This window comes from Chenopodium album, chromosome 8 (genome assembly GCF_948465745.1).
Source record: "Chenopodium album chromosome 8, dcCheAlbu1.1, whole genome shotgun sequence".
Taxonomy (NCBI): Eukaryota; Viridiplantae; Streptophyta; class Magnoliopsida; order Caryophyllales; family Amaranthaceae; genus Chenopodium; species Chenopodium album.
This window is the reverse complement of record NC_137841.1, coordinates 71,972,715-72,074,110: the sequence shown is the minus strand read 5'-3', so window position 1 is coordinate 72,074,110 and position 101,396 is coordinate 71,972,715. Positions and strand designations below refer to the sequence as shown.

At 34.3% G+C, this 101,396-nt stretch overlaps 12 protein-coding genes, 1 non-coding gene and 1 pseudogene across 18 annotated transcripts; 4 read left to right on the top strand and 10 right to left on the bottom strand.

The window, feature by feature from the left end:
* Nucleotides 1-12,473: 12,473 nt before the first annotated feature.
* Nucleotides 12,474-12,546, bottom strand: TRNAE-CUC (transfer RNA glutamic acid (anticodon CUC)). Its single transcript has one exon. It is a non-coding gene; the product is annotated as a tRNA-Glu (tRNA).
* Nucleotides 12,547-12,762: 216 nt separating this feature from the next.
* LOC145642256 (2-hydroxyacyl-CoA lyase-like) lies at nucleotides 12,763-17,037 on the bottom strand. The gene is made up of 2 exons (XM_081693374.1): nucleotides 15,489-17,037; nucleotides 12,763-13,362 (listed from the first exon to the last, which is right to left on the bottom strand). Exons 1-2 carry the CDS (start codon nucleotides 16,881-16,883, stop codon nucleotides 13,048-13,050), a joined length of 1,710 nt encoding a protein of 569 aa, XP_081549500.1. The 5' UTR covers nucleotides 16,884-17,037; the 3' UTR covers nucleotides 12,763-13,047.
* Nucleotides 17,038-19,352: 2,315 nt separating this feature from the next.
* LOC145556550 (uncharacterized) lies at nucleotides 19,353-22,211 on the top strand. The gene is made up of 6 exons (XM_081618208.1): nucleotides 19,353-19,701; nucleotides 19,813-19,863; nucleotides 21,039-21,274; nucleotides 21,358-21,498; nucleotides 21,797-21,856; nucleotides 21,942-22,211. Exons 1-6 carry the CDS (start codon nucleotides 19,464-19,466, stop codon nucleotides 22,017-22,019), a joined length of 804 nt encoding a protein of 267 aa, XP_081474334.1. The 5' UTR covers nucleotides 19,353-19,463; the 3' UTR covers nucleotides 22,020-22,211.
* A 209-nt stretch (nucleotides 22,212-22,420) lies between these two features.
* LOC145642254 (DNA ligase 6-like) lies at nucleotides 22,421-33,405 on the bottom strand. Of its 3 annotated transcripts, XM_081693371.1 has the most exons (19): nucleotides 31,042-33,405; nucleotides 30,820-30,937; nucleotides 30,630-30,711; nucleotides 29,002-29,104; nucleotides 28,816-28,912; nucleotides 28,639-28,741; nucleotides 27,953-28,066; nucleotides 27,701-27,748; nucleotides 27,316-27,413; nucleotides 27,159-27,224; nucleotides 26,585-26,744; nucleotides 26,401-26,508; nucleotides 25,700-25,749; nucleotides 25,359-25,393; nucleotides 25,181-25,242; nucleotides 24,935-25,096; nucleotides 24,718-24,806; nucleotides 24,427-24,526; nucleotides 22,421-22,953 (listed from the first exon to the last, which is right to left on the bottom strand). In XM_081693371.1, exons 1-19 carry the CDS (start codon nucleotides 33,281-33,283, stop codon nucleotides 22,645-22,647), a joined length of 4,146 nt encoding a protein of 1,381 aa, XP_081549497.1. In that variant the 5' UTR covers nucleotides 33,284-33,405; the 3' UTR covers nucleotides 22,421-22,644. The 3 variants fall into 3 exon arrangements, with proteins under 3 accessions (XP_081549497.1, XP_081549498.1, XP_081549499.1); XM_081693372.1 differs by lacking the exons at nucleotides 22,421-22,953; nucleotides 24,427-24,526; nucleotides 24,718-24,806; nucleotides 25,359-25,393 and having other exon boundaries at nucleotides 24,958-25,096; XM_081693373.1 differs by lacking the exons at nucleotides 22,421-22,953; nucleotides 24,427-24,526; nucleotides 24,718-24,806; nucleotides 25,700-25,749 and having other exon boundaries at nucleotides 24,958-25,096.
* Nucleotides 33,406-37,899: 4,494 nt separating this feature from the next.
* Nucleotides 37,900-39,037, top strand: LOC145642253 (uncharacterized). Its single transcript, XM_081693370.1, has one exon. It carries the CDS (start codon nucleotides 38,062-38,064, stop codon nucleotides 38,575-38,577), a length of 516 nt encoding a protein of 171 aa, XP_081549496.1. The 5' UTR covers nucleotides 37,900-38,061; the 3' UTR covers nucleotides 38,578-39,037.
* A 5,400-nt stretch (nucleotides 39,038-44,437) lies between these two features.
* LOC145556549 (uncharacterized) lies at nucleotides 44,438-50,080 on the top strand. Its single transcript, XM_081618207.1, has 7 exons — nucleotides 44,438-44,789; nucleotides 45,789-45,926; nucleotides 46,631-46,831; nucleotides 47,718-47,814; nucleotides 48,866-48,969; nucleotides 49,308-49,359; nucleotides 49,546-50,080. Exons 1-7 carry the CDS (start codon nucleotides 44,566-44,568, stop codon nucleotides 49,759-49,761), a joined length of 1,032 nt encoding a protein of 343 aa, XP_081474333.1. The 5' UTR covers nucleotides 44,438-44,565; the 3' UTR covers nucleotides 49,762-50,080.
* Nucleotides 50,081-50,689: 609 nt separating this feature from the next.
* Nucleotides 50,690-52,935, bottom strand: LOC145556548 (uncharacterized). The gene is made up of 7 exons (XM_081618206.1): nucleotides 52,778-52,935; nucleotides 52,396-52,469; nucleotides 52,189-52,251; nucleotides 52,054-52,101; nucleotides 51,888-51,941; nucleotides 51,016-51,073; nucleotides 50,690-50,910 (listed from the first exon to the last, which is right to left on the bottom strand). The coding sequence occupies exons 2-7, from the start codon at nucleotides 52,438-52,440 to the stop codon at nucleotides 50,870-50,872; spliced, it is 309 nt and encodes a 102-aa protein (XP_081474332.1). The 5' UTR covers nucleotides 52,441-52,469; nucleotides 52,778-52,935; the 3' UTR covers nucleotides 50,690-50,869.
* Nucleotides 52,936-53,667: 732 nt separating this feature from the next.
* Nucleotides 53,668-56,619, bottom strand: LOC145556547 (pentatricopeptide repeat-containing protein At4g02820, mitochondrial-like). The gene is made up of 2 exons (XM_081618205.1): nucleotides 56,218-56,619; nucleotides 53,668-55,344 (listed from the first exon to the last, which is right to left on the bottom strand). Exons 1-2 carry the CDS (start codon nucleotides 56,572-56,574, stop codon nucleotides 54,088-54,090), a joined length of 1,614 nt encoding a protein of 537 aa, XP_081474331.1. The 5' UTR covers nucleotides 56,575-56,619; the 3' UTR covers nucleotides 53,668-54,087.
* A 3,353-nt stretch (nucleotides 56,620-59,972) lies between these two features.
* Nucleotides 59,973-63,468, bottom strand: LOC145556546 (uncharacterized). Of its 2 annotated transcripts, XM_081618203.1 has the most exons (8): nucleotides 63,085-63,468; nucleotides 62,251-62,684; nucleotides 61,944-62,015; nucleotides 61,776-61,843; nucleotides 61,461-61,599; nucleotides 60,930-61,010; nucleotides 60,750-60,842; nucleotides 59,973-60,413 (listed from the first exon to the last, which is right to left on the bottom strand). In XM_081618203.1, exons 2-8 carry the CDS (start codon nucleotides 62,389-62,391, stop codon nucleotides 60,324-60,326), a joined length of 684 nt encoding a protein of 227 aa, XP_081474329.1. In that variant the 5' UTR covers nucleotides 62,392-62,684; nucleotides 63,085-63,468; the 3' UTR covers nucleotides 59,973-60,323. The 2 variants fall into 2 exon arrangements, with proteins under 2 accessions (XP_081474329.1, XP_081474330.1); XM_081618204.1 differs by lacking the exon at nucleotides 63,085-63,468 and having other exon boundaries at nucleotides 61,944-62,001; nucleotides 62,251-62,384.
* A 1,252-nt stretch (nucleotides 63,469-64,720) lies between these two features.
* Nucleotides 64,721-66,091, bottom strand: LOC145555473 (protein PIN-LIKES 2 pseudogene; annotated as a pseudogene).
* Nucleotides 66,092-76,989: 10,898 nt separating this feature from the next.
* Nucleotides 76,990-79,409, bottom strand: LOC145642252 (uncharacterized). The gene is made up of 2 exons (XM_081693369.1): nucleotides 78,968-79,409; nucleotides 76,990-77,370 (listed from the first exon to the last, which is right to left on the bottom strand). The coding sequence occupies exons 1-2, from the start codon at nucleotides 79,254-79,256 to the stop codon at nucleotides 77,216-77,218; spliced, it is 444 nt and encodes a 147-aa protein (XP_081549495.1). The 5' UTR covers nucleotides 79,257-79,409; the 3' UTR covers nucleotides 76,990-77,215.
* A 363-nt stretch (nucleotides 79,410-79,772) lies between these two features.
* On the bottom strand, nucleotides 79,773-83,900 carry LOC145642251 (ATP-dependent Clp protease proteolytic subunit 3, chloroplastic-like). Its single transcript, XM_081693368.1, has 5 exons — nucleotides 83,521-83,900; nucleotides 82,341-82,455; nucleotides 81,463-81,638; nucleotides 80,415-80,510; nucleotides 79,773-80,320 (listed from the first exon to the last, which is right to left on the bottom strand). Exons 1-5 carry the CDS (start codon nucleotides 83,812-83,814, stop codon nucleotides 80,030-80,032), a joined length of 972 nt encoding a protein of 323 aa, XP_081549494.1. The 5' UTR covers nucleotides 83,815-83,900; the 3' UTR covers nucleotides 79,773-80,029.
* A 3,909-nt stretch (nucleotides 83,901-87,809) lies between these two features.
* LOC145556545 (E3 ubiquitin-protein ligase SINA-like 10) lies at nucleotides 87,810-92,266 on the top strand. 3 transcript variants are annotated; one of them, XR_014091894.1, is made up of 3 exons: nucleotides 87,810-88,314; nucleotides 90,220-90,974; nucleotides 91,787-92,266. XR_014091894.1 is itself a non-coding variant. In XM_081618202.1 (2 exons), exons 1-2 carry the CDS (start codon nucleotides 87,913-87,915, stop codon nucleotides 90,907-90,909), a joined length of 1,092 nt encoding a protein of 363 aa, XP_081474328.1. In that variant the 5' UTR covers nucleotides 87,810-87,912; the 3' UTR covers nucleotides 90,910-91,218. The 3 variants fall into 3 exon arrangements, 1 of the variants encoding a protein (XP_081474328.1); XR_014091895.1 differs by lacking the exon at nucleotides 91,787-92,266 and adding an exon at nucleotides 91,571-91,772; XM_081618202.1 differs by lacking the exon at nucleotides 91,787-92,266 and having other exon boundaries at nucleotides 90,220-91,218.
* Nucleotides 92,267-93,738: 1,472 nt separating this feature from the next.
* LOC145556544 (dol-P-Man:Man(5)GlcNAc(2)-PP-Dol alpha-1,3-mannosyltransferase-like) lies at nucleotides 93,739-100,410 on the bottom strand. The gene is made up of 14 exons (XM_081618200.1): nucleotides 100,292-100,410; nucleotides 99,658-99,881; nucleotides 99,541-99,575; nucleotides 99,302-99,439; nucleotides 98,771-98,839; nucleotides 97,609-97,766; nucleotides 97,451-97,517; nucleotides 97,324-97,377; nucleotides 96,622-96,710; nucleotides 95,029-95,145; nucleotides 94,538-94,653; nucleotides 94,359-94,437; nucleotides 94,215-94,271; nucleotides 93,739-94,132 (listed from the first exon to the last, which is right to left on the bottom strand). The coding sequence occupies exons 2-14, from the start codon at nucleotides 99,842-99,844 to the stop codon at nucleotides 93,961-93,963; spliced, it is 1,338 nt and encodes a 445-aa protein (XP_081474326.1). The 5' UTR covers nucleotides 99,845-99,881; nucleotides 100,292-100,410; the 3' UTR covers nucleotides 93,739-93,960.
* Between the last annotated feature and the right edge of the window lie 986 nt (nucleotides 100,411-101,396).

Below are 101,396 nucleotides of genomic sequence, written 5' to 3'. Positions count from 1 at the left end.
TAATGTTTTCACTTAGTATAAATTATGGAGTAGCATTTTTGTAACCTTTTGTAATAACCCATGTACATTTAACATTTTGCAACATTCATTTTGTGTCACACCTGTTACAACAAAGTTTTTCAGTCATATTTGACAAAATGGTAATCACATTATCTAATTATATACTTTAATGCTTGGCTGATTAACCTATTATAAACAAAATGGAAAACCCTAATGCTCGGCTGATTAACCTAGTATAAACAAATAGCATGCCATATTAAAGGGTTTTTTATTTTTATTTTTATTTTTATTTTTATGTTTATGTTTATGTTTAGAAAGAATAAAGAGTAGGTATTAGGGGTACTACCGTACTAGCTTACTAACCATGAAAAACCGAGTCGGAGCCGCCCGCTGTCCAGAAACCCTTACAAAATGGGCCCAAATTTAAAGTTGAGGAAAATTAAGTTTAATTTATGATTTATAAATGCCTTATTTTAATTCCTGGCCCACAATTGCAAAGCCCACTTTCTTTCTTGGGCCCAACCACTTCTGTTGGATAGGCCGACAACCGTCCATGTTCAGAACTACATAAATGTACCTTTTTTGTAATTAAAAAAAAAAAAAAAACATTCATAAATGTCTTTTAGAAGGAAAAAAAAAAGGGGTCCGAATCCTCTATCCCACTCATATGTCCCATTCCATGTTCCATTCATTTTGATTGGTCCACGTCACTTTAAATATCAATATTAATATTAAAAAATTTAATAGCAAATTAAATTAAATAAATTTTACATAATTTATATTTTAGTCCTTATCTTTTTTTTGTTTCTCCTTTACACAATTATGTTTAATTCAATCACATCATTTTTTTTCCTGTATACTACCTCTATAACTCTAGAAGAATCGTACACATTTCTTGTTGGCAATGTACAAGTCCAACCCCCACAATTATTAAAAATAAATATTACTCGTATAATATTCTTCAGTGCAACAATTCAAACAAGATACAGAGTACTATATACTTTGACACTTCGTATATAAAATGGTTTATCAACAAAATGAAAATTTTAAGTATCAAGCAGATAATTAATATATGAAAAAAAAAAAAATCTTTTATCATAGGGTAGATTGATTACTGCAAATAAGTTGAATAGTGCATAAATAATAGAATAAGAGCATGTTCTCATTGATTGAACTCAGCTGAAGTGAACTGAACCTGAACTGAACTGAAATGAATATTTTATAAGAGAAGGAAATTAGGAACTGAACTGAACTTCAACGTAAGAGAACATGCCCTAAGTCTTGTATACATCGATGTACATTAATTTTATTGTAAAACGGTCGATTTGAGCGTAACTTTAATTATTTTTATAGTAACTTTTATTTCTTAAAGGATAACTTTTAATTTGCCGTTGGTTTGAATTTTATTTTAATGTGTAATTTCTTATGGATATGTGATTACATACTGTGAAGACTAATATCAGATGTCTAATCTAATACGTTATAAGATTTTTATTAAATAAAATCTATTAATAGAAAAATAATAACTTTTGCAATATAAAGAGTACCTTTAAATACGTTTAACATAATAAAAACCCGTTCTACAATAAATAAACGTACACCTGTCAATTTTTTTGAGAATTTGTGTAAATAATATACTCAACCCAGCTACCCCAAACAGAAAAGGTTGCTCGTTTTCGAACAATAATTGTTAAAGAAAAGGTTACAATTTTAGGTTTTGGTTCAGTATTGCGGTATCCATGACTAATTGGAGCTTATTGTACTCTCAAGATGTGTCAAAAAATTTGAAGATGTTAGAATGTGAGGTATCACACGATGAGACACGGGAAACACTGAAATTAATTATTTATTACTCTAAACTTAGGGTTTATATAAAAGGAAAAAAAAATACCCTTAGAGCTTAGAACTTATGTTGATCCATCCAACCCATAAAGAAGTTTCATGAATTGGAATCACTCACAGCCGACTTCTTCCTTCACTTTCTTGGTTTGGACCAACAAAGATCATATAAAGCATGCAATAATAATAAAGGAATAATGGAAAATTCAAGATGATGGTATTTCATTTTCATGTATGGATAGGAAGTAATAGAATCATATCTTGAATAATTACACCACAATCCTAGTTGGGAATAATTGTTGAAGATATATGGGGTTATGACAGGTGGAAATTTAATTACTTTCATTTCTTCTTCTTCAATATTTTTTTTTTTTTTGAAAGGTGTTCTTCAATCATAACCAACTAGCTATATGTTAGAGTACTTTGGTATATTTTTGTAAGGATGCCCACTCAGGCGATTCACCTGTCTACATTCCGATTCGACTTAATTATGTCGCACACCTATGTCTTATGGTTGTCTCTCAATAAAAGTTTCTACATACTGTGAGGCTTGAACCCGATACCTTTCTTAAACGACATCAAATTGCTTGCCTCTTGAACCAACTCTGGTTACTTAGAGTGTAATGGTATAAAATATATACCATTATAAATTACTAACTACATAAGTAATCCAAGTACCTAGTATAAATTATAACTACTTGAGCTATCCCTCACTCTCTAATTGCTGATTAATATTATCTTAATTAGCTATCCTAGGATTCTACTAATATATTTTCCACCACTATTATCTTAATTATCCCCACTAATATATACTTCTTTAGTCTATTTTGCTGATTCATATTATTGCCGAAGTCTACGAATTTAAGATTGTTAACGACGTAGTATACATGTGTATGTGAGTCATTCTATATTGAAAAATGAGAGTAAATGACCACGGTATAAAATTGGGGATATATTCCTCCGATTCCATACTTTGCCTATTACGAGTAATTTTGAGATGATAAGACTCATTTGGGCTCTTAGCTCTCTTATGCGATCATAATATTCTTTAATTTATTCAATTTAGAATTTAGCACATCAAATTTCATGTTAAATTGACTTCTAAACAAACGGTTGAAAAAAAGAGAGGCTAAATAATAACATAGTCTTTTAATAGAAGATAAACTGATAAAGAATATCTTTTTCCATATCTTCTAATTCACCAACAAATTTAAAAGTATCACTAGATGGGCAAGTGATAGAATAGAAAAAGGAAGATAGGGTTTCTTCACCTTTCTCTGATTTTTTCTACGCTTTATAACTCAACAAATTTGTGACGTCTTGGACTCTTGGACACTATATTTATCTAAAGCGTTCAATTGAGCACATATTAAGTTACAAATTAAAACTCTAGCTCTAAATAAACAGAAGTTACAAATTAAAACTCTAGCTCTAAACAAAAGTTACAAATTAAAAAGGAAAAAAAGTTCACCCCAAAATCTTGACAATTGAAGAAAAGGGTTAACATAAGAATGGGGCGGGTGAACTTTTAAGGAAAACTTATAAACAACCATCGATCATTCTACATACGATTAATTAAATACTGAAAGATTGTTTCATGCAGTTATATATTCAATTTTATACTCGTATTAATTACAAGCATGCCACCTCGATGAAATGATTTTTCCCTTCAAATTGATTGATAATTATAAATTGCATGAAGTATGGTCGAATAATTTTACCTATTATTTTCCTACGTGTAACTTCAATTATATATAAATTCCGTTTAAATTAATACGTACATGTTTATATGTTACTACACTAAACACGGGACATAATAACAATACTTAATTCGGTCACAAATCTGCAATACTTGAGTTTACAAGCCATCAAATTTCGATCTTTACTGTAAAACAGTAAAATATTCTAATTGTGAGTAAAATTATATTGTTGGCTTATTACTTGAAAATTTGCAATAATATATACTCCGTAAACACCAACTTCTATCATTTAGTTTCTGCAAGTGCACGGTTGATGGGGACAAGGTTTCGCAGCAAATTGACCAACCAGTTACCATCAAAGATAGAGACATATGTGCATGCTTTTACCTAATTTAACCAATTGATTTAGCCTTTTATGAAACACCAATTTATTTTCCAATTGCAATTGTAGAAATTTGATATAGACGACCTTAGATTGATGTTAGTTGATTTTATTTCATTCTTTTTTTTTTTTTTTTTTTTGACAAGGATTTTATTTCATTCTTATTGAAATTACACAAAGAGTGATAATTCATAAGCGCTAAACAAAAAGGTCATTGTATATGAAATTTAATATGTATTTGGTAAAAGTATTGTATCCATCGTCGTATATATATCTTAATTAATACTCACTATTATATGTACTAAGAATTTGGGAGGCTGAGAGGCATTGAATTTTCCAAAGCTATAACATTGTAATAGTTAACGTTGTCCTTAAGATCAATATTCAATTTTAATTGGCTGAAAGCTAGCTTTTATAGTTTTATTTACATGCACAACAGCAAACATGACGTGAACATATATACTACCTCCGTTACATATTAGTTGCAACTTTGGGCAATATTTGTGAGAGATAAAATATTCCAAAGTTGCAACTAATATGTAACGGAGGTAGTACAAGCATAAGCATAGGATTGAAATTCAAACGAAAACAATTTTATTTGTAAGCCAACACGTGTTCGATGATCGTCAAGTATCAAAATAAATTTACAAAGACGATTGTATCCCGTCACCAAATAAACATGTTATTACGTAGTAGTTAATTTGTTTCGTCATTTCCTAATGTAATTAAAAACCTATTTGCTATTCATAATTTCATATATAGAAAGAGAAGCTAAACCGTATAGTTAAGCCATCTATGAAGCTATCTGATTATCTAGAATTAAACTTTGTAGTAATAGGTCGGTCTATCAATCAAACCATATAATTAATGGATAATGAACGGACTAAAACAAGACTTAGATCCATATATGATGTATGAATCAGATATAATTAATTGAAATTATGTACTTGTTTTACATTTGATAATTTTTTAATAAAAATAATAATAATTTAAAAAAAAAAAAAAAAAACAGATTAATGTCCAAAGATCAAAATATACAAGTGAACTGACTATATATACAGGCCATAATAATAACGTACATAACATATACCAGAAGTAGAATTTTCTGACAAAAACTTGCATTTTGGGACATTTATATTTCATAAAATCATGTGCATTATTCTCTAAAATAAGTACTGTTACAGAACATTTTCATGCATATATAATTTGGCTTCAAAAGGGAATATTATAAAGATAATATATCACCGCCTTATTTTTGTCTATTTATTATATTAATAACACCAAAAATAATTTTACGTATACACAAATATTTCTCATTTTCTCCCCTATAAATAGGTTTGTGTAGTTGTGTATTGCTATGCATGCTAGTATGCTACTATATTTCCAAATATATCAGAAATCCCTCCCTACATATATATCCGGCCTTAAGCCATCAATTCTCAAAATCTATTGATCACCCTCTCTAGCTCTAGAATTTTGAATTTTGATAGATACTATGTTAATCGGAACATAATTCAAATCCGGTAGGTAGGTTAATCAAAGTCGTACGAGTTTCTTCTAGTGTTCGTAGTATCTGTTTTGTGTAGAAGGTGAGCGAGGAGGCGGCAGTGGTGAATGGAAGCTGACAGAAGATAGAGAGCACTAAGGATGATATACAGATTACATATGCTGCATCTCAACTCCTTTGTGCTCTCTATCTTCTGTCATCACCTTCAGCCCCTCTCTCTTTTTCTATTTCTTTTGTATATTTTTACTTGTTTTTTATTATAGATTTTAAATTTTTTGATATTTTCTTATTTTAATGATGCGAAGTTAGTTGTTGACAGAAGATAGGGAGCACAGATGGGTGAAATGCCCATGAAGTTGCACCTCACTCCATTTGTGCTCCCCATCTTCTGTCATCACCGTACCTTTCCTCAAACTTGGGCTACTTGTCGTTGTCGGATATCTTAAAATAGTATTAATTTTAATGATTTAGGTGTATATACTTTGAATAAGCTAACACGGAGAATTTTAAGTTGAGGTAGCTAGCATGCATGGACATACATAGATAATTATAAACGACATAAGATTTAATTTGATTGGCAACATATTATTAATATTAGCTCTATAAATATTCCTATTATTGCATGCATATCTCTATATACTGATTTTTGTGGCTGAAATATATACTATAGGTAGCATAAAATTGTACATTGATATGGTATTGGTCATAGCTAGATAGGGATCAGGGTTTTTTTTTTTTTTTTTTTTTTTCCTCTAGATGTATCTAAAAACAAAATTTACATCAAAATTCAATATAACGGAGTGCTTCTTTTTAATTAGCTTAGTAAGTTGATAATATTAGCACAATCAAATCATTAGCAATGAAATGATGATAGATGATAGCGCGACTAAACCTATATGTATTACATATGAGCTAGGACTGGACGAGAAATCTCAACTTCTAATACATATACACAATGAGTCTTTAACGATTCTAGTAAAAATTTGTAGATACTTTGTGGTTAGTTGACAACCATTTAATACCAAAATACTTTTTTGGGTACAAGAATTAAGACCAAGTCTTATTAATCATTAATGACTCGCAAAACTAGAAACAACCAAGTTCTTACACACCTATATACTCCGTATAAGAGTCCAGTTTGCTATATATGCTCTTCTCACGTGGAGTTATATCAATATTAACCGAGGATGTATCAAAATTAATTTTGACAATTTTGGACCGAACTACCCTATCTCATCCCCATCCAAATTAAAAATAGTATAGTCCCTTGGCGAGAGCCGAGAGCAGGGCAAGAGAGGTCATTCTATTGTCTAAAATGAGCCGCTGCGTTACTATTCTTTTTTTTTTTATATCCTTTAATTTATTCCTATTTGTGAAATGCATTGTACTCTCATAGTCCATAAGAAAGGCTTACTATTGGCCGGTGATTGTCTGCACTTATAGATCAGTAAGACTTCAGTCAGTCGAAGTTTCATGGTATAATATAAATACTCGTATCGATCATAAAAGAGTACGACTTGTTTTCAGTCATTTCACATGCAATTTGGCAGAAATTGAAGTTGATATAATTTGTCCTCTGATCATGTGAAGAGTACTGATCTGAAGATGAGAGCTTTCCTTATTAGTCAACCTACCCACTTTCCATATGTAGCAAATATTATGTTGTACACACTTTCCATATATGGACAATTCTTTTAGTGATAAAATAAAGTTTGCAGTACATATTGTAACATATAAGTACATACGTGTATTGGTGTATATGTCTAAAATACGGAGTAGTTTTCTAATATAAAATTCTACTCCGTAGTAATCACACATCAAACGATTAGTCATTAACTCATTATTTATTAATATTCGTGAAACTTCTTCCATGGCTCCATAACTATTAGTCTCTAAATTAATTAACACTGAGTTTTTCTTATAAAATAGGTCAAGGACTTGTGATAACTAAAAGAAAAGATACATGCAATATTGTCGAAAAATGACAATAGCCATGTAATTTTTGGTGTAAAGAGTCACAAAAGGCATTAGAGTAATTTAAAAACATATCATTCAAATTTTCGTGATACTTTTTTAGTAATTTTTCTTTATGCATGTACGAGTATTTATTTTTATTTGTAGTAGTGAATCTAATACATGTCAATAATTATACTTCGTATATAATTAATTGGATGAAAACATAAATCTCAATAATTCGATCATCACTCTCTATATATAGCTAATATTAGCTATAGGTAACATGTCATGTCATGTGATTTCAACTAACACAAAAAAGATAGACCAACATGACTTAAAAACAACGGAAATTAGCTTATAATTAGCACTGTATGTCATCTACTAGTCTTTGTATCTGTTAGTCCACAATTACAAGTTTCTACCCCTCCTTTTGTATTTCCTCTTTAGAGAAAAATGAGACCACAATATTCGTTTTTTAATTGTTTCTATAAATGTACTTGTTACCAAAAAATAAAGGTTTTTGGTTTATTACAAGCTAGAAATATACAAAGTGCAACATCTCCACCAACATCAGATAATGATCCAACACCACCACCTGAGCCTCCTCACTTGCCAGGTCCAATTCACCGTCCACCAATACCGGACAACTCACCGCCACCAGGCCAAATTCACACTTCACCAACAACTACTGATGATGAGCCGCCTACTCGTGTGGACTCACTTGTCGTTCTTCCTCGTTGAGCATCGTGCAGGCCGGTAACGTTGTCATTACATATTGAGGATGGTTTCGTACCACCATCACATATATTTTGTACCAAATTATGTAGTGGTAGTAGACTAGCTAGTAGTAGTAATTAATAGCAACTTGTAAGTTGCAACTAATTAATTCATTGAAACAATAATGTATGATACTTAATATACTCGTCTATAACGTTTTTGATTATTAACCTTTTAAATTCTCTCCTTATGTGAACAACACACTAACAAACAAACGTTATTAACAATTTCTTATCATTTACCTTAATTATTATTAGTAAAATATATACTTGAATTCGTTTGTTATTACTTTATTAAAATTAAAAGGATACGTGAATAATTATAAGTTGCTTGGTGTATAATTGAAGAGAGCTCCAACGACCCAACGTCTAACAATTACAGTACTAAACTTGCTTGTACGTGTTTACTTTATTTCTCAACAAACTTGAATTGTTGATGAGGTAATCTCAACTTTTTCATGTCCTCATACCTTTTGCCCATTGTCTTGTGTCCAAAGAAAATAAAAGACTAAGGTTAGGAAATATATAGGCAAGGGTACGTATTTGACACTTGGGGAGCTCCCAGGGGTCTAGGACTCTAGGGGGCTCGTTATTCGGAGTTTGGGCGGGGAGGGACCTGGCCTCCCAACGTTCTAGAGCCTTGGTGGCTGGAATCATCTCATTCATGTCTTGATCCATCCCTCACTATCACAACTTAGTTGCCTTAGCTTGGCATTGTTGCCCTAGGGTTATTGGCTTCACCTCGGTGCCTATAACAAGCCAAGACGTTACATACCCTAATCTAGATTATCATGTAATATAAGTCATTCACTCATTTGAAAGCCACTAACTTTGTTAACGGTGACTTTAAGTTAACTACATGATTTAACATGTTGTATTCGATATTTTTGGTAACCCTCTCAAAATGTCGAACTAAGATTGTGAGAAAATAAAGTCATGTCTCACAAGAGTAATGCAGGCATTTTAGGCGTCATTTTAAAAATGTCTTATTAAGTTGTTAAATAATACCACTAGAGTTTTAGTGCTACAAAATACACTTTCATTTGTACAAAACATAGTTTCAGTGGTACAAAAGTTCCACTGGAGTTTCAGTGGAACAAAATATAGAATCAATGGTAGTGGTTCCTATAAACTTTGTCCATTTTACACCCGAATATATGTTTGAAAAGTTTTAGTGAGGCTCACATCATCTTTTTCACTCTTCCTATCTCTCCTCTTTTCTCTCTCTTCCTTATACTTTTATGTTTTTTTAATAGCCGTGAGACATTCTTTTCTCTCTCTCCTCACATCATCTTTTTCACTCTTCCTATCTATCCTCTTTTCTCTCTCTTCCTTATACTTTTATGTTTTTTTAATAGCCGTGAGACATTCTTTTCTCTCTCTCCTCACATCATCTTTTTCACTCTTCCTATCTCTCCTTTTTTCTCTCTCTTCCTTATACTTTTATGTTTTTTTAATAGCCGTGAGACATTCTTTTCTCTCTCTCCTCACATCATCTTTTTCACTCTTCCTATCTCTCCTCTTTTCTCTCTCTTCCTTATACCATGTCTCACGACACTCCATTTATACTTCGTCCAAAATATTTATATTTTCCACAAGTCCTCGTCACATGCCAAAAAAAAAAAAAAAAAAAAAAAATCCAACTAGAGCTGTCAACAAGCCGAAAACTACACTAAATGGACGGTCAAAGAGCAAACACCAAAGGATCAGAGTTAAGCATGAGTTCCCTAAACCGACAAGTAAAATTGACATTCTACCTAGTAATCAAGAAAAAAATTATTCAAAGATGTTATTCACACTTTGCCATTATACATATCTACCAGTCTAACTGTAAACAATGTGACTACTTAGTAGTCCACATTTTTCCTACCTAAAAGTCAACAAAATATTATCGTCTTTATAAATGAGGCCTCCATATTGAGTTATTTCTTAGCTAAGGCCCAATACATAACCTCTAAATAAAATCTCAAACTTTGGTCTACAAGAAAACAATCAATATGCCACATCCTGGGCAAGGCCACAGCCATGATCCACCAATGCCGCCACCGCGACAACCACCACCACCTGGACCTTCTGGCCCACCACCACCCATGCCGTTCTTTACAACACCACCACCCCCAGGCCCTGTCCATCCTCCTTCACCTCGAGGCTCATTTTATCGTCCACCTCCACCAGGCCCACCAGGTCCTCCTCCTGGGCCACAACCACCTTTCGGCCCACCTCCTCCTCCATAAGTTTATGATAGTAGAAAATCGCGTTGTAATGGATAGTAATGTTTGTACTTAGCTTATGTTAGAGTGTTAAATGAAAGCATAAATAAATCTCGAACTAGAATCACCATGTTCTAGTGGCAGAAGGTAGTAGAAGCAGTACCTCTAGTATGTTACAATAGTTTTTATGGCCTTATTGTACGTATAAATATGGCTGATGTTCAGTGATATAATGATATGTTACAAATTTAAAGTCATGGATTAATGTTAGATAGTATGTTTAATATTTTGTGAATTCAATCCCTTTGCAAATTTATCCTAGCTTGGTGAAATTTGAAATCTATTCAAACTACTCTATTCATTTCTAATTAATTCAGGTTACAAGACTTACAAGTTACAACAATTGACTAAATCAAAATACTTGTCAAATTGCAACTTTTGCAAGCACCTTCTCTTTTTTAATGTATCAAATTACAAGTCAACTATGTTACATTTTTTTAAATAAATAAAAAAAAAAGGATCAAATTAATGAGGCAAATATATTAGTGGATTGTATAATTATAAATAAACTATATATAACAATTATGGAGCATAAAGAAACTTGTTTATTGAACTTATTCTAAGCAAAATCACTTTAGATCAAACCAAATAAACGTAACACATAAAACTTAATAACTATAATTAGTGCCTACTTTTTACTAAACAACTTTAATTGCTTTTTAATTAAAATAATTACAAAAGTTACATGTTTGAAATATATATACACTTTAAAACAAATCTAACATATTTGTACTATATAATTTTTTTTAAACACTAAAATAAAAGGACAACAAGCCTTAGTCAATTACACCATATTTAAGTATTTAACCACATTACATACAAAATAAATAAATTCAAATCAAATTACAGAGCACTTTATTTCATGTGAAGCATAAAAATTAAAAAGTGCTATTCACAAAGTTAAAAGTAATTTTTGGTGGGGTAAAAGAAAAATGGAAGACATGTTACTAATGTTAGATATCACAATAAATAAAAAGGGTACTAGTGATTCATGTGATAGCTTGCATAGAAAATGTGTGAACCACATGGATATTTGCCAAGAAAAATTGGACACGACCTCAACCACTTCTAGCCCCCACTATTATTCAATTTGTAATCCAAAAATATAAACATTGAAAGCTACTTCACCGACCTTATTAACATCAATCTATTAGTTTCTTAACCTCATAAACAACCTCCCTTTTTTTTCTAAATAAACCAATTTCTTCATATCATCCTTTTTTCCACAATACACTCTACCAAGACCATTATGGCCTATAGAGGTCCTTATCCCTCAGGACCATCACCACCTGATCCTTACGGCCCGCCACCGCCACAACCACCAATATACGGTCAGCCACGGCCCGAATATGGGCCTGGCCCACCACCGCCACCTCGGCCTAATTACTATGCTCCCCAACCTCATCATGGGCCACCAGGCCCACCTTCACCTCCTTATTACTCACATCATCATCAACAACCCCATCACCGTCCTGGCCCTGGCCCAGGCCCGACTCCACCACCCTACATGGACCGTGATCCTTACGGCCCATCACCGCCGTATATGGACCGTGATCCTTATGGTCCTCCTCCACCTCCATACATGGACCGTGATCCTTATAGTCCTCCACCACCGTACATGGACCGTGATCCTTACGGTCCACCTACTCCTTGGCCTCGCCAGGGTGCACCGCCACCGCCTCCACCTCGGCCTTATTAAGCCAGCTGAAGATGATCATGATCCTACTTCAGAGTGAAATGAATTATGGATTGATATCTCTTTGATCCTCCTTTCATATTCTATAAATAAAATTTTGTGTATCCTAGAGACCTAGAGTGTTATTGGTATTAGTATATCTTATTGTATCTGTATGCTCTTCTAGGAAGATCTATGAAAATCAAGCTGATTTTGAGCTATGTTCAATGTTTGTTCAGATTTTTTTTTATACAAAATAAATCTATGTATTAAGCTTATCTTTAATTTGGAATGCAAAGATTTGGATAATCGTGATATTCGGTATGGCCCAAAAAAAAAAAAAAAAAAAAAAGAAGAAGAAAAAGTAGTTCCGTTGCCGGGACTTGAACCCGGGTCTCTCGGGTGAGAGCCGAGTATCCTGACCAACTAGACTACAACGGATCTTGTTATTATTAAAGAAAGAATTAATTAACTTAAAGTAATACAGAGTACTTCGTAATTTCGTATCTGAAATTTAATTAACTTTTAACCAATCTAAAGTCTTTTGGCGCAGTACTAATTCCAGAATTTATATGATATTAATATATTAAGGGAAAAAAAAAATACGAAATATATACTTGTACATGCCTACTCGGTTAAACCTTAGAAAGTAGAGTATAAGGTAAATAAGCCTAATAGGATAAATACAAGTATCTGATTTACACATCCTACATTAATCAGCAAGCACTCAGCTTAAATGATACATCCCAACTTCAATTCATAGGAAAATAACAGATTTATACTACTTAATACAACTTATTTCAACAAATATAAACTTAGTGATGTGAATCATTTTGGAAAAATCGAAAGGGCAGTGGATGCTCAAGGCACACTCCACACTGTACTCGCATACTTACACTCAAGAAGAGGTTGTGGATTTCCGTTATATGATATGTTTGTACCTCAGTTCTTGTGTTGCATCCGTCCACTTTCTGAGCCAGCATAAGGATCGATTATGACATTTATCACAGCAGGTTTTTTCGCTGTGAAAGACTCGTCCAAGGCTGACTTCAGTTCAGCAGGATTCTTGACAAGATAGCCTTTTCCACCAAAAGCTTCAATTAAAACATGGTATTTTGCTTCTGGAACAAAAGAAGTTGGGGCAGGGTCTTCTTTATGAGGGCCTGTGAGCTCTTCAGGACTTCTTCGGTCACCACCATAAACACCATTGTTGTTGAAGACTATAACTATAACAGGCAACTGATATCGAACTACAGTCTGTAGAGAGGTTAAGATGAGATATAAGTTGACAGTGAAAGTTACACAATTATATTCATAGGAATCACTTGGCCAAAACAATTCACAGATTATGTTGAAGCACAACTTGTATTAACAATTCACATATTTCTAGGAAATGAATGGGTATATAACCGTATAACTCATCAGATGATGAGAATGCAGGCAGGCATTTTAGAGAATAATATGTTGATTTTGTAATAACACTACAGTACACGACTTGTTTTGTTCTATTTTTATCATAAAATTACATGATAATATTCAGTATGTGGTTGATGCATAATGTATTAATATGACAATGTTTACCAACACTGTCAAGTTATACTTCACACAATAATACCTAATGGCTTATGCTTTTCATTATGCACATAGCCTCAACAGAGTCAACAGTGGTGATCACCAAAAAAATTTTAAAAAAATGTATTTAACTAGTACAAGATTCAAGATTTAAGCTACTTTCACAGCATATTAAACTAATGAACCATTTTAGGAAAAAAAAAAAAAAGGGCCTTAATCTATTAGCATTATGCTTGCATAGTTTTTGATAATTTAAGATGTATGTAATTAGTTTAAAGAAGGCTACCCACAAATTTTTACATATTCACATACATAAGATGAATTATTTAGGCAAAGTTAAAAAAAAAAAAATAGAAAAAAAAACTTAGTTTAATGGAGCATAATCCTAAAAGACAATAAATAGTGATTTTATTTGCTCTATTAATAATAAAGAGAGAAACAGCATATTAGAAAAGCAGATGCCAAATTGAGGGTATAGTAAAGCAGCTACAGCATTTGTTGTAAAGTACTAGGCCAATCAATGCCTAATTCCAAATCAAGGGTATGGCTTACAAACTTATAAGGCCAGGAGCTTTTCATCCTTCACAAAACCCACCACAGGTGACAACCTCATGAAAACTATTAGCATTTGGGGTATGTATGGTAGACTGTCACAAATCCAACTTATCATATTTCATTAGCAAAAACAACTGATGGTGTATAAAGAGCTAAACCAATTCTAAATAAAACATTAGATACAAACATGTCAGAGCACACAACAATCGTCTACAGCACATTATAATTGTAACCCACACGCAGGCTCTTTGATCTGTACACAATATTAGAGGTAAAATTGCATCTGCCCTCATGTTAGTTCTCTGAATGAACACAGGGATCAGCTGAATCCAACTTGCACATAAACAAGACAGTAGAGCAAAGATACAAGGACAGAATTTTAACTTACACTTATTAGTAAACAATGCAACCAACAAAGCAAACCTATGTGAACATATGAAAATAATCCTAATCCCATTAAGATTTTAATTTATACTGGTGCTCTCAGAGAATTTTTGCTGATTTACAGACTTAAAAATTGCATGCTCATATCACCAAATGTTTGATCCAGCGTAAATAAGAAAGTAACACATCTCTGCAATCTACTCTGGACCACTAACACTAATGAAAACAATTAGAAGAATCATCTACCAGATGTTCAGATGACGATGACCCCAAGGGAAGAAAACAAAACCCCCAATACTATACAATAGCTTTGGTGATCATAATGTGAAGAGGCTTGAGGATTTGAGATTTGTTGAGCACCAAGCTATGGAAAGGGTACCCAAATAAATAATAGAAAGAAAAGTCATTGTAAATCTCTCCATTGCCACATTTGATTAGGAAGAATTCAGTTGGAGACAAGAAGCAGGACAAAATTGGAAACACAAGAAGTGTATACTATGGATGTAAAAGATCAATGTCGAGCCTATCATTCAGAAACATAATTTACTTCAAAGTTCAATACTCCCAGCTTCTTAGAAAGTTTAACTTCAATCTTTCCAGTCAGTGTAATTGATTTCTGATTCACTATAGTGAACCAAAACCCACAAAAGATGCTAATGTCTCTCTGTCACCAATGGCAATCCAATCCTATTACTATGAAAAAATGGAAATTCATAGCATGATCTCAAGTAACAAAGCTACATTAGTATCATTCAACAGAAAACCATATTCCACTACAAGAAAGTCACATAATAAATTGCGTTGCATCGAAAGATAAACAAATACCACATGATTTTAATATGTCATACAATATAAAAGGCAGATGGGCATACCTCTACTTCCATAGCACTAAACCCGAAACCAGAATCACCTTCAACAGCAACAACCAAGCGATCAGGGCAAGCCACAGCGGCCGCAATACAGTAACCTAAACCAACTCCCATAGTTCCCCAAGTACCGGCATCCAACCTCGTCCTAGGCTCCGTCTGAAGCAACACAGCTCGCCCAACATCCATAGTATTAGCCCCTTCAGACACCAAAACAGGTGCAGGACTCCCAACTCCAATAATAGCATCCCTAATAATCCTCAAAGGAGTGAAAAAATTAAAGGGCACAACATCCTTAGCCAACTGACCCTCCATCCTAGACACATTATCCTTAGCCTTCTTCGAAATCGCCTCGACCCAAGGATGATTCCTCCCTAAACAAAAGGGATCATCCTTGATCACCTTATTAATCAAACCAACCACCTTCTTAGCATCCCCAATTAGCCCTACATAAGGCTTCCTAAGCTCAATTTCCTCCTCACAAACATCAACCAATATAAACTTGACATCCTTAGACCATTTTGGGGGCTCCCCAAAATGAAGCAACCAATTTAGCCTTGCCCCAACAACAAGAGCAACATCACATTGCCCAATTGCAAGCGACCTCGCCGCGGTTGCGGCCAATTCATGATTGTCTGAGATCAAACCCTTCCCCATTGGAGTGGGCAAGAAGGGCATCCCAGTACTATCAACCAACTTCCTTAATTCATCCTCGGCCCTCGAATACGCAGCCCCTTTTCCGAACACAATCAGCGGCCTTTGCGCGCTCCTCAGCGCAGCCACCGCCTTCTCAACATCGGAAATTGGCGTCGAATTCGACGAATCCGGTGATTCTTGTTCCTTTCTCACTTGTTCTTCCGCCTTTGAAATGAGATCCTCTGCCTCAGCCTCCGACACAGTCTGGTGGAGAACATCCGTGGGAAGGTCCAGGTAACACCCACCGGGCCGACCCGATACAGCCCGGTTCAGAACCCGGAGAACTGCGCCCGGAACTTCGGAAATGGAGGTGGGTTTTACGGATAATTTCGAAAAGGGTTGAACGGCTGAGATTTGATCAAGCTCTTGGAAATCTCCTTTACCAGAATCACGCTGATCGGATGAGCCCGAGATGAGGACCATGGGCCAGGTGTTAATGGCGGCGTTGGAGAGCCCGGCAAGCCCATGGACGCAACCCGGCCCGGAAACAGTGAGGAGAATTCCGGGTTTTCCGGTGAGGTAGCCGTAGGAGGAAGCGGCGTAACCGGCGGATTGTTCGTTGTGGAAGGCGATGAAGCGGATACCTTGGGAAACTGCGCGGGTTGCGACGGAGGTGACGGGAATTCCGACGACGCCAAACATGTGGGTGACGCCGGAATGAGCGAGGGTTTTGGCGACGAGAGTGTTGCCGTCGATTTCCGCCATTGAAGGAGGTAAGTGAGGTCGGAGTTTGTGGTTGTGAGTAAGGTAGTGGATAGGGACGTGGAGTGTGGATGAATGGAAGGAGAAATAAGGGGGAAATCAGAAATTTTGGGGTTTATATATGAGTTTGTTTTTGTAGTACGCGGTTTATGAGGTTATTGTAGATTTGTAGAGTGAAGTGAATATTTTCTTATGTTCATACAATAATACATGATTACATGAGCAATTGGACATGTAGTAATCTACAAGTAATTGCAATTGAGTGTGACCCAACATTCCGACAAGGCAACAATTGATTATACTGGGCGTTGAGTACAAAGGATAGGGAATTAGTGAGTGGGATAAGGATAAATAATTGTAATATCATGTTACGTATGACTTTATTTAATAAATTTGGGGTAAGGAATTAGTGACCCAACATTCCTTGTATTCTTACAATTTCAATTTCATTAAGGTTGAGTTGGTCTTATTAAATTTATGTCACATTCATGTTCATTATACGGAGTAACACCCCTTAGGTATAGAAATGGAGGGATAAGGATTGTTTTTATCCCTATGGACTCAATCATCACCCCCCAAACTAAACACTACATTCCTTCTAACTCTAACATATTATCCATATCCCTTCCCTTTTCTCTCCCTACATAAACACCTCATTTGTGGACATTTACGATGCATATGTGATCGAATGATCAAATATATTCGCTCTTTATTATAGTATATATCCCAACCGTTAATATTCACTATATTTATTAATTCATTATAATCAAATCAAATAATAAATTCAATAACAAGTTAGGACATTCTACTAATATTCCTTTGTTAAAAAAAAAAGTTTGTATATTAAGCATCTCCAACATTGTTTCGCTCTAAATCTATATATTTGACTATAAGGGTCTGTTCCCTTCATATTATTTTCAGTTCAGCTCCAATAAGTTTATTTCAATTCTTGATTTCCTTTTCTCATAAAATATTCAGTTCAGTTCATTCAGCTCCAATAAGTTCAATTCAGCTCAGTCAATTCAGCTCAGTTCAGTCAATCAGAACAGGCCCCAAGATTATAAATCTACATATTTGACTATAAGATTCCCCTCTTGCACAGTTTATACACATTTTTTATTTATCTATCTTTTTGTAATTCATACATGAAAAAACACACACATTGTAAACGTATAACTCGTTATTGTTTTTTCTACTTCCACCTAACAAAAGATTTACTATGAAGTATATGGTCAATAAAGAGTGCTTTTCAAATGACAAACTTTGTCATTGACATTTATTACTCGTCTAGTCGTCTTAAATATTTAGGGGCATTAGTGGTTCCTCTTTTTGGGTGAGGACTGAGGAGTGGAAAATATGAAGGCAAAGTTGGCCTAAAAAAGTTGAGATTAGGTGAACGGCACGCCAAGGAATTGAATGGGAGAAAGCGAAGTTAAAGTTGATAACATCATCCTCAAATCTTGGTAGTTTGGTGATGATTTGATTACTATTTTGTTGATATTTGTAATGGTTTAATGTTGTAATAATAATTGATTGGGTGGAGTAATTCTTTTTCATTCAAAACGGAATTTATGGAAACATAATTAACTGAACTTTTTCTATTGGAGATTTGCATGCAACATTACTTACTTCTTGAAGCAACAACTAATTTGGACAATATAAAGAATTGATGTACGAAATTAAGGTTGTTTGTATGTTCGACAACTTGTACACAATAATTGCAAGATTGGTAATATTGATTAAATCTAATCAATGTTAATTACAATAATATGTATTTGAAGCAGATTGAATGGTAATCGATCAATTATAATTTATAAGTAAAGTAAATAAGTAATATAATGATCAAAACAAGTCATTTGTTTTTACTTTTTAGTGATACAAATATTGAAATATACATGTGTGTGGTACTTGGTGGTCGCATAAGTCTACGTGACTACGTATGCATTATAAGTTTCTGTTTGATATTTTGGACAAATATTAGTTTGAAACTGTGTTAATTAAGAGAAATCTTCTTAATTAAAAATAATACTCCATATCATTTGACTATTTATGAAGGTTAGTACTTAGTAAGGAACAATAATATTTGGCGGTCCTTACTTCATAAATACCAAACTCCGTAGTCTAACAACTAAAGTTAGTAATTAGTATAATTATGTCACTCGAATCATCTTTGGATCTTGTCATAACAGGTCAGATCATGCGCAAAATTGTTCAAATTGATTCCGAGTTCACCACCAACAATAATTATACTTCCTAAAACAAATCAATTAATCAATTATCAAATCAAATCAAATCAGGCTAAATGATTTGGCGTTAGTCTTACCAAGTTAAAACAACCCAAGTTTTCTTCACCAATTTAGAATTAGAGATTCGGAAAAGAGTTTACCCAATTACCCGTCAATTCATCATACGAGTGACCCGAATTAATCCAACCCGACCCGAATTTCCTGAATAGTTAACTGTCTTCTCTTCCCCAAAATCTCACATAAACCCTACACTTTCTTCTTCATCTTTCTCTCTTTCTTCGCACTTTAATTGCAGAACAAAATTTAAAATTATAAAAATAAATAAAAATCTAAAAAAATGATAAAGAGAAGATTCTACAGAGCAGACCGCGGCGACAACGACAAAGACGACGCATCATCGGATTCTTCATCGGATTCCGAGGTTGAAGTTCGGAGCTCCGATGAATCGGAAGAAGATGAACCAACACATAATCAACACGAACCCGATTCCGACGTTGATGCTGATGATGACGACGACAATGAAGATGATGTTCCAGCTCCTTCGAAACTCCAACACCCTTCTTCCTCTTCTTCTGGTTCTCTCTCTTTTTTTTTCTGGGTTTCTTTGAATTTTAAATTTGTAATTGGGTTTTGTTTATTGGTTTTGATTTGTAATGGGTTTTTGTTTATTGGTTTTAATTTTGTAGGGTATGAGAGTGAAGATAGTTCTGCTAATGAAATTGATGCTGAATCAGGAGGTAATTTACATTGTTCTTCTTTTTGTAATTTTCATTAAATAGGATTGATAGATAATGTGATTGATGTTATTTGAAGCTGGAAAGTTTGGATTTTGAATTGGTTCTTATATCCTTGATTGTTGTTAGTTAAGTTGATTATTGATTAGTGAGGCAAATGGTATTCCTGTTCCTGTTAATTTTCATTTTTACATGGGTACTGCCAAATTCATTAGCTAAGTTTCAAGTTATAATTTAGATGATTAGGCATTGTTTTTGGCTTAATCGGAAAAATTGAAAACAAAGGAAAAGAGAAAGAGAAAGAAGGCTGTTTGTATTATGTTGGATTGCTGTTGTGTGGTTTAATGCTACTGAGGTAAGAATAAGGTATAGAAGGAGTATTAGAGGCTGATTTTCATTGGTCAGAGTTGATAGTGGATGTTTATGATGATCTTGAGCTTTTGCTTTGCACTGAAGTGCTTAATTTCTGCGCGGCTGCCTTGAGAAGGTGGCATTTTGCTCATGAGTACGGAGTGGCTCTATTAGATTCCTTAGTTACGTGTTATTGCTAGGTTAGAAATATAGATGATCGCAATGAGTAGAGGTATAGTATGCCCTTCATCGCGAGTAACATTGATGATTGCAACTTTCACGGCCAGTTTAGAAATTTTGTGGACATAGGTCAAGCATTTGTGAAATGACTGGGAGGATTCACTATGGATGAAAAAGGTTGACTACTAACTAAATGGCTTCTTGGCAATTAGATAAGTCCATGAGTATTCATTTTGGGAAAATATGGGAAAGATTGCTAGGTTTATTCATCTATCAATTGCATGATATATGCGAGGAAACATGACTGACAGACACTCTTTGATTTGAGCGAATTTCTTATAAATTTCTGTTTTTCCCCTGTATGTCTAGTGGATATTGATCTTACAAATTTACACACCGTCTTGCTCAAATTAAAAAAGGTAGGGATACACAACCAAACATAAAAAACAAACAAATGGTTTGAGTCCATACTTTGAAGAAAAAAAAATTACGATAAAAGGGGTGAAAAAAAAGAAGAGAATAAATAAAACTCTACGAATGGCTGTTCTATATCCATCATCTGGTGTATTTTTGTATGAACATTAATCAGTAGTTCAGTAATATTAAAGCAACTATTCAAATTTTTAAGGAATTCTGTATATTGGCAGGTTTGCTCGAAAATGATGATGACAGTGGATCTGAGAAAGATGGTGATCAACTAAAGGAGAGCCTCTTATCCAGCAAAGAGAGTGGTGAAACAATTGAGACACAGACTGAAGATCAATCAGCTGTGGATGATCTTCCAAGATGCGTTTTGAAAAGCAAATCAGTATTCAAGTGCAGGCTTTGTCCGAAAATTGTCTGTCTGAACGAGGAGAGTTTGAAAACCCACCTCAAATCCAAGGTTTGACATTTGACCTGAAAGATTCAACATGCTTTTTATCTTGAAATGTTTCTCTATTACACTCACTCTTTTTTCCCATTCAGAGACATTCAAGATCACAGAAATTACTGAATGAAGGAAGATTGAGGCGTTATCTCAATAGCGATGGGGAAGAAGAAGTAGTATCTGACGATGATTGTGAGACTCATGCCGAAAGACATGCAAGGATTATTGCCCTGGCACAGGTTTGTCAATTCTCTGCTGGCAGAATTGTGATATCTCCCCCCCCCCCCCCCCCCCTCCCCTGCCCGGAAAAAAGCAAGAACAGGACCTTGTGCACTATCATATCCCGGAAAAAACCCAATACCTCTATTCTTGTTATAGTGACTTGACTATCAGCCATTAGACTTTTGGAAGGAAGGGAAGAACAGTACATTCCTGTTCAAATTTAGCTGAGTTTGGTTCAGTATTCAACAGTCTTTCCCTTTGGGCTTTGAGACATGGCAACAGTATCCTCATGAATTTCTTCACTTGTCATTTTAGGACACATCAGTGAAGAAAAGCAAAGGGCGGCAACGGCAAAGGCAACGATTAAAAAGAAAGGTGAATTAGTCTCATGTTTTACAATGAGCTTTATATATATATGTGCACTATCAGATTTTAAAGCGTTGCTTTGTTTAAATTGCAGAAGAATCCTTCGACCGAGCCAGGCTCCGGACAACAGAAGGAGAACCGTGCTAAGAGGAGAAGAAAAAATGCGGATTGATCAGAGTATGTTTCATACTTGGGGAAGACAGTGCGGATTGATCAGAGTATGTTTCATACTTGGGGAAGACAGTGCTGTTACATATACACCGTAGCAATTTGTTATAGCCTGTAAACTGTTGTGATACCGGATACTGTTTTGTCATCCAAATTTTACATTCCAAACACCTATAATCTTTTATTCATATCTTGATTCTTGATGTTATTGTGTACATTTGCGGGTGGTTTGCATAGTTTGTTGCAGTGGCCAGTGGTAGCCTTTCGTTGAAAATTTGTTAGCAAAAATTAATTCATACCGTAACAAGGTTTATAACCTACTTCAGCTATGGTTTGCAATATGATTATTTTTGCAAACGGCCAAGAATGCTTGGTAAAATTCAATCAAAAAAGAGAGATATTGGAATGATAAACAACTGATCAAATAGTAATACGAAGTTACGAACTGCTATTCTGCGGATGAATAAAAGATCATATTCTATACCTAGACTAAAAATTTACATCTACGAGTATACAGGCACGAGGCTATAAAATTTATGCGTAGGTTTAATGGGGAATTACATTGAACAAACTGACAAAGGAAAATATCTAATACATACTACATTTATGTACATATATAAAGACCAAGTCTAATGAACACCGCTTACATCCATTTTCCGAGTCTGAGAATGAAACATTTCGGCAGTATCTGTAGAGGTACTACAATCTTCTGGTCGTCTGTCTGGGCGGGTACGGATGAATCTTGGAAACCTCATAGAAATACCTTTTGAAGGATGAACGATTCCTACTGCAGCCTTGTGGACAGGGGATACAGTGAGGTCTGCACCTCTTATCTCCCACACCATTTCAGCTGAAAACCACATATCGGGAACTTCATCTGTTCGGTAATACAAGGGCTTCTTGATCAAGATCTTATCTCCAGAGAGAAACTCTTTCATCTGTAGTTCATTAATGGTAAAAAATAAATATTTATCCTTCAATATTATGGATTTATATACTGAAGATTATAAAGCTACTTATGCCAAGGATCAGAAAGACAACACCATTCATATCATCCCAGCTCCCAAAAGAAACAATATAGAAAGTTGATACACACAGTATCAGTTATAATTGAAAGAAAATAACTATAAATGAGGTCAGGCCCATAGAACAAAAAAGGGATCCAACCAGCCGGCCAGCTAGTAATCACCAAGAGCATTCCACATGCAGCAAATGATGACCTTAACATAAAAATATTACGCATCCAATACCAAACTAACAGGGATGGGGATTAATGTTAATCAAGTAGGAAGTGGTTCAATCCTCTTAATTTGATTTCTCAAACCGAGAGATGCATGAATTAGGAGCTGATTTCTGAGTTGACCAATGATAGATAGGTAGGTAGGAATGGCCAAACCTAAACGAGAAATTCTAAAATAGCCATTAGCTAATCGAACTTTAGTGCAAAGTTCTCCCTTTAGGACCAATGTCGATCCTAGAGACGCTCTTATATAATCAGTTTTGCTGATACATAGTCATGTATCTAAACCAAAACGACTTAGAATTATGGATCCTGTCTCCTACATTTATCAAAAGAAAAGGTCACAATTTCATTTCTGCCCAACTCAACTTAAAATTTCAAACTTGAAAAACACAAGTAATGAGAGGTGTTTAGGAGGCAAGTTGATTATACAATAAAATAAGGTAGTTTTTTTTTTTTTTTTTTTTTTTTTTTTTTTTTTTTTTTTTTTTTGACAAGCAATAAAATAAGGTAGTTGGCCATGAAGAAAAGAGAGGGATATAGGAATTTGAGGGTAATAGTTACCCAACCTCCCTAGTGCAACTTATATCACCTTTTTTTTGAGGGAATTCTCCTTCTTCACCTCATATCACACCATCGCTACATAATTTTCCTTACAATCACACCATTACCATCTCCTCCTTCCCTATGTTCACTTTCATTTTGCTTAATTTGACTTCTAATTCCCTAATAATACATTTCCCTCAATCCAAGCATGCCCTTAGTGGTACTAGTTACTGCTCTATCACTCACCTAACACCTTGAGTACAGGACCCTTCCCCCCCCCCCAAAAAAAAAAAAAAAAACAATGATATGTGAAAGGGTGGGGGAAACAAAAGGTCTATTCTCTCATAGTTTCATGATCTTTGACATCATGTGAATCAGTCATTAACTACTTGCCAATCTAAAAGGGGACATTCTGAGTGAAAACTCCTAATTAAAGTATTGTGCACCTTTCAATTTATAGTCTGTAAGTCTGGAACAATCCATCTTCAATTACTCCATACATTTTCACAATTTCCCCTCAACCCACTCTTTCCCCAAAGGCTAAAACAGAAGGGGAAAATTTTAAAAATTTTACTAGTAAAACCGTCTTGACAAGATTTCAGCAGAACAAGCCAGAATATATTACCTCTTTGTAAAAAGCATCAGTAAATCCTGTCATAACACGGCACAAACTTTCAAATTCCTCTGTATCAGGATTGTAACAAGCCATAAGAAATGGACTATACCTGCAAAGATGATTCAAATAATGATAAAAAAAGTTATAAAAAAAAAAAAAAAGATATAGAAATCAAATAGTCAATTCATATTGATATTGTGATATATGCCGCACTTGGAAATGTATCACACTGCTATCATGAACTTAAATTCCAAGACAAGAAAGGGGCATCATGAGAATTTCGATGCACAGTAGAATTACCATCCTGCCTTTCTCCCATTGCCATGCCAAGCACCAATGGGAACTAAATCAAGGGAGTCCCCCATACCGTCCATATAATCTCGCTTTACCTGAGGAAAATAGTTACTGTTAAAGCTTACAGGCCCCATAACGATTTTTTTTTTTTTTTTTTTTTGACAGTAACGATTTTTTTATCAACATTCAACAGAAATGAACAGTGAAATAACCCAGACAGCACCTTCAACCATGTATCAGCACGCTTTGAAGCAAAGTAGCCAGCATCAGCATCTAGTGATTTAACGATAATTCCTTCACAAGAAGACTGGAATGCATCTTCAAGAAAAGCATTAATCTTTATCACTGTGGCTTCACAGTCTGGACGAGCTTCATCTGCTTCCACCTGGGGACCAAGGGGCTATTTTCAAGAACGGCCATTAAAAAGATCAAACTCCATCAATATTCAATCAGCAAATAAAGCACTTACAGTTAATTCCTTTGCGTATTCCAAATAACCAGGCTTTTCCCCTCTAAAAAGATCGTTCATGCCTATGCATATTTCAAATTTCAGAACAATATTAGATCAGACACTACTGCCCTCCGCATAATATTTATTTTCTCATTGGCAAAGAAAAATGAATAATCAAAGGATAAAAAATGCATACACTGCCGTCTTTGCCTGAGTGGGCAAGGCAACAGCCTGGATCACATAATTTATTTTAAGTCAGCACAAAATTGCATAAATCTAATACAAAAATAATTTGGAGCCAAAATGAAATGTATTCAAGATTATCTATAAAACAGACACAATTAATCATCAATTATGAAAGGAAAAAAAAAACCTTTTCAACTTAACATAGAGATCAATAACTCCCACAATACAGAAAGAGTATTTGGAAAAGAAGGAATGAAACTGGAAAAGACCACACAATGAACAGAAAACATAGAAAAGAAAGGCATAAAATGAAAATACATAAAATCTAGGCAGAAAAGTCCAGATGATTACTTCTGTCCATTGACGAACATGACATCGAACACATAGACACAGATGTCAACCTGCAATTCCGCAATTTTGGGTGAATGAAAATCATAAAACGAGCAAAAGGGGGAGGGATTTGGAGTATCTTTAAAATGATTTTTGAGGCCTTGGACATGATGATCAAAATATCCATCAATATGAATGTCTCTAACCTAATGCGAAGTATATTAGTATGAAAACTCCCTAATAATAAAAACCTTTATAAAAGAATAACAATTAAAATTCAACCAAAAAATGTCATCAATAAACATTTTTGAGTAAGGGTGACACTGAGCACCTGACAAACTTTTAGGTTTTCATAAGCCAGTAGAGAAGTGGACAAAAAAAAAAAAAAAAAAAAAAAAAAAAAAAAAAAAAAACAGACATGATCATATATTCACATCATTGGAGTATCCAAGGAACATATATATAAAAAAAATCACTTGCATCACGATGGAAGGATCTAGCAGGTCCATATAAAATAGGACAAAGTGAAGGATGAATGGCACGATATCACTTGCACTAAGTGAAGGATGAATGTGCCACAAACTAAGTTACTAGTTAAAAAAAGATCCTTAAAAAATGCATGTCAAGAACCAACCAACCTCCAAATACAATAGCTTTCAAGAAATATATGGAAAAAAACATTATGAAGCTTATAAAAATAAATTAATAAATAATTGATGAACCTTTATTCTATCCAATGAAACCGAGGAAGCTTTACTCCCTCTCTTTCTGGAAGATAGTTCTTGAAAGGATATAAACTTGTTTTCATTCGTGCGATCAATTCCAACAGCCTGGGAAAAAAAAAATCTTTACTCAAACAGAAGACAAAAGAGATGTTGACCACACAAGCAAGGGGACATGGAATACCTCCGCATCTATAATAAAAGACTTTGCAGAAGGTTTACATAAATCCTGAATAATGTGCACCAAATCTGGGAATTTTGAGGTCGTCTCATCCCCCTTTCTTGAAAAGATGTGCACAGAACCATTATCAAGTTTGTGTATTTGGGCACGTTGACCATCATACCTATACAAATGCAGAAACATTCAGAAAGCATTCAAAATAACCTCTAGGAATTCTATTTACTTCTTATTCTATACTCTAATGACACATCACAGGTCATTAATCAAGTTCTAGAACAACTTTCACAACAGAAGGTTTCAATGTATTAATTGTATCTTTTATTAAGTTTTTCTTCAGCCACAAAAACTCTCAGATTAAGACAAGTCAAAGAAAAAATCATGGCACACAAAGAGCCTAAAGACAGTATTTCACACTTCCACCTGGTGCATTTAATGAGTATCAAATTTGTCACAAAAACCAAATAAGTATAATATCATAGAACATACAGGAGAGCATCATCAGAATAATCTATGAACTCAGATGTGGCATGGGAGACACAAAGCAATGACTAATGAACAAACCGAATAATGAACTTACTTGTACTCACACGTGAAAGCTTTATTCTGGAAAAGCTTCAGTGCTTGCGGAACCCCATTAGTTATTCTGTTAAGAGTGAAAGCAAAAAGGCAATAAAATACAATAGAGCACGGAAAAGCATATCATTAAAAAGAAAGTATCAAAGAAAGGAACTTACTTAGCAAGCATGGGCCTGATAGGAATGCCTGGTACCATAGCCAGTGCAGTGGTCGAAAACTTTAGGCCTTTGCTCATAAGAGAAGGCACCAATATATTCTTCATAACAAAGACGCAAGTTGTATCAGAAAGTATATAACAGACAACGAAATGTATTAAACTATGACAAAAGTCAAGTAAGAAATTGGACATCCCTAAGTATAGCTGAACTAAAAAATAACCATATCCATATTTTTTTAATGTAGCAACACAAACTTATTATTAAATTATTAAACATTTACCATACATGTTCACAGATTAAGCAAATTGTACATTAGAGAAAATGAAAAAAAAAAAAAAAAAAAAAAAAAAGAGAAGACGGAGAAAGAGCACACTGCACAACTTACCAAGTCTGGAAGAATATTATAAGCTTCAACAACAGCAGCAGAAAGGCCCTACAAGCAATAACAAATCTCCAAAATAAGAATGTAAACATGTGACCTGAATTGACAATTTCACATCTAATATAAAGTAACAATGAGAAAGAAAAGGATTAGATCATTCCCATTGTTGACTACTGACATTTATTGTGCCGTGTGCCAATAACTCAAACAAATAACTTCTAAAATCAACAGTCAATACTGAGATAGGTGTCTGACCTGAAGCAATTCTTTTTGATTTTTTCCTGCCCCATCATAAAAGTTCAAAGTAACTGCTTGAGCCAATGCAGGAAGAACTGTTCTCATCATGGCTCCAATTCTAAGGTTCTTAACCTGAAAGCAGAATATTTTCAATATATTTAACAAGACTATTTCATGTGCTGCTTAATAAATATATTGACCTAGGAGCCTATGCTGACTTAATTGATGTTTAAACAATAAGCTATATTATCAAGATCATACACTACTATTCTATTTTGTTGTAGATATAGCATAACTATGTAAGAATCACCATCTTCAAAGTACTCACTGATTATATAATCATAAGAATCTTCTCAACCAATACTGAGCATATGAACCAATGAAAACATGTTTAGTTTATCTTTAAGATGATTTGAATTTGTTTATGAAGTATAACAGCATTTGACTTGACCCAGTTCCATCCTCTTATCCTACCCTTTTAGATTATCGAAAAAGCAAGCAATCTAATGTTGCATTGGAAACAAGTGCGATTGTGCAAGTAAGATGACCAGAAGGGAAGCTGGCAAGAGAAGAAAAGGCCCAAGACAAGTAAAAAATTATCAGGTGGTCAAGCCTGCTGTCAAATCTCAAAAAAGAATACAGAAAGACTCGAAGCAGTCAGCTTCTCCATATAGGTGTATGTAAAGAGGATTTCTTACACTCACCAAGGTTCTGACAAGAAACTTCATTTCCTTCTCTCTGCAAGATCGCATCATACTTACAATTAGGCCTTTTCTCCTACCCATGCTTCCACTGCCTGTCTGTACGCTAACCATAGATAGGCACATAGCAAACATCATACCTTGAGCTAAAGATGTAAATAAACCAGATATGAATCTTACCTAATTTTCCGTAGTATGGAATATACTTCACGTATCAAAAGGGGTGAAGGAGGAAGAAGTAGTGACTGTGATTGCCGACACTCTTGTGCAACATCACCTATTAATATATAATATCAATATACCATGCACATAATTAATATGCACAAAGATTAATCATAATGAGACATATTATTGAGTAGCACATACCAAGATCACCAAGACTGTTGTACCTTTCTCTAATCTTAGCTCTATTGGTTCCACATGCCTCTTCAAGAGCAGATGCGACCAAACTCCCACCGATGTTTAATTCCTACATTTAGATTAAAGAAACAAAATTCGAGGCATTTAAATCATAAATTCATAACAGCTTGTTTCCTATTGCCCAAATCCAAAAGACCAACACCACCCAAATCACATAGCAGTTGTATAGGAATTAACGACAACAAAGATAAATCAGACATGAAATTAGAGAATTTCAATCAGCAAATTACATAGCTATCACAAACATAATTTCCAAGTAAAGCCAATAGATGCCAGGTTTTATAAGATTGGAAAGTCTTCCCATCTCAAGCATAATATATTAGTATCATTATATATTTTGCAGAAATCTTCAAATACTCAGAACTACTCATCAAACAATTGTCGAAAAATGTCCAGAGAAGTCTATTTTAATTTAATACCTTCTCCTACTATCCTTTTAAATCACTTAGGTTCCGTTTTTGCTCTCACTTTAGTCATTCCCAAATTCCTCCTTTTATAAGTTCAAGACCTTATTCTGTTTCAGGTGAATTATTTCATTAATATTCACCCTTTATTATTTAAATTAAAGGAACTCTTGCAAACAAACATAATTAATTTACTTCGTTTAATTTAAGCCCACTCCAAAAAGGGTATTTGTTTAAGGGTAAGAAATTATAAACAGATCATATCCTGAAAACAACACTTGGCATTCCAAGTTTTCGCCAAATGTTGCGACACATAGGCAACAACTATACATAAACATGCCATGTTAGACGTTAGGTAAGTGATATCGGATAAATTTTTCAAAATACTTTATTTTTAAATTAACATACATGGAAAAAAAATAGTGAAAATTTTATTTTTCTAGATTTCCAAGAATATAAAGTATTTTTTAACTGTGTACATACTAAATTTGTAATTATTTCAAAATTAACATAATAAAATACTACTGTAATACATGTAAATTTAACATTCTAATCATAATGTAATAAATACATAACCAGTTTTCAACCTTATATGTAATGTCTACAAAATACTAAGAGTATTACTGGCTTAACACCACAAATAATTAAAAATTAACACAATAATAAATAATTACATGTATTATATTCTATTTGATTTAAATATATATTTGTCTAATAAAGATCTATATGATAGTACTTCTCTATTTACTAATAAAACTACAAAAAATACAATATTGTATAAATCAATGACATTGTATGTCTAAATTCTCCAAAGGGATTATATGTCCTTTGTAGAGTACTCCCGTGTGATAAAATTTAGCATTCAAGCAAAAAAAAAAAAAAAAAAAAATTATCCTAAAATTTTATCAACACCCCTGGAACAAAACTAGTATTAAATAAACCTAGACCACTCCGATCCTACTTCAAGGATCCAAATTCCAAACCGATTGGTGGTGGTTGTTTCATTCACTGGAATACCTTTTCTAATTATAGTAGGTCATACTAATTAATGCTAAGCAAATTGTTACTAGAAAGAAATGAGAATACCACCCTATATGTAGTATTATTACAAAGAAAAGAAAATCTTCTGCAAATAAAGAGCAATTTATGTAAAGCAAGTTGTTCACCAACCATATTCTCATGTTCAGCCGCAATCTTATCAGTGCAGAGATAAATAGCAGGTAGGACATCCTCTGGAGACAAAGCCAGCAAACTGCATGCAAATAAATGGTTATATAACTGTTTCAAAAGAAAGGATACCGAATGGAACAAAAAGAACTAAATGTAAGTTATATAACTGATACACAACATAGCACAAAACCTTCTAAACATATTGGAAAGCATTGAGGTAGCTTTAATTTTTCCCTTTTCACCTTCAACAATATCAAAAGTCCGTGCCAAATGTAAATATGGAGCAGGCTGACCTTGCTTCCAGCAAGCTACATGAAGTGCACATGAAATTAGCTCACACTGCCCAGGAAAAGAAACAGAAGCAAACCCAAGACTGCAAGAATTTAAATATAAGTGAAATTTTAAGGCCAACCATGTTCTATTGGAGAATACTTCTCTGGTGGCAGTGATACATAGTTAACAGCAATACTGTCAACCAATAAATCTTGTGCCGGTTGAAAAATTTTGTTGCCAGTTTCGGACCTTTCTTTCCCTTGGCAAGAGAGGCTCTCATCCGGAACTTCACAGGGTAGCAATTTGCTATTAACATCTATACTTTTCTGATTACCACCAACGTGAGCTTCAGAATTATTGTAATACATGTCTAGTGCCAAGCCAACATTTCCTTCAGCCTTTTGTAACAGCTCAGCAGCATAGTTTTTCATTGATTCACTACCATCAATGATCTGAATAAATTGTGCCAGCTCTTCCTTATAACATACAGCTGAATGTACAGAAGATAAATTCATGTCTTCAGTACTTGTCCCAGACAGGGGACCAGCAATGCTTCCCGGACAAACACTGCTATTTTTACTAAAAAACTTGGTTATTGTAGATTGTTTTATGCCACCAGAATCAAGATTTGAGTTAATTTTCCCTTTCTTACTCTTCTTATTTTCAGAATTTTTCTTTCTTTTTCCAGGAGAAACACTGCTTGCAACTGACTGCTTCAATGGAAGAAACTTGGCCTTTTGATTAGGTGACTTCACTAGTGTCTGCAAACTGTTATCAACAGAACAAGGATTAAGAAATGTTGTGGACTGACTTTCTAAGTTTGACAATGATGAAGGGAAAGGTTTTCCGATCTGCTCATGAAAATCTGTTTCATGTTCATAAAAATGAGAAACTGCATCAACGATATTTCTTCCATATGTTTTGACAAGTTCTAGCATCTGATCTACAGAAACCCAAGTAGGCAAACAATCCCTAAGCTCTTGCATGATCTCCTCCTTTTCCTTATCACTCAATGAGGCTAAAATATGTGAACCAGAATCGTCCATAGGAACTACGGAACACGTGGAACCAGAGTCAGTTTTATGTTCGTTATTCATTGTGGACACATCAAACTCCTCTTTGAAATGTTCTACACCTTTGTCCAACTCGATCAATGGATCATCTACCTTGACCTTTGCTTTTCCCTGATAAAAACCCATCAAAAACTCTTGTTTATTAGCCATCTCATCCACCAATCCTGCAAAATGCTTTTGCATTTTAATAGCATGTTTACTGTCCACATTCTCAACATCAGAACCAACGGTAGGAAGTACACGCTTTGGCTTCAAAAACCTCACATATTCTCTAAGCTCATTGTAGTTCGAATGCTCACTGTAAGGAACCAGATGAATCTCAAACAAATCTTTCGTCCTAACTGCAAACTTATTTCTCTTCACTTCATAAGTCCACCCAGTAGGAACAAATCCCACAACCTTCTTATACTCCTTCTCAACCATAATTTCATTCATCTTCACAAAATTAGGCCGAAAATACGGCCAAGTCTCACCCAACACATTCCACCCAACAACATGAACATCACTAGCTAACTCATCTTCCGTAAACACCCCATCATCCTCATAACCTAAAGCGCGCAAAATCCCCATTTTCCTACTATCTACATGTATCTTACAACCACACCTACGCGAAATTTCCAACAAAATCTTCTCCTTTCCAATAACATAAGTCGCAACAAGAAACAATACATTCTTCCCATCATCCCTATTCTCACTCCTAATCCTATCAATCACACTAACTACATAATCAATCGATTCCTCTTGCAAAGGAAACACAAATTTCGGGTCACAATACGTTGTATCAAGAAAAACAGCATCACAACCAACAAATTCAGTCAATTTAGGCATCAATTTCATATCATCACAAAACCTAAAATCACCAGTATGAACATAACGCTCAAATTTGCCACCATTAACAGGAACCTTAAACAAAAATTGAACAGCACCAGGACAATGATTAGCATCAATTAGGGTTACCTCACAATCATCGATAACCACAGTATCGTCAATTGGTAAACCAACAACAAGCGACGCCGAAACACCAAGAACTTTAACGACGAGACGAGCGGTGGTTTCCGAGCAAAAGACGATGCCGCGAGACCAAGTTGAAGTGAGTCCGGTGTAGTGATCGGAGTGGAAGTGTGAGAGGAAGTAGGAGAGAGAAAACTCGCCGGAGTTTCGGAAGTCATCGACGATAAAGCGGGTTTTGGGAATGAGTTTTGAGGGTGGGAAATTGGCGGGAAATTGAGGAAGAGATGATGGAAGAGGGTTTTCCGATTGAAGGAAGAGTTCCGAGGAATTTAGGGTTAGGGTTTTGGAGGTTGACATGGTGGTTTTAATGGCGGTTTTAATGGTGGTTTGATCGGAGCATTTTTTGGAAGGGGAGGTGTTAGTTGAAATGGTGGTGGAAAATGGAAAATTATGGATTTGTGCGCCAAAAGAAGTTACTGTATGTTTTTTTTGGGGAACTAGTAGTCCAGAAAACGGTTACGATGAAGATATAAATTGCCCATATTTTCTGGCCCAAATAGCCCATTGGGCCAGATTATTTGCAGCATTATAAGTAGTAATGTAGTATCATTAATCCTAACGCTACTTAAAACTTCTAAAATTCAAGACATTTTGGTCACAATTCACAAGACTAAACTCACAAGTTCACAAGAACAACAATTCATCACAAATTCACAATTCATAAGGGTTGATATTGAGTTATAGTTAAGTATAGTTGATATCTCCGTCCCCTTAGTTTTGTCCCATAGATGAGAAAAAATAATGAGTCCAAAATATTGGTTGTGAGCGATAAATAGTGGTCTCTATAGGCATATATAGAAAGGAGCGTAAATAAAGAGGCACCTCAAAAAGAAAAGTGGAGCCAAAATTAAGAGACGAAGGGAGTAATACTTACGTACTGGATACTATGGAAGTACGGAGTAATAATACTTAAGTACTGGATACTATGGAAGTAAGGAGGTGGATTAATTTTAAAAAATCACATCAAAACTAAAAGTGAGTAAAAAAACATGAGAAAAACAATATAATTGAATATAGGAAGATAATGAAGTGTTGATTTCATGTCCCCTCAATTCTTATGATGATGGGTCGTTAAACACAATATTAGAGTTATTTGAGTCTAACATGGAAATTTTGAGGTTTATTCTCCTATTTGATTAAATAACAGTTGTTAATAAAATCAATTTACCACCTAGCCTTAAACTATGTGTTGTGTTAAGTGTCGAGATAATTAATAAAATGGAGGCAATATCTCATATAAGTATGGTTTGACTTTAGGTATAAGTCATGAGTAATAATACAGTTCAAACCAAAAAAAAAAAAAACATACTTCGAACTATAAGTACCTACATATTACAAATAAGGGCCGCCTATGAACAATGTTTTATTAATGTTTGAACATACTTGTTTTTTTTTTTTTTTTAACGGTTGAACATACTTGTTCAAACATGGTATGAACTACAATATGATTTTCCTACCTTATCTTTATTGACGAGGTGATTAATATTATGATGTTGATGAGCACCTAAATTCCAATCATATAAAAAACACTACGCATGATGAGGGCAGATCACTAGCATTTTCTTGCATACAAAATAAAAGTAGTTACATTTTTATTACGTTGATAGTTGATATGGAGTAATGTATACATTAAATATAGATTAAACGAGTAGCTAGTACGAAAAATATTAAATTATGATATCAATAATTCATGAAACTTGTGATTACTAATACATTACTTGTACTTGAACTGTGGAATGATACTATCTTGTGACGCGACAACCGGAAACATATCTATATTATCAAGAAAAATATAATATATTGTTTTTATGAAAATTGATCTTATATGAATATATAAGGCCATATTAGTAGAGTGAATAATTCCAAAGAAGCTCAACCGAAGCTGCGATATCGACCTCTCACCGGCTTAATCTATCGATCATGTGCTGTGTGACATCCTACCTCCTTTCCGAATGTACGAATAATTCTCTCTTCTCATCATACATTCTCTATTTTACATACTGACATAAATATATAATTGTTTTTAATAATGTTAGTACAATCATGTTTGGTGATCAATATTCTTCATTTTATAAGATTTTTGAGATTTATTTATTTAATGACTACACATTATGACTACGTAATCTTTGGTACATTATTATCATCACTAATAAATATCCAAGAAGCAGGGATCATGTAATAATTCACTACTTGGTTTTTTTTAATAAAAAATAAATTAAATATTATTCAACTTTATTATTGTCTTTTACAAGTAGAGTTATTTCGACAGTTTTTCCTAGGATGAGGGATTGTAAAAAAAATCGAAAGATGACTACAAGCGGAGTTATCTTCGATTATGTTCCCTAGAATGCGTGGAAACCTTGCTAGTTTAAGTGAGATGGTGAAGACTCTCGTTCTTCAAGTTAACGATCCTAGCAAGCAAGTGCATGGAAGAAAGCCTTAAGCAAGATGATTATTCAAGTTTATCAATATATCCTTAAGTACATAATTTGTTCACTTTTTGAAATTGTTGCTACTTAATTACTCTGCATTAAGATCATTAATAAGTTATATTTGTCTACAAATTATTATAATTAAGAATAATCAACTCTATATAAATTTTGATCAGAAGTTTAGAACATGTATTCTCTTAAGTGTTTGTATAGTTATCTAGTTATCTTAGAGTGAGCTATACCCATACAACAAGTGTGATGTGTGAAGAGACTATTTGATCGATCCATGTTCGTTGAAGTAAAAGAAGAGGAATGATGAATTGATGACTAATAACTTATAAGCTTGGTATGTAGGGTTCTTTACAAATCAAATTTACAATAAAATTTTGTAACCCTTATATGTAGCCAGATTTTTCATTTGTGCTTGATATAATTTAGCTAGCAAATTAATAAAGCTACGGAGTAAGATTTATTAGGCAGCTAAATGTTTGTTACCTCGTAGTGTGCTCATTCTGATTAAATTGATTGTTGTATCGTTAAGGCTCATATTCAAGTTTCAAGTTTAAAATCAATATTAATTTTTTTTTATGGGATATTAATGTTAATTATTTTTTCTTAAAACCATTATTAATTTTCTGACCAAAAAAATAAATAAATTACTCGTATTAATTATTATTATTATTATTATTATTATTATTATTATTATCAACGACTTGTCCAAATGTTTGTTTTCTCCATACTACATAATCTCGTATTCTTGTTAGTTTCCTATCTTGCAAGTTGCTTCATTCCATCGTTACAATAACATGAAACCTTTGGAGACAGGAAACATCATCGATCAATATATCCTTTGATGGAAGTATGGAACATTAGTACGTTTACCTTAAACAAACATACATATAGTACTTGTATAAACGAAAGAATGACTAATATTAACGAATAGTGATTTGGAAAGTGGAATAATTTGGTAAGAATCCAATATCCAAGCCATGTGAGTTAGACTGAGATGTAATAACCGTGTTAAATCTTTACGCATATTTTGTCTAACTTTGACAGCCATCTTTATATTTTAATCTAACAAGCAAAGATACGGAGTAAATAAAATAAAAATAAAAAAGTCATAATCATAAAACAAGGAATCAAATCAGAAAGATACATTGTATTTAATTTAACAGTTGATGTTTGAAAATGACAAAAATCATTGTTTTAAGTGGACAACACAACATAACACATCTTACTTTGCCAGCTTAAAGGAAAGTTAGCCCACTATACCCAATCAAGAAGCTAACTAACTAAGCTTTACTTGCCTCCCCAAAAATTAAAATAAAAAGTCTTACTTTTATACGTGTGGTACTACTCTCTTTAAATTGAAAAAGTTACTACATACTTGTATATTGTAATGCTTGCTTAGGTATTAATTAAACTATATTTACAACGAGCACCAAGAAATAAGTGTAAGTAGTCAATATGATCATGTCATCTAACTAATTATTTTGGTAATTGAGTTTATGCCGTTATGAGTAGTATTCAAGTTTTAGAGATTGAATTTCGTCATCCAAATACATATTTTAATTTACTCCTTAGCTAGAAACGCTTTACCTCGTTAACACTTAGTATATACCTTAGCAAAAGATGAGAATAGAGAGTCCATTTATATTGGTTGAACAATCCAAAGGCCGGTGTTGTAAATGTTGGACAATTAGTTAGTGATGATAGATTTCGTTTGTCTTAGTTTTACACGCCATTATAGTTAGATGTCAATTTTAAAAAATTCTCATAATCAATAAATTATACAAGTACGTAATTTATTTATTAAAAACTACCAAATATGATGCCACTAATCAAATTTGTTTATAATTAATTGTAATATGAGATTTATTTAAAACATTTCAATTAAAAATGTGGCATATTATATATAGTAGTGTTTTGACCGAATCAAAACCCTAACCGCAACCTCTAATGCCACCACCTAACAAGCTAAGGTCATAAAAGGTGTAATATTATGGAATAGTATGTGAAATTAACAGTTTATACTATGCTCATCTTCATTTAGTTTTATCAACAAGAGAGAGAAATAATTATACATAGATAATGATACAATTAGTCCTTAAGCTCATGCATTGTATCATGGCTAATGGTGGGACCTTTACTCACAAAATGGACCCCATGCGAGCTCAACCCCATCGCATTATAACCATAACAATAATTATGATCAATAATTTGATTAACTCAAAAACAATGTACAAAAATACAAATATTGACGGATCACAACTATATAACGCGGCAATACCTTTTAAAATACCAAAAACAAACAAAACCTTAAATTTTATTTTCCCTTTTTAAAATGGAAAATAAGATAGAATTTCCACTTGTCAAACTTTCATTACTTGAACAACTGGCAAATGAATCTTCCACTTACCTCTTTTTTAACCGTAGTTGACTTCCACCAACCTTCCCTATATATAACAAACCCTATCTTCCCTCTCCCTTCAAATTCATATCCACCAAAACCCATTTTTTTTCTCAAAAACTTATTTGAGTTATCAGCTTATTATTTTCATTTTCGTCTCGAGTTAAGAGGTTGAGGGTTCGATTCTTATCTAAGTTTAAACATTCCGACCACACAAAAGTTTAAAAAAAAATATGGGCAACTACGCATCTTGTGCGCTATCATCAATGGGCAAACATAAATCAGCTAAAGTGGTGTTTCCAACCGGAGAAATCAAGCAATTTCAACAACCTACGAAAGCGGCCGAACTTATGCTTGAAATGCCCGGATTTTTCCTTGTAAATTCAAAGGCTTTACAAATTGGAAAGAGATTTTCAGCTCTTAATGCAGATGAAGATCTTGAGATCGGCCAAGTTTACATCATGTTTGGCATGAAAAGGGTGAATTCCTTTATTACTGCTGCCGATATGGGAGCTGTTTTCCTTGCTGCCAAACGCGGCTCTAACGGAAAGGTGAGGGTTGTTCCTTCATACTCTGTTGAGAGTGAGTCAGAATCACCACTGGCGCATGAGGAGGACGCGCTTGAGATGAAGGTTGTAGTTGAGGAGTTGTTGTCGGAGTTTAAGCATAGGAGGTCTGTTTCCCGGTCTAAAAAGCCGGTGTTGGAAACTATTGTGGAAGAACCTGTTAGCATTTTTTCAAGAAGGTGAACAACCAATCAAGTTTTTATCCTTATGTTATTAAGGTAGGAAAAAAGAAAAAAGAAAAAAAAAATGAAAAAAATGGGCTTTTTGGATTGGATTTGGAGGCTCTCTTGCTAGTTTTAGATGGAGGGAGAGAGACTGAATTCATATCTGCTGGGAGTAAACAAAAAAAAAAAAAAAATGAATCTCGTGGTTTATTACTCGTTCTATTCGGAATTTAAGATAATTATTAATTTCGGGTGAAGGGGTAGATTTTTAAGGGTGAGAAAAGATGTGCGTATTGAAAATATGTATTCTTTTGATTTGAATTGTATTAAACGGTTTTAGGGGTTTTTTTTGTGACTTGAGAGGTGATTAATCACCTAATCAAGTTATTGTTGTAACCCTTAATTCTCATGGAAATATATATTCTTATGTAAATTGTCAAGAAAAAAAAAATTACTATTATGTAAATTGGTTGTATAAACCTTTGTCTTATTTTAACCCCCTCCCTCAATTATCTATCGTTCTTTACAACTAATAATGGATTTTGTTAGTATTTGATTGTGCCAACGCAATTAAGCAACATAACAGATGGGACATATTTTTGGATGGCATATGGACATGTTTGATAATAGGAAGCTACATCCAAAATAATTATTCTATGAAAAATAATTTAATTGATAATATGATCAACTTGATTAATTAAAACACCCTTTAAAATATTAAAAAAAAATATTATAATAATATATACTAATCAATCAATCAATCAAAGCCTTAATCCCAAAAGTGGGGTCGGCTAACATGAACCAAATTTGATTATTCCGTGTAGTCATCAACATAAATCTTTCTCCTCCATCCCTTACGATCCAAAACTTCATCCTCACGTAAATCCATGCACTTCATATCCTTCCTCACTCCTTCCAACCAAGTCATCTTTGGTCTCCCTCTTCCTCGTTTAATCCCTCCATGGTCCCACTCTTCCACTCTTCGCACCGGTGCACCCTCGGGTCTCCGTCTTACATGTCCAAACCAACGCAGACGATTTTCCCTTAATTTATCTACAATGCCCGCCACACCTACTTTCTTGCGAATAACCTCATTTCTGATTCTATCTCTTAAAGTGTTTCCACACATCCACCTTAACATGCGCATTTCCGTAACCTCCATCTTTTTAATATGCTCTTTCTTAGAAGCCCAACATTCTGTACCATAGAGCAACACTGGTCTTATGGCAGTCCTGTAGAATTTTCCCTTCAACTTTAAGGGAATGCTGCGGTCGCATAACACTCCCGTGGCCGCTCTCCATTTAAGCCACCCTGACTTAATCCTGTGGGTCACGTCTTGATCAATGTCACCATTCTTCTGGATGATCGACCCTAGGTACTTAAAACATTCACTCATGGTCAAATCCTTTCCATCCAAACTCACCACTTCATTGCTTGTCCCCCTCTGAGTGCCAAAACGACATACCAAATATTCAGTCTTACTCCGACTTAGCTTAAACCCTCTAGATTCCAACCTTTGCCTCCATTGCTCCAACTTGACATTAACCCCATCCTTAGTCTCATCCACCAAAACGATATCATCTGCGAACAGCATACACCATGGAACCTCATCTTGAATTGGTCTAGTTAATTCATCTAGAACCGTTGCAAAAAGAAAAGGGCTTAATGCAGACCCTTGATGCAATCCGATTGTAATAGGGAAATCTTTTGTCAACCCTCCGCATGTCCTCACATTTGTTGACACATCCCGATACATATCCTTAACTAGGTCTACATACCTTCGTGGGATACCTTTCTTCAACATTGCCCACCAAAGTATCTCTCTTGGCACCTTGTCATATGCCTTCTCTAAATCAATAAAGACCATATGAAGATCTTTCTTCTTTACCCTATAAAACTCCATCATTTGTCTTATCAAATGGATTGCCTCCATAGTAGATCTCCCAGGCATAAAACCAAATTGGTTATCTGAAATGCTTGTGCATGCCCTCAACCTTTGTTCAATCACCCTTTCCCACAACTTCATAGTATGGCTCATAAGCTTAATTCCTCGATAGTTAGAACAATCTTGAGCGTCTCCTTTGTTTTTATAAACCGGGACCAAGGTGCTCTTCCTCCAATCTTGTGGGATCCTTGTAGCCGTCCATATCTTGTTGAAAAGGTTTGTTAACCAATCAATACCAATCTTACCCAAACACCTCCACACCTCTATCGGTACCCCATCAGGGCCAACCGCCTTCTTAGGTTTCATCTTCCTCAGTGCAATCTCCACCTCTACTCTCCTAATCCTTCGCACATACTCCATGTTGATTTCTTCATCACTCATAGAGGTATCTCCTATCACAACTCCATTACTTCCATTAAATAATTCATCGAAGTACCCCTTCCACCTGTCCTTGATGCCCTCCTCTTGCACTAGGACCATTTGGTTCTTATCTTTGACACACTTCACCATGCCAATATCCTTCCTTGCCTCTTGTCTTCTCTTTGCCATCTTATAAATGATCCTTTCTCCCTCCTTGGAATCAAGCTTTTCATAAACCTAAAAAAAAAATATATTATAATAATATATACTAGTTCTGTCGTTTCTTAAAGTTCTTCCAACTTAAAATCATCGAGTTCAAATGGAAACACCTTAGAGTAGTACACTTCGTAATTTATCAAGTTAAATTACTCAAACAACGCGCGGTATAACTACAATAAGTTATGGCCTTTCTAATGATAATAATGTTATTAGTCTTTTTTAATTTCCTAATGATGAAACCTCCACTCACTATTATCAGCCTACCATACGTTGCTTGTATGTGTATCCCAGTTCGAGGCAATGTGTGGCGATAGACGTATCTACTTATCTACACTGTTGCAAAGTTATAGACCATAAGTTCGAAATCATAATATTAATAGCGACTCCCTTCATAATCTTCATGTTAATGATAGGCTTAATACTTGATAGCTATGTTTTTTGAGAGTAATAACATGTGTATGAAAGAGCGTGATAGAATATACTCAACATAGTTAGTATTCCGTAATAAATTTTAAATTGTTGATATTTTTACACTTTTATTTATTTATATGACAAAAGCTAATGAGCGCCCCGAGAAGTTAGATAAGAGAATTAAAAGTGGAAACATCAGAATAAAATTAATATTAATTACACCGAACTACGAATGATTTTGTCATGCGTTGTTAACTTAATACTATTCCAACCAATACAATTATTCCTTATCTAACGCTTTGGGCGCTCGTGAGCAAGATCATATGTACTACGTATATATATAGAAAACTGATACAGTAATATATTATCATCATCTCATAAATGATCAAATAGTCCATCATAAAATCCTTTCAATCAATATATGAAATGATATTGTATATATAAAATCCTTTCAATCCTATCCATTAAATAAACAGAAAAAGTCCACACGCAAAATAATGCTAGGGTCACAAGGCTCACAACTCACAAAACAGAGGAATGAAGGATGAAAAACATGGCATTGCCACTTAACAGGCAGTCATATGGGGTTTGTACTTTGAGTTTTGTCGACGTAAATTATGACCAATTTAACAAACAATAATTAATGCCCATTTTCTACGCATAATAATAATTCATTAATTATTATTCAAATGTTATTATATTAATTAGTAGAATGGTATATGTATGGTAGCTTTAATATGGTAGGAGGTTTGTTGGTGATGTGAATTCGGTTGAATTTAGTTATAAAAGTAGTCCAAAGTGGAATTTACCCTTTCTTTATGCATGTATTGTTTGACAATTTTAACACGTAATACCGTCTATAACGCATTAAGTAGCCTCAAAGCATTGTATGGCTGCTCCAATTCAGATCTTCTTATCAATATTTGACCCCCCACATTAATGAAGCGACATGGATTACTTTTTTCGCTTTCATGTTATCTGATCACTAAATTAACTAATTTTTTAGCTTCAAATACAATGTTGTATATCGATTGAAATTTGCTAAACCTTGATTGTTACAATTTGCTAAATACGTACCATGCAAATTTTGTTCTATTTGAAGTTAAATACCAACGTTTGACTATTAAGAATTAAGGATGTTAAACTTTAATCAATAATTAAATTTTTTAAAAAAAAGAATATTTTTGATAATATGGATGTAAATTATTTTATTTATATGTGAAAATACTTGAATGAAAATATATGTATAACATAAAATATCTTCATTGAAACCATTTGCTTCAATTTTAGCCGTCTATAGTTATCGGCTTATCGCCGTCATCTCCACGTATTTCTACGCCCTAGGTAAAATCTCGAAAATACCTCGATATAAACAATACACGTTGATCATGTTCATTATTTGTATTCCCTCTAAAATTTCACATTAATTGCGTGTGAAAATTAGTTGTTGGTCAAAACATAGATTTATTTCAAAAATATTGAGAGAGAGAGAAAGTACATATCATCATCATTTTTTTAACAGTTCAACATTCTAGTGATTAGGTCCACATAAAATTATTGATGAATGTACTCTTAGCTTGCTTTTTATTGGTCAATGGTGAATGTACTTAAAACAGGTAGATCTGATACTTCGTACGCAATATACAATAACGACCATGAAAAATGCATTAGAATTTGGAAATTTTAATCTAGAAGCATGAAATTGAGGTCTTAACCTTAAACTTTAAAGAACCACAAGTGGTCCTATTTATTTCCTCATCAAATTTATGAGGAGGTCAATTCCTCAAACCAAACTAGCATTTTCCTAGAAAGAGCATTGAAACACACAACTTAATGACTCCATATCTTGAGCTACATTGCATATTTTTATGGGACCATGACGCATTTGGAACCATGTGGTTCAAACACAATAGGGGTCCAGTGGCCCATAGTTGATGGTGAGGATTCATAGTACATAAAAGTATACTATTAGTACTCATTTGTATTATACCGTATAAGTGGGCCATTGTGTGTATAATGGACAGTTTTCCAGTTGGGCCTGTCTGTGTTGCGGTCCACTAGTTGTGGACTAAAGGGCCCATGTTTCGTGCGTCGGTTCTATTGTCTTCTATCTATGTTGATCATGAGTATCATTTTATCAAGCTATAAATCTATAATAATGGATTATTATGTTATTGCAGCTGTTAAGTTGGAAGTTTGGAATATGGAATCTTAGACGTAATGCACATGCACCTTTCTTCTTACTCAACCTTATCTAGTTTTTGTTGGCTGCCTCCTTTTTATTAGCCACACAAATTGTTATAGCAAATTAGTGAATTACTCCCTTAATTGTCATTTGAAACTTTTCTTATTGGATGTGAAAGCGGAGTACTCCATGGTAACAAAGAGAACAAAAAAGGTCTTTGTATAAACTAGACACTATCGGTTATCCATTATACCACAATATATGAATATATGATTGCTATAACAGTCAATAAATAGATACTAAGCAGTATATGCGAGATCAGAAATAACACGTTTTCATCACTAGAATTCATTAAAAATTAATTTTATACACATGGTTACTATTATTTTCCACCTTATTCCCGGACCTTGGTGGGTTGACCAGCAACCTCCTCTCATTGCGGTAAGTGCTCAGGGTAAACCTACGGTAAAATACGGAAGGTGCCCTTGACATAGAAGGAAGGGTGAGATGAGAATCAAGCCAAGGTCTTTTTTAGGAAAGATGGTCCCTCCGGACTCCGGTCCTCCACTCCATGATCCTCAAATTTTGAATCATAGTTGGGTGTAAGTGTAAGTAATCACATTGAATGATGGATTAATCAAATAATCAATCAATTAATCAATCTTCCTATGAAATGGGTTAAACAATTAACACCCTCCCTCCAAGTATGTATGTAAACGTGGGTCCAAAATATAAGGACTAGTCAAACATCAAGACTGAGTTTCTATTCCATTCCATTTCACCGGATACTCCATCCAATCAATTTTCTCTTTCCTCTATTGTAGGGTTTTATCCTTCTTTTCTCCCCTATCTCTATCTTCCCCAGAAATCCCGATTTTTCTCCATTAATGGCGGGAATCAAGCTTCCTCCGGCGGAAGATACGGCGGAGCTTCCTCAACAGCCTAGAACTTCGGTCACCGGAGATCTCATTTCCGACGATGATCGTTCTATTGCCGCCGATTCCTGGTCTATTAAGAGCGAGTATGGTAGTACTTTGGATGATGAGCAGCGTCATGCTGACGCAACCGAAGCTCTCGCTGCCGCTAATCTCCGCCCTTCCTCTGATTACAGGTTCTCTCTCTTTCGATTTTTATGCTTTTGATTTTCTTCTCATATTAGGTGTTTCTTCAATTTCTTTTGAATTTGTGTAATTTGATTAGGTGTTTGTGCAATCAGGGTTTATATTGTTGTCGGCGTGATCGATGTATGCATTTTGCGATATGAGTGTTAATTTGCTGAACGATTTTGGGATTCCTTTGATAATTTGTTGAAATTTGTGTAATCAGATTAAATTTCTGTGTAATTAGCTAATTTTTCATTGTCATTAATGTCAGCATTATGCAAAATTGAGCATTTTGTTTTCTGATATTGAATCTTAGATTAATTTGGTGTTTTCCTCTCCACTTTTGGTGTTCCAGACATATTTATCAGCGGATTTGCTTAATCAAACAGTTAATGTTGTTGTGAATTAGGTTTATTTGTTGTGTTCAATGTCTGCATTCTGCAAAATGTGTTACTCCGTATCCTTTTTTGCTCAAATGTGTGTTCTGACTTCTGATCAATTCGTTTTGAAGTTTATCTTGCTCTCCCATTTACTTCAGGTATCTTTCTGCTTTTCGTTTTCATTGGCATTTGTTTTTTCTGATCAGATATTGTTGTTTGATCACTTATTGGCTTGATAGCATATTTTGTTGGTTGAAACTGTCTGAATTGAGGTTTATTTTGCTAAATTGATCGGTCACTATCATGTTTAATTTGGCTCCTTTCATTGCAAATGATGTATGTATCTGGTGATTGGAGTGTTTGTTTGCTGAAATTTATTCTCTATATTTTTATTGGAGTTTTGCCTTAGGTTTATTAGCTCATTTGTCATTACTTTTAACATTTTGCACCTTTGATGTTTTATTTAATTTTACACCAGGTTATTGCGATAGTTTTGAGTTGAAATCTTCTTAATAATTTTTTTCTCTTCACAGGAACAATTATTGCCTATTTGCTGAATTGAATTTCTTTTTGTTTGTTTGTTTGTGTTAACGAAAAATTGGATTTTTTTCCTTTGGTGAGTGACAGTTCAGATAAGGATTCAGAGAAAGACGCAGAAGATGGTGATGGGATAGCCTCAATGCTTGGCCTTCAGAGCTATTGGGATGCGACATATTCTGACGAGCTTGAGAATTTCCGCCAGCATGGCCATGCTGGTGAAATTTGGTGCGTTGTGTTGTCATATTTCTGTTAATATTGCAGACAAATTTCCTGATGTTAGTTGGAAAATTCATTTACATGCTTTCAGCCTTTCACTACTTATGCTTGTATAGTCATCACAAAAGAATTGCTCTATTTTTTTTTTTTAAACCAAATAATTGCTCTATTATGCTATGGTTGTGCTTATTGTGAGTTACCAGTATAGATATAAATTGTCTTGTTATAGTTAGCTATAATATCCTATGATACTGCTCTAAAAACATTCAATCAGATGACTGTATTATTTGTCGATAGTTTCAAGCCTTTGATTTTTGGTATGTTCAATATTTTTGGTATGCAACTTAAAAAAACAGGGGAAGTATTATTTTTGAACAACAACAAAGTCTTAGACCCAAAATGACTTTCAAAATTATCTAAAAATTAATTAATAACAAAAAAATAGATAAAAATTAAGATTTAGGAGCGAAACTCCCTCCAAAAGGTTTCACTGTAGTAGATAGAAATATAATATAGATTCTTCTCCTAACATAAGCTCTAAAGTATCTTTCAAATTTCTTCTGTCTTTGAAAATAGTCTCTACCCCACCCCACCTCACCCCATTGGTAGATTTTTTGTATGTGAGACAAAATCAATTTTTCATAGGCGAAGATTATTTAGATTGGAGATTTTGGATGCCATATATTTATTTTCACACTGCTACTTGCTGTCAGGTTTGGACCTGAAGTCATGGATACTGTTGTTTCTTGGACAAAGAATTTATGCATTGATATTTCTCGGCGTCGCTTGTTAAATCATGTTGGTGATGACAAGACGGAACATGATGATCATGCAGCTCATGACCTGTCAAGTTGGAGCGTACTTGATCTTGGAACTGGCAACGGTCTGCTTCTACAAGAGCTTGCTAAGCATGGGTATTAATTGCATACTGTTAGTCTCCAACATTTTGCACTACCTAAACTCTAGTTTGATTATCACCCATAGTAATATGTCTATTTGGTTTGATGCTCCTTAATGTTCTTTATGGATGGAAATTGATTGCAATGGGAATGATTCGCAATTATGGGTTTCTGGTTTTTAAATATTTAGAAATTTGACACATTGATTACTGTTGCTTGGATGAATAGGCACTAGTATTTATTATTTGTAATCAAGGATTTGATTAATATGCTCAGAATATTTGGTGGTAAAATATGCTATGGAATTCAATGCTTAATTTTAATTTGCTCAAGTATTGGGTTTGATGCTATCTGTGAAAGGAGATAAGCTTATTGATTAGAAATTTGAGTATTGGATGTCTACTTCCTGGATGATTGATAGTTGGGGTCTAGCTTGTTCTGCATATCTGTGCAGGTCAATTTGGTTTGGTTACTGGTGTATGCTCTCTCTCATGAGGAAAAATAATTAAAAATTATGTGGGATGATGACATGCTTGTATTTATTTATTTATTTATTTTCCCACTAACTGTGCAAGCTCTATGGGATTAATGTAGTTCCTGGTCTACTATTTTTACATCTTAATGTATACTGAAAGTAGAATTACTCATCATTTTTAGAATTTTCTTAAGATATGTTGGGAAATATGAGTTATAGGTTATTAAGTGAGAGCACGGTGATTGTGAGTGGTTTGAAGTTTATTTCTTGTAAAAGCCAAAAGAGAGGAATAAGTGGTGTTTTTAGAGGATTTTTGTTGCTTGTCATATGGAGTGCCATTTTTTATATGTTTAGAATAAAGGCATGCACACTTGATTCCCCCTCTTGCTAGATTTGCTGACTCTGCCTTTTGTTTGTGTGGTTCAGGTTCTCGAATTTAACTGGCGTTGACTACAGTGAAGGGGCTATAGGCCTTGCTCGTGCTCTTGCTGAGAGGGATGGATTTAATAACATTGCTTTCTCGGTAAATTTCTAATTCAAAATATTTTCATCAGCTGGTTTATTAAATATTTTATGCTTTCAAATAACTTTTGGAAACATAATTAGGATTAGAAGGAGGAGAAATCTGCAACATCTGTTGAGCTTAGCTGTTAGTAGTATGAGAGAGAGAGAGGGAAAGAGAGAGAGAGAGGGAGGGAGAGAGAGAGAGAGAGGGAGGGAGAGAGAGGGGGGGAGGGGGAGAGAGAGAGAGGGAGGGAGGGAGAGATCTTTAGCTGTTTCTCCACTTATTTTTTCCTATACTGAGCTAGCAAAAGCTAGGTATCCAATCAGTCATAACAATTTAAATACTGATGTTTATATTGGGATTAAAACTCCCAATCCCACCCTCAATTCCCACTTACCAAACACCCCCTTTGGGTTTATCAAGATTGAATGTATATGTGTTTTACTAGTCTTTTGTATGTTGTTCTCCATTGTATATGCTGTCTCATGCAGGGCAGGCCTAGTGTACTGTTTGTGTTGAAACTACAGAGCACTTACGCACTTCACAATCCTCCTCTTGTACCCTTTCTCTTTTTGTTTTTGCTTGTTTGTCCTTTTTCAAGGAATCTGTGGTTTTGGGGCATCTTCTCTACCTCTCTCCCCTTTTTTGCCTTTTTTGGGGTAGAGGGCCAGATAGTTCAATGTATATTACTCCCTCCATTTCCAAATTTTCGTTACTATGACATTTTGCTGAGATTTCAAATAGAATGGATGAGGAAAGATATGGGGAGCCCACGGTGCCACAATTATAGAAGTTGAAATAGACCAGAAAGGAAATTGTTGAATTAAACTGGAAACAGAGATAGTATGCCTAGGTACCTGTGTAGGTTTTATAAAGTTGGATCACTTATTTTCGTTTGTCTCAAGTCTCAACATCTTACTTCGATGGTGAGAACTACTCTTGTTTCCTATGCCTGTACGACTGTACCATCATCAATATTATGGTGAACCTTTTATTGATGTTTAATTCCAAAATATATATGACCTTGCAATGCTCTAGTCTTACTATTTTGTTCAATGTTTTAACCCAGGTTGATGATGTTCTTGATACCAAATTGGAAAAACAGTTTAAGCTTGTGATGGATAAAGGAACCTTGGATGCCATTGGCCTGCATCCTGATGGCCCTATTAAAAGGTTGGTGTTATTTTTTTAAATCTTCTCAAGAGTTAGAGAGCTGGTGATCAACTGTTAACTTCATAGACTATTACTTTTCAATAACCCACTCCTCTCTTTTTGTATACCTTGTCTTCTCAAGAACTGGTGAATGGCGAACTTCATATTTTGTTACAGAGTTTTTCTCAAGTAGATCTCACTGTACTAGTAATCTTGTATCCCATATTACTGCTAATCCTATGCAGTACATTAGCAATTAGGACATTACAGTTATTCAATTTGTTTTATGTGACACTGACTGAGATACTGAGATTTGATATTTTGAGCTACAATTACCCATACTCGCTTTCTTGTTTCAGGCTTATGTACTGGGATTCTGTTGCAAAATTAGTAGCGCCTGGTGGAATACTAGTAAGTTCTGCTTACTATTTTATTGCCCAGGTTTCTTTTATTTGTCTATAGGAGTATAAACTTATTTCTAGCTCTTGATGGTCCTTGTTGGTAAAAGAAATAACGGTTTTTATTGATTGACCTTGTTTCGTAGATCTCCTGCTTGTTTCTTATTCCATGCTTGATTTCTTTCCATGAACTGTGCAGGTTGTAACATCGTGTAACAGTACTAAAGATGAGTTGATGCAAGAGGTAGAAAGATTTAATCAAAGATCTGCTGTCCAACCAGACACCTCACTAGACCAAGGTGCTCTAACATCTGCTCCTTTCCAATATGTTGACCATATACGATCTTATCCGACATTCATGTTTGGAGGAGTCGAGGGATCACGTGTTGCTACAGTAGCTTTTCTCCACAACTGAAGATCAGTAGATTTTTAATATCGGCCTATGTTTTCATCTAACTTAATATTATTATATGGTTCAAGTTTGTGGGTGGCAAAATATTGACTGTAAATGAAAGTGCCTGCGAATTGATTGAAGTTGTTTACAATTCAATGGTTGAAACATTTTCAAGTTAACAACTTCGCTTGTGTGGATTGTCAAATTTAACACAAGGGAAGTCTAATGTTGTAAAAAGCATGCCCTGTAAATTGAACCTGTTGGATTCCATTTATTATTTGTTCTAAATCGCGATTATCAAAGAGGGTGAATTTGTCTCTCTATCCCTCTTTCTTTCACATATATGTGCAGTTCACAACTTCAAAATACTAGGCTTGTGCAGTTGTGCTAAAATAAGCCTACATCAAGCAACCTCTTGTGCTGTAGTGTTCCCAGAAATAATTTCTTATGCCATGAAAATTTTGTTTGCCTAGTGGATAAAATGAAACCAGTTCAACTGTTTAAGTCGAGAATTAAGTGTGTTCTGCCCAAACTAATTGAGTTTAAGGACTGCAAGGGTTACTTTTGAGTTCAGTAAAATGGCCGGAATATTTACCAAGTAGTATAGGAACGAGCAAATCTCCATAATCGACTAATCTACCGTCCTGCAGGACATCGTTCAAAGAAAACCTACTACCATATGAATGTCTCAAATCACCCTCTCTTAGGGGAAAGACAAGCTGCCATATAGACGCGAGCATGAGACAGAAAATTAGAAAAATCTCAACACAATGCATTAAGTTTGAAGTTTTCTTTCGCAATTATAAATGCCTTTGTGCGTAAACTAAAGCAGTACACAAACAATAAATGAGCTCACTTAAGTAGATTTGTATGTAAAGCTCTCAATTCAATAATAACTAGATTAGTCCAGGAATAGTGTAATTACTCTACTGCATATAAATGTTCCACATCAGAAAAATAACCATGGAACTAAGAGAAATTATGATTGAAGCATCAGCACATAATTGTGCAGTGCAGTTCAGTCAATTGTGAAAGTCTTATTCTAAGTAAAAACAACAGAGCATTACACTTTATCTTAAAGAGATCGAGTAACAATGATCAATATAGAAAAGCTGCAGTGTGTTCTCATTTAAGTAGAAGCTGGTTCCTCAGAAGCAGCATTTTCTCCATCTACAACAACAAAAAATGGAATATGAAAATTCAGCTCAGTACAGAACCTATGTACAAACAACATAGCGTCAGTAATAAGAGAAAGGTTTTTAATGTAGCACTTACCTTCACCATCTGTTGGAGCACAAGGAGATTTACGGTACCGTGTTTGTTGCTGAGTGGGCTGCATAGACAGAGACAATATGAGGTATCACCATCATCCAGATTACTAATCACTTGTTAGTTTGAATAGACAGCTATAGTGACAATCATTTTGAGGAGGGAATACAACGAACAAAGAAAGCAAGCAGATTTTCAAGGTCACTAAGCAACATATGCAAAAGACATCTAACATAAAATTAAGCACTCAGCCGAGTTAGCTGATTTCTAAAGTAACTAGACTACAGCCAAAATAGTAGCACCCTCCATCAAGAAGTAATTAGGTTTTAAGCACATCCTTAAAGAATAGACTACAGCCTATACTTCAATACTATCAAACAGACCGTGGCCAATTAGTTTGCTGTTTAAAATATATTCGATGATCCAAATGCTACAAGAACCATCTCAAAGTTCAGGCTAAATACAATGCAAGGCTTTCAAATAGCTGGCAGATGTTTGGTTCAAAAGAAGCAAGTATAACAAATTTTAACTTGATAAAGTAAGAAGATAACTAGAATTTCATACGTTGTAAAGCACACAACGAATAAGCAACAACAAAAATAAAATAAAATAATAAGGATATCAACGTCAGGTCAGCATTATTTGATAACATAGTTAGTCTGGTATGTAGTGTACATTACTAAAATTTCAAAACCAAAATCTGGCTCAAGTTCCTTAGGGTACCACATAGGGACTGGGCTCAATGTTCTTAGGGTGCTGCAAAGAATAAAGTAACAGCTAACAGCAACAAAGAAACGGCACAAATCATTCAAATTAATACTGCAAGAATTTCACATAATTGCATTAGGGATTTCACAAGGTGAAGTTTGACAAAATACCTGCAGCTTAGGCCGAAGTGCCTCAAGAGGCCCTTTAGGCTTTTCTACGCCTTGCTGTGACACCAGAAAAAAAAAACATTAACAAGGTTTTGGAAGTCAGAACATAAGATCTTTGTCTGAAACTAAAAAGCTAGTTTATGGGACATATTAAAGTGCAAGAAGGTACCTTCCCAAGAGCCCAATCGGCCGAATCAAAGTATGCCCTCTCATGATCCTGGGATTAAATTAAAGCTTCAGTTCATCTATTAATCCACCACATTGATATTAAGGAATTCCCATATTCCAAATGACATGTTCATACCTTGGAGATGAGTGGTGGTTTCTTAGGCACAATTCCTCCATACTTTTTCTTAAGCGTTGCTTCCTGTAAGTTCAGATAATTTACAAAAAATTCAACATTTTACAACTCAAAAAACCAAACCCATTTATTTGATCTTCAATAAATTGAAGATAATGTAAAATAATAATGAAAATTTAAAAACCCATCAAGAAAATGGGCTCAGAGAACCTGCTCTTGAGTAGATGGCATTGACCTAGAACCATCTTCTTCCATCTTTTCTTACTCCTTGATATCTTCTGCTGCTGAAAATTTAATCTCAACCCATATAAATACAAGATCAAACAAATTTTGAGAAAATTTATAACAGTAACAATTACACCATCAATAATACCAAAATTAAAAACAATCACCATATAATAATGTGTTCTTGAAATGGATCAAACCAAAAACAAAGCTCAGGATAGCAAGATCATAATGAAATCCAATTGGGTGAAATTTCTAAAAATTGAACAAACCCTAATCTAACTTGATTTAAAATTACCCAGAAATGAATTATACAAGAAGAAGGTACATCTGAAACATTTGAATGCAGAAAAATGAAAGAAAGTACCTGGGGTTTTCAAATTCAATGTTCTTGCCCTGTCCAAAAAGCTATGGCGCCCTCAGCAGCAAATCTTTTGTATCTATCTATCTCTCTTATGTAAAACCTCTGTTTATTTTTTTTTTTGTCTTTTCCTTTTTTTTTTTTTTTTTTTTTTGAGAAAAAAGTGAAGTTATCTTTAATTTTTGTAGATCTTCTGACAATAAATAAAATTATTAATTATTGACTTGCTGATGAAATGCAATGGATCTTATTTCGAATTTAGTTTTTTTTTTTTTTTTAAAAATATTTCACACAATCGTTTTCGGTCTTAAAAAAAGGCGAGTCCTTGTATGAACTATCTTTAAAAATGACTCACAAAATTATATCCATCTTACCCCTTGATATTTGTTTTAGGGTACACTTAATTATATACGCTAATTTTAATGTATATTTACTCCATTTTGATTTATTATTATCAAGTAAATTGAGACAAAAGGAGTATATTTAACATACGTTAGTTCATGCCATATATTGTTAAAGTTAACTTAAGTATTTAACCTTAATATTGAAACTTTGAAAGTTATTGGTCAAACACTCAAGCCCCTGTTTCCAAAAAGTGGTGGGAGCACTCTGAATTCAATAGAGCACGTTTGAATATTACATTATGCCTGTTGTTGCTCTTTGATTTGTTGATTAAAAAAAGTGAAATAGAAGATTGATTTCTAGTTGAAATAAAAGAAAGAGAAAAAAAAAAATTCGGTTGCATACATAAATCAAAACAAATTAGGATTGTCCAAACTTGAAATCATGAAAGGATCATTAAAAATACAGCCTTGTAGTTACGTAAAGATCAAGAGCAAAGGACCAAGTTAAGCCAGAAATGATGCGAGTAATCGAACAAACATCATCAGTCAATAATATCACTGTTTAATCGTCCAAACTTCAATTTCACCATCAAAATCGACACTCAGTAGCTTAAGCAATTTTCAATCAGATAACTAGAGTATTGTATGGATTGTATACATGCATTTAAAAGCATAGACATAGATCTGAAAATATAATAAAGCATGAAGCTCGAGTACCAAACTTTCAATAGCTATCTTCAACTGCATCTGCAGAAGTCATGCACTCTTTCAGCCCTCGTCAAGTCGTCATGCACTCTTTCAGCCCTCAAATGCTGGTAAATCAACTGTTCTTGCTGCAGATGCTTTCACTTCAAGCACATTCAGTGGCCTTGCCAGATGCATTACTCTAACCTTTAACTTGATTTAGGCTGTGACCACGACATTTCTTTGCTTGTTGCATTTATTATATAAAAAGACCAAATTTGCTAAAGCTCAAGATAGACAGTTTGAAACATCAGCAACACACATCGTGCTTGTTAGTCTGATGAGTTCCTTGGTCTCTTCATTTAACAAAACCTTGTCCTCTGTCATCCTTTCTTCAATTATAGGTGGCATCTTCCCAGCACTTGCATAAGTTCGGAGCAACATGTTGTAGATCTCTGTTGTTAGATACCCAGCATTACGAAGCACTGTAAGCATATCTTCAGCTCCCTTAATACTCTCCTGCTCCTCTAAAAGCTTGTAAATCTCACAGATGAATGTCAAATTGGGTTCCCATTTCTTGACACTGGTGATGGCTTTTTTGAAACAGTCAAGAACTTGTTCTACCTGCTTAAGTTTAAGATAACCACTAGTGAGAAGCTCCCAAGTGGTGTAACTAGGCTTAATGCCTTTTTGTGTAAATCGATCAAAAAATTCAGTAGCTTTTTCCATATGGTTTGCATTGATGTAGGCTCCAACGAGTAAATTAGGGACACGGGAGTCACCACTTGTAGAAACTAACTCCCACTCATCGTAAAATTTCTCAGCATCTTTCAGTTCCCCGAGCTTTATGAGGGAAGCTATTATGCAGGTGTATTCTGAATCATTCAATTTGCGGAACAGTGACTTCATCTTCTTCCATGTATTATAGACTTCATTTTTCTTTCCTAAATTTGTATACAAACTGATAAGAGAAGAATATGCAGAACGATTTTTGCGGGATATCCTACTCTCCATTTCCTTCAAAGAACACTCAGCTTTGTCATTCATTCCCTTCTTAGTATACAAACTGGTCAGTATGCTAAATGTCATCCAATCAGGTTCAATTTTGGCCTTCTTCATTTCAAGGAAAACATTTTCTGCAGTTTTAACATCGTTCTGAAACTGACATGTGGTTAACCACAGATTGTATGAGACAATATCTGGTTTTGTATTTTTTTTCAACTCTTTCATCAACTCAGGAATCTTCTCCAATTTTCCAATCTCCTTGTACATGGACATCATGTGATTATAAGGAAGGGGGGAGCTCACATAACTGCATTCTGCCATCTTAACCATCAGTTCCTCAGCTTTATCATAGGCACGGTGCTGTACATAGGTGTGCAACAGCGCAGAAAGTGTAGGTTCAGCTCTCATTGTTTCAGGTATATCTTCAAAAAACTTCTCAGCACTGTCCAAGCCGCGGATTTTAGCAATCAAATCCAAATGAACAGCATAATCTCCACACAACAGCTTGATATCTTCTTGAGTTCTCATCCATTCACTAATCTAAGCAATTAAATGAATTAAAACTCTAAATAATATAGCATAATATCTTCAAATACACGAAAAATTTCTGTTCATGAAATAATGCTTGTAAGTCCTAAGCATATACAGCACCACAAGCTGACATTAAAATTTAGTTCACCACTTCTCTACAGGTTATACATTTATACAATCACCTCATTTCGTCTCATAAATCTAATGTTCCATCACAAACAGGACACAGCTCACTATAATCAGAAAGCAACAAGTGCTCTTCCTAAAAATCTCTAGGGAGTGCAGCATTCCTGAATCCTGATAATCAACAGATTGGGGTCAATTTTCTCTAGCTATTGTCTATTCATCAAAGCATCAAACAACTTAATTGACAAGTTAATCCACTCTTTCACTACTGCTAATCCAAATTGACCCGTCTATCACCCCTTTTCGACCCTCATTACCAATTCCTACACGAACCGGTGCTCCTAGGTGTTTGTAGGATTGTGATTGTTCACGAAAACGGAATCCTCGTTAAATAAGATCATAGGATTTAGAAAAACAATATCAAATTCTAGCAATGATGATGCTAGATTGGCATAACCCCAAATATATCAGTTTATCACACATTAATAAGACAAAATATTAAAACATGCATATATTTCCAAGTGTTTACTTCATCCAAATGCTCAATCAATGTCTCAATGCTATATTAACATACAAATTCCAAGCAATTTCCAATCTAATACATACAAAATACAACCATAAGTCATTTTAACAAATACAACTAATTTCAACTTTAAAATTAAAAACCCAAAACACAAAATCATTTTTTTTAAAACCCTACATAAACCCTAATATGAAAAGAGAGAAAGAGAAAGAGAAAGAGTGAGAGAGATAAACCTCAAGGGCATGTTTGAAGCGCCTGAGTTTACGAAGCTCACGAACAATACGATTAAGCTCATACTTGCGAACAGTATGACCTTCCTCTTTCCATTGACGAATAGTGACCACTGCGCTGCGTTTTGGGTGTATCAGTGCGAGCAGCCTTCTTCCCAGTGTATCTCTGCCTCCACTTGAAGAAGAAGAAGAAGAGGTTATTGGGGTGGTTTTCTTGCCGGAAGATTCCGACGTCAAAGCCTCTGCTGCCGGGGTTACGGTGGTTTTCTTGCCGGAGGATTCCGCCGGTAAAGCCTCTGCCGCCGCTGAAAAACGGCGGGCGGCAGAAATGGCGGCTGCTCCGATGCGGCGTTGTAGCATTTTTAATACTTCAGCAAAGAGAGGTTTAAGTTTTGGGTAACTAAAATTTATTCTACTGTAGACTAGTGAGCTTTTTGTTTAATCCGAATTGGGCTCAACCTTTTTCTTTATTTGGTATCGGGTTTATGGTTGTAGTCTTTATACTTGTAGTAGATTGACATGTTTTCTTCATTTGATTTTTACATAGGGTTTAAGTCATAAAATATACGATATAAAATTTGACAATTACAGATTGGATTTGATTTGATTTAAGGTTGAGTTGATATTGTATCTGATAACCAACCATGAATGAGCATGACTTGTACTATTTGAAGTTTCGAACTTACTTAGGGAGTTAGGGGTACCAATAAAGGCAAACTATAAGCCCCCTAAAATTAGAAAGAGAAAAAAAAGCCCGTTCTCATACGATTATTTTCTATTCAGTTTAGCTCTAATAAGTTCAGTTCATTTCATTACAGCTCAGTTCAGTCCATGAGAACATGCCCATAGATTAGAAGCCGCCTCCTCCCAATTACGAACATGGGAAGGTGAAGTCGATAGTTAAAGCCCAATTCTCTTTATGAATAGCAGCCTATGTATCAATGTAAAGCGATTGCGTATGAAGAATGTATTCTAGTCATACATGTGGATTATTGAGCCCTCACACACATTCCCTTTTTCTAACCTCCGCGTATGATTAGGAAAATACTTATATTGTCTCGGATTTTCAAGTCGGGTCATTCTCGGGTTCAAGTCGGGTTCGGTTCAAGTCAATAATTTCAGGTTGGGTCATTTCCAAGTAGGGTCATTTCCAGATTCAAGTCAGGTTATGTTCAAGTCAATAATTTGCAGGTTACAATCAGTTTAGGTCATTTCCAAGTCAGGTCATATTCGGGTTCAACTAACTATAAACAGATAATTATCATTTTTATCAAGCTAATTATTTCCTTTAACAATAATATATATGACAATATACTAGGGAACTATAGTCTATGATTTAGGAAGATAATTATCTCCTTTGACCATACAACAAATATATACTTTATTTAACTCTTAAATTTGAGGATGATGCTCCTTTATTTTGCTGGCCTGGACCGACTTGGTCTCCCAAGACAAAATGCTTTAATCAAGAATAATAAGGTGGTCTAAATTGCATTTAAGGTCTTTCAAAAAAAAAATTGCATTTAAGGTGATTTGAAATCGAGTCAGGAACAATTTTGGTTGAATTTAGGTCAGGTCAATAACAAGTCGTGTTAATTTCGAGTCGGGTTAGTAATAGATCGGTTTGAATTTTTGGGTTGGGTAAGTAATAGGTATGGTAAAATTCGGGTCAGGTCAATAACAAGTCGGGTTGAATTTGGGTCAGGTAAAAAACAAGTCGGGTTGATTTCGGGTCGGGTTTGTAACAGGTTAGGTTAAATTCGGGTTGGGTGAGGAACGGGTTGGGTTGAATTCAGGTCAGGTTAGTAACAAGTCGGGTTAAATTTGGGTTTTGACGGGTTAAAAGGGTTTGGGTCAATTTCGGTTCAAGTCGGGTTCGGTGCAAGTTAATTAAATTGGCCATTGTAAAAACCGGTAAATCGGTGCAAGTTGTAAACCGGTAAATTGGTCGTTTAAAAGCAAACTGAATGGTTCCACACACCCAATTGGACTCCCGGAAGGTATTAGAAACCATGGTAAACATTTCGGCAGTTTTTATTTTCGGGCGAAAAAAAAGTCAAAAAATTCCAAAATTGAAGGCTAATATCCACGCTTTTTGAGAAATTTTGGAGGTTTCGGGGCTCGGTGTCGAAAAGTCTTGAAATTCTATGGGATACATCTCGGGGTCATATGGTGCCATTTGGAACCATATATGATCATTATTTGTTGTCATAAATGTTCGTGATAGGCTTGAATTAATGAAATTGGTGCAAGTTGTAAACCCGGTAAATTGGTCGTTTAAAGGCAAATTGGATGGTTACACCCACCCAATGAGACTCCTAGACGGTATTAAATACCATGGTACACATTTCGGCAATTTTTATTTCCGGGCGAAAAAAAGTCAAAAATTTCAAAATTAAAGGCTAATATCCACATTTTTTGAGAAATTTTGGAGGATTCGAGGCTTGGTGTCGAAAAGACTTGAAATTCTAAGCGATACATCTTGGGGCCATTTAATGCCGTTTGGAACCATATATGATCATTATTTGTTGTCATAAATGTTCGTGGTAGGCTTGAGTTAATGAAATCGGTGCAAGTTATAAACCGGTAAATTGACCGTTTAAAGACAAATTGGATGGTTCCACCCATCCAATTGGACTCCCGAAGGGTATTAGGGAACATGGTAAACATTTCGGCAATTATTATTTCCGGGCGAAAAAAGTCTAAAAATTCCTAAATTAAGGGCTAACCCAGTGTATCAGTGCGAGCAGCCTTCTTCCCAGTGTATCTTTGCCCCTACCTGAAGAAGAAGAGGTTGTTGGGGTGGTTTTATTGCCGGAAGATTCCGACGTCAAAGCCTCTGTTGCTGGGGTTACGGTGGTTTTCTTGCCGGAAGATTCCGCCGATAAAGCCTCAGCCGCCGCTGAAAAACGATGGGCGGCGAAAATGGCGGCTGCTCCGATGCGGCGTTGTAGCATTTTTAATACTTCAGCCAAGAGAGATTTAAGTTTTGGGTAACTAAAATTTGTTCTGATGTAGTAGACTAGTGAGCTTTTTGTTTGGGTTCTGCCTTTTTCTTTATATGGTATCGGGTTTTTGGTTGTACTCGTAGTAAATTGACATGTTTTCTTCATTTGATTTTTACATAGGGTTTAAGTCATAACATATATGGTATAAAATGCGACAATTATAGATTGGATTGGATTTGATTTAGACCGAGTTGATATTGTATCTGATAAACAACCATGAATGAGTATAACTTGCACTATGGCCACTATCCGAAGTTCCAAACTTAAGGGGTCTTCATTAAGGAAAATTACAAGCCTCCTAAAATTCAAAAGAGACAGATTAGAAGCCGCCTCCTCCCAATTACGAACAAAGGAAAGTGAAGTCGAGAGTTAAACCCCAATTTTCTTTACGAGCAATAGCCTATGTATCACATGTGAAGCGATTGCCTATGAAGAATGTGTTCTAGTCACACATGTGGATTATTGAGCCCTCACACTTCACACACATCCCCCTTTTTTTCTAATCTCCGCGTATGATTAGAAAAATACTTATCTTGACGCCCCTATGCATGATTAGCGTGAATGCTAATTTCAACCACTCTTGGTGGTTTACCATCCCGCTAGCTAGCTAGATTAATGACTTACTACAATATAAGGTATCATGCAATGTTGAAGAATTAGGGGCAGGGGTGTGTTGGAGTTGTACAATTGCCAAAGCAACATTTGTGCTTGACTGCTTGTACTTTGCATGCTGAACCTTTTCCAACCTGATTTTCGGATTTACCTAACCATTAAAGGCCTGAGGTTAAAGAGCTTCTTATAAATGAGTTTATATACAGATACTGAGATACTACTATTTACATTTGCTGAACGCGAGATACAATTTCCCTCTAATGAAGTCATATGCTGAAGAATTGACATCCTTCTTTCCTCTATGACTTCCACAAGACCACAACAGCACTTTTGACAACCCCATTCATGCTTTATCCAAGAATATGTGCATTCGGTTTGACAAATATCATTCATTTGATTTGACATTGGTCAGGCGCTTATGAATGTTATGGTGAATGAGGAATTGCCACAGTGAGGGTCTGCACTTTCAGATGATGATCATCATGTAAATTACTGAATGCGGATAACATGAGCTGAAATCTGCGACTGTGCTAGCTCATTTTCTTCATCTGATGAAGCGTGGTAAAATGCTGCAGGTGTCTGTAGGGTAAAAGAGGAAAAAAATTATTACATCGCGAAGAGTATGTGCAATCTTCTTATCGCTCACAGATTCTACATGGCAAAAGAAGTGCTGAAATGATCGATGGCCAAAGAAGTGATCATATAATCTTTCTACTAAGGCATCATGAATTAGATTTGAAACAAAACAATATAAGATTGCAACGAAATGTTTCAAATTTGAAGTACAATCTACAGCAGTTGAGGGAAAAAACAGGAAATGGACAAACTCCAGATTATATTCCATACGAGTGAAAGAAGGCAAAGCTTTCACATCTGAATTGAAAGACTGAAGAAGTGATTTCATACTTCACTGACCTGTCGGTGTCCCCGATGATGGCGTATAATACTGCATGCTTTAAGCATGACAAACATCGGCAGAAGAATAGCAATGGTCCTCAGCATCAACAACTGCAAGTAGTTTAAAAATCTGAATGTTATACTGACATATCCACACCACCACCGTGGTAAAAGGGCTGAAGTAAGAAGGTAACTCACTGTGTATAAGGTAAAAGAGTATTCTCCAGCACCACTATATACAATTGGAAGAGTATGGCGTAGAACAACCAAAATCATAAACTGCTTACAAAGAAACAAAAGCATAATCAGTCATCCTCAATGCATGAAATGATTGTCATTCTTCCGTGTAGACAAAAACTACATGAAAGGTGTGTAAATATTCTCCGAAACACTGCATTCCTCTACCCACTGAATATGGTGGCAGAAGAAAAGATAAAAAATTTCATTTGCACTGGAGATAACTGTATTGACATTTTTTAACTACATATTTAAGATGAGGACGGGGGAGAACAGCTAGACAGTAGAGGTAAGGATCTGAGTCATGAATTATATAGTTTGCTGTATTTTAAATAACAATCAAAATTCTAGACAGCACATACTAAAGCTAGTAAAATGTAGATTTTGATCCTCCATAACCTCAATAACGAAACTCGTGTGATAGCAGAAGTATGCTTACAATTCAAGCAAGTTTAGATATGCAAAAACCAAGCAAGGAGAAAGAGAGATTACTATGACTGTAATGATCCGACAACAGATTATGCTTGCAGTGGGAGCTGTATAGTCATCAAGTCTATGATCGAAGAAATTCTGTGCAGCAATTATTGATGGATGATTATATTGATTACTTGTTGCAAATTCCCAAGGTTCCCTACAAAAGTTAGCAGGAATATTAAATTTACTACTAGTTGCTTCGCGCCAGCAATTCTGCTCTTTTAGAGGATAATCTCAGAGATACAGGAACATCATCAATGTAGCAATATACATTTTTCTCATAAACAATAAACAAGACCTCTTGGCATGTATTTTTATAGAGATGAGAGCTACCTCAAACGCACAGGAATGACAGCAAAGGGCAATCTAGGGGGTGGCGCAGTATATCCAGGCTTATATGGCTGCAACCTCATAAAATTGAAGAGACTTAATACTAAATATAGTGGACAGTTAACCAAAAGACTAGACCACAAGAAATAATCGGAGAAGATTAGAGCGAACCTGCAAGCAAATCTCACAGACAGTGTCACCCTTTTGATTGCACCACATTTGTACACATCTACGGTGAGCATACTGCAATTATTGAGACATTATGGTTCGATTGGAAGATCTAAACACATAAATTACACAAGCATATAAAGCATTTTATAAAAATCAAAACACAAGAACACCATATATTGACCATGATCAAACACACAAAAGAACTTCTTTCCACAGCTTCAGCCACACACAAGTAACAAGACACATGATCAAATCAAAATTCAATTGAACACACCAACAATCAACTATAACATGACATTATACCGACCTTCAAGCTACCGCAACAAGCACAAGGTGCTTCCATGTTCGACGATTCATCTTCATCGTGGCAAATCCTACACTGAGCTAATTTTCTAGGGAATGACCCATCATTTGCATCCATCCTATCAAATGAAAAACTTTTCTCCATACCTACAATTCTTGTCTTTTTTACACTTTTTACTTTGATAGGAAATACGTGCTACTTCATTAATCAACAGACAAAATGTCCATATGTACATCCAGGGAAATCTCCAAGGACAATGTTTTTCCCAAACTTGTTCAACACCAAAAGGAACTAGCTTTGCAAGGTACTTTCACAACTTAATCTCAATCCACATAAATTAAACCACCATTACACAATTATCTCCTTAATCAAGAAAGTAATTTTGACACCCAAAATGTCTTCTCCATCAACAATCTCCCAAACTCATTAGCAAATCCCTGCATTAAATTTACAACATCATATCAGCAAGAAATTAATGGGCAAATCAACAACAAAACACTCCCATAAAAGTTAATTCTTCCAAAAATATGACACGAAAATCAATAAATAAGAGATAGTTATTTTTTCGTACAATATAATGTTCAAAAAACATATGTTGGAATTACAAGGAACCCATGTCAGAAACAAAGCTACTAATACAACTCATTCACTTGATTAATCTCATAATCCAAAATTTCTGGGAAACAGGAATAAAAACAGAACAAACCCAGAAAAAAAAAAAAAAAAAAAAAAAAATCAAAGAACCCACCTTTGAAATTGATTGATGAAGAAGGAAGGAGAAGATTAATGGCATGCAAGAGCATATTAAAGGGAGGGGAGAGAGAGAATAAGACTTACAAGCGATGATTTCTTGAAATAGTTATCTTTAAATTATGTTAAACAAACCAAAAAAGCAAGGTATTATTTGAATTTTATTATCTATACTCCATCTTTCCTTAAATAGTAGTTTTCTTTTCTTTGCCCAGAAATTACTATTCCTACAATCTCCATCTTCTTCTTCGTGTTGTTCTTGTTATTATGTTAAATAAGAGTGTACAAAAACCAGAAGAAAGGAAAAAAAGGAAGGCATTATTCGAGTAACGAATCTTTCTATAATTGTGTTACTGCAATTGTTTTCTGAATAAAGTTGGATTTAAAGCAACGGAATTTAGGGGAATTATGTAATAACAGAATTTGTGATTGGAATTCTCATTGCGTACGATTCCAAGCCTGTCAACAAGTGTGGTGTGGAGTATGTGGACGGTTTGCTTCCTCCAATTTTTGGGCTTTCATTTGTTTGATCTTGTCTTTTAAGGTCAATTAGCCCAATTCGATTCAAGTTGCTGTATCCGTTCGAAAATAATAGTCACATACTTATGTATTGTTGATGTCAAATTTTGATCTATTTAGTGATTTTTTAGCCCTGTTTGGTAATTAGTGTTCAGCTGGTTGATATAGCTGATTTTATTAACTGGTTTGTCTAGCTCATTATTTTAAATGATTTGACTAGCTGGTTGTAAACTTGTAAATAGTTGATTGTGTCTAAGTGTTTGATAAATAACTGTTTATAAAAGAGCTTTTTGACCCTAAAAGGCTCTTTTAACAAGCTATTTACCAAACAACAAGAGTAGTTTTTAAATGGTCAAACCTCTAATAGTACTCAATAAATTAAAAGCTTTTCAAAAATCTCATTATCAAACAAGGCCTTTATCTACATTGTTAAAATTATACGAGTATAACTAGCTTAGCTCGCATTTAGTTGAAGTTGATTGTTGGTTGAACGGAGTTGAAATAACGATTACAATGACATGCATATAAATGTGGCTTGTTATTGCTCTAACATGAACTAAAATGTGTGGATGTCAACTAGATTAGTTGGTAAAAATCTTGGAGGATTATATCTAAAACCTTGATCAAATCCAATTTACATTAGTTTTACCAACTTCAAAGATTTAAAAAAAATTAGCTACAATACAGTTTGACTAATAACATCAAATTGAGGAAATATAATCTTCTTTATTCCAATAAAAGATGATCAACAAAAAATCATGGATATTTATAATAGCAAATCACGTTTAGTTGCTCAACACTCACAAAAGCAATACACATTGATTGAATACATCCATAATGAAGGTTTTGTTTTGTGCGCTTCTCACTTTTTCCAAAATGATTTGGAATCGTCATTTTCAAGCCAAATCTTATGTGACAAATCATATAAAATTAGGACTAATCAAACCCTCAAGTTGCCATCTCCACCATATCAAAGTTGAAGGGTAAGCAATTAGAGTGATAATAGCAACGCATAATTATATTAACAAGTCATATACAATCACCACAACATACATATGTTTTTACAACAAAAGTCACAATTGTAATCCGTCACTTACAACCTGTAAGAGATGAGATATAAGAGATATCGGAAGTTATATCACATCAATATATTTTCAATAACTCTGATCTCCCATGCATATCTCTAACAAAAATTGAAAAACCCTTAAATTAGCGAAGACATGAGAAGAAACTTAAAAAACACGGAAATATACACAGAAATTGAAACAACAGCAAGTACATGCTGCCAGAACAAAAGCGCTGAGGCTTCTTGCACTGCAAAACCCCTTAAGCTAGCAATAGCACCAAGTAATATAGCACTAGGTGTAACATAATGCAGCAAAATCACAAACCTATACATTTGATCACCTTCAACCAATAGACCTAACTTATCAGCCAAAACAAGCACTCCAATCCCGGCTAAAGGAAGTACCAAGAGCCTCGCGACAATGATCCCCACAGTAGTTTTTACACCGAGCCTAGACTCCTCTGGACCCTCGGCTAGCATCCCACCCAACACAAGCATAGCAAAGGGCATCATTGCATTAGCCATGAATTGAAAACTATCGGTGATGAAAGAAAGAGGGGCATCCTCACCAAAAACAAACCCTTTAAGCTCAGGCACCATACCAATAATTATAGCTAAGAAAGAAGCAACTATTGGAGGGCTAAGAATGTGCTTAATTGGTGTTTGTTCTGCTACAATCCTGATTTTTCTTACCATTTTTGGCTCTGGAAAACACCTACTTGATTTAAGATCATCATTTTCTTGGCCTTCTTCAAGTGTCCCTAACTCGGGTAGTGATCTAAGGGAATCAAACAATAAAGAATTAAAGACTCGAGCAACAAAGGGTGTCTTAGAGTAATCAATTTCTTTATCATCCATCCCTGGCCACTCTGCATCATGAAGAAGTGGCATACTTAGCTCATTTTCATCGCGAATAATCATATCATATTCCTCGTCTTGAATCTCATCATCAAAATCGTTTTCTTCCACAACCTCATAGTAGTCTAAAGGAGGCTCCATCATATGATAAACAAAGGTATAAACAAGAGCAACAGCCACCCATTGAGCAAAAGAAGCATAAGCCACACCATTCTTCTCACAATCTTTTCCAAAGGGATGATTCTTTGAATGACAAACCGAGGTTATAATAGCTAAAGGAAGATTTCCCATGTTCCCTAACGCGGTCATGATCACAGTAAACCGGACATATTCAGGTGGAGGGCGGCATATGATGGTCACAAGGTACCCTAAGAACGAGCCTATAACGATTGAGAGAACGACATTTAAAGGGATGAACCACCAAAGGGTGAAGTTCTTAAAGGTGATAGATTGGCCTAAATTGGTGAAAATCAAACAGGGCAAAAACAGGACAAATACAAGCTTGCTTAGGAGCTTAAATGTAGCTCTTGGTACAAGTTTGGCTTTCGGATGTGCTAAAAGAACACCAATTAAGGTTAAGGTGATAAGCTTTAGTAATGGTATTATAGCACTATACAAACTCTCATTCAAAGAAAACAATGATTCAGCCATCTTAGAAATTGTTACAAAAATTTCGAAACGACCAAGTTTCCTATAACAAAGAGAATTTTAAAGGGAGAACAAAAAAAATACAAGTATCAGATTATCAGGGCATTCATGCTCAGCAAGCTAAGCTAAGGTTGAAGATGATAATAAGCAACATTTTTAAGTCAAATGGAATTAAAGTCTTTCTGAATTAAAAGGAAATGGACAACAAGTAACATTTTATGGACTGCTTCAAATTTAAGTACCAGAGAAATATTCCTAATGCATTTTATTTAACCTTGAAAAGGCTTAAGAATGATAGGACAAATGCATTAAAAAGGGACTTTTAAGCTAAAAGAATTAAGAGTAGCTTCCATTATAATTAATAATTAATAATATAATGGTATTGTCTAACCAATCACAACCTCATAAGGTCATAAACTCATAAGTAAGAATATACGAAACAGTTTTAACTAAAAACCTTTTATATATAATAGTTGGATCGATATCATTTTAAATTTTTTTTCATCACTCAATTTTAGTAAGGGTGTACTTGTCAAAAAATTTTTAGTTTAAATATGAAATAATTTTTCCAAATATCTTCGCGTGAAATATAAAAAGAGACCTTACATGTGAGGTGGATTGTTAAAGAATAGACCTCTTAAAAATCACCACATGTAACTATGTAAGTGTCTTACATTGGTTGAAGAAGAGAGAGTTAAGCACTTTATAAGGCTAAGGGGCTACTCCTCTTATTGTCATATGATTTTAGGATAGAACCTCATTTATATTATATTTGTGAAGTGGACTCTAATTCTTAGTTTGCGGGTGCGAAAATAGTAGCCGTAAGCAATATGGCTACTTCTAGTTGTATGGCCTTGTAGGCTTTGTCCTAGGCCAACTTATGTTGCTATTTAGCCCAATTCAAAGTCCAAACATTCCAAACAAATGATCATCTCAAATCTCAATGTATGTCCATATTATGAGCTTAATTGTTATGAGAATTGTTGCTTTTATTAAGTTTTTTCCTTTTTTTCTTTTCCTTGTGTTTAGAGGTCACAAAGACGAGTGATAAAAATCAATTCTAAAATTCTATGATAGCAGGAAGAAAACTCTAACCACCTGATATATCCCTTAGTCTCTTTGATTAAGTTTATTTTAATATATTGTAAAGAATATTGCACAAACTTGTAGAATGTGTCTAAATAGGAATCTAGTAGCTTAGAGTCGGTTGGCATTGTTGCGGTTTTCAGTTTTTTGGTTTTTTTTTGCATTTTAAAAGTGTATGATATATGTCATATAATGAATAAAAAATTAGTCAAACTTATTAAAATCATGCTAATTTTGAAAACAGACAACAGAAAAGTGAAAACACCTTTTTCTTGTTTCCTGTTTTTGGTTTTTTGTTTAAAAAAAAACTGAAAACTGAAAACAAAAAACAATGTCAAACAAGCACTTAGAAGCTTGTTCAACAATAAAATAAAATAAATTTTGCACAAACTAAATAATGTACATGAATTATTCCAATAAATAGGATCATCTAACAATTAAAATGGAGAAATTCTAGCTGTAATTTCCTCTATTATCTCTATAATATGGGCTGTTAAAAGTCCACTCGAGAACAAAACACTTAACATACCATAAGCCATGATTCCTAGGGCTAAACTTGGTCTAGAATTCATTAAAACAAGTTGCAAAAAACCAATTACTCCATGTACACCTCCTTGAAATTGTATGATATGTTTCTTCTCCCATTCAAACCAATTTGAAGGAACACAAACTTCTTCACCCTTTTCCATCATTTCAAGTTCCTTTATTCGCAATCGAAGCACAATCATATCTTCATCCACCATTCCACCACCACCTCCCGAGTCTTGACTTTCCATTCTCTTACACGAAGTAATCATAGTCGTCGAATAAACATGTACATCGTGTTGTTTGTTCCTCGTCGTATGTGTAAACCTAAAACCTCTTCTCGTCCTTGGAAGTTTGGCTCTTAACAAAGGTAACGAGGTGCATGACGGAGAAACAAGAGACGAATTCGAAGTCGTTGGTTTCGTAACACTTGGGAGACGAGAGGATGCTTGAAATAGGGTAATTGTCTCCATAATTTATGTAACTTGAAGAATTTGAAGAAATAGTTTGTGTATAAATGATTATATGATATGATGAATTATGTTGTTAATAGATGATTGTATTGTATATATAGTGTATGTATTACCGTGTCATAAAGAGCAATTTGAAATATAAAAAAGTCGAAAAAGCGCGTGTAATTCGTTTTGAACTTTTAAACAAATTTGGATTATTATGCAATTTGCGTGTTTTACTGTTTAAATGTTTTTGTGATTGTATTCTAGATGTATATTTTAGCCGCACTTCATACTATTCTTAGTTTGGAAGCTACTATATCAAATCAAAATATAATAATTGGAGCATTTAATTTGGACGTCCTTAATTAGGATATAAGAATAAATCTTATAGACATGTCCTGTCATTGAAACTTTCTTCTAATTTCTCATTAATTGTACCATTCTTGACCAAATTAAAAAAAATAGGTATATAGTTTAGTTTCCAACTTCTATTATACGTGATCATCAATCATTTTCAAGTTATTACAACGTATCCGGTCATTACGGGTCATTACGTTGTTGTCTATTTATTCATCTGAATTTGATTCTAAGTTAATTCTTATGCCATAGCTAACATGACAAGTTTTAATAAATATTCTGTAAGCTAATCGCTCATCTGTATCCCATAATATAATTGATATTAAAAGTGCTTAATGCATCAATTTTTCGATACAAAAGACATGTTACATTTCATTAAATTTAATAAAGATAATAGGAAAGTTGGATACAACCACGTCGGATATGTAACATATATCCAAGGGGATCACTTATACATTACTTAATTAGCATCATATCATAGGTAGTAATCTAATAAATTAAAAAATGTTTATTCATCCTTAAAAGAAAAGCAAGATACGTGTGCTTTGCTCTCCATTTCAAACAAGCAAGCACCAGTTTCTTTGATCATCCACCAACATCTTTCCCCACAATCTTGTTTATATTTATTGACATTATAAATTTCAAAAGTATGTACCTTTTTATCCCATTCAAATCCACAAAATATCTCTTGTGTATTATCTTTAACTTCAAATTCTTGGTATTTCCCAAATTTTAAGCTTTGTTTTCCATAATCTTGCTCCTTGGATCTACAATGTACTCTTAGCTCCTTTCCTTGGGCTAACGCGTTTACAACTCGGGCGTCACGATGTGGTACGGTGCCTAACCCTTGTACGACGAGTTCTTCTGCCTTACTAGTATTAATAATAACGTTCAACATAAGAATTATTAACACATTGACGGTAATGAGACCGCCTCGTAATTTTATTTGATTATTGATCATCTTGCTAAAAATTGTACGTAGTTGTAGAAAATTATGGTTTTGAGTTTTAAAGTTGTACGTGACCTTAGGAGGGTTGGTACTTAATTGGTACGAAGTATTATATAAGCATGGAATTAAGGAATTGTGTAATTTTAGAATGTGTGTGAAAATAGTATGGTTCCTCAGTCAAATATGCCTAACCTTTGCTTAATTATTTTCGATAATGTTAAATAATTAAGAAAAGAAAAAAAATATATAAATGAAATTATTTAAGGTACTTTTGAAGTTAATTTGAAGGCAAATAACTAATGATGTTTAGAGAAAGTAGGATGTATGGATTTATAATAACTAATGATGTTTAGAGAAAATAGGATGGATAAGAAGAAAAATGATGTGGCATGAAGGCTATTTCAAGTATTCCTTGCGATATTATTCTAGTGTTAGGAATCACATGCATTCAAACCTTTAATTGTAATTCAGGAGTGCTGAATTAGGGTTATTGCTTGATTACTTAGGGTATGTTCACGTTTACTGAACTGAACTTATTATCTGATTGGAGCTGAGCTGAACTGAACTGAATAGAATAGAGCTGAAATGAATATTTTAAGAGAGAGGGAAATTAGGAGCTGAACTGAACCGAACTGATTGGAGCTGAATTGAATTGAACTGAACTGATCAACTAAACTGAAATTTAGTAGAAGTGAATAGGCCCTTAGATTATAGGAATTATATAAGGGAGCCAAAGCCCTAATCCAATAATCAATTGAGTGAGAGTATGATTAGTTTTTCTATCTGAATTCAAGTCATTGTAGTTAATTAATTATGATATGATACGTAAAGTAAACGAGCTTTATAATAAGCGTACATACATAAACTTGAAATTCCAACGCAATTATTATCAAAGTATGTACATATATAGTGTTGGATGTGAAAAAGATGTAAAACTAACAAAATTGTTAATGAAATGATTAACTGCAAAGAGCAAGCCGGATTTTAATCTTGAACACACTTAATAACAGTACTAATTCTGCCACTAAATTATAACCTTATGTGAACTAATATCACTCAATTGGTTATTTAGGACAGCTATTTTACATACTATATATTAATGGATACAAATTAAAATTACAAAGATATACTTGTATAACTATTATGATGACTACCATTCCAAGATTTCCAACCATAGCAAACATCATATTTACCGGTCAAGTTATGCAGCACGCAAAGCCCAGGTTCGTATACTTTCCACCAACATTGTACCAAACAAATATTGGCATCTCTTTACTCGTCATATATATCAAACCAATGTAATATGTCATCAAATAAAAACCCACAAAAGAATAGAGTATCTGCCCAAAAACTTACCTTAAATTGAAATTCTGAGTATGAACCGTATTCAACTTTATGCACCCCTAGATCGTCGTCCTTTGATTTGCAATGAACTTGCATGTCATGCTTTTTGTATAATAAGTTAGTCATTCGAACATGCACTTTTTCCGTCAATTTTGGTGCCTCAATTGTACGAATATCACCTATTAACATCAAAATTATTACGATTGAAGTAATTATAACATTTTTGTAGGCTTCATTATCCATGATTGATAGATTAAAGTTTTTGATGAGTAACTTTAATTTGTTTGATATTTTGGAGATGAATTGAAGATGTATCTCACATTTTATAGTCTTAAACTATTAGTTACTTTGGGAAGTTATATATTCATTAAATGCATTTATTATCCAAGATCAAGTAATATATCTTAGGGAAAATAAAGGTTATGCTTACTAGTTTTATATGACACATGTATAAGGGGTATATGGATATATTACGTATTGTTTAGGTGTCATTGTTACTCCTTCTGACCTTTGTGCTAGAATAATGAACACATTTGATTTTTTATTTTATTTTTTTTCACTATTTAAAAACAAACCTGGATGACGAAAGATACACTCAAGGTTATTTTCTATTCATTTTAAAATCTTAACATGAGTTATGATAGCACATAGCAGTCTCATGGGAAAGAAAATCATGAACAAAATTTGATATTGAATCTTAAGTACTCCCTCCGTCCCTTAATTAGATTCCTATTTCTCTCTATTATGTAAGGAATAAATGCTAGAAGTAAGAATCTAATTAAGGGACAGAAGGAGTACTAATTCAAGAATGCAAGTTATAGATCGTCATCCTAGATCAAGACTACGGGGTATAGGAATTAATGCGTCATGCATTATGTCATTAAAAGGGCAAAGAAACAAATAAAATAAAAGAAAAAGCAAGAAAGCAAACACATTTATTTATTACTTGTACGATTTACTTGTTTGAACAAATATAAAAACAAGTTTATTAACCCACAAATGCACCTCTAATCCATATCAATTACACCCTTAACTCCTCGAGTTTAAACTCATGATGTTTATAATCCCAACGATAGCAAGTTTCCGCACTAGTTGTATAATTTAATTTACAAGGCCCAGTTTCGTAAATTTTCCACCAACATTTCAAACAACGATCTCTTTTTTGAACATAAATATCAAACCAACGTAAGTTGGTATCAAATGTAAAGCCACAAAAATAAAGGGTGCTATCCCATACGCTATCTCGAAATCGAAACTCATAGTAAGTGTTATATGGTATTTGTTGCACCCCAAGATCGTCGTCCTTTGATTTGCAATGAACTTGTAGATTATGCTTACTATCTAACTCGTTAATTATTCGAACTTGATTTTTTTCACGAATTTCTATTGCCTCTATTATACCTCCACACAACAACATAATTACCATGGTTAATGTAATTATAACACCATTTCTATAGGCTTGATTCATGTTTAATTTAATACTCCGTAATAATTTGATGAAACTTTTTGGTATGTAACACTTTGAGATTAAGAGGATAGGAATTAGGAAGAGGAATGTTAGTTTGTAAATCATACCTAGCTCACTTTTTAGTTTTATAGTCTCCAACTAGTGTCCAAATGACCACTTTGGGTTTTTTTTTTCTTTTTTTTTTTTCCCTATGAATGCATGCATTGGTTATTTGGTTTCATTAGATGCATTAATTAATTTTCCTAAAATTAAGCAAGACATTATTCCCAAAATTTGGTTAATCAGTTATGTTCACATCACTTATGACACAAGTCAAGATATATAATCCCAATTCCCATACATATATACAATGCCACCTCATAATAACCCTTGAAAAATATGGGTTTTCGGAATAAACCAGGGAAAGGGTTGAAGGGAGGAGTAAACTATTAGTGTTCAAACTATGGAATGCCCGAAATTTTTCTTCATTTTATTTGTGTACGTAGTAATTAGATAAATACATTACTTGACATTTTAACATATGCAATTGAACTAACCAAAAAATGGTAGACCTTACCAAAATTGAAAAGATATAAAATTTGACAATTATGGCATAAAAAAAAAAAAAAAAGGTTAAAACAATTATAAAATACAATTGCTTTGTTGATGTCAACTACAGTTAGAGTCTTGGGTGGTACCCGACCCATAAGAGAGTCAATAAATAATTATTAGGAAAATATTTATCATATGTTGTCGTGACGAATTGGGCATGTTCACTTCACCTTATTTTTGCTGAACTTTAATTATTTTTGCTGAACTTAAATCATTTTTACGGATTCTCTGTTATATTTTCTTCTTAAAGAAAACTGGTTTTTACTAAACAAAATTTTTTTTAATGGACTGAAATTATTTTTGCCTAACTTAAATTATTTTATTTGAACTGAAATTAATTTTGCTGAATTGAAATTAATTTTGCTGAAGTGAAATTATTTATACTGAACATTATTTTTTAAGGTGAAGTGAATAGGGCCTTAATCTAGTATCTTGTTTTCAAGTTCTTCCTAAATTTTTTCTTACATGATCATACATTCAACATACATTACATACGTTGAAGCTTTATAGTTACTCAAAAGAAAATATCACAATTTTTAAAAAAATTGACGAGAAAAATAACGGAAAAATAGAAAAACAGATGTATTATTTGAATTGTGTATGAATGGAAGTATATATATTATTCTCAAGTAATAAATTACATATCATAATACCATGTATATATGTGTGACATATGTACAATGTACATGATAATACATTGTATCAAGCAAATTGGGTCTACTCTTAAGAATTAATCTACTCTTAAAATTCAATTGATTACCTACAAAGAATCTGGTATAGGTAAAAAAAAGATGAAGTAAATAACGTACCAAAGGAAATAAAATCAATTAGAAGCCTTGAATATGGCACCTATATAAACAAGGCTTGTTTTTCTCATACAATTCATTAATCTCACAATCGTTAAACAAAGATGGCTAAACAAACTAAACATTATATTATCATAATGTTTACAATATTTGCCATATTTATCTCCCAATATGAGGCAGTAGATCTTCGAATTTACAACGCATTGGAAAACAATAAAATCCTTCAAGTGCATTGCAAGTCCAAGGATGATGATCTTGGAGTGCACCAACTTAATTTTGGGGAATTCTATGAATTTAACTTCCTCCCTAATTATTTGTTTCCTAACACATTATTTTTCTGTGGTTTTGTGTTTGATGATACTTTGCATTGGTATGATATCTACAATCAAGTACGTGATCAAGAACGTTGTCCCGATAGTTGTAATTGGACTATCAAAGAGCCAGGGCCTTGTTTACTCGATCTTGGGTATACTGCTAATTGCGATGTGTGGAATAAAGAATAATAACTTCATATGGTTAAAGCTATCTTAAAAAATGTTATTAGGTTATCAAAAAGGGATCAATGGAGCCTAGTTTACATGCATGCATGTGTGTGTTTTATGTAAACTCGTAACTATTTTATAAGTGCAACTATCACAACTATTATTGTATCATAAAATAAGTATTTTATTAATATATGTGTAATAATACACTAGTATATTGTATCGTACAGTACAAATCCTAACAATATCTCGTGCATTAGCACGAGTAATCGATCAAAAAATTCCATTAAAATGCCAAGGAAGGCAAGTATCATATTGTCCGGTTGACATATTGAGCAAACAAAGGCCAGTTTCATAAACCCTCCACCAACATATTTCGTTGCAATTTACGTAGTCAGGCCCCGAATCATAAACATTAAACCAATGCAATTGGGCAGGCTCATAGTCGTCAAATACAAAGCCACAAAAAAATAGTGTGTCCCCCCCAAAAAATATCGGAGTGAATTTAAATTTATAAGTTTCTCCCGACGGAACTTGGTGCACTCCTAGATCATCGTCCTTTGATTTGCAATGAATTTGAAGGTTTCTACCATCGCTCAATGTATTCGTCACCCGTAAATCGACTTCAAATAGTGCTTCTATTACCGGGGCATCAAGAACTAGCAAGATAATGAGTAACATAGAAATTGGTACATATGTAACTTTGTTAAGTAGACTCATTATTCTTGAATTTTTTTTATGGTGGAACTATATTTGATTGGATGAATAAATCAAATTATACTGCTAAGTATTTTGTATAGTATTATGTAAGAATCATTTGGTATGAATTAAGCCAAACTTTGGCATGTTTTTTATAGCCTCATAGAATCATTATTTTATTTTTTTTCCATAATTGAATTTTAATATTTATGGTCTATAATAATGTAATTTCGGATAGATTATGGCTTGGTAATCTTTAAGGATGCTATTCATTGTATTCACCTTATTTTGAATATTAAAACTGATTTTTCAAGTAAGTGTTACTATTTCTTTCTCATTTTATTGATTATTTTCTTTCCTTATTATTTACATAATCATTTACTTGGGCGTAATTTATTTTACACATTCACTGTTTTGGTTCTTCTCCAGTCATATGTGAGTTGTCTATATTATATTGTACGGGGTAATGAGTTTAACACTACTTCAAAATAAGTAAAAACAAAAACAGTGCACCCGGATGTATATAACATCCTTTATGAGTAAATCTAATATAGAATGATAATCTTATTATTAGCCTTGATTACAATTAGAAAATAATACGAGTATAAATTCAGGCATAAACAAATTATAATAAAAATCATCATTCTTAAATCTTAATCTTAATTAAATCATCATTCTTAAAAAAAAAAAAAAAAAAAAAAAAAAAAAAAAAAAAAAAAAGGTTCATTTATCTAATATAGAATGATAACCCTTATTATTTTAAGTAAATAAAACGTACATACAATAAATTAATAAACGAGTCACTAATTCTTAAGGGGTCGCCATTCAAAATCTTAGCTTAATCAACCCCAAGTCTAAGTATTAAGCACTACTAAATCAGAGTTATGTACATATTCAAAATCAGAATTTCAATCTATGTTTGTAAAAAATCACTACTAAACTTGATGATCGTATAAAATAATAAGTAACTTATGTAAAGTGGAAAGCAAGCAAAAGAATCGAAGTAGGCACACTCAACGTAAGCAAAGCCAAGGCACCAAGGGCAACACTTGGTCGAGTATTCATCAATTGAGTTTGAACCACACCTAAAATCGCGCATATATACTCATCATATTGAGCGTACATTTGTTTCTCCCATACCATCCATTCCTTAGGAGGCTCGTAATTTCTCTCAACCACCTTCATTTCGTGGATCCTTTTTCTTAAAATGATCATATTTTCATCCACTAGACGACCTTCATATTGAGACTCATAAGAGTTACTCCTCCTAAGAGCTGAGACTATTGTAACATTATTTTTGGTATTTCTCGAGTTGTGTTTTGAAGTTTTGGCTAGGGGAGAAAATGAGTAGAGAGAATTTCTTATTGAAGAAGAAAGAATTGTAGTTTCCATGATGCTAACAACTTTGGTGTAACAAGTTTGAAAAGGCTAAAATGTTTTATGATCATACATCTCTTTGGAACGGTCCATATATATATAGGCCAAATACAAAGAGAAAGTATAAGCAATCAATCCAAAAGTATTGATATTATATTGGTTAATCATGGTTTATTATATTAGCCGACATTTCAACGCGTTGAAATGTGATTTGTATTTTTTGCATCGATATAGTTTGATGGTAGTTAATAGACGGCTTGTTTAGCGTAATTAAGAAAATAATATTTGAGTTTTAAATTTTTAATAATTTTATATGAAGATTAATCATAGAAATTATGAAGCTTAATTATTGAAGAAATTTCCTCATCGGTGATGTAAATGGTTCATTAGATGCGGCGAACAAGGCGGTATGGCATATTGGGATGCATCCATCACATGGAAGGAGGGCTTAATTATTTGGAACTAGTAGTTATTGCAACAGTATTTTGTTTGTTTATTTAAGATAATGTACTTTCTAAAACATAATTAGAGTATTGCCTTACCACAAAGTCGTAGTTGACAATCAACATATGTGGAATCCAATCATAGATTCGTTGTAAATACTTTTTGATTACGAAATACTCTTGTCAATCTTCCTCATATTGTTTCTTTTAATTGAGCTAGCTATGTCTAATATGCCGAATTTGTTGATATATCATCAGCTTGATAGAAGGAAACAGGAAATCAGTAAAACTTGTACAATTTTGTCCAAATTGAATGCCATTTAGACTAACAAATGAATATATACAACAGTATTCGAGACATCTGCTATGCTGTAAGCTTGTAAGTGACAAAGATCGATATTCTAATATCTTCCAGACATTTTGTCCATTGCTTGCATTAATATTGACAATTGAACGCTACAAGTGCAACAATGTGCTCTTACCCAGCTCCTTTACAAAGGTCAAAAGCTTAATTCAGTAATGATCTTAAATTTGCTGCAGCACTATCAATCATCATAAGATGAATGTGGGGCTGATGTGCATCCGGGGTCAAACGGGTCTTCTGATCCACAACAATGCCAGTACTGCAAAACTTGGCCAGAGTTAGGGGTGTTCATCGTGCCTCCTGTGTAGACGCTCTCAAACTTCCTTTTTGTCTCTCCTGCATAAGGTGATGAGAAGCAAATAAGGAACAAGGAGGAAAATTGATAGACATGGATAAATACTCAATGTTATTTCAAGTCTTCATCAAATCCTTAAACAGCCTTCAGGCTTAAATTACACCAAAAAACAACATTGCCTGCATGAGGAACTCATCTTTGTCATCAAGGAGAACACACAAGCGCCACATGTCCACATGTACGTCCTCAGCAGCATACAAGGCATACAGAATTTTGAAAGAAGAAAAAAAAGAGAGAGAGAGATAGAGAAAAGCCTAATCACGTCATTCACAAAATCTAGAGGTAAGTTAGTGAAAAGTAAGTCTTAGGTATAACACTCCTGCTTCATCCCAGGCATCCAGCATCCAAGACTTTTCCTTTTCAATCCAGAACCAACAAAGTCAGAGTCGGCATAAAAGTAAGCTAAAATGAAGAGGGGTTTGACTTAGCAACATGATGTTAATTAAGTTACCAACCGATTTCAAATAAAAGTGTAAAAAGGAGAAGTCTGCTTGTATCAATAATGAAATGGGAACGATAGTCTCTTGCAGACGGGAGTACATGTAAAGCACAATATGGGAACAGGAGCCTAGCTCTCATGCTTTCACTTAGAACAAACTTGCAGCAAGAGACTATATTTGCTGCAATCGTAAACTAAAGAAAGAGTATATAAACTCTATCTCTTAACTCTCAAATCCATTCCTTCTTGATATGCCTGATGAAAGAACTTGGAATATTATTCAATAATCACTAATTCCAACAATCTATCAAAAAACAATCAAGGAAACGGCTCTCCAGATACATGAGATGACATGCACTCTCAGTAGAACCAAATATATCATCCACAAGATGCAACCAATGTCAAAATTCAATGTTAATGCCTTATAAGAAGGTGATACATCCACAATTACAACTCATGGACCATATTATTGTCTCTCCCCTATATGTTAAAATAACACGCTTTTACTAATTCTGCTTATGATAGTTGCAGCATCCTTAGCTTGTCTCCATCACAAGCTCATCGGAGCTCTTCAAACGAATGAATGAGCAAGAAATACTCGGCGAAATCCTAGGTGAACAATGGAATCTCTGATAATTTCCCTACAAATTGAGTAGCAAATGTAATCGTAACTTAATACAGTATATATTTGGGCCTATCCTAGTGGAATGAGCATTTGCATTGTAAAGTGTGGTTCTTTTAAGCAACATACACACATTTCTTAAGCAACCCCAACAAATTCCTACAAAAGTCAAGAGTTTGAGACGATTACTGAAAATAGCAGTCGCAACAAAGGTACAATAGGAGTTTGGACATTTGGTAATTACTGTAATCATATATAGTTTCCATTCCTAAATCATCTTGTTATCTATACAGTTTCCCTCATCAATCATTCAACTATTTCCACAAATATAAACACCAAGATTCAATTGAAAATACCAATTCTATACAGAAAATTAACAGCATTAAATAATTTGATATATGATTCAAAAAACCCCAGAAACATGAAGAAGAAAAATAGATAGAAACAATTAAAAAAAAAAAAAAAAAAAAAAAAAAAAAAAAAAAAAAACTAAAAAATGTTGTAATTAAAAGGGTACCTCCAAAATGGGCAGTGTGAAATCGGCAAGCAAGAGGGTGATTGAGAGATGGATCGAACTGGGTTTTGCAATTTTTGCAAGTTCTTAGGGTTTTAATTTGTTTATCGGAACAACAACTGATTTTTTGGCGGAATTTGTTGTTCGTTTTTCCAGTGGGAAATTTCAGAGAATTAGTCACTAAGCAAGTGGAATCTAGTATGAAAAATGGAGGATAAATTCTGGGAATTGAATGGAATTTGAGGGTAGAATTCATTGATGAGTAAGAAAGAGTGTGTGAAGTTGTTGGCATTTCGGATTTGCGCCAATTTTAGTCGTGGTCTTACAAGAATGCAGCTTTAGATGAGATAATCAACTCATGAAAGGGATTTTTTTTTTGTTTTTTTTTTTCCCCCAAGAAAACGCACATTCCAATAAAATTGACAAAATTCCGGTACCTACATATATATATATATATATATATATATAGAGAGAGAGAGAGACTTAAGACGATTCCAATAAGTTTTCATACTACCTCCGTTACAGGTTAAGTGCGACGATTAGACCTGTAACGGAGGTAGTACAACATTTGATCATAAGGCACAAGCATTGGTCAAAATGACATCCAATACAAATACACATTAGCATACATTTGTACGAATCACTCGATACCTAAAATGAAGTATGTATTAACATAGAGTGGGAGGTTTTTAGACAATAGAATGGGGAGAGGAAACTAACGCCAATAAAATTAATATGCACTAACTCCGTTCCTTAATCTTCTAACATTTTACTTTTTTCCATGCTTGCCAAGGCAAATTTTTAACCATAAAAAACTTTAAATATAAAATTATAAAAATTGATATTCTGAATGTACAGATTGAGACGAATCTAAAAGACCCTACATGAATATATTATTGCTAACAGCAGTGGACTTAATAGCAATGGAACAACTACAATACAACAAAATAAGATCAATTTCCTCCCAAAAAATTGCAAAGTTTTTATTATATATCTCAAATGTACTACTTCAATAGCACAATTTGGATAAAATAGTGTACACCGGGCAATTCTGGGTTGTAGCCCCTAAACTGAAGTTGGAGTGTCCTTATCTTGCTGAGTACCCTTGTCCTCGTCGCTTTGGCTTCCAGCATAACCATTCCTTATCAACTTGAGCTCAGATGGAAGATTCTTCCTGGCTTTGCGGCTACCCTCGATCTTCCATTGATCCCACACCTTTGTTTTTGGTGGTGGGGAAGTATCTCCAATGGGTGCAACCAACCCTGGCTTACCATCATCGATAACATCGTCTACTAGTCCATATTCTTTTGCCTCCCATGGGTTCAAAAAATTATCACGATCAGTGTCTTTTTCGATCTGTAAGGAAAAGGAATATAAAAGTCATGTTATAGAACTCTACACAAGATGTGAAGGGTTAAAATTGCAGCTAGATCTCTTTCATACTACTAACCTGCTCCTCAGGCTTTCCTGTGATTCTGGACAAGATTTTGTTTAGCTTGACTTTGTGATACGCCATTTCTCGTATACGTATGCTCATGTCTGTTGCCTGGAACGACAATCAAGTAATTATCAACACTCATGAAAAACATACTATGCATTAATATCGACAAGCATAAGGACTAGTGATTAAGCTAGCTTTGAAATTAGAGAATTTAACAGATTAATCGATAACCAGAGCATAAGACGTTGAGAAATGGAAAAGGAACACAGCAACATACAAAAGAGACAACAGAGTAGCATCAAGTGCATTGTGTTAAGTTTGTAAACAAAAGTAGACAAATCATATGAATAAAGCCAACTGAAAAATGAGTACCATTTAGAAGTATTAGCCTCTTCTTATTGGGAAATGGACAAAGGGAAATTGAACAATGTATAGTGCAGGCTTGCAGCAGTGTCGCTGCATGGCATTCTCAATAAAATATACTGAAGGGTGCTACTCAAAAGAAGCGAGGTAACTAGAGGAGACAGCAAAATCAAGCATTCAACTCTATTATAATTTTCAGTTCATAGGCCGAGGGTCAAACTCTGCTTTGGTCCACCACCTGGTTACCTTTAAATAACAGAAAATTTTCAATTTCGGAATTGAATCCGTTTCCAACCCGAAAAACAGTCTTCACAAACATGCTCTACTCAACTCATTCCAAAAGGCCCAACCAAGCAACCCTTCAAGTTATCGCTTAATTATGCAGAATTGCAGACTAAACCAATATCTGAAACCTAACCAGAAGAACATTAAACAAAGTGTCTACAAAAATGTCAAAGATCTAAATAGAGAATAAAAGGTGGAAGCTTTACTAAAGCAGAAATACATTACAGCGTCTATAAAGACAGAATAGTTGACAATCAAGATGCAAAACAAAAGACCAAAATATACTGGAAGCTCAAGGAAGAACGTTATTCATAAACAGGATAAAAGAGTCACATTCCCCAATTAGAAGGGGAAATATTCCTTATTGGAATACTTGAATCTTAAAACAAATAGAAGGCCGGAAATTTACCTTGCCACCAGCTGTTCCAAGAGGCTGATGGATCATCACTTTTGAGTTTGGCATGCAAAAGCGCTTCCCTTTACTGCCAGAAGCAAGAAGAAATGCTCCCATGGATGCAGCTAATCCCATGCAAATAGTAGATACATCTGCCTTGCACTGTTTCATAGCATCATAAATTCCCATCCCTACCAAAAGGGAAAAGAGCAATTTTAGAATTTAATTGGAAACAACTGCACTTTTCCATCAAAAATAGAGTAATCTTCTTGACTTTTGACCTGATTTTTCCCCTATTGGATAAATGAGAGATAGATTCTAGATTGAGCAGATAACCAAGAAAAAAAAAAGGCCGGCCTGATTTCATCATAACAATCTTTAGAAAGAAACATCATCGTAAAATTGTAAAGCAGAAGGTGTTTTCGCATCATTCTCAGGATACAGTCATACAAACCTTTTGAAGTAGAAAGAGAGTAATTAATTAATGATACATGGAATAACACTGTCACTGTTACAGAAAGTTTAAATCAGCTAATAAGTTCACCATATATGGCAAGTTGCCTTCATAATTGATCAGAACCTCAGGGCTACCACCAGACCTCATTGAAACCACTAACAAGCTCAAAGCAAGTCACTTTTGACTTTTCTCATGTAAGTAACCAGATTATACTCCGTGACATCACCCCAAAGTCCCCACCCCTTCTCAAAATAAATAAATAAATTTAAAAAAAAAAAAAAAGGTTTTGAAGAGAAAAAATGAGCCAAAATTCCAATCATTACAAAAGGATTCTGGGACTACTAGGTCTCTAGGTTAGTCGAACTAAAACAATCTACAACATCAAGCCTGATAATATAAAAGATAAACATTGCTAAAATGGGTAAACAAGTCATACCTGCAGTCACCGATCCACCAGGAGAGTTAATAAACAACCTAATATCTTTCTTGGGGTCTTCTGCATCCAAAAGTAAGAGCTGGCTTATGACAAAATCTGCTGTAGTGTCATCAATCTGCATACCATCACGTCAAGAGAAAAATTAGCTTACTAACCAACAGATTTTACTATTTTTTTTTATTTTTTATTATTTTTTTTTTATTTTTTTTTAATAGAACTAATTTAATATCTCAATATAAGCCTCTAGCTCTATAAACAATCCCCTTGATTCCATGTAAAATAAATTAAGGTTGTACTCTATTCACCTGATTTTCACTTTGTTGAACTTATCTTTACTAATCTGAACTAAACTGAACTTCGGTAGCCTCTTTATAGGAAAATATTCGGGGGTGGTGAGGGGAGGGGAGTTACTAGGCACAATAATCAAATCACATCATGATCTGCCAACAAACTCTTGTTCTACCCCATCCTAAGGAAATAAACACACAACACAATGAGCCACCGTATTCCCACCCCTTTCAACATGAGAGATGAGAAAACAATCAAAATTTGACCCCATAGCACAAGTGTCCTCCACGATCAGATATCCAAGGTTCTTCACATCGCCTTTTCGCAAATTGCTTTCACTAACTTCACAGCATTGCTTTCAAGTTATAAATGTTGATAGCCAGCCTCCCAGCAACTATCAATTTGAATCTTGCTGCCTTCCATTCTACTCCATACAAATTTCGGTAGCCCTTATAGTTCTTTAACTTAGCTTGTTAATACTTATTTTCCTAATTATATCTTCTTTGAACTTATTTTTCCTATGATAAGTGAAAATAAGGTGAAGAGAGAACAAACCTAATTCTCCAACAATTCCTCCCTTTTGTCCCCTCAAAATCAAGAAGGTTAACATCAATAACAAGCTCATCACAAAATTCCCACAAGCAATCCCAATATTTCATTAAATAGCAACTCAATTTAGCACACAATCTTTCATTTAAACAAACGAAAAATTGAAAACTTTGACATGAAATTACAAGCAAAATCCCTAAAACCTCATCAAGCAAAACAACCTTCATCACAGGTAAAAACCCAACAATTTAAACCCAATTAATCCATAAAAAGAAAACAACAATAAAAAAATAAAAAATTAAAAATTAAATTAAAACAAATATAGGGGAAGAAAGTTACGAACTTGAGAACCCAAAAATATGATTCTTTGACGAAGAAGCATATTTGTAATATCAAGTTGTTCAAATCTGGGCAACCTGGGGGCAAGAGCGGCAGAAACATCCCAATTAGAAGACAAAGTATTGCGTTCAATTGACCCTTTTAAGGAATTAGCTTGAATTAATCTGTTTCTGGTTTGATTGAATGACTTAATTCCAGAAAAAGTTGAAGGCTTGAATTGTTTGAAACCATGGTTGAAGAAAGTGAGCGGTCTTGTTGAAGAAGATGGTGTTGTGAATGTTAAACTGCTCAGTTCCATCTTTCTCTCTCCTCTTGGCTCTTGCTGGGTTGGAGTGAAGGGTATACACAGTAGAGGAATTTTAAGGATTTGGGTAAACAAAGAACGTTTTTTGGTACTTCTAGATGATTTTTTTATTTAGTAAAAAATCTGTATAATTGCCTATACTAATTATTGGCCCCGACAATGCCCCGGGTCATTAAGGATTTGGGTAAACAAAGAACGTTTCTGGCTTGTTTGTCATTGAGAGCTTAAGAGGTTTTTTTTTTTTTTTTTTTTTTTTTTTTTTTTTTTTTTTTAATATGATAGCTTAAGTAGTTAGTTGTTTGTATGAGCTGGTTTAACCCTCCCTATAGGGTAAATGATAAACCAATCCAATGTGAAAAAAAATATAATTGATAAATCAAATCTGTATAAATGTCAATATATATACTATGGAGTACTCCATAATGCACCCAAAAACATCATATCATATAACTAATATATAAAGCTAAACTTTTAGCCAGGTGACGAGACAGCGACACTTGGCGTTTCAACTTTTTGCCAAGTGTCGTGCCACGATAGAATTATATAGAATTCAATTTGTAGGATAAAAAAGTTAGTTTAGAATTTTATTTTCAATCAAATTTGGATAGAATTTTATTTTAGGATAAAATTGTTAATTTAGAGTTTTATTTTTGATGAAGTACCAATATTTCATATGTACAAATCATACTATATCATATAACTAATATATAAAGCTAAACTTTTAGCCAGGCGACGAGACAACGACACTTGGCGTTCCAACTTTTCGCCAAGTGTCGTGCCAAGTAGGATAGAGTTATGTATAATTCAATTTGTAGGATAAAAAAGGTAGTTTAGAATTATATTTTCAATCAAATTTGGATAGAATTTTAGGATAAAATTGTTAATTTAGAGTTTTATTTTTTATAAAGTACCAATATTTCATATGTACAAATTGAATTATAATTTTATTCAAAAAAAAATTAGATTATAACTCTCATAAATTATCATATAAATTTATTTTTTGTATCATAATATTTTTTTGGAGCGAAGGAATTAGTTCAAAATGTACCACATCCATGGTTTATAATATATTCTAATCAATTAAAATAATATACTTCACAATCTAATATAATTTTATTACTGTGTGTAGACCTGTCAATCAGGTCGGGTCACGAGTCATTTCAGACAGGGTCAAAAAATATTTTTCACCAATATTATTATTATTTGTCATTACATGTCTACAAGTTTAAATCGTCACAAAAATACGTCAATTCCTAACTAATTTTGTATCAATGATATGTTTTAAAATTTGACATATTGATTAAAATATATCTTTAAATTTAATAAACAACCCGGGCATCGCACGGGCACAAAACTAGTTATTCTATAATTACAATTGTAATATATATAAATCAAAACTTTTATTCTATAATTACAATCTTATGAATCAATGCATACAAATATGGAGTAATGTTTAGTTTCTTATAAATTTTATTATTATGCAATTATTAAGGAATTACATTCCAAGCTAGGGGAGTTTAAATAGAGTGTTATGTATATGAAGAGTTTTTCAATTAAACAAAACATTAATATATAGAGGTTATGCATATATTGCGTTTTCAATCATTGATGAATTTGTATGATGTGGCGTCACAATATATGCCAAATGGAAAAATTGGTAACACATGGCAAAATAGCATGTCTTGCCATGTGTTATATATATTGATATATTGATATTGATTGATTGATAGTATAAGTGAAAATTATAGGTTTTTTTTTTCCTTGGTAAAGGAAGTTATAGATAAGGGCATTTTTTTTTTTTTTTTTTTTTTTTTTACAAGTGTTAATTTGGAGTTGTAGCATGCAGTTATTTGGAAGTTATTTTATTAAACACACATAATTTTTTTTTTATTTATTTATTTTTTATTTATTTATTTATTTATTTTTTTAAAAAAGGAGTGCATGAGAATTGAGAGTTGGAGGTTTGGAGTGATATGGTTAAGTGCTGCAAAAATTACTCGGTAAAAGAAGCTTTCCTAATCCTACACTATATTAAGGGTTTGTTCTCATACGTTGAAATTTAATTTAGTTTAGTCCAGTTCAGTTCAGTTCAGCTTCTAATTTCCTTCTCTTATAAAATATTCAGTTCAGTTCAGTTCAGCTTAGTTAAGTTCAATTCAATTCAATTCAGTTCAGCTGAGTTCAGTCAATGAGAACATGCCCTAAATTGGAAAAATTGTCAAAAAAATAATATAAACTTTCACCCGTCCGTTAAAAACAAGTCGATTTTTTTTATTTTTTTTGATAAATTCATTTATCAATTTAATTAACTCATAATCAACACTTAATCCATAGTTAATTACTCCTTAACAATTAGTGTTTCAAAAAAAAAAAAAAAAAATCATTCCTACCCACCACCAGCTACGCTCTCCTCCTCCCCACCACCATCTCTCTCTCCCTCCCTCCACCTGCAACTTCCCTCCCCTTCAAAAACAAAAACAAAAAAAAAAACAAAAAAAAAAAAACAAAAAAAAAAAAAAAATCACCATCAGCCACGCTCTCCTCCTCCCCACTACCATCCCTCCCTCCCTTCCTCCACCTGCAGCTTCCCTCCCCATTTCCGCCCTTGGTGGCGCCAGCCGAGCCGCACCGCCCTATTGTCGTCCTCCCCCTCCCCCAAACCACCATAAATTTGGTTTAATATTTGGTTCAAGTTAGATAATGCGTTAATGTGATGGTAAAGCACTAGAACTAACATATGGTCCACGCAAGATCAAGCCCCTTCATGCACTTTGTTTAAAAGATTTTTAAGATTTCTCTGTTAAGTATTTGGATGTTTATTTGTCCCTTAAATTTTAAAATTCTAATTTCGCCGCTACTTTTACCCTTCCTCCCAACTTTCAAAAGACCTAATTAGGGCTTGTTCTGTTCCGTTGAAATTCAGTTCAGTTCAGTTCAGCTCAGCTCTTAATTTATGTCTAATGATATTGCTAATGATATAAAGCCAAATTTCATTCTTTTAAGCTCTTATTACAACGACAACAACAACAAAAACAACAACAACAACAACAATAATAATAATAATAATAATAATAATAATAATATTATTATTATTATTATTATTATTATTAACAATAATAATAATAATAATAATAACAATAATAATTGAAATAATAATACTAATAATAATAATCAATAAATAATAATAATAATCATCAATAAATAATAATAATAATAATAACAATAATAATAATAATAACAATAATAATAATAATACTAATAATAATAATCAATAAATAATAATAATAATCACATTAATTAATAATAATAATAATAATAATAATAATAATAATAATAATAATATTGATACAATTCATTGTTCAAATGGTTCTATTTTTTTGATACATATTTCTAATGTTAATCTTATTGAGAAAATTAGAGTACTACACAACTTAAAATTTGTTTAAATGGGTTAGATACATGTAAGTGTTTTGTGTTCTTTTGTCCTAATACTATTTTATTTTTAAATTGAATAGTATATGTGTTTAAAATGTTTAGAGGTTTCAAGTTTTTAATATATTTTCCATACATTTTATAATATATTTTTCATACATTTTATAATTATATAGTATATTTTTCGTAAATATTTTAATATGTACATTTGTATATACACACATGTATAGTAATAAATAATCAATAAATAATCAAAGATCACTAATCCGTAGTTAAAAATCACTAATTAATAAGTTCAGTTCAGTTCAGTTCAGTTCAGCTCAGTTCAGTTCAGCTGAGTTCAGTCAATCGGAATAGATCCTTAGTTAACCCAAAGTACTAGTTGTGTGTGTTTTTTTTTTTTTTTTGTTTTTTTTTTTTGTTTTTGAAAAGGAAGGTACTAATTGTGTGTTGTTCCCTTGTTATCCAAACTTAACTAGATTTGACTATTTGAGTCATCTTACCAATTTGTTCATCATTTTACCAACCTTTTAATTAAAGAACCGAAGAATAATCCCATTTTTAACGTCCCCCTTCAAAAAAAAAAAAAAAAAAAAAGTGAAACGTGCCATCATTACTGCCACCACCCCCTCCAATTTCTGTTTGTGGGTATTCTTAGAAATGGCGAGATTCTCCATGAATTCGAGAGATGAAGACTCCGACTCCGACTCCGATCCCGACGACACACCTCTCATCTTTCATAACCCTAAAAGAACAAGAACTTCCCACACTTCTCCTGCCTCTTCTTCCTCTACCTTTAGTCCTTCCTCTTCTTCCTCTAACTCTGATCATCAACAATCATCACAACATCATTCTAATTCCGCTTCTGCAGTCCCACCCACCAATCCACCTGTCTCGGCACCCACCAACCCGCCTGCCTCGGCACCCACCAAGCCGCATGTCTCGGCACCCATCAAGTCGGCACCCACCAAGCCTCCTGCCTCCACTTCTGTTGTTCTAAGCGACCCGGATGTCTTGGATTGCCCCATTTGTTTCAACCCATTGACTGTTCCTGTTTTTCAGGTATTCTTCTATTCAAGCTTTAATCTTTTCACCCCTTTTTTTGTTGATTTTGATTTCGGTGAATGATTTTTGTTGATGGGTTATTAGAAATGATTTAGCTTTTTAGGGTTATAATCTGCATTTTTAGGTTTTGTGTTATCTTAATTAATGGGTCTGCAATTTTGCAGGAAGAATAAGATTTATGTAAATGGGGTTTTTGTTTTGGTTGGGGGTGTGTTGGAAAGTTTCAATTTTTAAGTGATTAGGGAATTATTGCTTGCTTGGATTTGGTGGTAATTTGGGTACCAGAAATGGTATCAATTTTCAATTGGTTATTGTGGCATGGTATAGAAATGGAGGTGGTGTCTCAACTAGTTATTGTGGTGGTATTTAGGAGACTGAAATTCATTAGGTGTTTAGCCGGGAGGAATCTATCGAAATAAACAAGTAACTTTTTTGGGCTTGTTTGTTGAGGATTAAGGTTAATACTATGTGGTTTATATAGATTAGTTTGATTTTGCTCTACTTGGGTATGCAAATGCAACATGATGAATTCCATGGTGAAGTGGCAGTGCACAACTTTCTCTTGTTAGTTGTAAGTTTACAAGGACTCGTGATTGATACTTTTGTGGACTTTATGGTGTGAAAGATAGAGGAGGGTTGATGTTCTGTGGTTTCTTAAAGCATGCATCTTTTCTTGGTCATGGACAAATTATTATGGACGTTTTATGTCTTAGGATAGTTGATGGTTGGAAATGTTAAGACATGGACAAAAAATTTAAGATTTGTAATATAAAGATTCAATATGATGTTAGGTACTTGGACAATGATTCACTTGGGTTATGTACTTCTTCCTGTTATTATTGGTTATCGTGTATAGTGATTTACAAGCAAGGTTCAGTATCATGCTCAGGCTATCACTACTTTAGTAGTGCGGTAGTTTCTTCCCTTAAAATGACAATACCTTCTAGTTCTCTTGTAGTATTGAATGAGTCGCAGCATTTATTCCATTATGTAATTATTAAAATCACTTCAGTGGGATTATCTTGAAGATATGATTTAGATCAGATTATTGTTATTTACCCTTGTGTGAAGAATATTATTCTAGGATCAATCCCACCTATTAATTCCTTATCCTTATCCTACCTTCTTATCCTCATTATCCTTGTTGCCAAACGCCCCGTTAGGGTAACAATACCTTTGACCTTCTCTTAACAAATACCCTTTTCATTCCCTAAACAAAAACCCCATTTTCATGGTTTGACCAAACAAATGAAAAGGTACGGAAAACCCTGGGTCTACCCTAACCGAGCCGGATTTTAGCTCCTACCTTTCGTATGGCGCTTCTATCTGTATGGGGAATTCGCTGCTGATAGATCTCGACCAGTGTCCCCTCTCATTAGCCGAAGAAGACCCTGGCCAATCCACGTGGCCTGCTTGACGAACGTCAGCGACGGAGACATCGTAAATTGGTTCGCGGCGGAGTCGTTCACAAGAGAAAGACTAGCTGTAGATTTAAGGTTCTTTTACAATTTTAGATTTTTAGGTGCAAAATTGTGATTTGGCGGGATGCTCTGACAGCTCTATAACTTGCAGTATCTGCAGGATTGCTCTTTTTTTTTGTGTGTGTGTGTGTGTTTTTTGGGGGGGGGGGGGGTTGGATTTGTGTGTACAGTTGTTACTTTACTTCAGGGTTTAGACTTTCCAATTTTTCGTGACATACTTGTGTAGCTGTTTAGTCTTTGTTAGACATGAATAACTGGAGATAGATACTCTAGGTAAAATTTTTACAAACTGAATCAACTCATATGCTCATTTTTGAAACTGTAGATCTTATCTAAGCCATCACTGAATGAGTAGATCATGTGAAACTTTTTTGCTTGCAAGCCTTATATAATATGACGTAATTATTGTTTGCTTGTGCAGTGTTACAGTGGGCATATAGCATGCTCCTCATGCTGTGTCAGCCTTGTTGATAAAAAATGTCCCTCATGCCGTGGGATAATTGGAAATATCCGATGTCGGGCCATTGAAAAGGTTATTGAATCAGTACAAGTATCATGCTGTTATTTAGGGTACGGTTGCAAAAAGAGAGTCAGTTATTATATAAAACATGAGCATGAGGATAAGTGCACCTACGCACCATGTACGTGCCCTTTTCCTGACTGCCTCTTCCGGGGTTCACCTGTGAGACTTTCCGGCCACATGTCTAAAGAGCATGTTAATTTTGTGACTCGCTTCCGTTACAACTCTGTCTTCACTGTATCTCTGGGGACGGATAAAAAATTTCTTGTTCTTCAGGAAGAGAAAGATGGCTTTCTGTTTATCCTTAATCAAGGAAACGCAATAGCAGTTAGATGCATTGATCCAAGTCCCTCAAATGGAAGATTTGCATATGAGCTTGTATCAAGGGGAGGCACCTGCACCACCTCTCTTAAATTTCAATCTTTCACACATTGTATCACAAGGCATTTCAATGATCCTCCTTCTGTAGATTATTTTCCGATTCCTGATTATTTCTACCACAATGGTAGATCTGATGGCTCCCTTAAGTTGGAAATTTGCATATGGAAAGACGCCTCTCTTCCAGTCTTCAGCAGGGGCCTTTTAAAATAACTGAGCTCAGTGGGTTATCTGGCAGTGAAAGGGTGTTAACAGTTGAAACTTGCAAACATGCTAAGGTTAGTGTTCTGTTGTGGTACTACATTTAATATGGTCCCCTTCAAATTTTAGGCTTTTAGCTGGATTCTCAAGCAAGCCTTTCACGGTTTGCAACACATGGATGTTCTATTTCTCTCAGCATGAAATCAAGTTCACCGTCTCTTTTAGAAAACTTGTCAACTGATTTAACCTGATTAAAAGGGCTTCAACCAATTATCCTGGATTAGCCATTTAATTAAAATTCTACCCCTTGATACTAGATAACTGTTCCTTTTTCACTTTGTGTGTGTGTGTGTGTTTTTTTTTCCCCTTCTTTTGCATGAATAATTTTGTTACCACTTATTGCTGATTCTAGGCTTTTCGTTTTCAAAATGCATTATTGTGTGCACTTTGACAGCCTGTAGAGTTCATGCAGTTGTGCACTCATTCATCTTACATATTTAGATTTTGAATTTGACAGATGACTAATTTAGTTCTCCCTTTGTACTCTTACCTTCTAAAATTATTATACTACGTATTAGAAATGGGAATTTACAATCATTTTGCATCCACACTGCTTTACCTTGACTAGTTGGACTGCGATTTTTGATATAAAATCTTGATGACTTTGGCATAGCTGGAGTTTCGAGCACCCTTTCACCTCCTGCTTGTTCTATGGTTTGTAACTTTGCCTCCCGGTCTCCCGGAGGAGGGGGGAGGGGAGCTTAAGTGTGGGATTTTTTTTTTGGTTGAAAAAAAGTAGTGAACTTGATTTCATGCTCTTTTAAGCCGTAAGTTGGACTGATTTTGGGAAAGCAGTGGTCTGACGTCCTTGACTGACTGTTTGGTGTAGAATCTTCAAGTTTTGGAGCTTGCAAAACAGTTCTCCTGTCGGGCGGCCTCTGCTGATTTTTTTTTTTTTTTTTTTTTTTTTTTGATCTGTTAGGAAATGGATATGTATATATAACCTCCGGATCATATTATATGCAACTTTGGAAATTTTTTTATCTCACAAATAATACACCAAAATTGCATATAATATGATCCGGAGGTAGTATGCTATATTTATGAAACCTTCTAGATCAATGGAGAGACAGAATGCTTGTCATGTATGTTCATATTTTGTAATAATTTAATACGAGTAAGTGTTTAAAGGCATGTACTATATTGTTAATAAGCCTGCACTGAAGAAATTTGCGTCTTCATTGTACTTAGCCGACATTTTCTCCTGGTAGATTTTTCTTGTAAAGCTGTTTGAATCTGCTTGGTATGCTTGTGGACTCCCAGGTGACAAGTTTGTTTGTGACTTTGTGAGTGAAGTGCAACAATTATTAGCTTGTTTTAACGAAATAAGAAATACTCGTCGATAATAAATTAATAACACACACTGTTCTGCCAAAGAGGTTTGACAGGAGGCTGCCCCTACCCCCCAAAGAAGAGATGAAGAAAGTTTGAGATGTACACTGGATTAGCATGAATATGATGCAATGAAATGCGTCAAATTTCTTAGTTACAATTCTTACGAAATATGTAGCAATGGCCAAAGGAGTTGATCCATCAAAGGCGGCCTTCTACAAATTACTCCCTCCGTCCCCTAATACAAAGCCTCTTTTGGTTTTTGCGTGGGTTTAAGGAAGTTGTAAATTGCTTAAAACTAATGATTAAAAGTAACTATGTGGATGTGGAGTTAGAGAGAGAGAGGGAAAGAAAAAATAGTTGAGAATAATTGAAGAGATAGAGAGATAAAGTGTTGAAAATTGATGTAAAAAGTACAAAAAAAAAAATGTAAGGAAACAAATGACAACTCATCAAAAAGAGGGTAAAAATGTTAAAAAATACAACCTTTAAATAGAAAGAGGCATTGTATTTTGGTTTAACCAAAAAAGAAATGAGATTTGTATTAAGGGATGGAGGGAGTATTATTTTTTTTTTTTGCTCAGATATTTGAGGAATTTATCTCTATGTTTGCTGATAAAGATTTGAATTATGACAACCTCAAGGGAGTTAAAATTTGTGAATTTAGAAAGTGAGGGATAGCTCAAATGGTTTATACCCATCATTTATTTTTGTGACTCTAAAATACAAGCGAGGGTACTTGTATTTGTTGCCTCGCTTGTAGAAAGTTTGATAAACATGAGCTCATGCTCATCTCAAATCAAAGGTCTCTTCCAAAGCCAAGGTGTGAATTAGATCTGGTCACAAGTTGGACTTCTGTAGCCCCTTAGGAGCATCAAGAAACTCCTCGATGCTTAACATTGTCGAGTGTGAAAATGTTCTCTAGAGGCAAATATGAAGGTTATAATACATGAAAGAGTACCATTTCTGTGTTTAAAGTTGAAATAATGGTAAGGGAAGCATCTTAGGGCCTATGACATTGTTTGAAAGTACATACAACTATCTTTCGGTCACATATAGGCATGTGGTGTCCTTGTGTTGTTTAAAGGAATATTATGTTTGTAGCTAGTTATTTCGGCTTGAGACTGAGTTGATGACTCCAATAAACAACCAACTTATTTCGGCTTGTGAACGAGTTGATAATAGGACTATTTCGCAATTTCGCAAATTTGTTGCAATGGAAGCTAAGAAGTGCAAGAAATGATTTCAATTACCAACTATGCATTTCAATAACTTGTGAAGGTCGAGAATCCTTTGTTGTTTGTTTATATTGGGTTATTCATATTTAAACCCACCCATTATCATTGTTCAACGTTGATGCATAGTGTTGAGCCATTTGTGTTGCTCTCAATAATGCATTTGTGCATATTGTCTTTACAAGCACATCAGACTTTAAGACAATTAGTTAGAACTTGGCCTTTAGCATATACTGTACTTTGTTGGCAAGCTCTGCAGATCAATTATTCAAAAGAATAAGAACACTCTGCTTCAAAAATTACCAAAATTTTTACACCGTTGCCTTCATTGGTACCATAAAACTCAAAAAGTTTAACAAAATTTCAATATTGCTGCTCTCTTTTCCACATTGAAGTAGAGCATCTAACTACGAGTATATAGTTTTGTGTATGACTTTCATTTTATCTTCCGTTTGGCTGATGACTTTTGGTCCACGTACGGGTATTCAGGAGGGGCAATCCAGAGTCCCCATAGTATTACCAAGTGGATGCAAAGAAGTATGCCGGATGAGTAGCTGTTTGACGGATAAACATTCCAACAACACTCAACTCCCACAAACAATGCAATGCTGCAATATGAAACACGGAAAAGTAGGTTAGATGCTGGCTTCACTGGTCACCTTGTAATCTAAACAAAGAACAAATAGATACCGCAACAATGTAGGGAAGGGTGTCTTCCACAACAGATAAGGCACGCTGAAGAAGTACCTATGACAAAAACAAATTGTCGTGATAAGATACACTGCTACATGGACAAATATATACATAAACATATCAGATTATGCAGAAACTTACCAAGAGTAGAACTGATAATGTAGTGAACGGGCACAAACGATACCAATGAAGTTTCCAACAAACATGGTAGTTACGATATCTGAAATTGAAACATGTGATATAGTGTTTAATTAATTATGGAGATGACATTTATCGTGTCCCATCAATCCCAGAGAAAGCCAATTGCATGGATAACTTACGCTCTTCCTTCAGTGTTTTTGAGGTTGTGCCATACGCGTAAAGTCCCTTGAGAGGGAAGCAACTTACAGTAGAGATGTAAGCAGAATGCAACGCTTTCAGAAGTCCACCCTCATGCCTTCAAGACAGTAAATGATTTTCAACACTCCTGATCCTTAAATACAAATACTACTTAAAACTGCCACTACATTATGAAAAACATGCTTGAGGTTATATTTCTAGGAAAAGGCAGAGCAGATTCCTCTACAGCTTTACCCCAGGCTTTTGTCTAAGCAACAAAATCCTACGATACGTTTAGTGATTGAATTTAAATAGCCCGGCCCAGCAAACAAAGAACATCAAGCTAGCCTAGAATAGTCATTAATTTCCATTAATATTAAAATGTAGGGTTGTAACAAAGAAAATTCATGATTTAGCATCTCATCGGAAATCAAAGAGATATTAAGACCATGAACACCTTTCTCTACCAGTAAAGCAGAAAGTGACTTCTTACTTGCACCACTTCTTGTGAGCAAAAATATCCAGGAGCCCGAGATGTAAAATCAGCAGTGTAACTGCAAATGCCTTTGAAACAAAGACTGGCTCTGGAACAAATTTGAAGTTAACAGACCTGAAAATGAAGCATAAGATTGAGGAAAATAGCATTGAACAATAATAGATAAAATTACCAAAGGATCGCGGTTTAGAAAGTAAACAACGAACACAAGTTATCATATTTCAACTATCAACATTGTAGTGAATAAAAAGTACATACAAATCCAGGGAAAAAATTATTTATAAGGAGGAAAAAAAAAGGCATCAAAGATATATAGTGCGTCATTTGCTAACATATGCTCAGAAGAGAAAGGGGCACACATCAGGATGTATATATAACAGTAAACAAACACTCAATATACTTCCTTCGTTTCTATTTAGTTACACTCGATATACAAGACATGAAATCTGAAATAGCCTGTCAAATATCACAGTGAAGGCTATAATCCACGTACATTAAAAGCCTATAATCCATCACACCAAGACCAAATTACAACCCCATTAAAGGTAATAGTCCATGAATGAACAACCCATCGGAATGGGAATTCTGCATAATCTAAAATCTCACAGGCTCCCTAAATACATCCTAGTGTCCCCTCAAAAATTTGTCATCCACCTAATGGACCACATGGCAACTGTAGAGCCAAATTGCAGGTAAGCCTCTTGTGGTATCTATCATTGGGTCTGGAACTCTGGATGCCACATTAGACCTAAGATTTATTTCCGGCTTAAAATAAATACCAGAAAGCTCGACAAAACCCAAAATGGAAATTTCCTAGAATCACAGTCACAGACATCCTCTGATCCTCTCTGTCACCCGCAGCCCAAATTTTCCATTTGGACAACAAAAAACAGCCTTGGTAAACCCTGTTTTAAAAGCTGTAACTCGTGTGCAACCTTTCCGAGAAGTCAAGAACCCAAAGGAATTGTTGATGCAAGATACTTCCTTGATTTGCCCAATAGTCACAGGTTTATCCCCCCCCCCCCCCCCCCCCCCCATGAAGACAAAAGCCATATTAAAAAGACCCTTTGAGAACAGTTTAGGAAGTTTCAGTAGAAAATGGATTTAGAACTGGCTTGTTAAAGAAATGTCAAAAATTATGATTTCCTGAGCCACAAAAGTCACACCTTGTGTTCAATAAAACATCAAGATGAAGGAACACCAATGTGAAATAGTATCAGACATTGTTGTTCAAGTTCTTATTTTTTATTTTATGGTGCCTTCTCCATGCCAAAAAAACTAAGAAAATACTGAAGGAACCTACCTCCCACAATTCTCAAACATAACTAGAGCAGTAAGACATGCATTCTCGGCAACATCTATCCCTTAACCCAATACTCTGCATTAGGCAACATTCCTACTGGGTCTGTCTCACATTCTTACCTAGCAAGCGAGACAGCCATACATATATTAATGACTGACAAGTGTGGGCCTAATAAATATAATATCTAGTAATATCAATCTTTTATGGATCCCAGTGTGGGCATGTCTTTCTCATGTGAGCTTCCGTGAAAAGGTCCATATAATATCAACAGCGGTTTGAAAACGTACCAAAAGTGGATGAAAACACGTCCAAGATTGAAGGCTCTCGATATGTAAGCTAATGGATATGATACTAAAAAAGGAAACCCGAGCAGGATCTGCAGAACCATCATGAATTTGATTGGATTTATCATTTGAAATCAATGCACCTGACACAACAGCAGCAGCACTTGACATCTTACCTAACAATGCATAGCAAAAGCAAAAGAAAAAGAAAATTAAGCACATCCCTATGAACAGAATCTCGTAACGATAAGAGAATTTCTTGAGCAGGAAAAAATCATTGGGGAAACAATGGTTTGAAGTTTGATTAAGTCCAAGATTCGATTGTTTTGGTTACAGAAAACCAGTATTTGCAGTTTTATTGCTGATTTATTCTCAAGCAAAAGCAATACAAGCTTAAGCACATTGATAAGAATTATCTATTGTTTGACAGCAAGGTTGAATGTGTTGTATTGCAATATAATTCATGAAACTGAAAGTCTGAAAGGAAAGCACAAACTTAGACCTCATGGTTGAAAAGTTGGTAAAGCATTCCAAAGTATTAACAGAATAAGAACCGCCAGTTGGACAATCAAATTAATAATGAACATAAACTGAGGTTGAAATATCTGCTAAAAGCACTTAGTAAAATCTTGAGACATCTGGATCCAAAAATCAATCAATACTATGACAAATACCAAAATGTGGCTAATAGGTTAGAGCAAGCACCTGAACTAATCCTGCTCCTCCAAGAGCCACTATTGTTCCACTGATATCCATAGCCTGAGGCAAAAGTTTCTTAGCTTTTTAAGCAACGGAATATGAGATTAAATAGTAGAATATGGTATGTAGATACCTTCAACAAGAGTAGTAGTAAAGAAGGCGCATAGAGTAGCACATTCATCTTTATTGACACAGCCAAGCTGCATAAATACAAAGGACATAGTAAATCATATCATCTCAAATGTACAGCCTCATATTTGTAAATTCTAAAGTTTGAATTCTGAACAGAACCTGAATATTATTAACCCCAGCCACCATCTCTGATAAAGAAGAGTTGCAAGTGCAGCATGAAGAAGTGTTGTAGCAATGCAGTCATTGAAAAGACGAAGCACAAATATGGAATGCACCCTCTTTGATAAACAAAGAAGGCTAAGAGCCCACCAAGGAAGCTGTAAATAGGTAACAGCGCAAACTCAGATTAATTTCCCTTTAAAAACATATTTCATGTAATAGTACTCACAAAGAACTATATACCAAAGATATAATGGACCCAAAGCTTTCTACAAGCTCAGCCAATACCTCATCAAGTCAATTTATCCATAATATAATTAAAATGGAGATTAGGGCATAGTACAAACAAATACGATGATCTAACTTAATCAGATACATGTGATATTCTCCCGAGACAAAAGTCTTCAGTGATTTTAATTTCCCTCATTATTACACCATACCTGCAAAGATAAGTCTCTTTTAAAGAGTTTTAACAAAATAGTTTAACTATCTGCTCTCCTTTAACTACAGACTTGAAACTTCAGCAACACAGATGAAACGACAAGGCTATCAATATGTACATCCTCAAGTCACAGTGTATTGGATGTGATTCCTTCTTAGATCAAAAACTTTGAAATGAACTAGGCATTTTATTGTTTTCAAAGTATTCCTCTAATTCAAATTTTAGGCAATGCATGAAATGTGTTCAAAAATTATTTAACTTTCTGCATGACCAACTGCTCGCAGCTCAGATTTATTCTGACACATCATTCCAGAGGTATAAGTAAAACCCCTCATTTTAATGAGTCACTTGGCAAGTCTCAAATCACATTTCACCTAGGTATTTCAGTGTCATTTTTACTTCAAAGGCTATTAGGTTCCTCCCTGTACTCAAGAATTTCACAATAATATCAACAAAATAAGTTTAGGGCATGAGACCTTTCAAACATAATTCGAACACTCTCAATCAAGACACAACGCTGCCTCAATTTGAGCAGTAAAAGAGCAAGTAGCCTAGAATTTTCAGAATACGGAAATATAAGGTGTTCGAAGTATCTAAAACTTGTCACTGGCCTATATATAGATTTATACCACTTCAGTGGCCAATGCAAAAGCAATGATAGACAGCAGAGCAAGCATTAGAGTTGAGTGGGGTACAAGCATACAACAGGAGGAAACATACCGCGTCTGTTTTGATATAGATGAACAACACAATTGCAAGATTAATAATGTACAGCGAGCCAAATAAAATCTGCAAAAAGAACAAATTCAGTGAGTCAGTACAGTAACACAAAGCAATAGATGATAAGAAGTGAAATCAGAAATAATTGAATATTTGATCCGCATCCCAACATAAAATTTTCAAATGGTTTCAAATTGTTATTACCAGATTTAAAATTATTATTATTTTTAATTTTTTTTTAAACAGTCTTTTAAGGGAATATATGATAACTACAACATATAAGATCTACTCCATAGTAAGCAAAATATTTACAATAGGATCTTCCTTTATCCCCTTAGTGGAGTTCAGCGGACTATTGTGTTACAGAAAGAAGGTTTGGATACCCAAATAATAATACTGCTACAGTATGCAAATGACAGAACTATGCCATGATGAGTCATTATACACTAAAGAAGCCTATGAACTTTCCTTAATGACACTAAAGACTCAATCGACAATGTATTAGCTAAGATGACACAGAGAGGGGAGAACCTGAGCAGGATGGACTAGTCCTCCTGTGATGTACTGAATAGCTGAATATACATAAAGAAAACCAGCCGGATAGACAAGAGGTCCCGTGTCACCTTCTATGTTACTATAATCTCTCTCTCCATTTAGAAATTGTGATACCTGTTTGACAATATTATAAGTCAATACTGCAATTACTACCAAAAAGTCGAGCTAAGCTTCTTAAAACCACATTACTAAGTTCATGCTTTAAACATACACACCTGTGACATGTAAGCATCCCAATCAATTTTTGTGTCTGACAAAGAAACCGAAATCTCTTAGAATAGCCAACCCAGAAAAACACACAACAATGTAGCAAGATTTTAAGATGAACTTACAAGGCACGTAAGCAATTATACAAAAGACGAGAACAGCATCGAACACAAGAAGCGCACAAGCAAAGATCACGGCTATATTCTTTTTAGCTCTATCCAATAAATCCGGGGGCGTTTTCGATAGCTTGTGATCGGTCACAGGACTAACTTCAAGGGTTTTTCTTGCTTTTGATCTCAACTTATCACCCATAGCTCATTCACCAAATTTCCAGCAATTAAATCTTCAGCTAATTATCACATTACACAATAAAGTATTAGGTTTTCATAGCAATTAAGCTTAAAATGTCTGAATTAATCATAATTATTGCCAAAAAACTGATTCAAACAATCAAACTCCACCCCACACTAATTCGAACTAATCTAACCAAATCAACCACGAATTTCTTATTTTCGAGCAATATAATGAGGTTCAATTCAATTCACAAACAAAAAGAATCAATCTTTTAACTTCTAATACATAAATTAGAAACAAACCAAATCAAATCAATCAAAATAATTAAACTATATGATGAGCATGTTCTATATGAATTACATAAAAGCAAAACATTCGGGAAAAAATTAAGTTAGAATCAGAATAAATGAAATTAAGTGAAGAATGATGAATTAAAAAGAAGGTATTAGAAGGGAAGGTGAAAACCTGGAAATTGGAGAATTCCCAGAAATCGTTGCTGAGAGTTGAACTGTAAAGTCTTGAGCTTTCTCCGTTTCGCTACTTTGTGTTGCTTTAGGTGCAAGTGTCTAACAACTAACTGGTCTCCTCGGAGACATCTGATTAAACTAACTTATACCTCCGTTACATATTATTTATAATGATTTGACATAAAGTAAAGAAAAAAAAATGTCTAATCATTGCAAATAATATTTAGCGGAGGTAGTAAACTTCTTAACCAATACTCGTAGAAATTAATTGGCAGATTTTTTAATTTTGAGAGATCTATCTATTACGTATTGTAAATGTATAATGGTAGTCTGACTTTGATTTTGTACATAAATATTGTACAATTGATTAAAAACAATGTACGAGTAGAAACAGAACTAGTAAAAGTGTAAAACAGATGGGATACCATATGCTTGGGTTAGGATAAGTTATGCATATTTAGATTTAGCATTGCTTCCTTGATTCCAAATTTTTCCTAATTTTCTTCTTGTTTAAAATTAATACTACAAAAACTTGTACATAAGCAATAGTATTGTGAAAATATTGACAAATTTTGGCAATTTTAATTTTCCTTCACTACCCAAAAAAAAAAAAAAAAAAGAATTTCTCCATTGTTCCAAATTCCTGAAACGTTTATAATTGCAATAAAAAGATTACCTCATTTTATTTAATAAAACAATCGAAAAAGTGTCCAACTTTTCAAACTGACCCATCTAAACCCGAAAAATGGTGATCCAAACCCGACCTGAAACCAATCCTAGACCCGAGTTGATCCGAGTATGTGAGACCCGAACCCGAACATGAACTGAATTGGAGATGACCCAACTCAAATGTAACCCGTAAAAAATTGATCTGAACCGAACCCGACTTGAACCGATATTGACCCAAACCCGTTTTAACAGGTCAAAACTTGAATTTAACCCGAATTGTTAATAACCTGACCTGAATTCAACCCGACCTGTTCCTAACCCGAACCAAATTCAACCCGACTTGTTATTGACCTGACCCAAATTCAATCCGACTTGTTATTGACCTAATACAATTCTGGAGTTCAATTAGGTGGCATGAACCATCCAATTTGCCT

What these genes read in the sequence shown, in the direction of transcription:
- LOC145556548 (XM_081618206.1), bottom strand. Translation starts at nt 52,440, where the DNA reads ATGGAAGAAGATGGTTCTAGGTCAATGCCATCTACTCAAGAGCAG. An exon ending in TGCCATCTACTCAAGAGCAG is followed by an intron (nt 52,252 to 52,395) that starts GTTCTCTGAGCC and finishes CTGAACTTACAG; the next exon opens with GAAGCAACGCTTAAGAAAAA. An exon ending in CCGATTGGGCTCTTGGGAAG is followed by an intron (nt 51,942 to 52,053) that starts GTACCTTCTTGC and finishes CTGGTGTCACAG; the next exon opens with CAAGGCGTAGAAAAGCCTAA.
- LOC145556547 (XM_081618205.1), bottom strand. Translation starts at nt 56,574, where the DNA reads ATGCTACAACGCCGCATCGGAGCAGCCGCCATTTCTGCCGCCCGCCGT. An exon ending in GCTTCAAACATGCCCTTGAG is followed by an intron (nt 55,345 to 56,217) that starts GTTTATCTCTCT and finishes TTAATTGCTTAG; the next exon opens with ATTAGTGAATGGATGAGAAC.
- LOC145642256 (XM_081693374.1), bottom strand. Translation starts at nt 16,883, where the DNA reads ATGGCGGAAATCGACGGCAACACTCTCGTCGCCAAAACCCTCGCTCAT. An exon ending in TTAGTGCTATGGAAGTAGAG is followed by an intron (nt 13,363 to 15,488) that starts GTATGCCCATCT and finishes ACCTCTCTACAG; the next exon opens with ACTGTAGTTCGATATCAGTT.
- LOC145556549 (XM_081618207.1), top strand. Translation starts at nt 44,566, where the DNA reads ATGGCGGGAATCAAGCTTCCTCCGGCGGAAGATACGGCGGAGCTTCCT. An exon ending in CGCCCTTCCTCTGATTACAG is followed by an intron (nt 44,790 to 45,788) that starts GTTCTCTCTCTT and finishes GGTGAGTGACAG; the next exon opens with TTCAGATAAGGATTCAGAGA. An exon ending in TAGCGCCTGGTGGAATACTA is followed by an intron (nt 49,360 to 49,545) that starts GTAAGTTCTGCT and finishes TGAACTGTGCAG; the next exon opens with GTTGTAACATCGTGTAACAG.
- LOC145556546 (XM_081618203.1), bottom strand. Translation starts at nt 62,391, where the DNA reads ATGGAGAAAAGTTTTTCATTTGATAGGATGGATGCAAATGATGGGTCA. An exon ending in CTTGTTGCGGTAGCTTGAAG is followed by an intron (nt 62,016 to 62,250) that starts GTCGGTATAATG and finishes CAATAATTGCAG; the next exon opens with TATGCTCACCGTAGATGTGT. An exon ending in GTCGGATCATTACAGTCATA is followed by an intron (nt 61,011 to 61,460) that starts GTAATCTCTCTT and finishes CTTTGTAAGCAG; the next exon opens with TTTATGATTTTGGTTGTTCT.
- LOC145556544 (XM_081618200.1), bottom strand. Translation starts at nt 99,844, where the DNA reads ATGGGTGATAAGTTGAGATCAAAAGCAAGAAAAACCCTTGAAGTTAGT. An exon ending in TATAATTGCTTACGTGCCTT is followed by an intron (nt 99,576 to 99,657) that starts GTAAGTTCATCT and finishes TTTCTTTGTCAG; the next exon opens with ACACAAAAATTGATTGGGAT. An exon ending in CCCTTCCCTACATTGTTGCG is followed by an intron (nt 94,133 to 94,214) that starts GTATCTATTTGT and finishes TTCATATTGCAG; the next exon opens with CATTGCATTGTTTGTGGGAG.
- LOC145642251 (XM_081693368.1), bottom strand. Translation starts at nt 83,814, where the DNA reads ATGGAACTGAGCAGTTTAACATTCACAACACCATCTTCTTCAACAAGA. An exon ending in TGGTGGATCGGTGACTGCAG is followed by an intron (nt 81,639 to 82,340) that starts GTATGACTTGTT and finishes CCCTTTTGGTAG; the next exon opens with GGATGGGAATTTATGATGCT. An exon ending in TTGGAACAGCTGGTGGCAAG is followed by an intron (nt 80,511 to 81,462) that starts GTAAATTTCCGG and finishes TTGTCGTTCCAG; the next exon opens with GCAACAGACATGAGCATACG.
- LOC145556545 (XM_081618202.1), top strand. Translation starts at nt 87,913, where the DNA reads ATGGCGAGATTCTCCATGAATTCGAGAGATGAAGACTCCGACTCCGAC. An exon ending in TGACTGTTCCTGTTTTTCAG is followed by an intron (nt 88,315 to 90,219) that starts GTATTCTTCTAT and finishes TTGCTTGTGCAG; the next exon opens with TGTTACAGTGGGCATATAGC.
- LOC145556550 (XM_081618208.1), top strand. Translation starts at nt 19,464, where the DNA reads ATGATAAAGAGAAGATTCTACAGAGCAGACCGCGGCGACAACGACAAA. An exon ending in CCCTTCTTCCTCTTCTTCTG is followed by an intron (nt 19,702 to 19,812) that starts GTTCTCTCTCTT and finishes TTAATTTTGTAG; the next exon opens with GGTATGAGAGTGAAGATAGT. An exon ending in GGATTATTGCCCTGGCACAG is followed by an intron (nt 21,499 to 21,796) that starts GTTTGTCAATTC and finishes TTGTCATTTTAG; the next exon opens with GACACATCAGTGAAGAAAAG.
- LOC145642253 (XM_081693370.1), top strand. Translation starts at nt 38,062, where the DNA reads ATGGGCAACTACGCATCTTGTGCGCTATCATCAATGGGCAAACATAAA.
- LOC145642252 (XM_081693369.1), bottom strand. Translation starts at nt 79,256, where the DNA reads ATGCCAACAACTTCACACACTCTTTCTTACTCATCAATGAATTCTACC. An exon ending in TCACACTGCCCATTTTGGAG is followed by an intron (nt 77,371 to 78,967) that starts GTACCCTTTTAA and finishes CACCTTATGCAG; the next exon opens with GAGAGACAAAAAGGAAGTTT.
- LOC145642254 (XM_081693371.1), bottom strand. Translation starts at nt 33,283, where the DNA reads ATGTCAACCTCCAAAACCCTAACCCTAAATTCCTCGGAACTCTTCCTT. An exon ending in CGGCTGAACATGAGAATATG is followed by an intron (nt 29,105 to 30,629) that starts GTTGGTGAACAA and finishes ATCTAAATGTAG; the next exon opens with GAATTAAACATCGGTGGGAG. An exon ending in CTGATGCTTTTTACAAAGAG is followed by an intron (nt 22,954 to 24,426) that starts GTAATATATTCT and finishes AATGAACTACAG; the next exon opens with ATGAAAGAGTTTCTCTCTGG.